This window comes from Erinaceus europaeus, chromosome 18 (genome assembly GCF_950295315.1).
Source record: "Erinaceus europaeus chromosome 18, mEriEur2.1, whole genome shotgun sequence".
In the NCBI taxonomy this organism is placed as follows: Eukaryota; Metazoa; Chordata; class Mammalia; order Eulipotyphla; family Erinaceidae; genus Erinaceus; species Erinaceus europaeus.
Genome location: NC_080179.1, coordinates 77,328,643 through 77,457,759, shown reverse-complemented (window position 1 = coordinate 77,457,759; position 129,117 = coordinate 77,328,643). Strand labels below are relative to the sequence as shown.

Below are 129,117 nucleotides of genomic sequence, written 5' to 3'. Positions count from 1 at the left end.
TCTCTCTCTCTGCTTCTGTTTAGCATAGAAGTATATGCCCCAGTGCATATAAAGAGGATTTCATTGTGGCTTGATTTGCTTGTCCCTGATCACTCATGATACTGATCATTATCTTTTATGTGCTGGTCGGCCACTGGCGTAGTTCAAGGAAGAAATGTCTATTCAAGTCCTTTCTTAAACAGAATTAATTGTTTTTTTCTATACCCCTCTTATCCTATGGTTTTGTCAATGTTTCCTTTTTATAAATAAAAATAAGTTTATGATAAAAAGGAGGTGGGGAAATCAGGAAGCAGGAGAAATGAAAGTTTAAGGATTGGACTAGAGAGATAGTATATGGTTCTGCAAAAGACTCGTTTCAGAAGCTCTGAGGTCCTGGTTCCGTCCCCAGCACCAGAGCTGAGCAGTGATCTGGTCTCTCTTTGTGTCTCTCTCATTACATTAAATTAAATTAAATATTTTTTACAAGAGGAAACTTCCAGTACACACTGGCAGATAAATGTGTGAGGGATTGTAACAGTGGTAAGAAGTGCATATTTACTCGGTGCTGCCATGGAGACATGATGAGTCTTTAGGAGTTAAGAAGGTGGTTGTGGTAAACTATCGCAAACTATCTGTGAAGTTGTATGAACTATAGTGGTTATCACTGATCGGGGGAGGGGTCACATGCGTTAAGTGACAGACACCATTCTAAGCCCTGTCATTTTATGGAAGCTGAGAAATAATAACAGAAAGAGGAAGTACAAAGCAGAACTTGGAGGACTAGGTTTGCTGTATTGCACCAAAGTAAAGGCAGGGAAGAAGTCTTTCAGGTCCTGGTGCTGATGGTGGAGGAGGACCGAGGCGGGAGGTGGGAGTGATTTACAGAAAACTGAGAAATTTACACATGGACCAACAAGTGTGTCTGCTGTAAACCATTAATCCTCCCAATTAAAAAGAAAGAGAGAGAAAGAAAGAGAGAGAGAGAGAAGGAAAGCAAGCAAGCTACTAGTTGGCTTCACTCACAATCTAGAGAATAGGAACATGTGAATTACCCCCCAAAATCAAATATACAAGACAACAGCAGAAGCAAATAAGCTCTCTCTAAACATTCGTGAAAGTTATGGCAATTATCATTGGGAGGGTGAAGGCACAAGACTTCAGTGGTAGATGTGGGTCTATACCTTTACAATAATCACAATAAATACCTTAATTAAATGCTTACTAAAAACAAAAGTATTAGGGAGTCGAGCAGTAGTGCAGCGGGTTAAGCGCACAGTGGCGCCAAGTGCAGGGACCGGCGTAAGGATCCCGGTTCGAGCCCCCGGCTCCCCACCTGCAGGGGAGTCGCTTCACAGGCGGTGAAGCAGGTCTGCAGGTGTCTGTCTTTCTCTCCCCCTCTCTGTCTTCCCCTCCTCTCTCCATTTCTCTCTGTCCTATCCAACAACGACAACATCAATATTAACGACAACAATAAAAAACAAGGGCAACAAAAGGGAATAAATAAATATTAAAAAATTAAAAAATAAAATAAAATAAATAAAAGTATTCAGTCTGGGGGGAACCTGTGATGTTATAATCTTGTAAACCATCTTTAAATTTCTAATAAAAAATTAAAAGCATGGGTTGCTTTGCCATGTGCACAACCCAGTTTTAAGCCTGGCCCCCGACTCCTTGGAGGAAGCTTCAGTGGTGTGGTGTCTTTCACCCACTCTCTACCACTCTGTCTCTCTCTAATAAATAAATAAATAAGCAAAAATCTCGACCACAGCAGGAGATTAGAAAGAAAAAAAAAGCAGAGAATCCAAACCCCGCTGTCTGAATGCTTCCACTGGGATTTAATTCCTAATCAAGATACTAAACCTTGAGAAGTGCACACTAATTTAAACCGTAGGCACCCACAGCTGATGCACTCAATGTGCACATAGAAGCATGCACACCACGGTCTAGGCATCAGCTGATGCGCTCAATGTGCACACAGAAGCACGCACACCACGGTCTAGGCATCAGCTGATGCGCTCAATGTGCACACAGAAGCACGCACACCATGGTCTAGGCATCAGCTGATGCGCTCAATGTGCACACAGAAGCACGCACACCACGGTCTAGGCATCAGCTGATGCGCTCAATGTGCACACAGAAGCACGCACACACATGGTATAGGCATCAGCTGATGTACTCAATGTGCACATAGAAGTACACACACCACGGTCTAGGCATCAGCTGATGCGCTCAATGTGCACATAGAAGCACGCACACCACGGTCTAGGCATCAGCTGATGCGCTCAATGTGCACATAGAAGCACGCACACCACGGTCTAGGCATCAGCTGATGCGCTCAATGTGCACATAGAAGCACACACACACATGGTCTAGGCATCAGAATTGCATATCATCATGCCGCTGTGAAAATGAGGACCAAGGAAAGAGAAAGATTCAAAAATGAGGGGGGCAGAGCCAAGACGGCGACTTGGAGACAACACCTGGTATGAGCTTCAAAAAGAAGCTGCTTACAACCGGGATTCTCTGGAGAGGTAGGATACCTGCCACGTCCATGAAAGGGTGAATGAGGGGGGTCAGGGCGACACCAGAAAAGAGTCCTATAACCCACTCGGGCTGGCAAACAGAGGCCAAGGGACACAGGAAGGAGAATCTTGGCTTGACTATTTCTGAACTCACACTACTCCCCCAGCCCAGAACCAGCCCCCATGGGATGGCCAGTCACTCTGAGCAGGCTTTCTGTGGGGCTATGTTCCTTACCAAGATTCTTAGCTAAGCAGGGGTATCATTCCAAGACTTTCTTTTCCCTTTCCTTTTCTTTTTGAAGGGGGCTGGAGCTCTATTTGAGTGACAGAATGCCTGACCTATCAGGGTCTCAGCAATTCCTGGGAAAGACTAGCTGGAGGTTTTTGTTGTTGTTGTTGTTGGTTTATTTATTTATTTTTTAATACTTCTTATAGTGCAGTCAATCTGAAGCAGTCCAAGAAGCAGACTGACTGTTAGGGTTTTTCCCTCTATTTTATTTTATTATCACTCTTATTATATACAGGTGTCCCTTTTCCCTCCTTTGGTTGACCAAAGTTAACTGTGGTTGCCTTTTCCACTGATAGGCGCCTGGGTGTCCTATCCATCGTGGGAGGAACTTGTTTCTCCCTCCCTCCTCGCTCCACCTTCATTTTTCTCCTTCTAGTTAATTCAAAAAAAAATTTCCTTTCACTGCTTTTATTATCTTCTTTTTTTGCTTTCTGAATTCACTGACACTCAATTGTGAGTAGTCTACAAGCTGTCAGAGCTTTCTCTCTAGAAACAGTTATTAGAAGAGTTTTATGTGTACCTAGGTTCATTTGTAATTGCAAGAACCTGAAAGCAGCCTAGATGTCCAACATCAGATGAGCAGTTAAAAAAAAATCATGGTATATCTACACGATGGAATACTACTCAGCTATTAAATATTATGAAGTTGTCTCCTTTGAATCCTCTTGGATGAAACTTGATAATATCATGTCCAGTGAAATAAGCAAAAAGAGAAGGATGAATATCAAATGGTCTCACTTATTAGTAGGACTTAATAAAATAAGAACAGGAAGATGATCACAAAGCAAAACATGGACTAGACATGCTATATTGCACCACAGCAAATGACTCTGGGGATGGAGAGAGAGAGCAGATAGGAAAGAACCTCCGGGGTCCCGTTATATAATGAAATTGTATGCATATGGCAATGATTGCACTGCACAGTTTTAATTCCCTCAATAACAAAATTAAAACAAAAGTTATTTTTCTCACTTATCTAACCCAGAAGATACATACACACAACATATTAATAATAATTAAAATCAAAGACATCCACAGACTTATTAAACAGGCAAACTGGACTGCAAACATGTGCATATTGTTTTTATATATTTGTTCCCAGGCTAAACAGCTCTGGTAGCTCTGGGATGACTTTTTTTTTTTTTTTTTTAAGAAATAGAGAGTCAGATAGGGAGGGAAAGAAAATACATAAAGAATTTTGGTCTTGACTCCCAGAGGGGGAGAAATGTTCGGGGAAGGTGACCAGAGGGTTCTGAAACCCAATTTCATCAAGACCCAAAGAGAGAGAGAGAAATGACGGACACTTATAAATAGTAATAGGCATAGGCGTGATGTAGTAAGGAAGAAAAGGCAGGATCATAGGGGAAAAATGGGCAAATACATATAAACATAGGTTGCTAATTCTGAAAGTAACAGTCAGCCCATATCCGTCACCTTGAGAAAACCACTGCAGTTTCCAATGGAAGGATTGTGGACACAGATCAGTGTGGATTTGTACCCCTGTTAGCTTCACATTTTGTAAATCAATACTAACTCACTAATAAGACATCTATAGTGGGGAGAAACACAGAGCCCAATGCCTCATTCACTGTAGTGGGGCCTGGGCTCAAACCTGCTTCAAACGCATGGCAAAGCAACACACCATCCAAGTGACCTATCAGGCCTGACCCCAGTCATATTTATTTTCAGGCCAGTAAGGTTCCCTCTTCGTACATAGGCATCCAACTGTTTCATATGCCACATCTCACAGGGCACCCCGTAACACAGGACCTTCAATAATAATAATTATACCAGCCACACTAACAACACACAGGAAACCCACTCGCCGCTCTGTCAACCCATACTCTGAAAAGTCCTCAGAATGATGTTAACTTCATGTCTTGTAAGAATGAGGAATAGGGGTCTGAAGTCTATTTCCAGTGAGTATTATTATTTGGGGTGGGGGCACTGAGGGTGAGGAATGCATTATTCCCATTGTCTGCCAGCAATGAGGGCAACAACCTCTCCTTGGGTTGAAGTCTCTCACCCACTGCTGGAGTGCAAATGTTAATCAGAATGACATCTGCAATGTGTCCCCCTTCCTAATCAGGCCTCCATATTCTAGGCCATCTGGCAAATCAATAAGCAAAACTCGATTCCCTCCTCAGTCCCAACCCGGCAGCACTCCTGCCCCCTTTGAGTCAAGAGCCAGGGCTCCTGCTGCTACACAGACCCATCCCTATTTTGTCTCTTCCAGGACATGAGAGTGACTGTCAGATCTTGAAGCTCACTCTCATGTGAACTTGTCACAGGGAAATGTATTTTAAAAAATCACCTCTGACTGGGGAGACAGTAGAGAACGTCTTTCTGCAAAAGACGTTCATGCCTGAGGCTCTGAGGTCCCAGGTTCAGTCCTTAGCACCATCGTAAGACAGAGCTGAGCAGTGATCTGGTACCTCGTTCTCTCTCTCTCTCTCAAATAAAATAAAATAAAATATTTAAAAAATGAATTGCCTCTTAAAGTTTCAAAATAAAACAGGCACTTTATCAGGGAGACGCAGGAATAAAGTAGGGGTAGATTTTTCTAAGGTTAGGGGGGTGTGCGTGCGTGTGTGCATGTGTGTGTGTGTATGCGTATGTGTGTGAGTGTGTGCATGTGTGTGTGCATGTGTGAGTGTGCACATGAGTGTGTGTGTGTGTGAGTGTGTGTGAGTGTGCGTGTGTGTGAGTGTGCACGTGAGTGTGTGTGTGAGTGTGTATGTGTGTGCATGTGAGTGTGTAAGTGTGTGAGTGTGTGTGTGATTGTGTGTGTGAGTGTGTATGAAAGAGTGTGCATGTGTGAATGTGTGTGTGTATGAGTGTGAGTGTGCCTGTGTGAGTGTGTGTGTGAGTGAGTGTGCCTGTGTGAGTGTGTGTATGAGTGTGTATGTGTGCATGTGTGTGTGCGCATGTGTGTGTGCATGTGAACGTGTGCGTGAGTGTGTGCATGTGAGTGGGTTTGTGTGTGTGTGTGAGTGTATGTGAGTGTGTGTGTGTGTGAGTGTGTGTGTGTGTGAGTGTATGTGAGTGTGTGTGTGTGAGTGTGTGTGTATGTTGTGTGAGTGTGCGTGTGTGAGTGCGCGTGTGTGAGTGCGCGTGTGTGAGTGTGTGTGTGTGTCAGAGTGTGTGTGAGTGTGCGTGTCAGTGTGTATGTCAGAGTGTGTGTGTGAGTGTGCGTGTCAGTGTGTATGTCAGAGTGTGTGTGAGTGTGTGAGAGTGTGTGTGTGTGACTGTGTGTGCGCATGTGTGTGTGCATGTGTGCGAGTATGTACGCATGTGTGAGTGTGTGTGTGCATGTATGTGCGTGTGTGTATGCGAACATGAAAAATGTTTCGTGTGGATTCCGCACGTGCTCAGGGAGGAGGCCACAGGACTGATGTATGACTAGAAGCCCTGCTCCTCCCTTCTACCCTAGCAAGACGGGCACCTTAGACTACAAGCCCACTCTGCCTTTTCTCTCAAGACCCGCTACTCCCGCTACTCACCTTTACTCGTGCTCTCAGCTATGCGGTTTCTGTGGTGCCGAGAGACTGGATGAACACCTTGGTGTCCATGGACCCCTCCACGTATTTAGAGGAGGCAGGGTGCTGGAGAAATGAAGCCAAGGATAACCAAGGATGGGTCTGTTCACACTGGGAGCGAAGGCTGAAGCTTGTAAGCACACAGGCAAGTGTGTCTGAGAAGAAAACACCCTGACGTACACCTGAGGTGGTGAGGCATGGCCACTGAAAGTGAGGAAGCCAGGGGAAGCCTTGGCAAAGAAGGCAAAGGACAAGGCTCCACAGGCCAGCCGTGACCACTGGCACAGCTGCGAATGCTAAGGCCAATGCATCTGCACCGTGTTAAATGCCCAAGAGGACTTAGGTTGGCTCATTCCTTCCTGTGAAAGAACATTCTAGACCCTCACAGAGCCCTTCTCAGCCCAGTTATTTTACTAACCAGTGCTTCCCCCGAAGACCATGACGTAATAGGCAGAAATGCTGTCTGATCCTGATTTTCAACCTCGACAGGAAAAGAATGAACTAGAATCAAGGACAACAAACACAAAGGAAGCGGAAACACAGCTGAGGAGAGAAAAGGTTATTCATGTGCATCTAAGCAGCTGAGACTACAGAGTCAAAGCAAAGGGAACACCAAACAAAATAAACTCACGAGAAAGGAGTCACGTTAGCTGCCTGCTGCCTCCACAGACGACCCTGGGCTCAGACCCGAAAGCCAGTGGGAAGCTGCCTTACAGCCACAAGAGGCGTGTCGCGGACCTAGAGGCACTGGCAGGAATATCAGCAACAGCTGGACCAACTGCAAGTTTCACGGTTGCGTTACAGTTTTTCATAAACCCTTAATGTCAAAAGTCAAGAGCCCAGGGGCTGGGTGGTGGTGCCCCTGGTTGAGCACACGTGTTGCCATGTGCAAGGACCTCTGCTCTTCATCTGCAGGGGGAAAGTTTCAGGGGTGGGGGAGCAGGTCTGTAGGGGCCACATCTTTCTTTCTCCCTGTCTCCCACTCCCCTCTAAATTTTTCTTGCTCTACCTAATAAAATAAATGAAAAATGAGAGAGAAAGAAGAAAAAAAGGAAGGAAGGAAAGAAGGAAGGGAGGGAGGAAGGGAGGGAGGGAGGAAGGAAGGGAGGGAGGGAGGGAGGAAGGGAGGGAGGGAGGGAGGAAGGGAGGAAGGGAGGGAGGGAGGGAGGGAGGAAGGAAGGAAGGGAGGGAGGAAGGGAGGAAGGAAGGAAGGAAGGAAGGAAGGAAGGAAGGGAGGAAGGGAGGAAGGGAGGAAGGAAGGAAGGACAAAGAAAGGAAAAATGGCCACCGGGGGTGGTGGATTTGTAGTGCCTGCATTCAGCTCCACTGATAACCCTGGAGGCAAGAAGAAAATTAATTAAAAAGAAAAGATCAAGAGACTCATTGAAACAAATATTCTGCAGGTGAATTGAGTTGCAAACACAGGCGTATTATTTGATAAGGCGATTACAAAACAAACTTTTTTCACAGGAAACAATATAATCAGCCTCTACAGATGATTCCTTAAAGTCCATATGGCATGTCTCTGATGACCACAAGGTTGACCACTGTCCAGCTGACCGGCCATCCTTTCTCCTTCTGTGCCCTTCTTTTGTCCCCGAGTGACACTGATATCAAAACATCCTGCATCCCCGACTTCCAGTTGGATTCAACTAATGGAAACACCTGCCCAAGGAGAAGGAACTGCAAGACAAGTTCTAGGAGAGGGAAGAGAACATCTAGAGGAGGGAACATGTCTTCTTGTCCTGGATCTCTGGTGAGAGGTGTTTCAAGGATCACAGCCCTTCACAGAGTGACTACTCCCTAGCGCCAGCTGGCACTGGTTTCTAGCAGCTGTACCTCATCTTCTGGTGGACATATTCCTAGGGGTCATGTGCATCACCTGTTACTGCCCATGACTGCGTGACAGTCCACCTTTGTCTGTACCCTCTTCCCTGGTCACACACCCAGACACAGTTCTCTCACTGAAGACTCTCCCTTTGACTTGTCCTGGTAGAATCCCTCTCCTGGCAGAACAAAACTTGAAACACCGCAGAGTTGGCTTACTGACAGAGAAATGCATCTGATATAAAGCAGGTCCGGTCACCAACCACAGTCGTCTTTAAAAAGTGAGTTCTGCTTTATGCATATATCTGCTCTTCAAATGTTCTACCTCAGTTGATTATGTGTTTTTGGAGCAGAAACACAAAATGAAATTGAAGAGAACATGAGAATAAAGATGGTGTCAAGAAGTATTTCTGTGGTTTCCATTCTTTACTTTCCACATCCATGTACTCAGACACATACGGGACTGGGGAGATAACGCATTGTGTCAAAGCATAGGCTTTTTATGCCTGAAGTCCGGGAGTTCCCAGGTTTAATCTCCAATACCACCATAGGACAGAGCTGAATGGTGTTCTAGTCTGCCCCCTCTCTCTCTTACTTTATTTTAAAAAATAAATGTATTTGTAAACAAGTAAGAGTAGAAAGCTAGTTCAGCTCGTAGAGCAGATGCCTTTGCATGCATGGGGTATAGGTTCAAACTCCAACACCACATGGGGGTCACCGTGGCATCAGGGGAAGCTCTGACACGACAGTATAGCTCCTCCTCCCTCTCCCTGATTTTTTATTTTTCAACTTCAGAATTCTAAAGCTCTCCTAGTTTTGTGTCGATCTTACAAAGAATCATCGTGGCTCTAATATTGACCTTATATCTGATTTTGCAACTTCACAAATGCCTTTGGCAGAAGCTACAGATTTCTCAATAAAATAGGGAATGACATCTTTCTTACCTTCCCTAGAATCTGTGCGCAGCTAGGAGGAAACGAGCATGAGAGTCTGTCAAAGTCACACAGGGTGGCGCCATCGTAAAGCGCTCCTGAGTCACCTTCTCTGCGCACTGGGTACATAGCTGCCATCATTAACAACCATAAGTCACAGAATGAAAGAGATAGCTAGTACATGCAGTAGCCGAAGGGTGGAAACAACCTCAGTGTCCAACGGACAAGTAGATAAAGAAGTTATGAAATACTTCTCTGCTATTGAATCAGAGGAAAGTTGCCCTCCAAGCCAAAATGAATGGAGCAGGGGTGCGCACGTATGGAATCTGGAGAACCGGAACATGTTATCTCGAAAAAAGGGGCCGCGAGCTGTTTCTCAGACTCTGTGAGGACCACAGTGGTTGTCATGGAGGCTCATGGGGATGGGTATAGAGCTTTGGTGAGGGTGTTGTGGAAATACACCCTGTAAGACGTGATTTCCTACGCCGTTACTGAAACACGGCTACAATGATAATAACTATTAAAAGAAAGAAAAATAGCCATTACACCGGTCAAGGATGACTTTACATGATAACATTTCCTTTATCAAGTACTATAAATCACCTAGTCCTTCAGTCACAACAAACATACAACCACCACTGTGAGTCAGTAAAAACCACACATTGGTTTTATTAAAATGCACTGGCAAATACACCCTTCCAACTCACATTCACGGATTTCCTCGTCTGGTTAGTGAAGTCACTCCTTTCTGTCTGAAATTAATGTGTCATACTGGGTCTCCTGCTATAAAATAAATGCTCTAGGAAACGTTACCATACAAACTATACATTTTCCATGCTGTATTGTCAAAAGCTCAACTGACTCACTTAGTTTTCCTGACTCAACTTTCTGGGGCTTAGTAATTAATTATATTCCATTATTACTGAACATCAATTAGCTCAAAAGTTGCTGAGAGGGTGAGCACGCTGAAGAAGGCAGAATTTAATGATAATTGGAGCCGAACGGGATACTAAATTTCTCTCTTGTTAATAATTCAAGCAGATCACTTCTGTTTTTATTTATAGCTTCCAGAAATATCCGGCCCATTCCCCTGCACTGCCCTGTCAGCTAATCTTCCTTTGGTCAGGATGTGACTTGGGCCACTCACTGCATTTTCTCTCTCACATGCGTCATCAAGTCTCACCGTGAAATGTAGCTCAACCAAAAGTTAAAATTTGAGGATCTTTGGCCTGGGTGGTGTGGTGCGCACAGTAGAGCATATATATTATCATGTCTCACAAGCGAGAATGGAGCCCAGGTTCCTCCCCGCATGGGCATCTTCAAGAGCAGTGCAGCAGTGCTGCAGGTGTCTCTTTCTCTCTCTCTCTCTTTCTCTCTCTCTCTCCTTTTTCTTTCTTTCTCTTTTTTTCCACCTCTACAGCTATTGGTGGCCTGGTACTGGCACTATGAATCCACTCCTCCTAGTGACCATTTTTCCCCCCATTTTATTGGGTAGGAAAGAGAGAAATTGAGAGAGGAGCGGGAGATAGAGAGGGAGAGAAAAAGACACCTGCAGACCTGCTTCACCACTTGAGAAGCTTCCCTACTGCAGGTAAGGAGCAGGGGCTCAAACCCAGATCCTTGTGTGGGTCCTTGTGCTTAGTACTGTACATGCTTAGCCAGGGGGCCACCTTCTGCCCTCTCCTCCCTTTGATTCTATCTTACTCTCTATATAAAGAAGGAGGAGAAGGTTTTCAGGTGTTGCTCCCCAGAGATCACCCTGGTTGAAAACAAAAACAAACAAACAAACTAGAGAGTTTTCTCTAAATACTCCATTCAAACAAGTGCTTTGACATCACAGATACACACAGGAATATACAGGGGCAGGAGCTGGCAGGTAGAAAACTTGTGTTACTACACGCAACTGGCAGGTAGGACACGTGTGTTACTACACACAGCTGGCAGGTAGAACATGTGTGTTACTACACGCAGCTGGCAGGTAGGACACATGTGTTACTACACGCAGCTGGCAGGTAGGACACATGTGTTACTACACACAGCTGGCAGGTAGGACACGTGTGTTACTACACGCAGCTGGCAGGTAGGACATGTGTGTTACTACACGCAGCTGGCAGGTAGGACACGTGTGTTACTACACGCAGCTGGCAGGTAGGACACATGTGTTACTACACACAGCTGATAGGTAGGACACGTGTGTTACTACACACAGCTGGGGTGCAAGTCCTAGGTCATCACATGGCAGTGCCTGCAGTGCAGAAGCCTCACGAGCAGTGGAAGAGTCATGCTCAGTCTCTCTCCATCTATCTGTCTGTCTGTCTGTCTGTGCCTGTCTATCTGTCTGTCTGTCTGTCTATCTCTGTCTCCATCTCTCTCGGTCTCTTAGCTCCATCTAAGAATGAAGAAACAAGAGCAGTAGAAGTCTGTCTATAGCACAAGGTCCCAGTATAACCATGGTGAAGAAAGAAAGAAAAAGAGGACTGAAGAAGGAAAAAGAGTAAAAGGAAGGGAGGTGGAGAAGGAAGGAGAAAGAGAGAGAGGAAGGAAGTAAGGAAAGAAGGGAGGGAGGGAAGGGCGGGGAAGGTTTGCCACACACCTGTTTCAATCTCCCAGATGTACGCAGAGTCATCGGCACAGCCCACGATCAGCACGTTCTCCAGTGGATGCCAGCGGATCCTTCTCACCGGGAACAGGTGCTTCCTGGCGCTCAGGAGGCTCCGCCTCTCCCCCAGGTGCAAGAGAACCACAGCATGGTGACTGCAGACACAGCCTATGGCCTGGTCGCTCCTCAGCTGCCAGAGAAAAGGGCATTTCTGGGTCAGCCTGCAGCCAGTGCTCTCTTCCAGATCAGATCTTGGGTGTCAAAGTGTGCCAGCCTACCGTGTGACATACTCAGGCTCAGCCCACTGGGTGCCCACTGTATTTAAGGGGACTGTACTACTGTGTCCTCTCTCTCTGGTATTTAAGGAGACTGTACTACTGTGTCCTCTTCTCTCATATTTAAGGAGACTGTACTACTGTGTCCTCTCTCTGGTATTTAAGGAGACTGTACTACTGTGTCCTCTCTCTCATATTTAAGGAGACTGTACTACTGTGTCCTCTCTCTGGTATTTAAGGAGACTGTACTACTGTGTCCTCTCTCTCGTATTTAAGGAGACTGTACTACTGTGTCCTCTCTCTCGTATTTAAGGAGACTGTACTACTGTGTCCTCTCTCTCGTATTTAAGGAGACTGTACTACTGTGTCCTCTCTCTCGTATTTAAGGAGACTGTACTACTGTGTCCTCTCTGGTATTTAAGGAGACTGTACTACTGTGTCCTCTCTCTCGTATTTAAGGAGACTGTACTACTGTGTCCTCTCTCTCGTATTTAAGGAGACTGTACTACTGTGTCCTCTCTCTGGTATTTAAGGAGACTGTACTACTGTGTCCTCTCTCTCGTATTTAAGGAGACTGTACTACAGTGCTCTCTCTCTCTGATATTTAAGGAGACTATACTACTGTGCTCTCTCTCGTATTTAAGGAGACTGTACTACTGTGTCCTCTCTCTGGTATTTAAGGAGACTGTCCTACTGTGTCCTCTCTCTCGTATTTAAGGAGACTGTACTACAGTGCTCTCTCTCTCTGATATTTAAGGAGACTATACTACTGTGCTCTCTCTCGTATTTAAGGAGACTGTACTACTGTGTCCTCTCTGGTATTTAAGGAGACTGTACTACTGTGTCCTCTCTCTCGTATTTAAGGAGACTGTACTACTGTGTCCTCTCTCTCGTATTTAAGGAGACTGTACTACTGTGTCCTCTCTCTGGTATTTAAGGAGACTGTACTACTGTGTCCTCTCTCTCGTATTTAAGGAGACTGTACTACAGTGCTCTCTCTCTCTGATATTTAAGGAGACTGTACTACTGTGCTCTCTCTCGTATTTAAGGAGACTGTACTACTGTGCTCTCTCTCTGGTATTTAAGGAGCCTGTACTACTGTGTTCTCTCTCGTATTTAAGGAGACTGTGCTACTGTGCTCTCTCTCGTATTTAAGGAGACTGTACTACTGTGTCCTCTCTCTCGTATTTAAGGAGACTGTACTACTGTGTCCTCTCTGGTATTTAAGGAGACTGTACTACTGTGTCCTCTCTCTGGTATTTAAGGAGACTGTACTACTGTGTCCTCTCTCTCGTATTTAAGGAGACTGTACTACTGTGTCCTCTCTGGTATTTAAGGAGACTGTACTACTGTGTCCTCTCTGGTATTTAAGGAGACTGTACTACTGTGCTCTCTCTCTGGTATTTAAGGAGACTGTACTACTGTGTCCTCTCTCTCGTATTTAAGGAGACTGTGCTACTGTGTCCTCTCTCTGGTATTTAAGGAGACTGTACTACTGTGTCCTCTCTCTGGTATTTAAGGAGACTGTACTACTGTGTCCTCTCTCTGGTATTTAAGGAGACTGTACTACTGTGCTCTCTCTCTCATATTTAAGGAGACTGTACTACTGTGTCCTCTCTCTGGTATTTAAGGAGACTGTACTACTGTGTCATCTCTCTGGTATTTAAGGAGACTGTACTACTGTGCTCTCTCTCTCGTATTTAAGGAGACTGTACTACTGTGTCCTCTCTGGTATTTAAGGAGACTGTACTACTGTGTCCTCTCTCTCGTAGTTAAGGAGACTGTACTACTGTGTCCTCTCTGGTATTTAAGGAGACTGTACTACTGTGTCCTCTCTGGCAATTAAGGAGACTGTACTACTGTGTCCGCTCTCTCATATTTAAGGAAACTGTACTACTGTGTCCTCTCGTATTTAAGAAGACTGTACTACTGTGTCCTCTCTCTCGTAGTTAAGGAGACTGTACTACTGTGTCCTCTCTGGTATTTAAGGAGACTGTACTACTGTGTCCTCTCTGGTATTTAAGGAGACTGTACTACTGTGTCCTCTCTCTCGTATTTAAGGAGACTGTACTACTGTGTCCGCTCTCTCTCGTATTTAAGGAGACTGTACTACTGTGTCCGCTCTCTCGTATTTAAGGAGACTGTACTACTGTGTCCGCTCTCTCGTATTTAAGGAGACTGTACTACTGTGTCCTCTCTGGTATTTAAGGAGACTGTACTACTGTGTCCTCTCTCTGGTATTTAAGGAGACTGTACTACTGTGTCCTCTCTCTCGTATTTAAGGAGACTGTACTACTGTGTCCGCTCTCTCGTATTTAAGGAGACTGTACTACTGTGTCCGCTCTCTCTCTCTCTCTCTCTCTCTCTCTCGTATTTAAGGAGACTGTACTACTGTGTCCTCTCTCTCGTATTTAAGGAGACTGTACTACTGTGTCCGCTCTCTCGTATTTAAGGAGACTGTACTACTGTGTCCGCTCTCTCTCTCTCTCTCTCTCTCTCTCGTATTTAAGGAGACTGTACTACTGTGTCCTCTCTCTCGTATTTAAGGAGACTGTACTACTGTGTCCGCTCTCTCGTATTTAAGGAGACTGTACTACTGTGTCCTCTCTCTCTCTCTCTCTCTCTCTCTCTCTCGTATTTAAGGAGACTGTACTACTGTGTCCTCTCTCTCGTATTTAAGGAGACTGTACTACTGTGTCCGCTCTCTCGTATTTAAGGAGACTGTACTACTGTGTCCTCTCTCTCTCTCTCTCTCTCTCTCTCTCTCTCGTATTTAAGGAGACTGTACTACTGTGTCCGCTCTCTCGTATTTAAGGAGACTGTACTACTGTGTCCGCTCTCTCTCTCTCTCTCTCTCTCTCTCGTATTTAAGGAGACTGTACTACTGTGTCCTCTCTCTCGTATTTAAGGAGACTGTACTACTGTGTCCGCTCTCTCGTATTTAAGGAGACTGTACTACTGTGTCCTCTCTCTCTCTCTCTCTCTCTCTCTCTCTCGTATTTAAGGAGACTGTACTACTGTGTCCTCTCTCTCGTATTTAAGGAGACTGTACTACTGTGTCCTCTCTCTCTCTCTCTCTCTCTCTCTCGTATTTAAGGAGACTGTACTACTGTGTCCTCTCTCTCGTATTTAAGGAGACTGTACTACTGTGTCCGCTCTCTCGTATTTAAGGAGACTGTACTACTGTGCTCTCTCTCTGATATTTAAGGAGACTGTACTACTGTGTCCTCTCTCTCTCTCTCTCTCTCTCTCTCTCTCGTATTTAAGGAGACTGTACTACTGTGTCCGCTCTCTCGTATTTAAGGAGACTGTACTACTGTGCTCTCTCTCTCTCTCGTATTTAAGGAAACTGTACTACTGTGTCCTCTCTCTCTCTCTCGTATTTAAGGAGACTGTACTACTGTGTCCTCTCTCTCGTATTTAAGGAGACTGTACTACTGTGTCCGCTCTCTCGTATTTAAGGAGACTGTACTACTGTGTCCGCTCTCTCGTATTTAAGGAGAATGTACTACTGTGTCCTCTCTCTCTCGTATTTAAGGAGACTGTACTACAGTGTTCTCTCTTCCTCTCTCTCTCTTCCTCTCTCTCTCTCTCTTCCTCTCTCCCCCTCTCCCTCCCTCTCTCCTTCTCCCTCCCTCTCTCCCTCTCCCTTTCTCCCTCTCCCTCTCCTTCTCCCTCTCCCTCTCCCTCCCTCTCTCCCTCTCCCTCTCCCCCCTTTCTTTCTCTGCTTTTCTACCTATCTCTATCAGAAAGAATAAAGCCAAATCCAATTTCCCCTCAGTAATATAACATTCCTATTTTGAACCCTTTAATAAAATAGAATTTCTGCTTTTTCCAGCAGCTCTATAAGCTACCAGGAAGTTCAAAACATGCAAGTATAAGGGGGAAATCTAGGCCCTATTTCCTTAGTAGAGAAAGGAAGGGCTTGACTATCACTCAGCAAATGCTGGCAGCGGGGTGGACTCTGGAAAGATCGCCAAAGATTAACCCTCACCATGAATTTGTTGCCACAGAATTAGAATTAGGAGAAGGAGAAGAAAAAGAAGCTATTTGCAGACACAAGCTTGGGCCCCAGGGTTTCAAGAGCTGATACTCTCCACTTAGAGCCTCAAAATGAGATTTGGTGCTGTTCCCAGAATGATATAGATACTAATTCAAACAGGAAACTCAGTGTAGACACATTCTAAAAGGGGGAAGCATTAGAACCTTCCAACGGGATGTACTGCTTCAAAGACACTGAACCAAAAATAGGATCCCCACACAAATACTTAAGAGACATTCAGGACAGTCAGCACATGGTTACCTTGAGCACAGTTCAGGTCAAAGACTGTCCCTGCTGGGTGCTACTGAGTCATCTGAGGCTGGCCCAATAGCTCACCTGCACGCTATATTATTTCCTCATGTGCAAAAGCTAGGTTCCAGCCCAGACCTTACCACATTGGAAGAAGCTTCACCACTGTGGTCTCTCTTACTCTCTTTATGTCTATATTTCTAAAATAAGCCAGAGAGGCAGGGGAGAGAGAGAGAGAAAGAGAGAGAGAGAGTTCTAGGAGGAGTTTACAGGACAGCCCTATACAAGATACAAATAAATAAGAGACACCTTCAAGACTGCCCTATCACTAATGTAGCCCACTACACAAGAACCCCAGTCCTCCTGGGACTAGAACTCTAATCTCCATGAATAATAATGTATCTTCTTAGCTGGTGAACCACTGCCTGGACCCTATTCTCTGTTTCATTTCTAACCACTCTGTTCACTAGCACACCCAGAGAAGCTCCGTCTGCTGTTTACAGTGTCAGGTGGGATCCCTTGACTCTCCAGTGTCCCTTGCTAGCTTCTCTCTCTGTGTGGCACTGGGGTAAGGGCTGGGGACTGACACCATCTAGTCTTATTCTTTCATTTGTTTGTTTCTTTGCCTCCAGGGTTATTGCTGGGGCTCAGTGCCTGCACTAAGAATCCACTGCTCCTGGAGGCCTTTTGTTTCTCTTCTGTTGCCCTTGTTGTTTATTGTTGTTGCCATTGTTGTCATTGTTTTTGGATAGAACAGAGAGAAATCGAGAGAGGAGGAGCGGAGAATGGCAGACACCTGCAGACCTGCTTCACTGCCTGTGAATCAAACTCCCTGCAGGTGGGGAGCCTGGGGCTCGAACAGGGATCCTTGTGTCAGTCCTTGTGCTTTGCACCATGTGCGTTTAAGATGTGACAGAGAGCAAAATATGGCTCTGCCTCCCTGTACCTTCAACAAGATGCCCGCTGTTTAGCTTCTAGAAAGGAGAGCCCAGTGTGATTTAGGAAACCCACACACACAGCACAGATGACAGGAACACCAGCACACATGAACTCACACACCTGTGGGACTATGTGTAAGCTTGATAGAGGTTAGGGAAAACTCCTCCCATCCTTGATGGAGGTCTGGGAAAGACACTCCCCCTTGTTAGTCTCTCTCAACTGAGATGAGCAAAGGGGAAAAACAGTCTCTCAGACTCAGTTCTCCCTTTCAGACTCTCAAGCCCACAGAAACCTCATTGCCTCTCCCCATTAACTGCAGGCCACATGGCTGCCTGCCTGAAGGTTCATTCAAAGTTCATATAGTCACCCAGAGTTCACACAGTCACCTCACTTTTGATCACTAGAGAAAGCACACCCCATCAAACACCTCTCTGACATCAGTCAGTGAAACTCCAAACTTTATTTTCTTCTAGCTTTGATACCTACCATGCTCTGTTTATCTTCTCTCTGTCTCACCCTGCTGGTTTCACCCCTATGTTTCTCTCAAATACCTTTGGATAATTAAGTTGCTTGCATCATGGAGAATAATTGTCTTGACCTTTATGTATCTCATCAATTCCTGTCATACCAGCCCCCTACCACAGGGGAAAGCTGACCTTTAAGAAACATGTAATTTCTGACATATTTGAAATATGTTCTTTGTTTAAATCTCTATTTAAGCCCATGTCCATCTGCCATTAAATGAGAGTGCTTCAATTCTCCCTGGTGTCTCTTGTCTGCATCGCTGGGCCCTTGAGCCAGCGAGGGAGAACCCATCGTTTACCTTCCTGGCTGAGAGCCAACCTACATAAGCGCCAGCAACACCCTAGGCTCAAGAGTAGACAGCATAATGCTGACGGAAAAGACTTTCCTATTTGTGGGCCAAAGGCCCCAAGTTCAATCCCAGCACTGCCATCACCTAGAGCAGAGCAATGCTCTGGTCTTTCTCTTCCTCCATCTCTGTATCTCTCATGAAAATAAATTAAATACAGCCACCAAATTGCAGATGCTACTCTGATTCCACCTTGAACTCCCTGGACAGATGATCTCGCCAATGTGTCCCTGAATCTCACTTCTCCAGAACCCCACCCACTAGGGGAGGCAGAAAGAGGGCTGGAGTATGAATCCATCTGCCAATACCGATGCCCATCAGAGAAGCAATTACAGAAGCCAAACTTTCCACCTTCTGCTTCCCATAAAGAAGCTGGTTCATACTCTCAAAGGGGGACAAGTGTTTGGGGGAGACTCCAATTCCATCAGGACCCTGAGAGGGAAAAATGAAGGACACTCAGAACCGGCTCCTCACCGGTGGGGGGTGGTCGCTTCCCAGGCGGTGAAGCAGGTCTACAGGTGTCTGTCTTTCTCTCCCCCTCTCTGTTCCCCCCCTCAATTTCTCTCTGTCCTATCAATGAGAAAATCCATTAAATGGGCACAAGAGCAGTGGATTTGTAGTGCAGGTGCCTGGAGAAAAAAAAAAGGCAAATTTGTATAAATATAGACATGTGTATAGAAATAATAGTCAACCCATAGCTGTGAACCTGCGGTCTTGGGAGAATTACAGCAGTTTCCAATGGAGGGAATGGGGACACAGAATTCTGGTGGTGGGAACGGTGTAAAATTATACCACTTTTATCTTATAATTTTGTAAATAAATATTAAATCACTAATAAAAATTGGAAAAAATGAAATTTTTATATCTTGGAAAAATTAATTAAATAAATACAATTTTTTAAAAGAGTAGATATATAAGTGACTCACCCTACCCCAGTCCAATTCTCTAAGTATCTGCAACTGTGGAGTTCAAAGAAGCCAGAGGAGTAAGCAAGAGAAAGAAGGAAAGAAATCTCAGAGAAGCATAAATGTGCTGAGGGAAAAGAAGCAGAAACTAAAATCTCTGTGGGGTCGGGAAGACTCAGAGAGCAACTCTGTGGTTTCCAATTTAAGTCAAGTCCCACTTGGCTCTCACCGCAGTGTTTTATCTCAGTTGTCTGAAGGAGGGCTCTTATCCCCTGTCAATAAACTTCCCTTGTATTTGACTTGGCTTAGTGGGGCCTGAGCTTAGAGTTAAATAATCTATAATAGAAACAGAAGGAAAAAAGACCAAAAGGGGACCCCAGCAATGAGCAAAATGCTACATGTCCAAAATCGAAGTTTATTTCAGGTCCCATTCTTGTGTACTGCTCTACTAATGCATTACGTGCTTACTTCTGTTTGCACGCACGCACGCATGTGCTCACGAGAAAGGAGAGGGTAGGGTGTAACTATGGGACACGCTATGCCGGGGACTGAACTTTGGGTCTCCTGCTTGAGAGTCCAACAACTTATCCTCGGGGCCACCTCCCAGTTATAACTTTTATAATATTTTATTACAAAGTCATGATGTAAGTTCTCTTTGAGTTGAGTCTGCAGTTTTTATTATGAGGTGGCTATGGAGAACTCTGACAAGTCAACTAAGTTACAAGATAGAGACACACATTTCTGTTCCTTTTCTATGAAAGGTATCTGCCCTAGGGCAGCAAGGTTTAACCTGACATTTCACCGCAGAGTCACCTGAAAGCATTTCCTTTTGCTCAGCACAAAGGAGATGCTCCTGACTTGGTGAGCCATCAATATTTATTAATTAATGAAAGGGCAAATAAAGCAGACTTAAGAGAAAAGGAAATGATAAAATACCTTTAAGAAGAGCACTGGGAGAAGGGAGGAGGCGAGCAGTGGTGCACCTGGTTAAACGCACACAGCAATAAGCACAGGACCGCAAGGATCCCGGTTCGAGCCCCCGGCTCCCCACCTGCAGGGGGTATCGCTTCACAAGTGGCGAAGCAGGTCTGCAGGTGTCTTTCTCTCTCCCTCTCTACCTTCCCCTCCTCACTCAGTTTGTCTCTGTCCCATCCAAAAAACTGAAAAAAGAGCTCCAGGAGCAGTGGATTCATAGTGCAAACACGGAGCCCCAGCAATAACCCTGGAGGCAAATGAAAAAGAAGAGCCCTGGTTTAAGTAATTCCAGTAATATTGCCAGAATGCATTGTCGGAGACTAAAGCTGGCTTCTAATCTGCATAGTTCTGATCCTCTGCATCATGTTTGCATTGTTCATTGTTTTTATGAAAAAGAGCTAGTAGACTTCTGAGCAAGACGGTCACCGACTAGGAAGCCCTATATCCCACCTACCCACCCACCCACCACAAGAAATACAATCAGCACAGAACAGAGCTTGGAACTCAAGTAAATGAACAACAGAAGGAAGGGAGGGAGGGAGGGGAATGAGGAAAGGAAGGAAGGAGGAAAGAAAGAAAGGAAGAAAAGGAAAGGGAGAAAAGAACGAATAACAAAGGACAAAAGAAAGAAAGGGGAAGGAAGGAAGGAAGGAAGGAGAGAGAGAGAGAGAGAGAGAGAGAGAGAGAGAGAGAGAGAGAGAATATCCAGGCTACAAGGGGAGAAGGCATTCATCCCACATCCAAGTCAAAGATATGTTTGCTGCTGGGTTCCATCCCACTGAGCTAGGGCCCAGCCACTGCAGGACCCGCCCTCTCGGGCCCTCAGCACTGCCACACACCTGCCCAGCTTTCGCCACTGCTGCCCACTGCCCGCCTGCTTCCGCTGCCACCCGCGGCGGCCATCCCCTGCCACCTTCACGGCCAGCTGTCTGCTCTGTGCCAGCCAGGCCTGCCCACCTCTATTGCAACTCTGTGTCCACAGCTGTACCCCAGTGAGGAAGGGAAGGAGGGAACAGAAAGAGGAAAACAAAAGCTGTGACTCATAGTGGCAATCAAAAGCAGTTGAAAACAGCCATGACACACGCAGTGCCCACAGCTAGAACCCTGAGTTTGGAGAGACAGAGAAACACACCTGGAGGCTCACCGTTACAGCCCTCCCACCTGTCCTCAACACACCTGCAACCTCAAGCTCCTATCTGGAAAGATCTTGCTAATAAGGACTTAGCCAGACACGTGTGACGTAATCTTTGGTCACTGCTTACAACTTTTCAAACAGACTGCCGTTCTATTTCTTATATATTTATTTAAATAGTTTATTTTCAATCCTCAGATTTTTTTTTTCAAACTAAAAAAGACAAGAGTGAAAGAGGGGAAGACCTCAGGACCCTGTACCAAAGCTTCATCCAGTGTAGTGGGGTCAGGACAGACCTAAGTCACAGTGACGAGAAAGCAAGCGTTTTGTCTCTGTGGGCTACCTCAGCAGCCCTGGCCGAGGTCTTCACAGAGAACTCCATATAATAGGAAGGCACCTACAGTGGTGGACCAATATAGAAAGTCTGAATAAAATTCCAAATTCAGGGGTCTGGCAGTGGCGCAGTGGGTTGAGCGCATGTGGCACAAAGCGCAAACACCGGCGTAAGGATCCCGATTCGAGCCCCCGGCTCCCCACCTGCAGGGGAGTTGCTTCCCAGGCGGTGAAGCAGGTCTGCAGGTGTCTGTCTTTCTCTCCCTCTCTCTGTCTTCCCCTCCTCTCTCCATTTCTCTCTGTCCTATCCAGCAACGAACAATATCAACAGTGGTAATAATAATAACCACAATGAGTCTACAACAACAAGGGCAACAAAAGGGGAAAAAGTGGCCTCCAGGAGCAGTGGATTCATGGTGCAGGCACCAAGCCCAGCAATAACCCTGGAGGAAAAAAAAAAATTCCAAATTCAACAGAGCTTTACAGAGGTCCAGATGAAAACTTCAAACTTTTGCAGCTTTGAAGGAGGAATAAAGAGCTTTTCAGATAAGCACCAGCCCAAAGAATTTGTTCTCATAAAGCAGAACCATAACAAACAGCAAATGGACTCCTATAAAATGAAAATGTATAATGATTTCACTCACATGGATCTCAGAAAGTAAGGAAAATAAGCAAAGCCTAATGAAGACTATGGATTTAAACTGAAGAGCTGAGGTTGACAAAGAGGATGCTGTTGGGGGAGGGGGCTTCTGTCTTTCTCTCCCCCTCTCTGTCTTCCCCTCCTCTCTCCATTTCTCTCTGTCCTATCCAACAATGACATCAGTAACAACAATAAGGACTACAAAAATAAAAAAAAGAAAAGAAAAAATGAGCAGACAGATGATAGGTAGATATAGACAGATGATAGCTGATTAGATAGATAGATAGATAGATAGATAATAGATAGACAAACAGCAATATAGATAGAATAGTAAACACGGGGTGGATGGTGGTACACCTGGTTAAGCACACACATTACAATGCACAAGGACTTGAGTTCAAGCCTCCACTCCCCATCTGCAGAGGGGAAGCTTCAAGAGTGGTGAAATAGCGCTACAGGTATCTCTCTGTCTCTTTCCAAGTCTCCCCTTTCCTCTCAATTTCTAGCTGTCCCTATCCAATAAATAAATAAATAAATAATTTAAAAAAATAAGTAATAGTAAACACATGTCTGTGACCTTGAGAGAACCACTGAAGTTTCCAGTGGGGGGACTGGGGACACGGAACTCTGGTGGTAGAAACTGTGGAATTGTACTCCTGTTATCTTACCATTTTGTAAATCGGTATTAAATCACTAATAAAAATGATGTGTCATAAATGTATGTGTCTTTATCTTAACTTACTCTGTAGTTCTCTGGAGACACCAATAAACTTGTTACTGGACCAGCTTCCAAAAAGAATTTATGCAAGATCTCTTCAGTAAAGATATCCCACAGGATAACGCATGAGTCTTGGTCCCCAGACACCATCCAACTCTGGTCTAATTTTGAGGAGACACCATGCGGATAAAGCAGTGAAGTGACACAGTGGTGATGGCCTTTCAGAATTTTATGAGAATGGGAATCTGCAAAACAAACACAAAAGAACAACAACAACAAATAAAAGCCAGGTTTTTTTTACTAAGTACTCCTGAGATTTTTTTTCACAATATTTTAACATAAAGAAACCACATATAATTGAATTAAACTATACAACTGCCTAAGAATTTTTTCTTTATCAGCTCTGGTTTATTGTGGTGCTGGGATTGAACCTGGGACCACAGAGCCTCAGCCAGGACAACCTTTTTTGTATCACCGTCATGCTATTTCCCTTTTCCTTGACTAAGGAAATTCATTAACAATCCTAGGACCATTTCAAAAGAAAAGTGCCTCTCCATACGCCAGGTTATGTTTTTGATAAAACACTAAAACTGGTGCTTTAAAGTCTATTCATTCTTTCAGGACTTTTGCAGAAAGCCAGTTCCAGTGTCAGGAAGATAACAGTGCTGACCTGCTCATACATCCCTGCCTTTCCACAAAGAAACCGGGAGGAGTAGCAGTGCTGTGTTTTACCACAACAGCCAACTCTAGTAGAAGAAAAAAAAAAAAAAAGACTGGGGAGATAGAAAAATGGCTACGCAAAAAAACCTTTATGCCTGATGCATAAGTTCAAATCTGACTTCAAGTTCAAAGCCCAGTATCACCAGAAGCAAGAGTAGCAGTGCTCGGGGGGGGGGGGAAGAAAGAAGGAAAGAAGGAAGGAAGGAAGGAAAATAAAAGAAAGAAGGAAGGAAAGAAAGAAAGAAAGAGAGGAAGAAAGAAAATGAAAAAAAAAAGCAATGTTTCAAGGAATATGTATCCTTTAAAAACTGTTGCGATGGCAGAACAGCATCTGGCATAGTAGATAAAACACTGGACCCTCAAGGTTGGGCTCTGTGTACTAGAGTGATATTTTGATTCATTCTTTTCTCTCTCTCCTCCTCTCTTTCATTAATAAATAAGGAGAGAGAGAGAGGGGGGGGGCAGGGTTCAAGCCCCTAGCCCCTACCTGCAAGGGGCACACAGGTGGTGGGTCTGTACCTCTCTTTCTTTCTCCCTCTCTATCTTTCCCTTCCCTTTCAATTTCTCTCTGTCATACCAAATTTTAAAAAGTGGAAAAACATGAATGTCAGGAGTAGTGGACTCATAATACAGGTACTGAGCCCTAGCAATAACCCTGGTGACTATAAAACATAAAAGTAAATAAATAAAAATGCACATATGTATATAGCAACTCTACGTAATTCCTACAGTAGATCTACTCACTAACGTGTAAAGGTAGCTAATTTTTCATTACCTTCAGTAAATAAAGGCTACACAAATGTAAACACATTTGTCCTGCTTTGTATCTTACCACCTTTCAGCCACCAAGTTGCAGACACTACTCTGACGCCATCCTGATTTCCCTGGGCAGATGAGCTCATCAGTGTGCCCCGAAGTCTCACCTCTCCAGAGCTCTGCCCCACTAGAGGGTGACAGAGACAGACTGGGGGTGTGGATGCACAGGTCAGTGTCCATGTGCAGCAGAGAAGCAATTACTGACCTCCAACCTTCTGCACCCCATAAAGAATTTGGATCCAGATTCCCAGAGAGGAATAAAGAACAGGGAAGCTCCCAATGGAGGGGATGGGACATGGGACTCTGGTGGAAGGAATTGTATGGAATCATACACCTGTTATCTTACAATCTTGCTAATCATTATTAAATAGTTACTAAATTTTTTAAGTAGGAGATTTTCAAATAAAAATCTGGTACTCATTCAAAATGATTAATGATCCTTTATACATTTAAGGATTATTTGATAAAGTATATGAGAAGCATGTTTCTGTATAATAGGAGAATGTATATATTACCATGCTATTGTGTACTTGCATACACATATAAAATTTCAAGAATGCAAAGAAATTTACTAGCAGTGACTCTGGATAAAATGAACTGAAAGATCAAGTAAAGAGAAAAACACCTCTCTCATCATAGACCCTTCTCTTTTACATTTAAACTTTATTCCCTAAAGTACATTCTACTTTAACACTGCAACATAAACACATTTATCACCGAATGCCAGCAAATGTTTTATATGCCGATCTCCTTAGCATAGTTTATCAGTATTGAAGCATAGGGAAATTAAGTAAATAGGATTAAGTAACATTTAATGACCTTTCAGGGAAGAACTGCCTTCTAGAAGTCCCACTTTGGCAGCATTCAAAGCCTGTATAATAAAAATGGTCCCGTCTTCACAGCCACATATGAGTTTATCAAGAGTTGGCACATACTCTGATGAAGTGATCACAACAGTCTCCATCTCATCTTGAAATCCAGAGAAGCAGCTAGTGGTGTTCTGTGACAACATGTGATGCTGGTCAAAACTGTCCTGAAGGGTCCAGGAAGTAGTTATTGGGATCTCTGAAAGGAAAGCATAAAAGGAGGAAGGAAGGAAGGAAGGAAGGAAGGAAGGAAGGAAGGAAGGAAGGGAAAGAGAGGGGAAGAAGGAAGGGAGGGAGGAAGGGGAAAAGAGGGGGGAGAGGAAGGGAGAAGAAAAGAGATTAATCAAGGAAACATCTTATAGAATATATAAAGATTATTTTGTCATCCTAACAGTGGATAGTTGACTATACTGAAAAAAGATCTTTCCTTTCTTTTTAAAAATTTTTATTTAGGGCTGGGGAGATAGCATAATAGTTCTGCAAAGATTCTCATGCTTGAGACTCTAAGGTCCCCAGTTTGATCCCCAACATCCCCATAAATCAGAGCTGAGCAGTGCTCTGGTCTCCACCCATCAGCTGGTGTCTGTCTGTCTGTCTGTCTGTCCAAAACAGTTCCCAAGAGCTGTAAGAGCAGGCAGAGCAGTGGCGCACGTGGCCAAGCAGCTGTAATATCCCAGTAGATCAGCCAGATTGAAGGAATGCAGGATACAGAACATGACAAGTGAAACATTGTGACAAAAGATTACTAACCTGGCCCACATCCATGTCCCAGTGTTCGTTTACGCAGAGCCCTATGCATGTGAGTGATGCTAGCTTGAATCATCTTACCTCTGTGGCATAAGGTCTGTTAAGTATCCTGTTTATACCTATCTCCATGTTAGTATCTTAATACATACATAATGGCATGCAAGCAAATTTTTGCTTGTAGTCATATATTATATATGTTGAATTTAAAAAAAAACACCAAGTAGACTATAAGCTAGTTCTCAAGAAATGTGTGATGAGAAGTGAAAATAGCCTTACCTCTCGGGGAACCATCAAACTCGGACACAGGGACATCAGGAATATGCCACAAAGTGATTCTTCCGGACATTTCCCCAGAGAAAAGTACCTTATAGAAAGGGTCCTTCCTTTCATTCATGTAGCCCATAACATAGGGGTAACTCTGCTTCAAAAGAAAAGGTGACCATTTATTCTAAGAGAAACATTTACCTCTAAAGGGTCAGCGATTTGATGTGGATGACTGCCGCTGCCTACCTGGACTCACTCACTCATCTCCACTCACTTCCCACTGTTTCTTAGATTTCAAGTGAATTAAATGAAACACCTCTTACTTAATATGAACAGTCTTTTAAATAGAATAAAAATCCAGGTTATCAGCTAGATTCCAGAGCATTAAAGAGACTATCTAAAATATATTCTGTCCTAGTGCTCTCCTTGTCATCAAGGGCTATTCAGTTACATGACCCTGTGAAGTTGGCACTGTCACTGTTTTCAGTTTGCAGATGAGTAAATGAAGAATGAAGAAGGCGACTGATTTGAAGTGGTACATGGAGATATTGGTGAGCTTCTGAAGCAGCATGTGTGACTCATGAGCCCCCATGAAAATACTGGACTGTCCACTAGGGAGGCATCGATGGTGCTTACGAGAAAGGCAGCCATGCACCTGCATGGACTGAGGAGACAGCATAATGGCGACAGGAAGCTTTCGAGCCTGAGGCACCTATGCCCGGGTTTGATTCTCCACACCAGCATAAGCAAGCGCTGAACTCTGTTTCACAGCAACTATTGTACGAGCCTGAATCTCTGTGAGCTGTTTCTCTGCTTTAATGCACTTTAATCCTCACTGTATTGTTGTTGTTTTGTTGGTGGGGCAGACCAATAAAGGTAATGCACAAAGAACCAAAATTATTAAGTAATTAGAAAAGAAAACAATAACAAAACCTCATGCAGGGCCTGTGAGACAGTGTAATGGTTAACCAAAGGTTTCCACGCCTGAGGTTCTGACACCCCAGGTTCAATCCCCACCAGCAGCAGCTAGAGCTGACTAAACTCTGGTTTAAGAAAACAACAACAAGAGTAACAAATCCATATATATATGACCTCTGTAAAGAAAGCCAGTTACTGGCAATAGAACTAAAAAGCCTAGGAAAGTGACATTTCCTGGGGGAAAGAAAAAGGAAAGAATGGCATGTTTTAAGATCTGTCTGCTGTAAGTCAATAGGGAAACTTTATACTGCTATCTTTATATTGAGGGCCAAAATATTGCTCTATTTCACCTTCTCAACAAAACTACAAACAAATAAATATTGTTCCCGTTGCTACTGTGGAAGTAAAGAAATTCAACTACAAAGAGAAAAAATGGACCTAAGACCATGCAAGCAAGTACATAATTCTCTACTGTCCCAAAAAATAAGGGCACTTCTGAGGAGGACGCAGTCCCAATGATCTCAGTACTCAAAGTCTGCAGCATTGTGCTTTTAAGACAACAGGGTTTAGAGTAATCATAGCTATTGTTTTGGTAGGTGTTAGCAATAATGGCTGATAACGAGGGATTAACAGCCACTAGGCTTCACCTCAGGGGTAGAGGTAAAACAAAAACAACTGCTAACATTTACAACTCTGGTCCTGAGGGGAGCATGACTACTGAGTTGCAGCCTTTTCACACTGATAAACAAAGAAAAACAATGCAAAGTCACCTCAAAAACTCAACAAAATACAACCTGGATTTCTTCAGAAACTCACTAAGCCAGAGACAAATACGGACTGTGGTCAGCAGGAAGAAAAGGGATGAAGGAAAGATTTTGGAATTCAAGAGGCCATGCTTGGTGAGGGCTGGCCGAGAACTGGAAGTGAGGAAGCCCAGTTTACCAAGGAGACAGCATTCAGTTTCCTCACTGGTGCTCATGTCTGCACACCACAGGCTATCATTCTAATTCTTGGCAGAATCTAGATTTAGGAACTGTACAGTAGGGGAGAGAATCTGCGGGTCCAGCTCCAATTTGTGTGATTAAAACATTTCCCTTTCTTATTGTTTTCTTATCTTTGTTATCTCTCTTATCCTATCACATTTTAAAATATGTTTTATTATTTTTTATTTATAAAAAGGAAACACTGACAAAACCGTAAGATAAGAGGGGTACAACTCCACAAAATTCCCACCACCATATCCCATCCCCTCCCTTGATAGCTTTCCTATTCTTTATCCCTCTGGGAGTATATCCTGTCACTTTGATCTTCTCTTTCTGCTCTTATCTCTCTGTTTTATGTCTTAATCAGGAGTAAGTGATTGAGTTTAAAAAAAAAATCTACTTATAGTTAAAGAAAAAAAAAAAAACCTCTGATTGGCTTAGATTCCCATAGCTGGTATGTCACTGCCTGGCCTTGCAAAAGACTTTCATGCTTGAGGCTCTGAGGTCCCAGATACAATCTTAGCATTACCATAAGCCAAGCTGAGCAGTGCTCTGGTCTAAAATAAATAAATTAGCAAACAGGAAGAAAGAAAGAAAGAAAGAAAGAAAGAAAGAAAGAAAGAAAGAAAGAAAGAAAGAAAGAAAGGGAGGAAGGAGCGGCAAGCAACATCAAGTTAGGCTGCACTTGCTTCTCACAGAGAACGCCTAAGAATCTTGGAGTTATCTGGACCAGCACCCTGGGGATTTGATCCAGAAGGCTGTTCCTCAGACTGTGGGCAGCGCATCACCTTGCTCCTAGTTCACTGTGCTGCCCGCACACCGCTCACTCCCTTGCCTCTGCTCTCCGGGTTCATTCAGTACTACCACTCCTTTCTTGACTTCTGACCTCCTGACCCAAATCCTACTTCCAGGTAGTTCCTTCTCTACTTCCCTATTCACCTAGCCCTGCCTCAGAGCACCTGACCACCTGAGCTCTGGTTTCTCATCAGAGACCCAGTGCCCAAGATAAGAAGCTTCCCCACAGCCCCCACAGGTGCCCAGGAGTCAGTGAGAGTGAAATGTTCACCTGAGGCTCACTTCCTGAAACTCAGGTCCAGATCTGAGAGCAGATGAACTCTCCTACACGGGCCAATGCCTTGATTTGGGCAATTTATTCTGCTTCTCTGTACCTCCTCTCGCTAATGAGAGCCCCTGCTATATGGGATTACTGTCAGGATTAATGGCCTGATGAAGGGAAGCACTTAAAATGGTGTCAGTCCTTTGGAACATACTCAGTAAAAAAGAACCATTCCTATTAGCTTATTCTCAGAACAACTGAGAAATTCACCCCAAAGATGCATCCCCTAACTCTGGGGCCAAAATGTGGGAGTTCAAATTCTGGGAACTGACCTGTCAGTCCAGTAATACTCTAAATTCACCGAACAGCATCTCATCAGCCGACTGCTAGCTATCTGCTGCATCCCCATTCAGGCAAGATGCTCTGCTTACCTCCTACTTGCAAGGAAGACTGACGTGGGCTAGTAAAATAGCTTGTTTTGACAGTACACTGCTTTGTCATGTGTACAGGTTCAAGCCTGGCCCCCACAGCATCAAAGGAAGTTGCAGTGCTAAGGTTCCTGCCTCTCTCTCTCTCTCTCTCTCTCTCTCTCTCCCTCTTTTTCTGCTTACTTTACCTTCTTTGTGTCTAAAAAGAAAAGGAAGAGAAGGGGGAGCAGGAAGAGGGAGACAGGGGAGAGAGGGTAGGGAAGAAAGAGGGAGAGAAAAGGGAGAAGGGGGGAGGAAGGGGAAAAAACAAAGGAAGGAAGGGAGGGAATAAGAAAAAAAGGAAGACTAAATTGTCTTAATCATAATAGATACTACTGGTACTCTGAATAAAAAGAATAAAACAAATTTTACTTTCTTAGCTAGATAGAAAGGACATAATGAACTAATGATGAGACCCACTTTTGTCTATTTTTCTTCTTTTCCTTCTTTCTATCTTGGGGGAGGGGTAGATGGTTCTCTTCATATTTTACCGCCTCCCAAGAATATCCCAAACGTAATATACAGAAACAGCTAAGAACTACGGAGAAAAGACCCATAAATAAATCTATGTCTTTACACTCTGAGAAACAAAACAAAGTGGTTTCCTATCGGATGTGCGTATCTGAGGCCAGAGGGTAGCTGACCTGGTAAAACACCTTCCACACCCAGCCTGCAGCCCAGGTTCCCGGAGTGTCACTTGGGGGTGACAGAGCTCTGAGGGGAGCTCATTACTGCAGTGTCTCTCTCACTCACTGTCTCTCTCTGTGTATCTTAATGAAAAAGTCAGTCTGAACAGTAAATGTGTAAATGTGCAGGGCCTCAAGATAGACGTATGGACAGACAGACAGAGAGAAGCAAACTTAATTTCTAAAGGCTATACTTTTTTCTTGTAGTTGGGTATGGCATTGCTGTTTGCAGGAGACTAAGAATCCCAAAAGAGCAATATTTATCTTCAGCTTTTAGTGCATATGAAGCATTATAAAAATGCATTTCAGGGAGTCGGGCGGTAGCGCAGCGAGTTAAGCGCACGTGGCGCAAAGCACAAGGACCTGCGTAAGGATCCCGGTTCGAGCCCCCGGCTCCCCACCTGCAGGGGAGTCGCTTCACAGGCGGTGAAGCAGGTCTGCAGGTGTCTGTCTTTCTCTCCCCCTCTCTGTCTTCCCTCCTCTCTCCATTTCTCTCTGTCCTATCCAACAATGATGACATCAATAGCAATAAAGACTACAACAACAATAAAAACAACAAAGGCAACAAAAAGGAAATAAATAAATACAATGCATTTCAAGATAGCAAGGAAAAAAGGGCAGGTCTCATAAAAAAAAACTCAAAATGTATTTCTGATCAAGTCATAATATTGTTTTTGAGATCAATGGCAAAAAGACCATATGACCACCCACAAATAGATTCAGTAATAGTGTTTAAGTTTACCTATGGCACTCAGAATTGTAATGCTTACTTGATAGCTTCTCAGTCATGTTTTAGCAGCAAAACTTTACACATGTCAAAGGACCATCTATCGGATGTACAGTAAATTAAGCCAACTATTTTGTAAAAAGAACTTGCCTCTCTGGCTGAGATATTAGTGATTCCAAAGTCCTCTATCTGTTATTAAATACCTTTGTAGATAGTTAACTGATGACTAAGTAAGCCCCATAGGGTTAAAACACACACACACACGCACACGCACACACACACGCACACGCACACACACACCCTGGTTAATGCTAAAACAATAAAGTGATTGCTTAAATTGTCAGGCTTCATTGAGTGTTAAAGGTGTAATTCAGTCCAGAGAAGCTGACAACTGTTTCCTTAATGCTCTACCAGGAATAATAATTACATCAGTTTTAACAAGAAAATGTATTCAGGAGCATAGTTAAATCTGTATCAAAATCATTTCAATATATGGCCAAGTGAAGAGAAAGCAGGATGTAAACCTTTTGATGCAGTTTAAGATTGAAGTAGGTATATCAAAGTGTTAGTCAAAATATCAAAGTCAGAGAGGGTCAGTAAAAAGATGTGAGTTTATCTGTGTAAGAGAAACAGAAAAATGAATAAGGTGAAACTTTGACAAGTGAAATGCTGAATTTATGTAAACGGAACATGAGTGTTTTACTGTACTATTATTGAAACTTTCCAACTATGTGGAAATTTCCATCCCAAGTAAGTTATGTATACAATTTAAAATAGAGAGAAGCTGGAGTGATAAAAATTAGGGATGGTAATTCCCCTTTTTTCACATTTGCATTTTTCTTAAGAACACACAAATATATAGGTATGTACTGCTTAGTCAGTCAGATCTTAAAAATCATATCAAAGGCCATGTTTTCTCTTCAGTGGCCATTAGCAATCAAATTTGATTTCCTCACAAGCAGCCTGATGGGATTCTTCAATGTGGTTGTCCCAAACTCGATTCTGTGCAGACAAAGCAGCCCTTCTCTAGGAAATGGAGTGAGCCAGCTCCGAGGCAGCACTCTTGCCTGCATTACCTTGTCTTCCTGCACAGAAGTGGAACACAGTAAATGAGGGTAAACGGTCTCTTTGAGCGTTCTTCCATCAGCGGGGTGCATGCTTTTGGAGACTCCACTGCATGGTGAAAAATCAAAAAGCAAAGTTGAGAACTCGGGGAGGGGGGAGTCTTTATTCATTATTTCCACCATCACCCTCCCTCCCAGACACTCAAAAGCCGGATGGTACCATTCAAGTTTCTCGAAAAACTCAACTTCAAAACTGTTGGGCTAATAATGACAAGTGACTTTTTGAAAACCCAGCACCAGCTGTACAAGTTCTACATGGTTAATCTCATGCCTCCATCCCTGCTGCTCTTCACAATGGCCGGGGCCTCCCCAGCCCCGTAAATCTCCTAGCGCCAAAGTTGTATTGTTCTGGCTTTTGATCATGGACCACAGGCAAGGATTTGTCCATAATAAACCTCCCAAAGTTCATTTTCTACCTGACTGTTCTGCAGGCCGTCCCCATCTGAGCCCACCTGTTCAGCAGCTGGTAGATACTGCCGTGCCCGTCCTCCGTCCAGATGATCACTCTGTGAGCAGAGAGCACCTCTCCACCCGCAAAGAACTGCCCGCGGCCACTGGCTTCCGTCCACAGCAGGGAAAAGTCACAGTAATCATAGACCTGCAATGGAGAGTTCAGAATGTCCATTCACAAGCTCTGCCAACTGAGGATGAAACTCTGCTTCTCAGGACTAGACAGCAGCACTGAGGCACCAACAAAGAGCTTCTAAGAGGACACACCCTACTCTTCGAGCAAGATGCTATTTTGCGAGTTGAGCTCTTATTTCTTTCATTGATCGGTTTCATTTATCAGTTTATCAGGTCAGTTTCCGTGGCTAACTTGACCATCCCAATATGTGCCCAATTAAGCAGACACACACAAACTCCAAATTTCTATACAACTGTGTTCTACTCAACACTTCAGCACCTGAAATGCATTACACATACAGAAAGACAGAAAGTTTGTACAGTAGCACTTTTTATTAGGTGTGATGCTTGATATTTTCATTCAAAAGCATAAAAAATTTGTCCTGATTTATGCAACAACCCATATTGAACTAGACTGTAAGCAGGGCAGAGCATGATTCTGTAAACGAAGGCAGGCAGGCTTATGAAATGTCCATGAAGAAAACACAGTACCAGGTGGTAGCAAATCTGTTTTTCTCTCTGCAGTGAGTACAGTCACAGGAAAAGAATGCACGCACATTCCCTAAAAATGAACTCAATGACAAAGCAGAAAAAGGGGGAAAAATCTAAAATATAAGACCATGTAAACAGATAAAAAAAAGTGTGACTTTTATTTTTGATTTTAACATGCAGGCACCACCTTCTAAAGATATTTTAGAGAAAAATGCTTATTTATTATACATTTTAAATAAATTAGAGAGATAAATTCTCACTTATTGTCAACTATGAAATCTTTGCAAATCTTAACTTCACAGAATGTCCTGGGGATCAAAACAGCAGAAAACAGGAAAAAGTCAGCTATAACTAGTAAGTCACTTCTTATTCCTGGAATAAGATGATATAGAATGTGTATTCTATTTAAGTATTATTCTTGGTACTGTTCTACCAAGCAAGGAAATAATACATTTGTACATTGACAGCATTTAGTCTATTATAATACCTTCCAACATTTGGAAAACACCACTAGCAGAAGCCTCTCTGTATACATGCAAAACCGTATTGTCCGGCAGTCCAGGGCATCAAGCCATTTAGATTCCTTTTCAAAGACATCTTGTTTTTCCTGTGAAATGAATAGAAATAGTTTAGGATCAGTTCTAAGTGGATGGCATGGATATCGGAGTAGACCATCACTGTTACTATAACCTGAAAACCATTTAAGTTTTCTGAGCTAATTATTTAACAAAAGACAAATATGAACCAGCTACCACTTAGGTCAGGGCTCATGATATGCACTCACTTAGAAACATTTTGTGGGGAGTTATGCTGAGTGAAGAAGAATGTATGAGTAAGCTACTGACTTTCAAACAAAAACAGGACGATGACATGAGAACATAAAACATTTTTTAATATTTATTTATTTATTTTCCCTTTTGTTGCCCTTGTTGTTTTATTGTTGTAGTTATTATTGTTGTTGCTATTGATGTCGTCGTTGTTGGCTAGGACAGAGAGAAATGGAGAGAGGAGAGAAAGACAGAGGGGGAGAGAAAGATAGACACAACAACAATATCAACAACAATAACCATAATAACTACAACATCAGTAAAACAAAAAAGGCAACAAAAGGGAAAAATAAATAAGTATAAAAATTTTTTTAAAAGGAATGAGAGTGTAGTATCAAGACAATGTAAATAATTTCAATAAATATTCTTGAAATCAGAGAAATGAGGAGAGTTTCATAAGCCAACCTGAATGCTGTTGATAGATGAAGAGAGGTCCCACACTTTGAGTTCACCAGCTACGGACACCGCCAAGAGAGAGTCCTCTGTAAAACAACAAAGTCCACATAGAATCTGACCAATGTTGTCAAGACTGTCTCACCACCACTAAGACTTTAAGAAGATGGGTTAGGAAAATAGCTCACTGGGGTAGCGCACTGCTTTCTCATGTGCATGACCCAGGCTTGAGTTTGGTCACCACCACACTGAAAGCAGCTTCAGCATGAGCACTGTGGACTCTTCAGCTTCCTCTCTCTCTATCGGTCTCAAAATAAAAATAAACAGAAGAGTTGTATGGGGGCCGGGTGATGGCGCACCTGCTTGAGTATACATGTTACAGCACGCAGTGACCCAGGTTCAAATCCCCGGGGGGGGGCGGGGGGGAAGCTTCACGAGTGGTGAAGCAGGGCTGCAAGTGCCTCTGTCTCTCTCCCTGTCTATCACCCCCTTCCCTCTCAATTTCTGACTGTGTCTATCCAATAAATAAATAAAGATTTTAAAAAAGAAGAATTGTAGAAGACATTGCAGGCTGAAACAGTTTTAAAAACTCACTTTGGATCACAAGCTAAATTTGTCTTAAAGCTTTAAAATGGCCCCATACACAAAAGACATGGACACACACACACCAGCGCCACATCGCACACCATCTTGTTGCTCAGATGCTCAGATGATATTCTCTATCCCAAAAATAGGGGCAACACATTTCTTTCTTGTGTGGTCACCTGTCACCAAAACTTAATAGTCTCTGTTCCTACACCCAGGATATTCAGCTGAGCAAAAGGTTTTTTTTATTATTACTAGTAGTAGTATTGAGCTAATACTGATTTACAAAATTTTAAGGTAACAGGGATATAATTCCACACCTTTCCCACCACAAGAGTTCTCTATCCCCAGTCCCTTCATTGGAAACTACAGTGGTTCTTTCAAGGTCACAGATATGAGCTGACTATTATGTCCTTAACTCTCTATTTTATTTTTAATTATCTTTATTTATTGGACAGAGACAGCCAGAAATTGAGAAGGAAGGAGGTGATAGGGAAGGAGAGAGACAGAGAGACATTAGCAGCTCTGCTTCACCACTCATGAAGCTCTTCCCCTGCACGTGGGGACTCAGAGCTTGAACCTGGGTCCTTGTGTACTATAAAATGTGCACTCAACTAGATGCACCAACAGCCGGGGCCCCCAAATCTCTACATTTAGATGTATTTTCCCATTTTTTTCCTGTGGTCCTGCCTTTTTTTAAAAAATATTTATTTTATTTATTTATTCCCTTTTGTTGCCCTTGTTGTTTTATTGTTGTAGTTATTATTATTGTTGTCGTTGTTGGATAGGACAGAGAGAAATGGAGAGAGGAGGGGAAGACAGAGAGGGGGAGAGAAAGACAGACATCTGCAGACCTGCTTCACCGCCTGGGAAGCGACTCCCCTGCAGGTGGGGAGCCGGGGTCCTTATGCCGGTCCTTGTGCTTTGCGCCACCTGCGCTTAACCCGCTGTGCTACAGCCCGACTCCCCTTTTTTTCCATTTCTAACTAATATCTACCACTTCTGGGAGTGTCTTTCTCCCCAAACTCATTTTTTGTTTCTTCCTCTTCTCTTTCTGGCTTCTGATGGAGTTGAAGTTCAGAGCCCCGTGGTTGTCTTCCCCTAACATTCCTCCCCCTCTGGGAATATGAACCAAAATTCTTTATGAGGTGCAGAGAAAGTGGAAGGTCTGGCTTCTGTAATGGCTTCTCCATTAGGCATGCACATTGTCAGGTCTGTCTATACCCCCAGCCTGTTTCTATCTTTCCCTAGTGTAAGCAAGAAAATGCCAAGTTATAGGAATCTCTACATCCTTTTCACATTAATGATATAACAACCAGAGTCGAATCACAGAAGCCCGGAAAGCTCCTTGTTCCTCTTTGTCTTAACCCGTCACTGGCATTCCAATGACCTCCACCACTGGCAGGAGTCGTCTCAGTTGTTTCTGACCTGGCCTAACAGAACTGTCCTCAAGAATAGGTAAACCTATAGAAGCATTCCCCACACCCTCATAAATAATTCCAAAGTGATTCTTCTTCTTTGCAGGCCTGTAGTGTTATATATCACCCAGCGATCACCTTGAATTCTCATGGAGTGGACAATGGACATACAGCTGACCCAGTCTGGGGACTGAGATGACGTGAAAGTATGCACGACTGCCAGGGTCTTGGCATCAATGATAAGAACATCTTGATATTCTCCACAGCACAGAAGCCAGCCCTCTCCTGTCATCCGGGATGAACAGTGGTAATACTAGGAAAATAAAATTACGAGTTACAACAGAGGTTTCTAGCAACGAGCCCAATCTGACTTCTCTGGATTTTCATTTTTATTTGATTTATTTGTTGGTTAAAGACAGAGAACTCTAGAGGGAAGGGTGACAGAGAGGAAGGGGGAGAGAGGAAAAGAGAGACCTACAATACTGTTTTATCTCTTGTGTAACTTTGCCTTTGCAGGTGGGGACTGGAGACTTGAATCTAGGTTCTTTGCCATGTTAGCAGATATGCACAACCAGGCATGCCACCACCTGGCCTCTGGATTTTCACTTTATCGTCAAGTTAAGGTATTAGGCTACACAGTCACTAGAATGTCTTTTAATTCAATTATCCCACAGTCTCAAAATGTTAATTTTATACTGATATCTCATTCAAACTTCACCAAAAGAAGGAACTTTCGTAAAGCAGTAACTTATCCCCACTCACGGAAAGTGCTTAAGTGTGTTATTAGATGCCTACAAAAAACTGGGCAGCAACGGACAGTACGTAAGCCCGTTATCTTTGTAACACTGTTTTACGTTACGAAGAAACAAGCATCTGAGGAACTCTTGGACCCAATAAGTCCTTGAGAACCGCAATGAATAATGACTGAGAGGGTCCAGAGGCGGTGCACCCGAATGAACGCACACATCACAAGGCACGAAGACCCAGGTTCAAGCCCCCAGTCCCTACCTGCAGGGGGAGAGCTTCATGAGTTGTGAAATAGGCTGAAAGTGTCTATCTTCCTACCTCTTCTCTCTCTCTCTTCCTCCCCCTTCCCTCTTGATTTCTGGCCATCTCTATCAAATAAATAAAGATAACAAAAAAGTATTTAAAAAAGTAATGATTGAGAAACTCTAGCTCTGATGTGTTTCTTCAGTGTGCAGGTTTGGGTTCAGAAGTTTCTGAACACTGAAGAGCAAGGCACCAACAATGAAAGCAGCAAGTAAAGAAAAAAAAATAGCATGGCTGGAATTATGCTACGACCTCACTGAGATGACAGAGTCTATCCTTTAATACTTGTCGTGAACATATGTGGAAGTGATTATAGAAACTAGAGTTATGCTTCTTGATCTCTTAAAAAATAAGAAATTCAGATTCTATGAACAACAACAACTAAAGTTTACAACTAGAAAGGAGGTTATCTTTCTTATTGATGAAGTAGCACATCATTAGAAATGCCTCTTTCTGGGACTCTACCGTGGCTCAGTGATAGAGCACAGGCCTTGCACATGGGAGGCTCTGGGCTATATTCCCAGCACCACATTAAAAATGGTGGGGGGGGGGCAGAAATCTCCCATGTATAGTAAGTACACTGCTTTACTATCTAAGAGACCCAAGGTTGAGCTGAACCCTACAGCTTTGAAGGGAGCCTTATTGTTGTGATCTTTTTCACTCTATCTCTGCCAACATCTCCCTAAAAATAAAATTAATGGGATTAAATCAAAATAAGAGGAAGATGAGGAATGGGAGGTAGCACATTGAATAAAGCAGTGAGCTCTCAGCCATGAGGCCCGTGGTTCAATCCCCAGTACGGCAGGTGCCATAGTGGTGTTGTAGCATTCTCTCTCGCTCTCTCATAAATATTTAAAAAGGAGTCTTCTCTGTGTATTCTATATGAGCATAACAAAGAATAATAAGAGTTTTTGTTTTTCAGCTGTATTATGGTAGATATACAAACAATGGAATACATACAAACAAAAGAATATAAAAATCTTGAGAGAGCTAAAGTGATTATCCTTGATGAAATGGAGACACAGAGTTTTGGTGGTGTTGGAAGCGGTGTGTAATTGTATCTGTTATTTTATAATCATATGAATCACTATTGAATCACTAAATTAGAAAAAAATTAAAATGGATAATAACTTTGAGAAAAGAAAGAATAATAAAATAGATAATAACTCACCCTAAGAACAAAATATACATTTCAAAGAAACTCCTCCAGAGAGACACTTGCTTTTTTGTTTGTTTTTTTTCTTTATTTTAATTTTTTCCATCCATTATTTGAAGTTTAAAATATTATTATTTTGTGGGGGAGATAGGATAATAGTTCATGGCGATGCAAAAAGATTTTCATGTCAGAGGCTCTGAAATCCAGGTTTCAATCCCTGAACCACCAGAACTGACCACTGCTCTCATAAAAAAATAAAAGAAATGAATAAACATACAGCTAATGTGTCATATTTAGAGCTGTATTTCTTTTTTAGTTTTTTTACATTTATTTATTTATTTTCCCTTTTGTTGCCCTTTTTATTGTTGTAGTTATTATTGTCATTATTGATGTCATCATTGTTGGATCGGACAGAGAGAAATGGAGAGAGGAGGGGAAGACAGAGAGGGGGAGAGAAAGACAGACACCTGCAGACCTGCTAAAGCGCCTGGGAAGCGACTCCCCTGCAGGTAGGGAGCCAGGGGCTCGAACTGGGCTCCTTCTGCCAGTCCTTGTGCTTTGCGCCACGTGCGCTTAACCCCTTGCACTACAGCCCGACTCCCTAGAGCTGTATTTCTCTCACAGCATAGTTCTCTTGATGACTAAATTCTCTTAAGGAATAAATTGTACTCATCCTTTTTTTTTTTTTTCACTTTCTTCAACATTTAAATATCAAGCGCTCTAGAAACCAAAGAGCCAGAATGTTCCACAGGAAATGAACAGCACTTACGCAGACGGCCGTGTGCCTGTAAGGAAGCGTTGACTTCTCCACGCACTGTCCACTGGTGACATCCCAGATGCACATCTCCCTGGGAGCGAGAAGTAGTGTTATTCCCAGCAGTTTCCACTCCACTGGCTGGAATAACGGTTGCAGCCCCAAGTTATATTTTGTGCCACACTTAAATGCAGCCTGACCATTTTCTCTGGCTTTCTGTTATAGATGACTGAGTGAGAAAATGCTGTGGTCCTTAACAGGGCTGACACTCCCAGGAAACTGCATTTTTTCTTTGGGTGGTTACACTCTGACACCAGCCCTGAGCCTGGCCTGAGCACCACGCCAGCTGACCCCAAACTGTGGGGGTGCAGTATTCCGGGGCCATAAGAATGACCTACACAAGCTTTCCAGGGAAACTGTTTCCTCCTGAATAAGGTCTGTTCAGTGAGCTTCAAGGACAGATTCTAAAAAGCACAAGAGCTGATTGAAATAGCAGAGAGATCCCTTTTTAAAATTAAACAGTGCCACCTACAGGCTCTATTTGCTCTGGGGTCTGTGCAACTTGGCTTCCTCGTTTCTGAAATCAGTCTGGTCAATCAGTGTTGAGAATATGGTTTCCTTTTCTGAAAATGCTGGATGTAAGGGTTGCGGGAGATATTGCAGAGAACGTGTCTTTCAAGCCTAATGTCTCTGGTTCAACCCCCAGCAGCTCCATAAATTGAAGCTTAAGGGTGGCCTGGGCGGGAGGGGGGAGACGGAGAAAGAGAGGGAGTGGGAGAGATGTGAGTTCACTAATTCAAAGGGAAAGCACACCTCTATCTGTGCAGCTGCACAAAGACAAACAGTAGAATCCACGGAACATATAGTCCATGCAGTACCACTGGGCAGTAAGAATGATGCCATTGTGTCCTATGGGACTACGTGGCAGTACCACCAGGCAGTAAGAACGATGCCATTGTGTCCTGTGGGACTACGTGGCTAGGACTGGAGGTGATCATGCTTAGTAAAGAAAGTTAGGAAGTGGAATGCCAGACGGTTTCACTCATATACAGAATATGGAGCATTAAAACATGAAAACTGGCTTTTTAAAAAAGTAACCAATACATCTCGAAGATCTTGAGAGAACTGTGGTGGTTATACTTGGGGGTTAGGGATGTAGAATTGTGGTGACGGGAGTGGCACAGAGATATAACTCCCATCCATAAAGAATTTTGATCCATATCCCATAGAGGGATAAAGAACAGAAAAGCTCCATGTTCAGTGGGGAAGCAGTTACAGAAGCCAGACCTTCCACCTTCTGTATCCCACAGTGACCCTGGGTCCATACTCCCAGAGGGATAAAGAATAGGAAAGCTTCCAGGGGAAGGGATGAGATAATAAGTTCTAGTGGTGGGAATTGTGTGGAAATGTATACCTCTTATCCTATGGTCTTTTCAGTGTTTCCATTTTATAAATAAAAATTATATATATGGTAGAAAAGTTTTCAATGGAGGGGATGGGACATGGAGCTCTGGTGGTGAGAACTGTATGGAATTGTACTCCTGTTAGCTTACAATCTTGTTAATTATTATCAAATCACTAATATTTTTTTAAAAGAACTATATCCCCATTATCTTATACTTTTGTAAACCACTAGTAAAAAAAAATTAAGTAGGCACCAGAGTAAAAACCCTGTGGTGAGGGGTAGAAATGCGGCTTCCTGGGCCAGTGGGGGGTGGGAGTGGGTAGGAGGGATGGGACACAGTCTTTTGGTGGTGGGAATGGTGTTTATGTACACTCCTAGTAAAATGTAGTCATATAAATCACCAGTTAATTAATACGAGAGGGGGAAAATTAATTGTATGTCTAGAAGTTTTTAAAACACAGACTGAATCTTCTTAATATATAGGCTGTATATTTGATATGCGGACTCTCTCAAAAGCCTAGCCCAAGTAGATCAGAGGCAACCAGTGGCACAGCTATTTACAAGATACTGGGTACTATACAGCAAACCCTAACAAAAGGACTTTGCAAAGTTAACCCAATTACCAAATAATGTGATGATAACAATAACTATCCAGTGTCTTTTTGAACCCTAAGACAGCAGGAACCTCACATCTCCACTATAAAGCCTATATTTCCCCCAGTCCTGGAACCTTAGGATAGGGCCCACTTTCCCGTATGCCTCTCCCAATCCATATCAAATAATATTGCATCTGCTGATCGCAACCTAATCAACGCAACGATTGCCACCTCAACATGCTTCACTTCAGACTGTGTCTAGAGACTTCACGTGTGGAATGACAACCCTTCAGCTTCATTACTCAGGTGAGACCTTTCCTTTCATAGCATTCTCTAATTCCATCCCAGGTGGTTCACTTTCTAACAAAGTTCCAAAACCTAGATATACACCAGGTTCTGTGAGAGAGAGCATATGTTCACACGTATCCATAAACTACTGCAAAATATCTACCTGAAAGCAGAAGTACACTAGAGTTTGCAGTGAGTATCCCCTCCCCAACACTTACTCTCCACTATTCCAGGCTTTGGGTCCATGATTGCTCAACAATTTGTTTGGCTTTGTATGTTAACTCTCTTTTCAGTCACCAGGTTCCAGATGCCATCAGGATGCTGGCCAGGCTTTCCTGGACTGAAGACTCCACCAATGTGTCCTTGAGCTCAGCTTCCCCAGAGACCCACCCCACTAGGGAAAGAGAGAGGCAGGCTGGGAGTGTGGACCGACCTGTCAACACCCATGTTCAGCGGGGAAGCAGTTACAGAAGCCAGACCTTCCACCTTCTGCATCCCACAATGACCCTGGGTCCATGCTCCCAGAGGGATAGAGAATGGGAAAGCTGTCAGGGGAGGGGGTGGGATATGGAGATTGCGTGGTGGGGATTGTGTGGAGTTGTACCCCTCCTACCCTATGGTTTTGTTAATTTATCCTTTTTTAAATAAAAAATAAATTTTAAAAAAATCAACTAAAAAAAAATACTGGACATGACTACATGGGTATTACAAACGTAGAGTTACAAACTACATCCAGTGCAAGGTCTTTAAATCTTTATGATTTTTACTTACCAGAAACAGAAGGACTATTTCAGAGTTATATGATAATACTGTTTAGTTTTTTATTTATTACTATTTTTTTGCCACCAGGGTTATCACTGGGGCTTGGTGCCTTCACAATCCTAGTGACTGTTTGCTTGTCTGACAGAGGGTAAAAGACATAAATAGAAAAAGAGAGAAAGAGAGGCACTTACAGCACTACTCAATTACCCATGAAGCTTCCCTCTGCAGGTGGGGACTGGGGGCTTGAACCTGGGTCCTTGAATATGGTGACATATGCTCTCCCATGATGCCACACGTCCATGTTCAGCGGGGAAGCAGTTACAGAAGCCAGACCTCCTCCCCACCTTCTGCATCCCACAGTGACCCTGGGTCCATGCTCCCAGAGGGATAAAGAATGGGAAAGCTATCAGGGGAAGGGAGGGGATACAGAGATCTGGTGGTGGGAATTGTGTGGAGTTGTACCCCTCTTATCCTATGGTTTTTTTTCAGTGTTTCCTTTTTAAAAATAAAAAAATTTTAAATAATTAAGACATAAGCAAGATGTTGTATGAAAGAAAAAGGAATGCATTATTTTCTTAAGGGAGAAAGTGATGTGCTGAGGCCGAAATATGGACAGCAAAAGTAAATGACACATGTAGGGATCTGAAGAATTATTTTTTTTTCATTGGATGGAACTCATTGTTTTAATCACTGGTATTAATGGGTTGCAGCATAGTCACTGGCATGTGGGTACAATTTCTCATCTCCCTGTTAAAGTTCTCTGCAGAACAAACACTCACACACAACCTAGGCCTTCGATCAGCCTGCACCAGGACCCCAAGCTTACCTTCAGGCCCTCCGCCTCCCTCTTCCCCAGAGTCCTCTGATTTCATTCAAGGCACTACATCCAGGTCAAGTCTCTCTCCGTTTCTCTATTTATTAAATCCTGGCAGTAAGGGTTATCTTTGTTTTTCAACCTGAGAAAATGCTGTCCCTCAAGGGACAGTGTGGACTTTTGGGGAACTGTCACAGCTAGAAACACACTAGTGGCGTCTAATGGAGAAAGGTGAAAAATGTTAAAACAAACAAACAAAAAACCTTCTTACAGTGCATAAAACAGAGCACTGTGATGGCCCACAAGCTTCCCAGACTGAGGTTAAGAAACCGTGCTGTAACGACCAAAGGAGTTCTAAGCTTGTTTAGATAGAGCATCTATTAAACCAGGTAACTAATTTACAAAAAGAAAAGAAGCAATGGTCTAGGTACAAAAACAGAAATACTGATAGTATTTTTTCTCTGTGTGTTAACATATAGCCTCAAACCAAAATGCACTTGAGAGAAAGAGAGAAGAGAGAAATAAGAGTGAGAGAGTGGGGGTTGATACCATAGTCATTATGCAGAAGACTCTCATGTCTGAGGCTCTGAAATTCTGGGTTTGATCCCCTGTACCACCATAAAGCAAAGCTAAACAGTGCTCTGGCTTGAAAAAAATCATCTTAGGGACAGGCAGTGGCACGACCAGCACGTGTTACCATGTACAAGGACTGGGTTTGAGCCTCTACTCCCCACCTACAGGAGGAGGAAAGCAGGTCTGAAGGTGTCTTTGTTTCTCTCTCCCTCTCCATCTACCTCTACCCCTAAAAAAAAAAAAAGAAAGAAAAGAAAGAAAGAAAGAAAGAAAGAAAGAAAGAAAGAAAGAAAGAAAGGAAAATGGCCCCTGGTGCAAAGGATTCGCAGTGTAGGCACCTGGCCCTAGCAATACCCTGGTGTCAATTACAAGAGCGAGGAGCGAGGCAGGGGCCAGGCGGTAGTGCACCCGGTGGAGTGCACATGTTCCAGGACTTAAGGACCTGGGTTCAAGTCTCCAGTTCCCATCTGCAGGGGGAAACCTTTGTGAGTGGTGAAGCAGGTTTGCAGGCGTCTCTCTGTCTCTCTCCCTCTCTGTCACCCCCCTCCCTCTTGAGCTCTGGCTGTCGCTACCCAAATAAATAAATAGATAAAAGTAATTTAAAATTTAACAAAAAGAGGAGGGGGGGGAACTTGAGAGAATCATCTGGAGGGTCTGGGTTGCAAGTGCACCTGGTTGAGCACACACATTACAGGGCACAAGGCCTATCAAAGGTTCAAGCCCCCAACCCCCACCTGCAGGGGGGAAGCTTCACTAGTGATGAAACGGTGCTGCAGGTGTCTCCCTCTCTACCTCACCCTTCCCTCTCAATGTCTCTCTGTCTCTCTCCAAAATAAACAAACACATTTTTTTAATCAGCTTCATAAACTTTGGTACTCAGGAGGTGGCACAGTGTTTAGACAAATGTTGGAATCTCCACTATTCAGGGATATTGAAAAAGACACAGAGAAATGGAAAGATATTCCATGTTCACGGGCTGAAAGAATTAACATCATCAACATGAATATACTGCCCAGAGGCTTCTCCACATTTAATACACTCTCCATCAAGATCCCACTTAAATTTTTAGGAGAATAGAAGAAAAACTAGAAATGTTTATCTGGCACTAGAACTGCCATAAGAATCTTGAGAATAAAGAACAGAACTGGAGGCATCACACTCCCAGATCTCAAATTGTATTACAAGGCCACTGTCATCAAAACTGTCTGGCACCAGATCAAAAATAGACACACTCACCTGAAAGGAGAGTCACTTCAACAAACAGTGTTGGAAAAAGTGGGTTGAAACATGCAGAAAATGAAACTGAACCAATATATTTCACCAGAAATAAAATTAAGTTCCAAATGGATCAAAGATTTGGATGTTAGACCAGAAACTATTAGATACTTAGAGGAAAATATTGGCAGACTCTTTACTATCTAAATTTTAAAGTCATCTTCAATGATACAAATCTAATTAGAAAAATACTAAAATAAAAATAAACCACTGGATAAGAGGGGTACAACTCCACACAATTCCCACCACCAGAACTCTGTATCCCTTCTCCTCCCCTGACAGCTTTCCTATTCTTTATCCCTCTGGGAGTATGGACCCAGGGTCACTGTGGGATGCAGAAGGTGGGGAGGAGGTCTGGCTTCTGTAGCTGCTTCCCCACTGAACATGGGCGTTGACAGGTGGATCCATACTCCCAGCCTGTCTCTGTCTTTCCCTAGTGGGGAAGGGCTCTGGGCAAGCAGAGCTCCAGGACACATTGGGCTTTCCTATTCTTTATCCCTCTGGGAGTATGGACCCAAGGTCATTGTGGGATGCAGAAGGTAGAAGGTCTGGCTTCTGTAATTGCTTCCCTGCTGCTTGTGTTAAAAAAAAATACTTAATCTTCCTCTAAAAAATAAAATTAAAAAATAAATAAACCAATGGGACTACACCAAATTAAAAAGCTTCTGCACAGCAAAAGAAACCACTACCCAAACAAAGAGGCCCTTTATAGAATGAGAGATCTTTATTTGCCATACATCAGACAAGAGGCTAATAACCAAGATATATAAAGAGCTTGCCAAACTCAACAAGAAAACAAATGACCCCATCCAAAAATGGGGAGAAGACATGGACAGAATATTCACCACAGAAGAGATCCACAAGGACAACACACATAAGGGAAAAGGCTTCGATGGATTGTCAGAGAAATGCAAGTAAAAACATCAGTGAGATATCACTCCTGTGAGAATGTCACACATCAGAACGGGTAGCAGCAACAAATGCTGGAGAGGCTGTGGGGACAAAGGACCCTGCTGCACTGCTGGTGGGAATGTAAACTGATCCAGTCCCTGTGGAGAGCACTTAGGAGAGTGCTCAGCGGACTAGAAGTGGGCCTTCCAGGTGACTTCAGTTCCTCTCTGCTGGGAGTGCCTGAGGGTGCTTCTTCCCGAGCAAGTGCTCTCTGGCTTGAAGAGAACTCAACTGGAGCCGATCTAGGCTGCTGCGTGGGAGAGGGATCAGGATAATGTCACAGGAGATACACTCTGGAACTCTCAGAGCCGGAAAGCAATTCCAAGTGATTTTACTCAGAAAAGCAGCTTGTATATATACTAGCCCAGTAGGGTGGAAACAGGGTGTGACGTAGAGGGTGGAGTGAATAAAGAGACTGGTGAAAATCAGGATGTGACAAGGAGAGGGGGCGGAGCAAAATGACATGGAGAACCAGTGGGGATTAAGCCAGTGCCCTGGAGGGAGGGCGGTGCTTAGTTAACAGTGGTTATGTCAATAGACCGCAGCTTTGAGTGGGATCAAACCAATGCCCTGCAGGCATGCGGGTGCTTAGTTAAGCAGGATTAGAGACAGAAGCTTTAAGCCAGGGGAGCTGGCATACTACCCAACACCTCTCCTGGGGAAAAATCCTAATAACCAAGCACACCCACCCCAAAAGATGTGTCCAGACCTATGTTCCTAGCAGCACAATTTGTCATAGCCAAAACCTGGAAGCAACCAGGGCATCCAACAAAAGATAAACGTCTAAGAAAGTCATGGTTTATATAAATAATGAACTATTACTCAGCTATTAAAAATGGTTATTTCACTTTCTTTACCTCTTTTTAGATGGAGCTTGAAGGAATCATTCTTAAGTTAAGTCAGAAAGAGAAGGATAAACATGAGTTGACCCAGTCATGGACAGAAATTGGAAAATTCTATCATTATGGCAGCCTGCCTTCCCTGGGCAGATGACCTCACCACTGTGGAAGCCCACCTCCCCAGAGCCCTAGCCACTAGGGAAACGCAGAGACAGGCTGGAGGTATGGATTGACCTGTCAGTGACCATGTCCAGCAGAGAAGCAATTACAGAAGTCAGATCTCTGACCTTCTGTGCCCCTTAGAGATCCATGCTCTCAGAGGGATAAAAAATGGGGAATCTTCCAATGGAAAGGATGGGATACTCTGGTGGTGGGAATTATATGAATTGTACACTCTTATCCCATAATCTTGTTGACCATTATTAAATCCCTGATAATATTTTTAAAAAAGAAGTTGAAAAATAAGAAAACACAAAGCAGAACTTGGACTGGGTTGGTGAACTGCACCAAAGTCAAAGACTCTGGGCTTGGCGGAAGGGCTCAGCTCCTAGAACATGATGGCAGAGGAGGACCTAGAAGTGGCTGAATTGTTATGTGGAAAACTGAGAAATGTTACACATGTACAAACTACTGTATTTTACTATTGACTGTAAATCATTAATATCGCCAATAAAGAAAAAAATTAAAAGTTTTTTGAAAAACCATTTTACTATTTTCACAGCCAAAATAAATAGATTAAAAAAAAATGCAGACTCTCATCCTGAGGTCCTATGTTCGATCACTAGCAGTGCATCTATTAAATTGATATCTGGTCCTGGTCCTTTCTCTCTCCTCCCCTCTCACTAATAAATAAATAAAACATTTTTAAAAAAAAATTAAAAATAAAGAAGACTGGGAAAAGTCAGAAACTGAACTATCTGAAATGGCATGCAAATATACATAAAAAGCAACAAAATCGAGCCATAAGTCATTAATATAGAATTTTCGGAGTTGTGTGGTGGTGCAGTGGGTTAAGCACACATGGTGCAAAGCGCAAGGACCAGCGTGAGGATCGCGGTTCAAGCCTCCGGCTCCCCACCTGCAAGGAATTCTCTTCACAGGCGGTGAGGCCGGTCTGCAGGTGTCTGTCTTTCTCTCCACCTCTCTGTCTTCCCCTCTTCTTTCAATTTCTCTCTGTCCTATCCAACAACAATGGCAGCAATAATAATAACAATGATAATAATAATAATATAATAACAAAGGCAACAAAAGGGGAAAAGTAAAAAATAAAGTTTCTTTAAAGGAAATATATAAAATTTTAGCTCAGCAAGGAATTCAAGTTCACCAGCTAGAATGAATCTTTGAAAATGTGTCATATTCTAGTTCCAGGGTTGTGACTGGGTTCTAAGACAAAATCTGAAAGCCTCCTGATGAGTCAGCCTATTTCTGAGTAAGTGTGTCTGTCAGCCAGAGAAACCTGGCTTTACAGTGCACTGGTTAGGGAACTTTTAGAAGCACTGGTATCTGCAGCCAACTTGAATAATAACCCAGGCCACCTAAATCCTGAGCCTATGGTTTTCAATAAAAACTCTTTTCTTGGGGGACTGTAGGAAGATGGCGGACTGAGAAGCCGCTAGCAGCTGAGCTCCGACCACATCTCCTGGAAACTGTTCCAGATGCCACCAGGATGCTGGCCAGGCTTCCCTGGATTGAAGACCCCACCAATGTGTCCTGGAGCTCAGCTTCCCCAGAGACACACCTTACTAGGGAAAGAGAGAGGCAGACTGGGAGTATGGACCGACCAGTCAACGGCCATGTTCAGTGGAGAAGCAATTACAGAAGCCAGACCTCCTCCCCACCTTCTGCATCCCACAGTGACCCTGGGTCCATGCTCCCAGAGGGATAGAGAATAGGAAAACTACCAGAGGAGGGGGTGGGTTAAGGAGATTGGGTGGTGGGAATTGTGTGGAGTTGTACCCCTCCTACCTTATGGTTTTGTTCATTAATCCTTTCTTAAATAAAAAATTAAAAAAAAAAACTCTTCTTTTTTTTTTAATTCACAACTTTTAGTAAAAACTCGCACTGTGATACTAACATTTCCAAATACCTATGGCTTCTCATGTTTCCCCGTGGACATTCTTATTTCTATTAAATCTAAAAATTATATCCAAATAAAAAATGAGCACTTTGTCTTTCAAGTCTAATTTAAGAAAAGGTGACACACAAGTTCATGGTCCGTCATGTCCTTCAAATCCTTTTTTTCTCTTGTCTTCACTATTCTTTGGAGTTGTCTTTGGCACTGTCAGCCAGTTTCTTTTCCTTGTGTTTGTTTTGCTTGTGTTTATTTATTTTAATCAGGGCACCGTTCAGCTCTGGCTTTTTTTTGTTTCCCTTGTCCTATGACCGCTTTAAAAATAAATGCTTTTTATTTATTAGGTATAAGTAGAGAGAAACTGAGGAGAAAGGGAGAGAGAGAGAGAGAGAGAGAGAGAGAGAGAGAGAGAGAGAGAGATTCCTACAGCATTGCTTCTGCTCCTGCATGTAGGGGCCTGGGACTTGAACCTGGGTTCTTTTGTATTGTAATATGTGTACTCAACCAGAGGCATCACCACCCAACCGCCTTCTGTCCACTTTTTAAATTCTGGGTTTCTTTAGTTTTCTGTCTTAGGCTTTCTCATACTCTTGGCTGGCATACTCTCTTTGGGTGAGTTCAAGTAACACCTATACAATTTTGGAAACCCAAGCATACTTGTTCACTAACCGTAGGGAGTACTGTTTTACTCCGATTTATTCAACTCTCTCATGTTTTACTGTTTTATTTTTTATCACTTTTGGATTAAACCAGAAGACATGGAATCTGATAACTACATTATTACAGGCAATTATTGACTAGGACTGTATGAAGTAGATGGCGGAGGGTGTGTATAAATACTATCATCTATCCTGAGGTTTACTGAAATTTTCTGAAAGTTTGTTGAAAGTTTCCACCAGTGTTCTTTTTTGAAAGAAACTTTTCCTTCTGAAATCACTGTTCTTCCTACTGAAGCAAACAATTGGAATTTTGATACTTGATAATAGTCTCTTCTTCCTAAGGGCTGACCAGGTCATAGACCCACCTACCCACATTGGACTAGAGTTCCCTTTCTCCACATCCTCACTGGCATTTATCATTTCCTATTTTTACATCTAGACTATTCACACAAGTGTGAAGTGGTAGCTCACTGTGGCTCTTAGATGTCTTTCTTTAATGATGAGTGATGTGGAGTATTTTCCATATACCATCTGGGTGTCTTCTATATATTTATTTATTTTTATTTATAAAAGGGAAATATTGACTAAACCATAGGATAAGAGGAGTACAACTCCACACAATTCTCACCACCAGACTCTATGGGGTTTACAGTAACAATACTTATACCCCTTTGTCATATTTGGGAGCTACTCTCTTCCCTGATCCAGCTTTCTGGTACTTTTTCCAGCCATGACATCATCTCCCCAGACAATGACTTGGATCCACCTGCGTATCAGGTTTCAGGCTCAGGGGAAAAAAGAAAAAGAAAAAGAAAACTAGTATGGCCACAGGCCCTTTGGAATATAATTCAAATATGCCTATGAGTTAGCTACAAAATGGAAGACCCTCAATCTCTTCCCTGAATGTCTTCTTTAGAAAACTGTCTATCAGATCTTTTGCCCATTGATAGCAAGGTTCTTTGTTAACTTAGTGTATACATTCAGCAGAACACTATTCTGAAATTAAAAAAGAAATAAAATGAATCTAACTGGAGGTGATAAGAAGTTAAGGATAACTACTAGACAGTTTCTCTCATATGTGGACTATATGTGGCTAAAGTAACTAAAGTAACTCAACCTGCAGGTAACCAAATTGTCCCTGAGATTTCATGGAATTATGGTGGCTGTGGGGGCAGAGCACAGAAAACTGGTGGGCTGTGTGGCGACTTACATGCACTGAACATACTCATACATGGACATATTCATTATCCAGACATACCTCGGAGACCTTATAACTGTGTAACACTGTTAAATAACACATTTATGTACACACACACACACACACATCTGTCAAAGATTCTCAGTATTTCTCTTCAAAATCCTTTGTTTTCCCTATTTTCCAAAAATGTAATTTTAAGTTAAAAGATCATTTCTCACAATTTTTTAAGATACTGTATTTTCTATCTAGTTTTTCATTCCATTGTTGAGAAGTTAGCTCTCAAGTCAATTAATATTCCTTTATTTTAAAAATAGCTTTTGTTTGCTAACAACTTAAAAGGTCTTCTGTTTTTCCTATCATTTTCACATTAGGTCTCTGGGTGTTTATATCCTTTCATTTGCCTGGGGAATAACTAGAATTTTGCTAAAATTTAGGATATATTCTTGAAGATAAAGTAATAATTTGGGAAAAATGAAAAATTGAGTCATGAAGCTATTTTGGGTCCCTTCCAATTATCTCAGAGGCAAATGCTAAGCCCACAGAATTTGCCAAGCCTGGAGTAAACAAACAAGAGCTCTAAAGAGGGGAAGCAGAAGATGTTGGAGGAGGGTTGGAGGCCCAGTGTCCTGTGGTTGAGACAGCTTGCTGAAGGATATGGTGTATGGGCACCTACAGGTAAGATACAGGGCTTCAGATCAGGGATAACAGTAGTCCCATAAACTTATAACAACACTCTCACAATAAAATGAGTATGTCCATTAACGCTTCTCTGGAAACTAGACCACTGTGAACAAAACCCCCCAGTTGATATCTGATTACTCTTCAGATAAAATTCTCAGTTAGCTGTTAATCTGCTTAAATCCCAGTAGTGCCAGAAAATAATTAACCAGCTCTGAAAGTCTCTAGATTTGCAGTAAATATCTCAGCACATGGTTTGCAGTTGTCCAAATGTATAGAAGCGACTGTGATGCTCTAAAAGGGACGTGCCCAGTCATTTCAGTTTAGTCTCAAAGCTCAGCCTCTCAAGTATAACCATTGTTTTGTCATTGTGAAAAAGCATTCAGTTTCTGTAAGCAGACACCTGGTTCCTCATTCTTGATTTGGTTTCCAAGTGTTAGAGCCATGGAATTTCTTCCCAGTTTAAAACTGTTGGAGGAAAGGGTTCTCTTGTTTCAACCAGTAACCCAGCTCGCATTGGCAGATACTGCTGACTGGGTTTTATTCCCTTTACTGACTACAAAATACTTTGACAAAGTACTCACAAGCCTAGTCTGTTTCACAACTGTTCTTCCATTTGTGAAGAATTTTCCTCTATCTAAGTCTTGTACTCACTTCTGTGAACCTGTGCCAAGATGTCTGTGTGGTCCTTTCTCCTTTCCTCCTTCATTCTCTAGCATTCCACTTGCATGAACCTCCTCAGTTAATCAATTTTGTGAAAATGCATTTGTTAACATTAGGACAGAGACAGAGAGAAAAAGAATCAGAGTATCACCCTGGTACATGGAGTACTGAGGACTGAACTCAGGACTTTATGGCTTTAAGTCCAAATCTCTTGGATGCACCACCTCCCAGGCCACCATCTGTCAATTTCATAATGTTCATCTGACTAGGCTTTAACATGAACATTAGAACTTCTCAATTACTTGTATAAAACCTTATGTATGTAGAGTCTTGAATGGATATGCTTACAAATTCAAAGTGAGTTAATAACAAAAAATGACCAGTTTCCAGAATTTCCTTCTCAGTCCTAAATAGGTGGCATCTTCATCATCCTTTAAGCAGTGAGGCCGCCCTAGCCCTTGCACCCTTGTTGGGGTATTCATAGCGTCAGTTACATTCCTTATAACCATCACACAAAATGACTCAACCGCTCAAGATACTCATTTCCCTGTGTATAAAGAACATAATAATCTCAAAGGGCTCTTTCTGCCTTCAAATTATTTCCACCATCAAAATGTCCACAAAAAGGGACAGAAACAGGTGCAAAGCTTCTCATTTCTCACCTACCCATTCTCAGCAGCACTAACAACATATGGTTGTTTTGAGAAGTCTCTCGCCCTGGCCAAACACTTGACTGGAGCCAGATGACCAAACAGAAGTCCTTTAGCTGAAATCTGAAAATAACAGAGTGAGTATTAAATAGCTGCAGATATTCTCTTTGAAGAGTATAACCCCCATATTAAACACAAATGCCCATGAGCCTGGATTGAAAATTTCTGCATTATATTTTTACTCCATACAGATTCTAGAAAACTGACACATGCCATATACAACCTTTTTTTTTTTCTTTACTGAAGGGGGTTAATGGTGTACAGCTGACAGTAGTACACAATGTTTGTACATGTTAAACATTTCTCAGTTTCCGTAACAATATGACCCCCCTAAGTTCTCCCCCATCATGATATTCCAGGACTTGAACACTCCCTCTGACCCCCAAAAAGGAATTGTTCTCTACACTTTTTTTTCTTTTGGTTTACCTTGTTTTATTTGATAGAGACAGAGAGAAATTGAGAGAGGGATGAGAGGTATGGAGAAAGAAAAACATCTGCTGAAATGTTCGGCTACTTGTGAAGCTTTTCCCCTGCAGGTAATAAAGTGAGACTTGAACCTGTGTCCTTGTGCATGGTAACTTGTGCACTCAGCATGTGTGCCACTGCTCGGCCCCTGTTTTTAGTTTTATATCCATCCTGAAACCTAGCTGATTGACAGGCCTGTCTTAAAATAACCAGGTTGTGAAAACAAAAAAAGACACTGTTGGTTTTTATTATGCACAAAATTTACCTCCAGTGATAACAGTATATACCATCAAATATTAGAATTGCAAAATGAGTTGACAAAACACAAGAAAAAAAATAGTCACTTTGTAGCCAGTATTCTACCTTGAGTCCTTCATTGCAGATAGTAGATACTAACTTTTCTATGGAAAAAAAATTAAGATGTAGCAAGGTGACTCAGTGTGCATCTATCATGTGGGTAAAGTCCTGACTTCATTCTCTGGCATTAAAAAAAAAATAATGGCCCAGAAGCTCATTAATTGGGAGAAAAATATTTGTACATCACGTATCTGACCAGGGACTGGTATCAAGCATCTATAAAGAATTTATACAGCTCATCAACAAATCCCTTAATAAGAAGTGAGTAAAAGGGGCTGGGGAGACATAATGGTCATACAAAATACTTTTGTACCCGAGGCTCTGATGCCCTTGGCTCTGCCCCTAGCACCAACATAGCCCATAGCTGAGCAGCACTCTGTTATTTCTTTCTCTGTCTTTCTGTACATCTCATTCTCTGTCTCTCTAGCATACAAACAAAAATAAAACTATTTTTAAAAGCAGGTAAAGGGAGAGTTGGGTGGTAGTGCAGTGGGCTAAGCGCACGTGGTGCAAAACGCAAGGACCCGCAAGAAGATCCCAGTTTGAGCCCCGGCTCCCCACCTGCAGGGGAGTCGCTTCACAGGCGGTGAAGCAGGTCTGCAGGTGTCTGTCTTTCTCTCCCCCTCTCTGTCTTCCCCTCCTCTCTCCATTTCTCTCTGTCCTGTCCAATAACAATGGCATCAATAACAACAACAACAACTACAACAACAATGAAAGAAAACAAAAGGGAAAATAAATAAATAAATAAATAAATTTTTAAAAGTAGGAACTGAATAGACAGTTTTCTAAAGAAAAGATAAACATGGCCCACAGACATGAAGAAATTCTCCATGTACCATCAGAGAAATGCAAACTAAAAACTACACTAAGATTCCGCCTCACACCTAAGAATGCTTTCCATCAGCAAGCCAGTAAATGACAGTGGTGGGTGAGGTTGTAGGGAAAGCGACTCTGTCACGCTGTTGATGGAAGTGCCAACTGGTATAGGCCCTGTGAAACACTGTATGGCGAATCCTTAAACAACAACAACAACAGAATTATTTTATGGTTCAGCAATGCCACTCAGACATTTATCTGAAGAAAACCGAAACACTGATGTGAAGAGACACGTGCACCTCTATTTCACAGCTACACTGTGCACAGCAGCCAAAGAGTGGACACAGTTTAAATGCCCACTGAGGACTGGAGAACTAAATAAAACATCACTACTCTGTCATCCTAAAAGATGATTACTGTGTCCTTTGGGACAAACTGGATGGAACCAGAGGTGACTGTTCTCAGTGAAATAGTTACAGAGGTGAAAGACAACTGCCAGAGGCTTCCACTCATATACAGAATCTAGAGAACTGAGACACATGAACTTGCCTGGAGAAAGAAAAGAAAAAAAAAAACACCCAAAAGTAAACAACCGTCTCTTAAGACTTCATGAGAACTATGGTGTTGAGTGTAGTTTGGAACTGCGCCCGGTAACCTTACAACTCTGTAGCCCACTATCAACCACACATTTGTAAACAATGACTTGATGAAAACAAGAACAGCAGCTCAGGATGCGGCACACCAGAGCAGTTGACACTCACACCTGAGGCCTGCTTCCCAGTTGCATGTGCCGGAGTGATGCTCTGGTTTTCTCCCTCCCTCTCACACTGATAAAGAAGTATATCTGATAAACAAATCTTAAAAACAAACAAATATGGGAGTCGGGCTGTAGCGCAGCGGGTTAAGCGCAGGTGGCACAAAGCGCAGGGACCGGCTTGAGGATCCCGGTTTGAGCCCCCGGCTCCCCACCTGCAGGGGAGTCGCTTCCCAGGCGGTGAAGCAGGTCTGCAAGTGTCTGTCTTTCTCTCCCCCTCTCTGTCTTCCCCTCCTCTCTCCATTGCTCTCTGTCCTGTCCAACAACGACAACAGTAACTACAACAACAATAAAACAACAAGAGCAACAAACAGGGAAAAAATAAATAAATTTTAAAAAACAAACAAAAAAAAGCAAATAACAAATGTGTAAGCTATTGTTTCCTTTGTGTGTGAACACAGCACTAAGGGCTAACTGGTCCTCTACGTTCTGTGTGAAAGAAGTCTGTTCCTCACTATTTTGCAAAACAAAAATTTACACAAATCAAACATCAATAAACAGGAAACAAAGTAGGAGTAGAGCAGAGGAAAGCAGGGACCTTAGGATGGGAGAAAGCTATGCTTACTTTATTGCTCCTGTTTATTAAACATTTCCCCTGCTTTGTCTCTTACTGCATTTTAGCCACCAAGTTGCAGATGCTGCCATGGTGCCACCCTGACTCCCTGGGCAGACGCCCTTACCATGTGTCCTGGAGCCTCCCCTCCCCAGAGCCCTGCCCCACTAGGGACAGACAGACACAGGCTGGGGGTGTGGACCCACCTGCCAACACCCATGTCCAGTGGAGAAGCAATGACAGAAGCCTTGACAGAAGCAATGACAGAAGCCTTCTGCTCCCCAAAAAGAATTCTGGTCCATATTCCCAGAGGGGTAACAGTAGGGAAGGAAGTGACTATGGCTATATTAAGGAGACATTTCTAGGTGGCTAGTCAACTCTGCTTTCTCTGTATTTCAAGCCGTGATTGAAAGCTACACCTACCCCACCCCAGACACCTGAATTGAGTGGGCTATGTGTCTCAAATACAAAGCAGTTGTGTACTCTCTCTGTCGACTGCCTACATGAGTATCATTAAACTTTATTTTCCTGTTGGTATGAGCACCAGCTGCCCAAGCTTAACTGTTTCAATAACAGTAGTTACTTCTTTCAGGGCCAAGCGAAACTTGGCTACTACACAGTTTTGGGCAGTCCTGTAGTGCAACTGCTCAGTGATGGGATATGTTAATTAATTATACTATAAAACAGAATTACAATTCATTGTTAATTTAAGCTTCAAAGAAAAACTCTAGAGGCTACAAATTCCCATTAGCCTTTAAAAAGCTTCTTCATGAGGGCAGTATACTTTTAAGCACATCGTTAGTTTCAATGTTCACATTGGGTCTAGAAGCTGCTGAAGCTAAGCAAATACCTCTTCCAGTACAGTCAACGTTTATGACTCAGGACAGAGGTGACTCATGGCTAATCAATCAGCGGACTCCTAGGTGAAGCCAGATTCTAAAACAGAAGGACGAAGGCCGTAAGTAGGATTTAGAGTTCTTTGATTTCAACTGTAAAGAAATAAAGGGGGGAGAAAAAGAAAAGAAAGTAGAAAAACAAGAGGAGCCTGAGAGAATAGCAAGGGGAGTCGGCAGTGGCTCAGCAGGTTAAGCGCAGGGGGCGCAAAGCACAAGGACCGGCGTGAGGATCCCAGTTTGAACCCCGGCTCCCCACCTGCAGGGGAGTTGCTTCCCAGGCGGTGAAGCAGGTCTGCAGGTGTCTGTCTTTCTCTCCCCCTCTGTGTCTTCCCCTCCTCTCTCCATTTCTCTCTGTCCTATCCCACAACAGCATCAATAACCACAACAATGTTAAACAACAAGGGCAACAAAAGGGGAAATAAATAAATTTTAAAAAGAAAGAAAGAACAGCAAGGAGACTTGCAGAGGTTAAACCGAGTCCTGTGCTGAATACGGGCCCCAGAGCAGATCGGTGGCATCTACAGTTAATGAATTTATACACTTTCCCAGATTTGGGAGCTATCCTACTCCCTGATCAGCTCCCTACTCTTATTTCCAACTCTGACAACATCTCCCTACACAATATCTTTAGCCCACCTGCATGTTACCTGTCAAGCTCAGGTGAAAATTGGTAAAGTCACAGGCCCCTTGGAATAGACCTACAATAGACTTGCTAGCTTCTTCCAACATGAACACCCCAAATCTCATCTGCTATACTCTTACCTTTAGGTTCCTGATTATTAAACGATTTACTCTGCTTTATACCTTAATGGTTTTCAGCCACCAAGTTGCAGATGCTACCATCTGACGCCAACCTGCCCTCCCCGGACAGACGCCCTCACCCATGTGTCCTGGAGCCTCCCCTCCCCAGAGCCCTGCCCCACTAGGGACAGACAGACACAGGCTGGGGGTGTGGGTCCACCTGCCAACACCCATGTCCAGCGGAGAAGCAATGACAGAAGCCAGACCTCCCACCTTCTGCTCCCCATAGTGATCCTAGGTTCATGATCCCAGAAGGATAAAGAACAGGGAAGCTTCCAATGGAAGGGATGGCATGTGGAACTCTGGTGGTAGGAATTGTGTGCAACTGTACCCCTCTTATCCTATAGTCTTGTCAATCTTTATTAAATCAATAAAAAAGACCAAATGTATACTATGATATCACTAAATGTGATACTATGATAATTCAGTTATTATTCATTGGATAGTAGTGATGTTCAAGGGTGTAATGTTGTAGAATTATAATCAATGTCCTCAGTGCCCTTACTTAAACATGAAATTCAGAATGTAAAGCATAAATAACACAGCTAAAGGACGATCACAGCCAACTGGGAGTGACATTGGCAATGCTCGCAACTCGATTCTTCAAGAAGATATTGTGCTCCCATCTCAAACTTCATTTGTGTCCAAGTTCAGTGTGAAAGCAGATATCAGTGACATTCTTTGAGGAAATTTAACAAGTTGCCCCCAAATTTGTATGGAACCATGAGAAACAATCAAACAAACAAAACATGAATAGCCAAAGAACTCCTGAAAAAAAAAAAAAAGGAAGTATCACTCTCCCCAAGCTTTAGTTTCTACTACAAAGCATTTATTTATTGGTTTATTTATTTTAGTCATCGTTTATGTATTATCAGAGCACTGCTCACTCAGCTTTTGCTTATGGTTGTGGGATTGAACCTGGAAGCTTAGTCTCGGTCGGTCCTAAAAACCTTTTGCATAACCATCATGCTATCTTCCCAGCCCCAAAGCTACAGTAATTAAAACAGTGTGGTACTGTGATAAAAAGGGACACTTAGACTGTGGAGCAGAAATGAGACTCCAGAAATCAGCCCACACATATGGTAAAGGGGACAAAGCCATTCGATGGGAAAAAGAAGGTCTCTTCAACAGATGGCGCTGGGAAAGATGGCCAGCCACAGCCAGAGAAGACAACGCCCCCACAATACAGCCAAGCTTGCACTGTCTACACGGGGAGACAGCAGCCAGGTGCGCCTGTGGGTGGTGCTGTCTGCCTGCATGCTGACTGTGCACACTTACCTTCAGCTCTGGTGACAGAGTCCAGAGGCAGAGCTGGCCCTCGTGACTCCCTGTCACCACCGTCTGCTGGTCATCAGTGATCATGATGGCAGTGACGCTGTGTTGAGGAGCCTTCTTGCCCCAAAGCACCACTGCTTGCAGGGAGGACTGCATGCTGACACGTCCTGGGCAGAGAGAAGCATCATCTCCCATCAAATCAAGGGAACGGACCAGGTTACAAACAAGGTCTATGATGACACACGCTCTGGTCATAGCTTGGAAGGTTGCTGCTTCATTAAGGGAACAGAGAGTCATCAGACTGTGAAATTTCCAGAGCCAGTATTCATCTTTTTTTTTTTTTCCTCCAGGGTTACTGCTGGGCAGGTGTCTATCTTTTTCTCCCCCTCTCTGTCTCTCGATTTCTCTCTGTCCTATCCAATGACAGCAACAACCATAATAATAATAACCACAACAATGATAAAACAACACGGACAACAAAAGGGGAAAAAATGGTCTCCAGGAGAACTCTTGGAAGGCTAGAATTGGACCTACCCTATGATCCTGTGATTCCTCTCCTGGGATATATTCTAAGGAACCCAACACACCCATCCAAAAAGATTTGTGAACACATGTGTTTTTTGCAGCACAATGTGTAATAGCCAAAACCTGGAAGCAACCCAGGTGTCCAACAACAGATGAGTGGCTGAGCAAGTTGTGGTCTATATACAGCATGGAATACTACTCAGCTATAAAAATGGTGACTTCACCGTTTTCAGTCCATCTTGGATGGAGCTCGAAGAAATCATGTTGAGTGAAATAAGTCAGAAACAGAAGGATGAATATGGGAAGAAGTTGAAAAACAAAATCAGAAGAGAAAACACAAGCAGAACCTGAAATGGAATTGGTGTATTACACCAAAGTAAAAGACTCTGGGGTGGGTGGGTGGGGAGATACAGATCCAAGAAAGATGACAGAGGACCTAGTGGGGGTTGTATTGTTATATGGAAAAACTGGGAAATGTTATACGTGTACAAACTATTGTATTTACTGTTGAATGTAAAACATTAATTCCCCAATAAATAGATTTTAAAAAATGGCCTCCAGGAGCAGTGGATTCCTGGTGCAGGCACCAAGCCCCTGCAATTACCCTGAATGCAACAAAACAAAACAAAACAGGAATAGTAGAGGCCAACTGGTGACTTACTTTAGCAATGGATTATTTTCTTACAGAAAAACAAAAGCGTTCAGATCAGAGTTCCCATAGGAAACTACTATGAGCACCATTATTCAGAAATATTAATCATGCTACAAAGCTAATGAAAATGTTCTGGCTCCAATGACTCTGTAATCTAACCTTGAACTCCTCAGACTGAAATCACATAAAAATAATTCAGTATATAAGACATACATGACACATACAGACACGTTATTGTGAGCACACATGGGCACACACATGCATATACACTTTTTCATGACCAAACTTGCAAATAAGTCTAAGAAACTCCAACCAAAAAAAATCTAAGAGGAACCTCAAGGTGTTGCTGAACTTTGCTAAAGATTGGTGTCTGGTGTTGAAGTGACGGCTGTCAGGTGTCTGGTGATTAAGTGATGATTGTCAGGTGTCTGGTGTTGAAGTGATGATTGTCAGGCATCTGGTGTTTAATTGATGGCTGTCAGGCATCTGGTGTTTAAGTGACAGCTGTCAGGCATCTGGTGTTGAAGTGATGGCTGTCAGGTGTCTGGTGTTTAAGTGACGACCGTCAGGTATCTGGTATTTAAGTGACAGCTGTCAGGTATCTGGTGTTTAAGTGATGGCTGTCAGGTGTCTGGTGTTTATGTGACGACTGTCAGGTGTCTGGTGTTGAAGTGATGACTGTCAGGTGTCTGGTGTTTACATGACAACTGTCAGGTATCTGGTGTTGAAGTGATGGTTGTCAGGTGTCTGGTGTTTAAGTGATGACTGTCAGGTGCATCTGGTGTTTAAGTGATGGCTGTCATGTGTCTGGTGTTTAAGTGATGGCTGTCAGGTATCTGGTGTTGAAGTGATGGCTGTCAGGTGTCTAGTGTTGAAGTAATGGTTGTCAGGCATCTGGTGTTTAAGTGATGGCTGTCAGGCATCTGGTGTTTAAGTGATGACTGTCAGGCATCTGGTGTTGAAATGACAACTATCAGGCGTCTGGTGTTTAAGTGATGGTTGTCAGGCGTCTGGTGTTTAAGTAATGGCTGTCAGAGTCTGGTGTTTAAGTGATGATTGTCAGGTATCTGGAGTTTAAGTGATGACTGTCAGGTGCCTGGTGTTTAAGTGAGGACTGTCACAGAAGGATAGAAAGTAATGCCCTTGTTCTGTGGCATAGAGACATAAGCAGTTTAGTGTTATCACAGAAAGATAAGAAAGCCAATTCTGGACCAAAAAGAGGCTTGGGATAAAAAAGAAATATCAGGGGGGCCTGGCGGTAGTGCAGCGGGTTAAGCGCAAGGACAGGCTTAAGGACCCCAGTTCAAGCCCTGGGCTGCAGAAGGGTCACCTCACAGGCAGTGAAGCAGGTCTGCAGGTGTCTGTCTTTTTCTCCCCCAATCTGTCTTCTCCTCCTCTCTTGATTTCTCTCTGTCCTATCCAACAACCACAGCAATAACAACAATAACAAGAGTAACAAAGTGGGGAAAACGGCCTCTAGGAGCAGTGGATGCATAGTGCAGGCACAAAGCCCCAGCAATAATCCCAGAGAAAGAAGAAAGGAGAAGGAGAAGGAGAAGGAGAAGGAGAAGGAGAAGGAGAAGGAGAAGGAGAAGGAGAAGGAGAAGGAGAAGGAGAAGGAGAAGGAGAAGGAGAAGGAGAAGAAGAAGAAGAAGAAGAAGAAGAAGAAGAAGAAGAAGAAGAAGAAGAAGGAGAAGAAGCTGCAGAAGCAGAAGCAACAGAAGCAGAAGCAGGAGAAGGAGAAGGAGAAGGAGAAGGAGGAGAAGAAGGAGAAGAAGAAGGAAAGAAGAGAAGTAGAAGAAGAAGAACAAGAAGAAGCAGAAGAAGCCGCTACAGAAGCAGAAGCAACAGAAGAAGCAGAAGCAGAAGCAGGAGCAGGAGCAGGAGAAAGAGAAGGAGGAGAAGAAGGAGAAGAAGAAGGAGAAGAAGAAGGAGGAGGAGGAGGAGGAGAAGGAGAAGGTGAAGGAGAAGGAGAAGGAGAAGGAGAAGGAGGAGAAGGAGAAGAAGGAGGAGGAGGAGGAGGAGAAGGAGGAGGAGAAGGAGGAGGAGGAGGAGGAGAAGGAGAAGGAGAAGAAATAAAACTGCATCATGTCAAAATCACTGAATGAAGAAATCAATGTAAATAATGGTCTCTTAAGTCAGTTGGCCACTGGGAGGTCCTCAAAAGCACTCCTTATTCACCATGCAAGGAAAATAACCACAGGAATGATGCTCCTGCTTTACCATGGGTGTGACTCAGGTTCAAGACTAGTTCCCACCACAATGGAGGAAATAATGGCCACTCAGCAGTGAAACCCCAGTGATGGTCAGTTTGTAATTTTCATTAGTGATTTAATACTGGTTTACAGAATTCTAAGATAATGGGGGTAAGATCATACACTTCCACACCTCACCCCCCAGAGTCCCAGAGTTCTTTGTCCTCATTTGCTCCACTGGAAACTGCAGTGTTTCTCCTAAGATCACAGATATGGGTTGATTATTATTTCTCTAACTACCGATCTATATTCTTACATATATTCTGCCCATTTTTTCTATGATCCTATCTTCCTTTTAAGTCACACCTAAACCTATTACTACTTCTGAATGCCCTCCTTTTTTTTTTTTTTCCTATTTTCTCTCACGGTCCTGATGGAATTAAAAGTCAGAACCCTCTGGTCATCTTCCCCTAACATTTCTCTCTCTGGGAGTTAGGACCAAAATTCTTTTTGGGATGCAGAAAGTAGGAGTGCTGGCTTCTATAATTGCTTCCCCTCTGGACATGGGCATTGGCAGGTCATATTCCCAACCTGCAAAATTTATTAATTTTTATACAAAAAAAAAAAAACCAGTGCTAAGAAGAATGCAGAACAACTGAGACTTAAATACTGCTGTTAGAACTGTACAATGGAAGCTATCTGGCAGTTTCTTCTAATGACAGAACACAGTCCGATCAGTCTGTGCACAGGACTTGCCTACCAGACTTAGGCACATGTTTCAACAGGAAAGGGTACGACTCTGCAAACTTGAGGTCTTTCTTTATGACAACCAAAATAAATGCAACTCATATGTCCATCAACAGATGAATGGAGGAACTGTGGCCTATTTATTCATATAATGGAATACCACTCAGCAAAAAAATGAAGGTATTACTGATCTTTGCAATATGGAGAAATCTCAAAGTAATCATTTAAGTGAAAAAAAAAAACAAAAATACCAACTGTCTTATTTCATTTTTATAAACTACTAGCAAGTTGACATTAATCTGTCCTAACAGAAAAGAGCCCAGTACTTGCTCAGTCTGACTACTGTGGACAGGAGAAAGAAGCAAGGTTCACAAATGAGAAGAAATGCTTGAGCGTGGTCGATGTGACCATTTTGATCCTTCTGGTGAGGGCGTACATATCAAAATCCATCACACCAGCCCCACAGAGGGTAAAAGGAGTGTTTGTGCCACAAATGCAGCATGAGTTGGCGATGGAATAAGGTCACATGCTACAGTAGCTCTCTCCCTGCCGACCAGAGTAAGACACTGGCTAGAGCAGTGACATAGCATATGGGTTTCACTCAAATTGAAAAGAAAAATGTATACCACCAAAAAATCTTACCAAATTATTCTTTCAACAGACGGAGATATGTGTATGTGAAAATATACCATGTACAGTATATGTCAACTTTAATGAAGCTGAGTTACTATTTATAAAGTGCTCCAGGAGAAACTCCCACTTTGAACATCACATTGAATTCCACTAAAAATACACTCAGTAGGAAATAAATTATCAAAGGTCCTAGAAGATCAACGACCATAATAAACTATGAGCAGGCAGAGGGATCAGTATTCCCTGGAGAACTTTATTCCTCGCCCCAGGAATCAAGTTTTTTTCACCGTCAAAGGAGGACTTCACAACTACAGAGGCTGGTGGGTGGCACAGCTCATAGGAACGCAAACATTCCTTCACTCCCAATTTCTGTCTCAATCAAAAATAAGAAAATAAAACCTTTTTTTATAATTTTAAAAAGAAACAGAGAACCACAATGAACTTGGACTGGAGTTGGAGTATTGCACCAAAGTAAAATACTCTGGGGTGAGTGGTGGGGGGGAGAGTTCAGGCCCTGGAACAGGCAGAGGATGTAGTGAGGGCTGTACTGTTGTGTGGAAAACTGAGAGATGTTATGTATGTACAAACTATCGTATTTACTGTCAACCCTAAAACATTAACCCTCAAAGAAGAAATAATAATAATAATACAGAGTATGAGTTCCCCAGACACCAAGTCACAGGCACTGCTATGATGCCATCCTGACTTCCCTGGGCAGATGACCGCACCAGTGTGTCCTAGAACTTCACCTCTCCAGAGCCCTGCCCCACTAGGGAGAGGCAAGCTGGCTAGGGGCGTGGATTGGCCTGCTAATGTCTATATCCAGTGGAGAAGCAATTTCAGAAGCCAGAAAGTTCACTTTTTTTTTTAACCTCAAAAAAGAATTTTGGTTCATACTCCCATAGAAGGAAAAATAATAGGGGAAATCTAACCAGAGGACTCTGAACACCAACTCTATTAGGACCCATAGAGAGAATAAAAAAAAAAAAAAAAAAAAAGGAAGGACACTCAGAAGTAGTAATCAGTGTAGGCGAGATAGGAAGAAAACTCAGGACCACGGGAAAAAATGGGCAAAAATACAGATCGACAGACAGATAGGAAGTTATAGAAATAGCAGTGAACCCATACCTTTCTGTGACGTTGGGAGAATTACTGCTGTTTCCAATGGAGGGAATGGAGATACAAAACTCTGGTGGTGGGGACAGTGTGGAATTGTACCCCTGTTATCTTGTAATTTTATAAATCAATGTTAAATTACTAATTAAAAAAGAGTTTGTGCTTTCAGTTATGTTAGAATGAATGGTGAAACATTAAATTCCTCCTAACTACATTACTACATCTTCAACTGTTATGATGAATTGTAGCTCTGAATATTATGGGGGGTGAAAGCACACAGATAATGAAGAGCTCAAAGGAGTGTTCAGTAAATTATTGTTATTTTAATTTTCCCTCTCCACCTCTGAATAATAGCAGTGACTACCTATATATCCAACATCCTTACCACTAGATGCTTGCTTTTCTCAAAGTGAATTCATTTCCGATTTGCTAGACTTTAAATTCTCTAAAGGCAGGGATTCGTGTCTGACTTTCCCCCTCCTGTACATTTAAGGATTAGAAAAGGGTGTCAAATAAGTAGTACTCGACGACTATTTGTTAAGCGAATAGGAAAATAGGTACTATATATGTCTAGCAAGCAAAGATGTCTAGCACAGATTCATGCCAAGCAAACATCACTTCATGCATATTTGCATATACTTAAGAACCCAACAAAAATCCAAGTCAACTTTAGTTTAGAAAGTCAGTTGTTAAGCCAGTGTCTGGTGGTGGCTCACCTGGTTGAGCACACACATTACAGGCCCCACCAGCAGGGAGGAGGCTTCACGATGGTGAAGCAGTTCTGCATGCATTTCTCTCTCTCTCTCTCTCTCTCTCTCTCTCTCTCTCTCTCTCTCTCTCCCCCTCTCTTCCTATATATCTTGTTTACCTCTCAATTTCTCTGTCTTTATCCAAAATAAATAATAAAATAAACTTTGAAAACAGAAAATCAGATATGTCAAAGCATTTCATGGCTACCTATTAATAGTCGTAGGTCTGAACACATCCAAAATAGAAGACAAAAAGTGTCAAGGTCTAGCATTGAGCCAGTCACATCCACCTTCCCCAGAGTCCTCCACTTTGGTGTAATACATCATGCCCATCTATGTTTCACTCTGTGCCCTCCCTTACCTGTAAGTGAGATCATTTGTTATTGGTCTTCCTCTTTCTGGCTTGTCTCACTCAACATGATTCCTGCAAGTTCTGACCACAATATTGCAAAGGAGATGACTTCATCAGCAAAAAATCAACCTGACAGGGGGTCAGGCGGTAGCAGCAGGTTAAGCGCACATGGCACTAAGCCAAAGACCAGCAGAAGGATCCCGGTTCAGCCCCCGGCTCCCCACCTGCAGGGGAGTCACTTCACAGGCGGCAGTGAAGCAGGTCTGCAGGTGTCTGTCTTTCTCTCCCCATCTTTCCCTCTTCTCTCCATTTCTCTCTGTCCTATCCAACAACGACATCAATAACGAAAACAATTTTTAAAAAAGCAACAAAAGGTAAAAGAAAAAAAATTAATTTAAAAAAACCAAACTTATCTTGATAGTTCTTCAAAGAAAAAATACGAAAGGAAAGGTCAAGGAAAACAACAATAAAACCCCTCATGCATCCACATTTTCCAGCTTGACCTCCTCAAGTTAGTCAAGCTTCCTGTCTCTTCCGCCACAATAAACAAGAATCTGACCCTCAAGAGAAAAGAGAGCACGTCTTTATAGCTCCCTCTTCTTTTCACCCTCTTCCCTCTCCTGTGTTTTGGTTTCTTTGCCTTCTCTGAGGCCTTCAGAATAAGGAGTATAAAGCAAATCCCATCTGTGGCCGGGACCTACAAACCAGTGGAGCTGTTTACCTTGTGGTAAAGAACCTTCTTCAGGGGTTCACACCAACAGAGTCTGTCTGTTTCCCAGGCCCACAAACCAGGTCACAGCTCTCACGCCCTGACTGTGGACAACCACCCAACGCCACAAACAGTCGTCAGTTTCCATATAGAAACCATGATAACAGCCTTCTGACTCTAGTAAACATCTCTAAGGAACCCAAAGTTAGAGCAACGGCTAACTGTGAGTTGTTAAAAATGAAGTCCCCTCTTTTACTTCATCTCGGATGGAGCCTGAATAAACCGTGTTAGTGGCGTAAGCCAAAAGGAGAAGGACTAATACAGGGAAATCTCACCAATAGGTAGAACAGATCAGATCAATGTCATTTACAGCTAAAGGTGTTTATATATCTTTATCTGGGAGCTTCTCTCTGCCCTGATCCAGCTTTCTAGTCCTATTCTCAACTCCGACACCATCTCTCCAGACGATACCTTTAGTCCACCTGCAAGTTTGCTGTCGGGCTCAGGCAAAAATCAGTAAGTCATAGGCCCCTTGGAATATACCTAAAATAGACTTCCTAGCTTCTTCCAACATGGAGACCACCCCCCAGTCTCATCTGCTATATTCTTACCTTTAGGTTCATAGTTATTAAACAATTTGTTCTGCTTTATATCTTAATGATTTTTCAGCCACCGAATTTTATATGCTATCATGACGCCAACCTGAGTTCCCTGAACAATAAAGTAATTTAAAAAAAAATAATTTGGAGGGTTAAAATTCATCAAAGCTTATACTTTGAGGAAACAGGCAAAAGTATACTTTTAATAAAATTTAAAATAACAGATAATTTGGAGATTGATTTCAAGTAGTTGACCAATATCACATGCCTAAAATGACAATAAATCAGGAGAGGACAAAATAAGTATTCATGCAGAAATATATGCAGAAGAAAGAGAATGAAGAGAAAGCCTGGATATGGGGTAAGTTTGAATGAGAGCTATTTTAAAAAATGTATTTAATTTGTTTACTATGGGATAGAGACATGGAAATTGAGAGGGGAGGTAAGGATAGAGAGGAAGAGACACCTGCAGCTCTGCTTCACCACTGAGAGTGCCATTACTTTTAATAAGTTCATCTGAATCACTTTATTGAGAGTCTAATGGATTACAGTACAGCTGCTGACACATGGTTAGTTTCTCATCTCCACATTGCAGATGTCTGAAGCATACTCATAATTAAGGTCCATTTCCATGATCATGCACCAGCACCCAAAAAAGTCCCTCTCCCAATGTACTTTGCTGTCATGCAACTCACCTCTCCTAGCCCTAGTTTTACTTTGTGTTTTTGTTTTTTTTTTCAGTCCTGAGAGCTATTTTAACCACAGAAGCCAACAGCTTCCGGAAACTTGGAGCTGACCTATAGCTGTTGTGGTATTAGCAGAAGGCATTTCTTGAAAACTCGCCAGTGTGTAGATGCTTCCAAAACAAAAGGTCTTATTTTATAAACATGTTGTAATTCAATCCCTCCTTTGAAAAGGAAAAAAAAAATTATTTCCACAAAGTCAAAGTCTGCTCCAGGCATATCTGTATAACAGAAAACTCCAACTGGTCTACCCAGTGGAGCATGACTATTTCAGACTTAAACCCTAACCAGCATCAAAGTCAAAGGGCTCCCCAAATCTTACTATCGGTAAGACTGTGAGTAATTGCTATCTGAGAAGCTACAGAGAGCCATGTGCTTCAGGTAGAGCATATCTTGATAGATAACCCCAACGATAAAATAGCCCAGAGACAAGGGCTGAAACGTGAGCATTCACCTCCGACTACAGGCACACATGATCAGGAATGTGCACACATGGTTAAGAGACATACCCTACTGATACAGGGATGAGATTTCTGTCACAGGTTTCAACTCTTCTGGTCTTGTGAAATAAAGACAAAATAACACCTTCAAATTTCATCTCTAGGCTTATTACACTGTCCAAGGAGCCAGTTCAGTCTGTCAGAGCACAAAAATCACATACCCAAGGCCCCAGAAACCACAATGTCAAGTCCTGGCATCACTCAATGATAGAGTTCAGCAATGTGTTGGAATCTCTGTCTCTGTCTCTGTCTTGCTCTCTCTGTCTCTCTCTTTCACACACACACACACACACACACACACACACACACACACACAAAGTAAACCTTTCTTGCCTGTTCACATGAATGTTAATTGTATATTAGCTAAAATTGAAAGTTTGTCTCTAATTCATTGTCAACATCAAACTTCTCCTTTATGCTTTCAAAATTTTACCCCAGTGCAGAGCTTGCACTACAATATTCTCAGCTGAAAGTGTTTTTTTCCACTTTACCAACAAAATCAGGGCAATTAAGTATAAGTGCCCTCTCATCACTGAAACATTTCATATCTTTTCCTTATCTGTATCTTTTCTTAGTCTTAAAAAGACTAATCTCTTAAAATAAAATAGTATTTTATTCAAAATTAGGGCTTTTTTCTCTTTTTCTGTTTCTTTTTTGTTAGTTTTTTTTCTTTTTAATTTCTTTATTGGTGATTAATGGTTTAGTTGACTGTAAAATGCAATGGTCTGTACAGGCGCAACATGGTTTGTTTGTTTTTTGCTATCACTGGGGTTCACTAGCTGAATGGTAAATGTACCACTCACAGCGGCTGTTGTCTTTTTTTTTTTCTTTAAGTACAGAGAGAAATTACGAGAGAGGGAATTAGAGAGAGAGAAAAATAGATCTATCTGTAGCACTAATTCACCACTCATGAAAGCTTCCCTCCTTCTCCTTCAGGTGGGGACCAGAGGCTTGAGCCCAGGTCCTCATTTGTGCTAATGCAAGTTCTCTAGCAGCTCACTGCCTGGCCCCTCTCTCCCTCCAAGACTTCACACTCTACTGCAAGGGCTCCCTTTGATAGCCTTTTTTAAAAGCCTGCCTTCAACCATCCTGCCTTCTCCTTGACCCCTTTGCCTTTACTATATGCATTCCATTAATGACTAGTTATTGAGTCTCTCCTCTGTGCCAGAGGCTACGTAGCTTCTAGGAACGGGGGTGGAGGGCACACATACCAAACAATGCCAAGTATCAAGTTCTAAGGACAGAAACGACCCATACAGAGCAGGCTGGGATAGATGTTCCTGAGATGTGAAAGTGTGCTTTGTGGCAGAGTTGTGGATTGATGGGTGCTCCCACTGGTGGCCAGTTCTCTGCTGCTCTAGTCCTCCTGCATCTATTCATTTCCTCTCAATTTCTGCACAAGCTGACAGTAGAAATAAATCAGCTGACAAGTCTTCTTTCCTCCCTGAGTAAACGGGTGGGAGGCACTTCCAAACACCGTAGCAGGAACCAAGATACAACTTAAGTGAGCTCTCCACCAGTCTTCATTTTCATGCATTCTGACACCTCCCAATAAAAAAAAGTGTTTCAGGTGTTTCTCCACACCTCTCCCTTCTCTCTTCTTCTTTATCCCTTCTTGATTTCCCTCTATCTCTATAGATAAAAGAAGAAAAGGAAGGAAGGAAGGAAGGAAGGAAGGAAGGAAGGAAGGAAGGAAGGAAGGAAAGGAAACAAACTGGTCCTGAAATGAGGATAGCCTAGAATGTCCCAAGCTGCTAACCACACACTGCTCGCTCATACTAACAGAAATTCAGAGGCTACACAGGCTCCTGTGTTAAATATTCACATCTATGGGCCTTGGTAAGACTGATGGGGTAAACAGTTCATTTTATTTCTGTCTTTTCTTCAGGTTTAGGAGCTGCTCTCTGCTCTACCCCACTTTTCTTGTTCTCTTCTCAACTATGACAACATCTTCCCAGACAAAATTTTAGTCCTCCTCCAAGCTCAAGCAAAAATGACTCAAGTCATGAGCCCCTAGGAACATACCTTAAGTAGATTTCTTAACTTCCTTTCAACCTAAGTTCCCTATTCTCATCTGCTCTATTCCTACTTTTGGGTTCCTAATTATGAAGCATCTTGTCCTGCTTTATATCCTACTGCCTTTCAGCACCAAGGTACAGATGCTGCCATGATTCTACTCTGGGCCTGTGACCTCACCAATGTAGCCCAGAGCCTCAACTCTCTACAACGCTACCCCACTAGGGAAAGAGAAACAGACAAGTGGTATGGATTTACCTGCCAATGCCCTTGTCCAGCAGAAAAGCAGATATAGAAGCCAGAACTCTCGCCTTCTGCACTCCATACTGAAGTTTGGTCCATACTCCAGGAGGAAAATAAATGTTAGGGAAAGATGACCCAAGGGCTCTGAATTCCAATTCTACTAGGACACAGAAATAGGAGAGGAACAAAGGAAGGGCACTCAGAAGTATCAACAGGTATAGGTGTGGCTTAGAAAGAAAAGCCAGGACTACAGGGGAAAAAAGGACAAATATGTATAAATATAGGTAGTTATAGAAATGAACCAACCATATCTGTGACCTTGGAAGAACTATTAATATTTCTAATAGAGGGAATAGGGACACAGAATCTGGTGATGAGAATGGGATCCAGCTTTCTGGTCCTTTTTCCAGCCATGCCAACATCTTCCCAGGCAATAACTTGGATCCACCTGCATATCAGATTTCAGGCTCTGGGGGGAAAAAACCTACTATAGCCACAGGCCCTTTGGAATATAACTAAAATATGCCTACTAGATATCTATAAAACAGAGACCCCCAACTCTTCATATGAACTTTTCCAGCCTTTAGATTTATGATTAGTCAACAATTTGTTTGGCTTTGTATGTTAACTCTCTTTTCAGCCACCAGGTTCCAGATGCCACCACGATGCCGACCAATCTTCCCTGGACAGACAACCCCACCAATGTGTCCTGGAGCTCTGATTCCCCCAGAAACCCACCCCACTATGGAAAGACAGAGGCAGGCTGGGAGTATGGACCGACCTGTCAACGCCCATGTTCAGCGGGGAAGCAGTTACAGAAGCCAGACCTTCCACCTTCTGCATCCCACAGTGACCCTGGGTCCATGCTCCCAGAGGGATAGAGAATGGGAAAGCTACCAGGGGAGGGGAGGGGATATGGAGTTCTGGTGGTGGGAATTGTGTGGAGTTGTACCCCTCTTATCCTATGGCTTTGTCAGTGTTTCCTTTTTATAAATAAAATAAAATTAAGATTTAAAAACTAAATAAAGGCCAAAAAAAAAAAGAAAGAAATGTAACAAAAACTGTCCCACCATAATCCTAGTGGCAAGAAAGTAAAAGAGAAAGAAAGAATCAAACAGATTTTTATCTAGAAAGCTTGTAAACACATAATTCCACAGCGATATGGAGAGAATGCTAGGAGAATAACAGGACAGGGGCCCAGGTAGTGGCTTGCCTAGTTGCGCATACAGATATTACCCTATGCAAGGACCTAGATGCAAGCCCCTGGTCCTCACATGCAGGGAGGAAACTTTAGCAGTGATGAATAGTGTGTTTCAGGTCTCTCTCTCTCTCATCCCCCCTACCTCCCCACTCAATTTCCCTCTGTTTCTATCCTAAATAAAATACTTTTAAAAAGATTTTTAATATTTATTTATTCATTCCCTTTTTATTGCCTTTATTTTATTGTTGTTGTTATTGATGTTGTTGGATAGGACAGAGAGAAATGGAGAGAGGAGGGGAAGACAGAGAGGGGGAGAGAAAGACAGACACCTGCAGACTTGCTTCACCGCCTGTGAAGCGACTCCCCTGCAGGTGGGGAGCTGGGGGCTCGAACCAGGATCCTTACATTGGTCCTTGAGCTTTGCGCCACCTGTGCTTAACCTGCTGAGTTACAGCCCAACTCCCTTTTTAATTTATTTTTCCTTTGTTGCCCTTGTTTTTTAATCATTGTTGTAGTTATTATTATTGTTGTTATTGTTGACGTAGTTGTAGGATAAGACAGAGAGAAATGGAGAGAGGAGGGGAAGACAGAGGGGGAGAGAAAGACAGACACCTGCAGACCTGCTTCACCGCCTGTGAAGCGACTCCCCTGCAGGTGGGGAGCCAGGGGCTCGAACCGGGATCCTTATGCCGGTCCTTCTGCTTCACGCCACGTGCACTTAACCCACTGCGCTACCGCCCGGCTCCCAATATCTATTTTTTTAAGGAAAGAGGCCTGGGAATGGAAGCTCCTTGGCTAAAATCTTGGACTCTCTGACTTTGAGGTCGTTAGAGGACCTGGCAATGACAACCTCACCTGTTTATAGCTCACAGTCCTCATTCAGACCACATTTGAAAGTTAAAACGAAACTCAAGTTCAACCACAGAGACAGCAAAGGTGCCAAGTCACCTTTTAATCCCAGGGCAAACTTATTAAGTGGCTTTTCTCTGCTAAGTCTGCAAAACCCGTCCGTTACGGGCCAGGACATGCCAGCTCAGGCAAGTTGCAGGGCTTCAGGCAACAACAACCACAGGGTCCGTGCAATAGCTCACCTGGACAGTGGGGCTGCTTTGCCATGGGTAGCACCCAGGTTCGAGTCCAACCCTTACTGCCTTGAAAGAAGCTTTGGTACTGTGGTCTCTTTGTTTTTCTACCTCCCTGCCTTCTGTCCTATCAAAACAAACAAACAAACCCACACCATAAAGTTCTTTGGTAAGGGAAATTCCTTCTTATCTCTGTTCTTCCAGGTATCTAATGCCCAAAGACAATGGCTCAGTGACCACAAGAAAGTCTGTTCCTGGAGCAAAAAAAAGTAACAAGTCTGATTCCTATAGTTTTGTGGGTACATGAAACCCATCAGGCTAAGAGTTGATCCAGCCCATTTTAACCAGTAAGAAACTCTCTAGTAATCCCTTGTTTGTATGTCTGGAAAGAGGGACAAAAAAAAAAAAAAACCCACTTATTTCATTCTAGACAATAATTCACCACCCTGCAAGTGGGCCCGGCCCGGCCAGCCCCATCTCCCAGCTGCTGATTACATCAAAAGCGTGCAGCCCAAATTCAATTTTACGATGTTAATCTCAGCCTGCCACTCAGAAATGTTCTCTGAGGGATATGATTATTTTTTTTCCTCTGGATTTCATTTTAAGAATGATTTTTTGAGTACACAATCAATAAAGATATGTTTTCATCAGAAGGCTCTATCTTGGTAAGATTCAATTGGCTATCTCAACCCCATACGGTGACACGATATTAATTAAAATAGTTTATGTTGCATTTCAGCTGGAGAAAAATAGGCAGTGAGAACAGCTCCACAGAACATGTGTTCCATACACATCATGTGGTGGGTAGCAAATAATGTTCTCCCTCCTTCTCCCAGCAACAGACATTAGCTAGTCCAGAGAGCTGCTCTCTCTCGGTTTAGCTCTGTCATCCTACTTAATCAATCACACTCTTAATCTCACTCCTTGAGCAGAGATATGTCTGAGTCAGAGCTGCATGAGAGGCTTTCAAGAATGACAGTCACTGGGGGCCTGTGGGGGTGCACCTGGTTAAGCACACACGTTACAGTGTGCAAGGATCCAGGCTACAGACCCCGGCCCCCACCTGTGGGAGAAACGTGTTGCAAGTGGTGAAGCAGGGCTGCAGGTGTCTCTCTGTCTCTCTCCTCTATGACCCCCTTCCCTCTAAATTTCTAGCTGTCTCTATACAATAAGTAAATAAATATAATTTAAAAAAATTAAAGGGGGTCAGGCGGTAGTGCACTGAGGTAAACCCACATAGTACCAAGAGCAAGGACTCACACAAGGATCCTGGTTCAAGTGCCCGGCTCCCCATCTGCAAGGGGGTTCGTTTCACAAGTGGTGAAGCAGGTCTGTAGATATCTATCTTTCTCTCTCCCTACCTCCCTCTCCTCTCTAAATTTCTTTCTGTCATATCCAATTTAAAAAAAAAAAAAAGAGGAAAAATGGCCACAAGGGGCAGTGAATTCTTTACTTAATGCAGGCATCGAGCCCCAGTGATAACCCTGGAAGAAATAAATAAATAAATAAATAATGATAGTCACTGTCGCTCATAATTTAAATGCCAACACAACTGTCCAAAGTTCCTTAACTTCCAGTTTCTAAATGAGTGCACCTAGGAGAAGTTTTAGTACTGTGCTCTTCCCTTCTTTCCCTCTGCGTTTCTGTCTTTGTCTCTCTTTCTAGCTGAAAAAGTCAGCTAAGAGTGCTGAAAGTCCAAAAGAAGCCAATATAAATAAATAAGTCAATAAATAAATAAAATATAAGAAGGGCTGAGATCCACTTCCTTCCACGTGTGAGGGAACAGGCTGGGGAGGGCAGCTCAGAGGGGAGTTGAGCACACTGAGCTATGCAGCTAATCCTTATACCTACAGTTTTACAAACTAACAATAAGCAGCTTGGCTTAGTGTTTAACCAAACCTTCTTGGGCCTACTGTGTTGAAATGAGATATCCAGTGCGCCTCTTAACAGAAGAAGCTGACAGTAAAGGAAGTGTACTGTACTCAAGGAGTCACAGAAGTCTGAATGGCGCTCACCGAAAACACTCCACTTCTTCAGAGGGAACTTCATCTGCAAGTGTTCTAAAACCAAGTCCCTACCTATCCAGTGGACTGGAAGCAAGTTAAAAGCGAGCCTGGGCTCCTGTCAGGGTCTACTTGGACACTTAGTAAGGGCAAGCTCACCCCTCCCAGTACTCTAGGCAAATGTGGCGAAGAGCAGTGGCAAAGGACTGGCTGAACAACAAGAAGAGTGCCGGTCAACAGCGGAGTCAGCTGCATGGCTCATCACAATCCAGACTCCTGGATATCACAGAGGAACACCTTCCTGGCAAAAGGTGCAGGGACCAGAAGGCTGCCTATCTCTCCAGGGGAGAAATGTGGGTCAGTTCAGTGGTTTACCCCCTGTTGTACAGCAGAACTGGTAAAGACAGTCAAGTTGACTGCTATAGTCAAAGCAGTAGACACTGAAGACATGACTAGCAAGAACAATTCCGTCAAAAAGCAAACATATGCATGACAGATAAGTAGAACAAGAGAAAGACCATCGCACTGAAACTTCCTCCAGTGTGTGCTGGGTTTGAACCTGGGTGGCACACATGGCAAGGCAGCATACTATCCAAGTGAGCTATTTCAGAAGTTCAAAAATAAATATCTTCATTAATGTATCATCTATTCATTAATGAGTAGGAGGAGAGAGAAGAAGGAGGAGGAGGAGGAAGAGGAGGAGGAGAAAGAGGAGGAGAAAGAGGAGGAGAAGGAGAAGTAGAACAAGAAGAAGAAGGAGAAGAAGGAGGAGGAGGAGGAGGAGGAGGCAGCAGAGAACTAGAGTATAGCTCTGAGATATGTGATTCCAGGGACTGAACTCTGGACCTCATGTCTGAGAATCCTACACTATCCATTGAGCTGCCTCCCAGGCACTGATCCCTCAAAACGTTTTTACTTGTGCTAGTCTGCATGACCTAGAGCAAATGCCAGTGTCTGGGCTGATCTGTGCTTTGAAAGCAGACCTGACCTGACTTAAAGCCTTTGCTTTTCCCAACAATGACTGAAATTAAGAGTAATTAAATTCCTTTATTTTCTACTGTAGATCGTATAATACTACAGTCTATAGACAGAAATACAGACTCCATTCTAAACAATGAAAACAATCACACCTTGTCTCAGCCTCCTTCTCCTAATATTCAAGTCTGGGCCAGCAAAGCAGCTCACTTGGATAGTGCCTGCTTTACCATCTACACGACCTAGACTCAACTCCAGCTCCCACTGCACTGAAGGGAGCTTCAGAGCTCTGGTCAGTCTCAATCTCTATAAAAACAAACAAACAAACAAGCAAAAAAAAATCGAAAGGCATTCAAGTCACAGAAACCACCTACCCAGGCTGGACTCATATTGCAATGTACACACCCCTGTGAGAACAGCATGAAGAGAGCTAAGATTAAATCAACAACCGATCATCAGAAATAATAGTTCTCATTCCACCTCGTGGGCACTGAAGCTCAGACAGACAAAATTCAGTCGCCAGCTTCCTGAAGCCAGTGCAGGACTGGGCTGCCTTTGGCCAGCTTGCTGGAGTCTGCATCTGACAAGCTTTGACTCCTCCGCATCTCCACGCAAACGTCCTCCTGGGCCCGCAATGCTATTTCTCAGCTCCCCACCCTGGAAAACTGCCTAGTTTCAAACTGGAACAAGGCCTGGTGGCTCGCCCACCTAGCTCAGGAGGACCTGGGTTCAAGTCCCTGGCAAGTGTCCAGGTGTCTCTCCTTTACTCTTGCTCTTCCTCTCTCTATCTCACGCTATCAAGTAAAGTCCCCCAACCTACCTATCCACCCAGAGCGGTGGAGTTGTGTGGGGGGCCACTAAGCCCCAGGCATAACCCTGGGTGAAAAAAAAAAGAAAAAAAGAAAGAAAGAAAAAAAGAAATAAGGAAAGAGAGAGAGAGAGAGAACTGGAATTAAGCTTGAGACTGTCCTGACTACTTGGCCCTCCTCACCTCCCAGCACACAGCTGCCCTTCTCTCTGATAACATGTCCATCAATTCCAGTCATTCAGGCCCACACAGAGAATTCTTGTCACCTTGCTGACAGGAAGTTTCAGTTGTCATACGGAAGTCAAAGAATGAACGTCACTTCTCCTGTCTTCCCTGGACAAGCCACTCTACAAATTAGCATTTTGAGTCTAATTCAGGGGTCTACACCATGAGTCAAAAAAGGAATAATCCTCGACTACTGATATACACGCTCATTTCTATGAAAGAAACCTCAGACCACACCAGTTTTCCAGGCCCCCAGAGCTCAGTGCCAGTTGGCAGGAGACACAGTCAGCCAACCATGAAGCTGACTGCTCCCATGAATCACGACTCCTTCATACTCCACTAGCTTATTAACTTTTTCTTTTGTGAAATCCTTCCATGAAGGACTTAACTTTGATTTTGATTTTCTGGGTTAAATTCCATCTCGCTAGAGGCAAAAAGAGAGTTGTCAGTGTGTGTGGGGAGGGGAGCTGTGGAGTCCACTATGGAGTCCTAAATACCAAGCTGATCACACTTTCCTTTGCACTCACTCAGCCCTGTGAGAGCCCTAGCTAGCAGTGTTATCAGCGTCTCCATTCTAAACTCAAGGAAAGTGATCCCTAGAGAACATAAGTAGTTTTCCCCAGATCAAGCTAGAAAACAAGGGCTAACTCACCATCCCCTAAGTCCATCTTCTTAACCACCACGGAGCACTCTGCTCTAGTTGGGTGTAGGGATAGTCTCTGGAAAATATCAAAATGTGCAAGAAACACCCCTCTAGAGCAGTGGTCCCAGTTCTAGAAAGGATTACGCCTTTATTGGAAGGCTTCAAAGGGGACCCAAATGTCCTCTCATACCAAAAATGATCCCCTTATTCTTGAAGACAAAAAGCTACACCGGGAATTTAAGGGATTTTCTGGGAGCTGGGGACTCAGCTGGACTCAAAGTTGACAGCAGGACTCAGTGCACAGCTGCTCTTAATCCAGACCCCAACCTCGTTCCTTTGCATTTTTCAGTGTAGAGCAGAAATAATTCTACAGGTTTTAATGTCCAGGGAAAACATGACCATACATTCTGACCAGAGATAAATAATTCACTAAATGGTCTCACTGCATTGAGTACAGACTGTTACTGCTAACATCCACACTACAGGGAGAGATAGAACTGCTGATATTTTCTAGACACAGTAATTATAATTTTAAAGTATCTTCCCTCAAGAGTGAAGATAAGCAAACTCAATAGTGTCCCATTATATATATATATATATTTTTTTTTTGCTTGTTTGCTTAAAAAGTAGTCTCTTTCCCAGATCATTTACAGTTCAGTTTCTTTGATTTTCCTCAAACACTTTTTCTTTATTTTAATTCAATGAACTTTTTTCTTTTCTTTTCCTTTCTTTCCTTTTCTCTTCTTCTTTTTTTAAAGACAGAGTGAAGAACACAGAGTTGAAGCACCCTTCAACGTGAGGGTCAGGATCCAATCTGGGTCTGGCACAAGGCAAGCAGGGCACTACCCAGGTGAGCTATTTCCACAACCTTCACTTGCATTCTTTTACATAAAGCAAACACTCTGGGTGTGTTTTCACAGTGAAAGGATCTAAGCAGAGTTACAAAATTCAAGTCCTAATTGAATCACAAGCACCAGTGTGACAATAATAATAATAATAATAACAACAACAATAATAATAAAATGATGGCTTACCAGCTGCCACAGGTCTTTAAGTCCTATGAACTGAAGTCACACAGTGGTTCTTGGTTCTTCCTATTAAAACGTTTCTAATAGGGAGCTTGTCTCCTATGGGGAAGGAAGGCCAGCTTGAACTCACCTAGTGCAAAGTAAGGAAGCAAAGGGTGGCCTGGCTGTCTAGCAAGCTTCTCTTTGCATCTCAGTTCTTTAAAGGGGTCTTGGGAATGGGAGATGGCATAATGGTTATGCAGACAATTTCATGCATGAGGCTCTGAAGGCCCACCTTCAATCCCCCAAGAACCATTATTAGCTCAAACTGAGCAGAGCTCTGGTAAAAATAAAATAAAATAAAAAGGAGGAAAGAAAAGAAAGGAAGAGAGAAAAAAGAAGGAAAGAAAGGAAGGAAGAAAGAAAGTAAGAAAGACACAGAAAGGAAGGAAGGAAGGAAGGAAGGAAGAAAGAAAGAAAGAAAGAAAGAAAGAAAGAAAGAAAGAAAGAAAGAGAAAGACACAGAAAAGGAAGAAAGACACAGGAAGGAAGGAAGGAAGGAAGGAAGGAAGGAAGGAAGGAAGGAAGGAAGGAAGGAAGGAAGGAAGGAAGGAAGGAGAGAGAGGGAGAGAGAGATGGAGGGGGGAGAGAGATAAAGGGCAGCTCTCCCATAAAAACTGAGGAATGAGGAAGCAGGAGCCCCGGCTGGCTGCCCAGCGCTCACCCCTTGGCCACCTGCCCCTCCGCCAGGCGGACCAGCGGCCTCTGCTTCCCGCACCCCAAGGCCCCGCCGCCCCTCCGCACCCAGCGAGCGCCCCGCACCGCCGCGCCTCCTCCTCCGCACAGGCCCCTGGCAGCCGAGTCCTGCCAGAGCCAGGCGCCGCCACACGGGTTCAGAGCCCAGGCGCCCGACCGTCCTCCGACCTGCCGCCCCGCCCCGCAGGTGACCACTGGGCCGCCCGCCCCGCCCCGCAGGTGACCACTGGGCCGCCCGCCCCGCCCCGCAGGTGACCACTGGGCCGCCCCGCCCCGCAGGTGACCACTGGGCCGCCCCGCCCCGCCCCGCAGGTGACCACTGGGCCGCCCCGCCCCGCAGGTGACCACTGGGCCGCCCCGCCCGCCCCGCCCCGCAGGTGACCACTGGGCCGCCCCGCAGGTGAGCACTGGGCCGCCCCGCCCGCCCCGCCCCGCAGGTGACCACTGGGCCGCCCCGCCCGCCCCGCCCCGCAGGTGACCACTGGGCCGCCCCGCCCGCCCCGCAGGTGACCACTGGGCCGCCCCGCCCCGCAGGTGACCACTGGGCCGCCTCGCCCCGCAGGTGACCACTGGGCCGCCCCGCCCCGCCCCACCCCGCAGGTGACCACTGGGCCGCCCCGCCCCGCCCCACCCCGCAGGTGACCACTGGGCCGCCCGCCCCGCCCCGCAGGTGACCACTGGGCCGCCCCGCCCCGCAGGTGACCACTGGGCCGCCCCGCCCCGCCCCACCCCGCAGGTGACCACTGGGCCGCCCGCCCCGCCCCGCAGGTGACCACTGGGCCGCCCCGCCCCGCAGGTGACCACTGGGCCGCCCCGCCCCGCCCCACCCCGCAGGTGACCACTGGGCCGCCCGCCCCGCCCCGCAGGTGACCACTGGGCCGCCCCGCCCCGCCCCACCCCGCAGGTGACCACTGGGCCGCCCCGCCCCGCCCCGCCTCCTCCGGGCTGCGCCCCGGCTGCGCCCCTGAGCGTCCCAGCCTCCCCGGGCTCCCCGCGATGCCCGTTCCGCGCGGCCCGGCACAGGGAGCAAAGCGCAGGGAGGCGCCAGCCCGGAGGGAGGCAGGCGGGCCCCGGGCAGGGGTGTCGTGGGGCTGGAGGCGAGACGCGGAAGCCCACAGCCCCCGAGCTTCCTCCAGTGCTGGGGGGGCCGGGCCGCAACCTGGGCCTTGCACGCCGCGGCGATGCAGCCTCCTGTCCCAGCGACGACTTCAGGGCCTGGAAACCCCGAGGGGTGTCAGGGGCGAGAGCAAGTCCTTCCAAGAAGACGCACTTCAGGCAGGAGAGGCGCCTTCTCAGAGACCTGGGACGAGTGCTGCATTCAGCCCTGGAACTAGCCTCCCAGCTGCTACCGCAACCCAGGTGGCTGTCTTCTCTGCTTCTTGGTTACTTTTATTTACTTATTTATTCCTTTTTTTTTTTTTTTGCCCTTGTTGTTTTATTGTTGTTGGACAGGACAGAGAGAAATGGAGAGAGGAGGGGAAGACAGAGAGGGGGAGAGAAAGACAGACACCTGCAGACCTGCTTCACCGCCTGTGAAGCGACTCCCCTGCAGGTGGGGAGCCGGGGGCTCGAACCGGGATCCTTATGCCGGTCCTTGGGCTTTGCGCCACCTGCGCTTAACCCGCTGCGCCGCCGCCGGACTCCCGCTTCTTGGTTACTTTTATCCTAAAGACCTTAAGGGCTGAGAAGACATCGTGGTTTTGCAAAAGGACTTTGATGCCTGAAGCTTGTCCATCCCAGGTCCTGCCCACAGCACCCCATAAACCAGAGCTGAGGTGGAGGGCGGGCCTGGCTGTGGGGACAGACTCCTGCAGGCGCCTGTCACAGCATGCAGAGATAAGACGGTGTAGCCCATGAGCCCCACACATGAAGGGATTAAAGAATGATATTTTTTAAATAAGTCCTTAATAGGCTTGTTAGAGAAGGAAGTCCAAACAATTTAGTGAATATCCTACTTCCTGTTTGTATCAATTCAACTAAAACACAGGCGCTATAAAAGTAGTTGATTTCTTTAAAAATTTTTTGTGTGTTATTTGTAGTGTGTTACAAGATTTTAAGATTACGATTTATTGTTTCCCAACACACCCACGACCAAAATTCTGTATGTCCCTCCACCCTCCCACCTCCGAAAGATAACCACCATAGTTCCCCGAAGTTTTCCAGTTTGTTTGCTTCTGTTTTGTTTGGATATTTTTCTTCTTTGGTAAGTTCGTGTAAATCAGATCTCTAGATTAAACATGAGTGAAACCATCTGGGAGTTGTTCTTCATCTTGCTACTTATTTTACTAAGCATAATCACCCCCCCCAGTTCCATCTGTTTTTTTCCCAAAGAACATAGTATCATCATTTTTATTGCAAAGGAGTATTCCATAGAATGTGGATATATATATATATATATATATATATATTATTTAGTTATCTGTCGGTATGCATTTAGGCTTCTTCCAATGTAAATGATGCATCTATGAACATAGGTCTTTTCTAATTAGTATTTCGGTGTCCACTGGATAAATTTCTTGCTGGACCATAAGGTACTTCCATTTTTATTTCTCTAAGGACTGTCCATACAGTCTCCCAAAGGGGCTGCACCAGTTTGCATCCCACCAGAAATATAGCAGAATCGCTTCTCTCCACAACCTCTCCAGATCACAGTGATATTTGCCTCAAAGAATGTGTTTGGTAGTGTTTTCCCTTTTTCAGTCTTCTGGAATAGGTTGAAGAGAATAGGTGTTAGTTCTTCTGTGACAGTCATTCCTTAGTAAAGCCATCTGGGCCTGGGCTTTTATTCTTGGGTAGATTTTTTTTATTACTGATTCAATTTCTCAACTAGTGATTGGCTTGTTTAAGCTAATCTACTTTCTCTTGGGTTAGGTTTTGCAGGTGGACCGATTCTAGAATCACATCCATCTCATCTAGGTTGTCCAATTTATTTCCATAGAGATGTTAAAAATATTCATGTATAACTTTCTGTATCTCCCATCTTCAGCTGTAATTTCATCTCTTTCATTTCTGATTGTTTCTATCATAGCTTTCTGTATTTCTGAGTCTAGCCAGTGGTATATCTATTTTATTTGTGCTTTTGAAGAACCATCCTTTGTTTTCCTTAATCTGTTCAGTCATCTTTCTGGATTCTATTTCACTAGTTTATGCTCTGCTTTTGACTCTTTCTTTATTCCTACTGACTTTTCAGTCTCTTTGTTACTTCTTTTTTAGTTGAGTCAGTTGTGATGTTAGATAGCTTACTTGATACCTTAACTATCTGTTAATATGGACTTGTTTTGCAATAAACTTGCCTCTTCTTAAAAAAAAACTTTATTTGGGGGATGAATGGTTTACAGTCAACAGTAAAATACAGAAGCTTGTACATGTGTGACATTTCTCAGTTTTTCACATAACAATTCACCCTGTAGGCACTTCTCTGCCATCATGTTCCAGGACCTGAACTCTATCCTGCCCCTCCCAACCAGAATCTTTTACTTTGGTGCAATACAACAGACCCAGTCCACGTTCTGCTTTGTGTTTTCCTATTTTTCAGTTTCTCTTCTCTCTCTTTTTTTAATCATTAGTTATTTTGTAGTCGTAATAATGATCATTTTAATCATTAGTTATTATTTAGTAGTAATAATGATTGACAAGATTGTGGAGTGAGAGGGACAGGATTCATACAGCTCCAACCACCAGCATGCCATATCCCATCCTCTCCACTGGAAATTTTCTCATCTTTGACCCCTCTGAGAATAGAAACCAAAGATCTCTGTAGGGAACAGAGGATCAGAGGTCCGGCTTCTATAATTGATTCTCTGATGCACATGGGCATTGGCAGTTCGGTCCACACTCCCAGCCTGTCTCTGTTTTTCCCTAGTAGGGGAAGGCTCTGAGGAGGTGAGGTTCCAGGACACACTGGTAAGGTTATGTGCCCAAGGAAGGCAGTTTGACGTCGTGGAAGTATTTTACAGCTTCTGTCTATCAGTGAGATCACCCCATATTCATCGTCTCTTTCTTACTTATCTCATTTAAGATGATTCCTTGCAGGTCCATCCAAGATGGGGTGAAGAAAATGAAGTTACCATGTTTAAGAGCTGAGTAGTATTCCATTGTGTATTCCACAGACCACAGCTTGCTCAGCCACTCATCTGTTGTTGGACACCTGGGTTACTTCCAGGTTTTGGCTATTACAAATTGTGCTGCCAAGAACATATGTGGACACAGATCTTTTTGGATGGGTGTGTTGGGTTCCTTAGGATATATCTCCAGGAGGGGGAATTGCAGGGTCATAGGGTAGGTCCATTTCTAGCCTTCTGAGAGTTCTCCAGACTGTTCTCCACAGAGGTTGGACCCATTGACATTCCCACCAGCAGTGCAGGAGGGTTCCTTTGACCCCACACCCTCTCCAGCATTTGCTGCTGTTACCTTTTCTGATGTATGACATTCTCACAGGAGTGAAGTGGTATCTCATTGTTGTCTTTATTTACATTTCTCTGTCCATTAATGACTTAGAACATTTTTTCATATGTTTGTGGTCCTTTTGGATATGTTCTGTGGTGAATATTCTGTTCATAGCCTCTCTCCATTTTTGCATGGGGTCATCTGTTTTCTTGTTGAGTTTAGCGAGCTCTTTATATATTATGGTTATTCTCCTCTTTTCTGATGTATGGCACATAAAGATCTTCTCTGACTCTCCAGGAGTTCTTTTTCTGTGGGTGGTGGTTTATTTTGTTGTGCAGAAGCTTTTTAATTTTATGTAGTACCATTGGTTTATTTTTCATTTAGTCTTCTTTGTAAATGGATTCTTTCATTAAAGATGCCTTTAAAATTTATACAGAAAAGAGTTCTGCCAATATTTTTCTCTAAGTATTTGATAGGTTCTGTTCTAACATCCAAGTATTTGCTCCAAATGGAATTTATTTTTGTGTTTGGTGAAATATAGTGGTCCACTTTCATTCGTCTGCATGTTTAAACCCATTTTTTCCAACACCATTTGTTGAAGAGACTCTGCTTTCCCCATTTAATAGTCTGGGCACCTTTGTCAAAGATTAGATGTCCATAGGTGTGGGGGCTCACTTCTGGGCTCTCAATTCTATTCCACTGGTCAGTGTGTCTATTCATATTCCAAGCAGTTTTGGTGACAATGGCCCTATAATACAGTTTTAGATCTGGGAGTGTGATGCCTCTGGTTCTGTTCTTTCTTCTCAAGATAGTTTTGGCAATTCTAGGTCTTTTCTGGTTCCAGATAGACATTTGTAGCTTTTGTTCTATTTTCTTAAAAATATTGGGTGTTATCTTGATGGTGATAGCATTAAATTTGTATATGGCTCTGAATATTATATTCACTTTGATGATGTTAATTCTTCCAACCCATGAACACGGAATATCTTTCCACTTCTTTGTGTCTTTTTCTAGTTCCTTGAGTAGTGACTCATAAAATTCAGTATACAGGCTTTTTACTTTTTTGGTTGGGTTTATTCCTAGATATTTTACTGTTTTGTTGCTATAGTAAAAGGAATTGATTCTGGATTTCTTCTGCTACCTTCGTGTTTGTATAGAGGGATGTCACTGACTTTTGCATGTTAGTTTTGTAGCCTGATACCTTACTGTATTGCCTGATGATATCCAAAAGCTTCCTGCTATCTTCTTTAGGTTTTTCTATGTATGCTACCATCATCTGCAGATAGTGAGAGTTTGAATTCTTCTCTTCCAATCGGTATCTCTTTAATTCCTTGTTCTTTGCTTGATTGCTATGGCAAGAACTTCCAACCCTATGTTGAATAGTACCGGTGATAGTGGACAGCCCTGCCTAGCACCTGATCTGAGGGAGAATGTTTCTTGTTTTTCACCATTGAGTGTGATGTTGTGTTGCTGAGGAGTTATTCTGATGCAGTCTCCGCCCCCAGGTTTTACTACGCCCCACGAAATCCTAGCAGTGCCCCCTTCAACCAATCCTGGCTCCACACGCCACCCCTGGTTGTTGCCCAATAAAAAGCCCCCTCACCCCCCCTCTGGGCTCTCAGCTCTCCCTCTCTGAGATCTCGCCCCCTGCTCTCCCCCCGTGGTCAGATAGTGGGGACGGCTATTGCCGGCTGGCCCCACGTGGTCTGAACCAAACCCCCCCCATCCTATAATAAATATTTGTGTACCCCTTTGCTCTGGACATCCACTCTCTTCTCCGCGGTGCAGCCCGACACCAGACCACAACGACAACATCTGGCGCCCAACGTGGGGTGGCAGGGGCCTGGGGCGGGGTCAGGAACACGGAAACTGCAGGCGGAGCTGAAACTGGGGCGGCAGGGGCAGGGGGAGGTTCAAGGACACGGAAACCTCAGGCGGAGCTGAAACCGCGGTGGCAGGGGGCGGGGTCAGAGGAGGAGCGTCCGAACACGTGTGCATGTCTGTGGAACGGAATTCTTGGGTTTAGCCGCTGATGGTTTAGGACGTCTAAGTCTTAAGCACATGTGATTTAACTCTCGTACCTCAGCCTCAAGGTCACTTATCCTTATGGCATACCACATTTTACATATCTTGAAAGTGGTGACCACAGTTAAAAAAATCCAAGGGGTAGCGAAAATTAAACCGTTTATGACAGCGCGAATCTGTCCCAGGTCAAGAGATAATGACTGGGACACCTCCTCATAAAACAAAAAATTTCCCATGGTGGGGGGAAACGCAGGGCCACAGAGGTGGGTGGATGCCACTTACCTGTGTCTGGGTGGTTTCGGGGACCTCAGGCCGGGCCACCCAGCAGGGTGTGGGTACAGAACACGATGGGCACCAGATGTTGTTGTGGCTGTCTGGTGTCGGGCTGCTGGTGTACGTGCTCTCAAGGCCGCAAGCAAGTCAGGAAAGCACTGAGTCTAAACTACTCAGTTCTGTCACGCAGCTCACGAGATCTTCAGGGGCAGAGATGGTGGCCAACTGCTATGTGAAGGGGAGGCAGCCGGCTGGCTTCTGAGCAGCTGCCCATTGAGGAATGCAAGCCCAGCCTCCACCTTCTCCATGATCACTGCCACCCCCTTGGACACTGTAAAGGCTCAGCCCTGACAGAGTTCAGGTGTTTGCAACTGGTAGGTGAGTGGGGCTGTTGTGACTGAACTCTGACTTCAGCTTTCCTGGGAGAGGAACCAAGGCTTGGTCTGCGTTAGGGCAGCAGGCTTTGAAATGGCTGACCCCAAGAAGACATTGCTGCCTGGCCACAGATACCAGGAAAGGGGCAAGTTGGCCACCATCTCTGCCCCTGAAGATCTCGTGAGCTGCGTGACTGAACTGAGTAGTTTAGACTCAGTGCTTTCCTGACTTGCCTGCGGCCTTGAGAGCACGTACACCAGCAGCCCGACACCAGACCGCCACAACAACAATGTTGGCTGTAGGTTTGCTATATATGGACTCCACTGTCTTGAGGAATTTTCCGTCTATTCCCCCTTTTTTTTTAGTGTTTTGATCATGAAGGGATGTTGGATTTTTGCTAAAGGCTGTCCCTGCATCTATTGATATCATCACCTGTATTTTAGTCTTGCTTTTATTGTTGTGGTGGATCATATCGGTTGATCTATGTATATTAAACCATCCTTGCTTCCCTGGAATAAGCCCCACTTGGTCCTGATGAGCAATCCTTGTCATATACTGCTTCATGCTAGAATTCTGCTCGATCTTTTAGCATCTATGTTCACCCGAAATATTGGACTGTAGTTTCTCTTGTTGTTGTGTTTCTGTCTGGTTTTGGTGTCAGGGTCATGTTGGCCTCATAGAACCTGGAAGTCTTCCTGTGTCTTCAACCTTTCAGAAGCGGAGAGGAGGCTATATCCAATCTCGAGCGGTGGGAATGGTGTGAAATTAAATCCCCATTATTTATGGATTTAAATAACTGTTAAATAACTAATCAAAAAATTAAAATTTTCCTATTATTGGGCAAAAATCCTACCTATAAAAAGACAACCATAGCACTGTTAATGTTATCAGCCCTATTGTACCTTTTTGGCTAGAAGTCGTGAGGGATCTTTTAAAGTTGTGCATTCTATTAGGACAGAACTGGTCTCCAATATCAACCTTTCACTACCACACCCAATCTTTCCAATTCCTCACATTATCTCTGTTCTGACTCAGATTATGCTGAACAGATCATGGGTGCCAACTGGGTATACCCAAAGCATCTCCCCTTTTTATCACCCAATGAACCAGTACCATTTACCTAAAAAGTGTAGTTCATGCAGGTAGCTCCACTAATCAAATCAAGAATATGAACTTACATTCAGAAGAGCATTGGGATTCAAATGAAGATCAACTAGACAATCAATTTTGGTAGTGGTGGTGGTGGTGGTGTGTATGTGTGTATGTATGTGTATGTATGTGTATGTATGTGTGTGAGTGTGTGCATGTATGTGCATGTGTGTATCTATGTGTGTATGTATGTGTATGTGTCTGTATGTGTGTGCGTATATGTGTGTGTATGTGTACGCACACTTTCTAGGACTGACAGTGAGACTGAAAATCTAAAGGTGACTTTTAAAGACGTACTAAGTCTACCTGTGAAACCAGGAGCTTAAAAAATGGTGGCAGATTCTTGATTATAGCTGTGCCTTTGAGCACATATTTCATATTTTAGGTGAAAAGTAGCATTTTGACAGGTTATTTCTCTAACACTTGATTTCAAGGTCAAATATATTTCTCCATGCTTTGGAAGGGCCTGCATTTAAAGCAAAAGGTGATAAGATAAGTAAACATGTTTCTTATGAAATAGAATATCCAAGCAATTTGAAGTGAATGCCACAACACTGATAAAACTTAGTTATATTCCAGACTCTAAATGCCTTGTGCAAGAACAGAGAGTGACCTGAGGCCACATTCAAACATGAATGAGCCAGTTGTAGCTGGATTCTCCTTGCCCTGTGAGTTCTACCCAGCTGTCTATATGGGTAAATGATGGCAACATGCCCTAGTTAATCACCAGCAAACTCAAGTTCCCAGAAGAAAAACAGGCCCGTAGATTGGGCCACACTCTGAGGAGAGGGAAAGCTCATTTCCAGAACGTAATTATATCACCATCACAGAAAGTTAGTGTCTTAGTGCTACATACGTTACTCTGAGAAAATCAATTCAGAACAAGAACTGAGCTACAGTTAGTAACAGCTGCAATGCCTTACATGCGGATGGATGCATAATATTTTCACCTGTACTTCACATAAGGCATCCAAATAAAAGTCATTGCTTCTGATAATTCTGCACAGTGCTATGTTGAGGTGAAACCTCTGTGTGAAGTTTGTGATTCTTTTTTCATCACTAAATACTTATTTTTATTATTTTCTGGATAGAGACTGAGAGAAATCTATAGGAAAGGGAAGAGAGACGGGGAAGAAGACAGAGACGCCTGCAACACTGCTTCGCGGCTTCCTCCTGCAGGGGGGGAAATGATTGATTTGTTTTTTTTATCTTATAAGACAGAAAGAGACTGAGAAAGGGAGATGGAAGCAGAGAGAAAGAGAGAGGCCTGCAGAGCTGCGTCACCACTTGTGAAGTTTGTCGCTTCTTGATGAGGAACACTGGGTGCTTGTGCCCTGTGTGATCTGAGATGAGTTTCCTTGGATGATCGTTTGTGTTACCGTTTCTCTAACCGCATACACCTCTTCCAGGAACAAAACTCCTCCTTAGTTTTTAACTTTTATTTTTAGAATTAATGAGTATCACCTCCTGTCTGTCCATCTTCGTCACATTCCCAGTATTTCCTATCTACTCTGTTCCCATCTACACTTTCTTTGGTTCTAAGTTTATATACCCATTGATAATGATGAGGATGATGCATTTATTAATTCATTTTTCTTTTTTTTATTGATTTAATAACGATCAACAAGACTGTGGGATGAGAATGGTACAATTCTCATCAACAGAGTTCGTGTATTTATTGTTGATAAAGACAAAGAGAAATTTCAAGGGAAGGGTGAGATAGAGAGGAAGAAAGAGAAAAAGAAACACCTATTGCACTCTTCCACTGATTGTGAAGTTTCCCCCAAGCAGGTAGGGCCAGCACTCAATGAAGCACTATTTGACAATTTAAAAATGTGATAGTGTGTCCTTAGTGAACACCCGAATGGAACTGGAGGCTATTTGCCTAGTGAAGTAAATAAGAAGTGAAAGACGACTAGATGGTTTCACCAGCATGTGGAATATAGAAAACTAGAATGCATAAACTAGAATGCGTAAACTAGAATGCGTAAACTAGAATGCGTAAACTAGAATGCGTAAACTAGAATGCGTAAACTAGAATGCGTAAACTAGAATGCGTAAACTAGAATGCATAAACTAGAATACATAAACTTGCAAAAGAAAAGCAACCACCTTGCCTCTGATCTTTTGGGAGAGCTATGGTGGTTATCCTTGGGGAGTGGAGGCACAGGACTTAGGTAAGGGTATTTTGTGGAACACTACCACTGTTACCTCTCTTCTTCTTCTAGCGTTTGCCCTTCTTCCGTAGCCAGTCAACAGCGTCAGGTTGAGCCTGATGTCTGCTTGTTGCTGGCTTTGAAAGTGACTGGGATCCATGTGGATTCAGTCGGCTAGGAAGGATCATCAGTTTCCCTAATAAATGTTACCTTTCGATCTTGTAAATCACTAATAAGATTAATTGAGAGGGCTGGGCATAGATTTTACCATGCAAAGGGACCCAGATCCCACGTGCAGAGGGAAGCTTCTTGAGTGGTGAAGCAGGTCTGCAGGATTCTCTCTTTCTCATTCCCTCTCAACCTCCCCCTGGCTGCTTAGTTTATTTCTGTCACTATCAAAAATAAGTAGGTCTTTAAAAATAAATAAAAAATAAATACAATGTAGTAGTCAGCCACCACTGAAATTTCAAACTGTCTTAGGGTGTGCAGCAGTGGAGGGCATGTAAATGTAAGGGTCCTGGGAGAAATAACTTATACCAAGTCTAGACCAGGAATTGTATGATATAAGTCTGGAATATCCTATCATATTGGAAAACATTCGAGTCAACTGGGTTCATGGCAAAAGATCAACTTGAAGATGGGATGATGTTAGTAACAAAAAGAATAGTCATGATAATGGGTTGAGATGCATCCAATACATTAAAACCTATTAGTTCTTAATGATACTCACACAGAAAAACTTTGAGTCACCTTTGGGAGATGCTGTGGAGCCAATACTTAATTCTGACAAACGGTAAATGAGGTGAGGCCATCAACACTGCTATCACATTTCTTGGACAAATAGTATGTAAGGCTGCCAAATAGTTCATCTAAGTGCAGCCTTTTAAAAGAATCTTAGCAAGTAGAAATGGAAGCAATGATAGAATTAGAATATCATCCTTGAACCCTAATGAAAGGAGGTATATAAGCCGTAGTAACCAAAGGCCATTAAAGCCATTAGACGAATGATGGTGAAATGCTTTATAACAGGGGATCACACTGACCACGGCAAACCTGCTGCCCAGTCCTGATGTCACACAAAAGAGAAAGAAGCAGACATTATGGGCCTCCTAATGGGACTGCCAGCACCCTTATAGAATAGCCAGGCCATGAATCTTAACTGAGTCCCATCGAACCTGTAGCTTAAAGGAATTACAGGAGCAAGAAGAATGTGTAAAAGGTTCTCGTGGGAAGATGACCGACAATTTATTAAAGTTTAATTTTATTTGTTATCATTGTGATTGTCACCGGGGTGATTGCTGGGGCTCAGTGTCTGAATGAAGACTCCACTGCTCTTGTGGTCATTTTCCACCTACCCTCCCTGTTTTTCTTTTGGCTATAGATAGAGGAAAATTAAGAGAGAGAGAACTGGGAGGTCTATGGCCTGAAGACACCCAATCTCAATATAAGTCTTGTAGGAAAGAATGAGGGAGAGGGAGAGAGGGAGAGAGGGAGAGAGGGAGAGAGGGAGAGAAGGAGAGAGAGAGAGAGAGAGAGAGAGAGAGAGAGAGAGAGAGATCTGCAGCACTGTTCACCACTTGTAAAGTTTCCCCTCTGCAATTGGGGACCAGGGGCTTTAACCTGGATCCTCATTCATGGTGATGTGTGTCCTCAGCTGAATGTGCCACCAACCCACCTCATGCAATAGACAACTTGAATATTTTATTTATTTATTTATCTGAATACAGATAGATAGACATTGAGAGAGAAGAGGGAAATAGACAGGGAGAGAGAGAAGAAGACATCCTCATCACTGCATCACCACTCATGAAACTTTTCCCTGGCAGTTTAAACCCTGACCCTTCACTCCGACAGTTAAGCCACCACTCAGCCCCTATGGTGGACAACTTTTTTTCTTTCATTTCTTATTTTTTTTAATTGAGGGGTTTATTGTTGTTGTTGGTTTTTTTTATATTTTTATTTATTTCCTTTTGTTGCCCTTGTTGTTTTATTGTTGTAGTGATTATTATTGTTGTTGATGTTGTTGTTGGATAGGACAGAGAGAAATGGAAAGAGGAGGGGAAGACAGAGAGGGGGAGAGAAAGACAGACACCTGCAGACCTGCTTCACCGCCTGTGAAGCGACACCCCTGCAGGTGGGGAGCCGGGGCTCGAGCTGGGATCCTTACGCCGGTCCTTGTGCTTTGTGCCACGTGCGCTTAGCCTGCTTCACTTCACGTGCATCTTTTTTTCCCTCAACCTCAGCATTATTTTATTGAGGAAATGTTGATTGGCAGGATTTATCTGATTAATGAGCCTTCTTCTCCTTACCTACCCTCAACTGACAAGGCAGAACAGGCCCATTACATTTAACTTTTTTCTTTTCTTTTTTTTTTTTAGCAGATAGGACAGAGAGAAATTGAGAGGGTAAAGGAGGATAGAGAGGGAGAAAGAAAGACAGACACCTGCAGACCTGCTTCATCATTTGTGAAGCGACTCCCCTGTAGGTGGGGTTCAACTTTTTTTTCTTACGTGTTTTTTTCCTGCTGAAGTCCTTCATATTGATCAAAGAATCACCATCATTCCAGATATTCTAGCCACGACTAGCACTGCCTCTGACATCTGCTCTGCTTTTTCGGTGTTCTTTCTCTTGCTTCTCAGAAAGCCATTCAATTTCTTGTTGTGAATAGACACAGCGTATCAGGTAATGAGAATAGCAATGGACAGGCCATCAGTGTAAGGTGTTTTTTATATAAAATGGAAATATTGACAAGACTATGCTGACCTAGAAAAGCCCTGGGCTCCATCTCCTGTCCCTTGTGACTGCGGTCTCCACCCGTGCTCGGAACTCCGCATCGTCTCGTGTTTGGAGGCTTTTTCAGGCGTGAATTCCTCAACTTTACATGAACTAGGAGTTAGTTAACGCCCCTGACTTCAGGTTGGAAAAGTCTCTTGTGGTCTATATTCTCTTGCAAACAAAATCATGCCTGAGGCTCCATACTACCAGGTTCAATCCCCCGCACCACCATATGCCAGAGCTGAGCAGGGCTCTGGTAAAAATAAGCAAACAAATAAATAAAAATTAAAAATAAAATAAAATGCTCTTCTTGGAGGGCAGCTAAAATGCAATAAAGTGTAGCCTTGTCTGAGTTGAGATTTCTCGCTCACTTGCATTTTGTAAAGTACTTATTTAGGTTTTACTAGTTATGAGCACCTGTCGTAAGTTCTTTGCAACTACACATTTATTCACTCCTCATAAATGACCCCTGTGGAAACTGCTGATTTACTCTTATTTGCCTGCAGAGCACTGAGGTAAACAGCTGACTTGTCAAAGTCCACACAGCCACAAGTGGGCTGACTCGGAGCATGGCTCTTTCCTGAACCACAGCCCAGGCTTTTCTCCTCTGTTGACGCAAAGGTTCTGAGTAGCCTTCACAGCACACAGCGGCTCTGCCCTTTACCGTCTATGGGGTGAAGAAACTAGATGTCTAAATCAAAATACTCCGATGTGTGTGATGGTGTTACCATTGATTTTTATCCCTGATGTGGTCTATCACCTCTCTCTCTCTCTCTCTCTCTCTCTCTCTCTCTCTCTCTCACATCTCTCTCTTTTACATAGGGAGGGTAATGGTTTACAGTAAAAACAGTTGTTCCCACATGTGCACGATTTCTCAGTTTTCTGTAAAACATTTTCACCCCCATCTAGGTCCTCCTCCACCATCGTCTACCAGAATCGGAAAGACCACCCCTCCGTCACCCCCAAGACCTCTGCTCTGGTGAGACACGCTGAACCCAGTCCAAGTTCTACTTTGTGTTTCTCCTGTTCTTATTCTTCACCTTCTGTCTGTGAGTGGGATCATCCCAAATTCATTCTTCTCTTTCTGGCTTATCTCAGTTAACATGATTCCTTCAAGTTCCACCCTAGATGAGGTGAAGAAGGCAAGTAGAAGGTAAAGAAGGAGAGTATTCCTTTGTGTGTCTAGACCGCAGCTTGCTCAGACACTCATCTGTTGTTGGACACCTGGATTGCCTCCAGGTTTTGGTTATTACACATTGTGCTGCTATGAACATGGGCATACATAAATGTTTTTGCATAGGTTTGGTGTTGGGTTCCTTAGGATCTATCCCCAGGAGAGGAATTGCAGGGTCATAGGGTAGGTCCACTTCTAGCCTTCTGAGAGTTCTCCAGACTGTTCTCCACAGAGGTTGGACCCATTGACATTCCCACCAGCAGTGCAGGAGGGTTCCTTTCACCCCACACCCTCTCCAGCATTTGTTGCTGCTACCTTTTCTGATGTGTGACATTCTCACAGGAGTGAAGTGGTATCTCATCATCTTTATTTGATTTCGTTGACAATAAATGACTTGGAGCGTTTTGTCACGTCTGTTGGATCTTTGGATCTCTTTTTTGGTGAATATTCTGTTAATATCCTCTCTCCACTTTTGGATAGTTCTTGTTTGTTTGTTTTCTGACTTTAGTAGGATTTTTCTGTATTCTGGTTATTAGTCCTTTGTTTGACATACGGCATGTAAAGATCTCCCATTCTGTGAGGGGTCTCCTTGTCTGGGTGATGGTTTCTTTTGCTGTGCAGAAGCTGTACAATTCCAGACAGTCCCATTGGTTTATTTTCGTTTCTGTCTTCTTGGCAATTGGATTCATATCACTGGAGATGCCTATAAGTGGATGGAAAAGAGTGCTCCCAATATTTTTCTCTAAGTATTTGATAGTTTCTTGTCTTAGCATGATTCCTCCTCTGTGAAATGGATTGTGAAATCCCTGTTTTGACCGTCTCCCTGTTCTGACCTTCTGTCTGCATAAACACTTTTCTCTGGAGCTAAATCTAATAGCTTTCCTTCTTAACCCATTCTTGGATGGGTCTGACTAGATCATAGTAGGCTGTCCAGCAGAAATCTTCTGCTGTAAAGCAAGCACACACCATGGGGGCTCTCTTCTGGTTAACCTTTGCATATATGAAAGTTCACTGACTTTTAGCTAATGAAAGTTTGCTAACTTTCTGTGGGTGAGGGTCAGAAATAGGGCCTGTTTATATTTAGATGGAGATCACAGTCTGCCACTCATGCCACAAGCCACCCGTAGTTCTGGCTTTTGGTCTGAGTCCAGCTAACTGAGAAGCTGTAGTGGTGACAAGTAGCTCTTTTCCTGAAAGCCTCCCCATGGGCACAGCAGCTTCTGCTCCTAGGCCACTTTTAGCCTTGTCACGCTCATTGCCAGAATTGTTGTCACAATGTACTCCCCCAGGGATCTCCTTTTATTATTCCCAGGTGTTATCTGTGCATGCCCAACATAGCCAGTAGGTCTTTAAATGATCAGTGTCAGGAAAAATAGCTTCAGTTTAGTCCAGGACTCCCCACTTTGCCGTCAGCCCTAGCCTGCCGGGGCCGGACTTTGCTCCCGCCATTTCTGCTTCTCTTCCTTTCTGTCACCCCTTTCCCTCTCAACTTCTGGCTGCCTCTATCGAATAAATAAATAAAGATAATAAAAAACAAAAACGAAACAAACTAGAGTGTCATTCTGGCACATATAATGCCAGGGACTGAACTCTGAACCTCATGCTTAAGAGACCAAAACTTGACCTGCTGTGCTACCTCCCAGATAGCAGCGGCAACTGTAAATTAGCAGAGCTCTGCTCAGTGCTAGTGTAGGGTGGTGCTGGTGTTGAGTCTGGCGCCTCAGAACTTCAGGCATAAATATCTTCTACATCACTACTGTGCTACCTCCCCAGCACTCACGGTCCCCTTCAGTAAGGAATATGTGTGGCTTCTCGCATCTGTGCCTTCATGTCTTCTGTCACATTAGACTTTTAGACAGCGGTTAAGTAGCGAGGACTGTACTGGAGCGGGTGGTAGTGATTTTGCACAGGACCCCTGCCTCCCTGAGCCAATCTCCCTGCTCTTTGTGGTCCTAGCCCTGAAGTTTCTGTGAAATACCCTAAGATCATAAAAAAAAAAAAAAATTCCATATACATTGGAAGATGAGAATCATCTAGTATTTTCAATCACAAATCTTGCTCAAAGCAGTCTGTTCCAGAAAGAATCACTGTTACCATTGGGAGGATTCTTTTTAAATGCTTTATTATTATTTAAATTTTATTAATGAACATTCAGTTTTATTTTTTGTCATCACTGGAATTTTGTCAGCTCACCTGAGCTTCTCCAGACAGGTATCTATGCTGTGCTCTCTCTACTTTCTCTGCCTCTCAGTCTCTAGCCTAAAAAAAAAAAAGAAAAGAAATGCTGAACTTGATTGCCAAGGAAAATAAGTCAATGGATGGATTTTTTTTACGCAAAGCGTTTGTTTCAAGAGGCACCCTGAGCTTGTTGCCACTGCTTTAAGATTACATGTAAGAGATTTATTGTTGTGATCTGGGAAGTGGCTCCGTGGGTAAATGGTCAGACTCCCAAGCATGAGGGCCTGAGTTTGACTCCTGCCACAGCAAGTGTCAGTGATGCCCTGGATGCTCTCTCTCCCCTGCTGTGGGAGGAGACCTTCTGTGGCACAGAAAGCAAGGTTGCTGGTTTTAATATGCAACTGCCAAGGGGAAAAAGTGAACATTGAGGGCCAGGTAGATAGCTCATCAGGGAGGATGCCTACACTCCATTGTAGGCCACCCAGGTCTGAGATCTGGCATCATTTGGTACGTGCTACAGCCAGGGAGGACGCTATGATGCTGTGCTCTAGATCTATCATCCATGTGTCTGTCTGTCTGTCTGTCTGTCTGTCTGTCTATCTATCTATCTATCTACCTATCTACCTATCATCTATGCATCATCTATCTGTCTTCCTATCTCTATCTATCATCTATCTTCCTATCTATCTATCTATCTATCTATCATCTATCTTCCTATCTATCTATCTATCTATCATATATCTTCCTATCTATCTATCTATCTATCATATATCTTCCTATCTATCTATCTATCTATCTATCTATCTATCTATCAATCATCTATCTGTCTTCCTATCTCTATCTGCCCCTAACCACCTCTCTCTTTGCTACATGTGCTGCCAGGGATTGAACTCAGGACCTCATGCTTGAGTATCCAGTGCTTTATCCACTGCACCACCTCCTGGACCTCTCTCTTTGAACAAGTAGTGCAGTGGTGTGAGTGAGCACACAGGTGAGACCTCAGTTTCATCAAACACAGAAGGGGAATAAAAGAATATTGCCCTGAATGTTGTAGTAACTACTAATCATCTGTCCACTCACTAAGATGAAAACAATGTTGCCTTAATATTTTTCTTTCACACTGACTACCAAAGCTCCTAGAAATTGTCTGGCATATATCAATAGTAACTGTTCTATCATCTATCTATCTATCTATCTATCTATGCAAGGAAGGAATTGCAAAGAGTTATGTTAATGATTAAAAACTCATGCTGTGTCATGGCACACCTGATTGAATTCATGTTGCCATGTCCAAGAACCTGGGTTCAGTTCCCAGGTCTGCATGTATGAAGGGTAGGGGCTTCAGCTGTGCGAAAACAGTGTTGCAGGTGTCTCTTTTTTTCTTTCACTCTTTATTTTTTATCTCTCTCCCACATTTCCATTTCTCTCTGTCCTATCAGAAATAAAAAAGAATAGAAAAAGATTTGTCCTTTAGGTATTGAGCTCCAGTAATAAAGAGAAGAGAAGAGAAGAGGAGAGGAGAGGAGAGGAGAGGAGAGGAGAGGAGAGGAGAGGAGAGGAGAGGGGAAGAGAGGAGAGGAGAGGAGAGAGAAAAGGAAGGACTGGGACTGGGTTGTGGTGCATCTAGTTGAATATACATGTTATGACACAAGGGCCCAGGTTCGAGCCCCCAGTTCCCACCTGCAGGGAGAAAGCTTCACAAGTGGTGAAGAGTGTTGTTGTGTGTGTTTCTCTGTCTCTCTCCCTCTCTATCTTCACCTTCCCTCTAGATCTCTGAATGTCCCTATTCAATAAATAAATTAAGCTAATAGAATAATAAAAAAGAAAGAAAAGGATGAAAAGTAAAAGAAATGATAAAACCTGTCATTTCCCTAGCTTTATCAAATGCACTTTAAGTCCTGTACATGTAGATAACACTTTCTCTCTTACTTTTACTTACCACTGTGCATATTTGGCATCTAATAAGTGCTGGCTGAGGGGAAGCTTCAAACAAGTTAATGAAGAGCATGGCAATGCTTCCAGGTTATTTCTCTCTTTCACTACTTTCCACTACCTTGTCATTTCGTACTCAGTAAGCATCTAGCAGCATGGACCGACTGCCTGTGGGAATGAATGCCTGGTGGGAGGCCATTCTGACTAATCTGTTCAGCACGTCTTACTACTGAGTCAAAGGCCCAGGAGCCTGCTGGGGACTGTGAGCTTGGCCTTCCAGCCCATTCAGGGCCAGGGAAGTTGGAAGACCAGGCAGGCCACGGCCCACTGGTAACTGGCAGCTTTAATAAGATTAAAAAAAAAAAAAAACATCTATCATAGGCTGATGTGAAACAAGAACAATCTTGTAAATCAGTATTTCCCCAATTGAGTGATCTAGAGATAAGAAGGAGGAAGAAAGAAAGGGAAAGGCAGGGAGAAGGGAGGAGGAGGAGGAAGAGAAAAGGGAAGAGGAGGAGGCGGAGGCTTCAGATGCCTCCCTCACCCTACACAGTGCACTAGTCACCAGGCGCCCAGGAGCTGGGTTCAAGTTACCTAGGAAAAGCTTCACAAACAGTGGAGTTCGGCTGCAAGGGTCTCTCCTTTCTGTCTCTCACACTCTATCAAGAAAAAAGAAGAAAAAAAACTAAGAGGCTCTATCTTGCACAGCCGCTATCAAAGCTTTTCTGGAACCTCCCTACCCCCTTGCCCTCCCCACCACTACATGAGGGATATTTACTGGAGGCTTTGCTCTCTCCACTGGCCTGTTCGTGTTTGCAGAGCAGGTTTGTAAATAACGCAGGTAAATCTCTGCGTTATTTACGACACCACCTTTTCCCCCAGGTAGAATGCGTGAGGTGGCTTCTGGGAAGAGACAAACTGTTGGGGCAAGACAGACACACATTCCAAGGAGATTGGAGAGGAGCTGCCAATTGCTGCAGGGGTCAGACAGACCTTTGCATTATCTTGATTCCTCCCCTTCCTCCCGAATTGCCAACTTCTATGTTTCAGTTCTTTGAATTTCAATTTGAATGGGTTATGCAAGCTTACCCAATTCCTCCTTAATTAGTTTAATGAGTAAAGTCAAAAAGGGATCATTTTATGACTCTGTGAAGGTCAGGTTCTATCCTTCCTCCCTCCCTTGCTTCCTTTAGAGACAGAGTTGGAGAAGCTGAGAGTGAAAGAGATCTCAGCATGGAAGCTTCCTTCAGTGCGGTGGTGACTAGGCGCAAACCTGGGCCATGCACAGAGCAAAGCAGCACAGCGCACTAAGCAGGGGAGTTATTCCCTGGTCTTTCTGCTCTGGAGTCTCACTGCCATCTCACCCATGCCTCTTCCTGAAAATGGGTCCCACGATATCTGTGTCACTCTCAGATTCATCAGCTACAGCCATCTACCCCGAATGACATCAGAGAGTTTGGGGTCTAGCAGTGTGCTAGGTATGAAGTGGAAGACACATAACTTTTTTCTTTTTTCTTTGTCACTGGGTTTATCACTGGGGCTTGGTGCCTGCATAGCTCTGGTGTTCTTGGTTGTCATTCTTTAGAGATGGTAGGAAAGACAGAGGGGGAGGGAGAGAGAGAGAGAGAGAGAGCGCAGAGGTATCTGCAGCACTGCTCCTATAATTGTGAAGCTTCCCCAGCAGATGGAGATCAGGGGCTTGAAAAGAAGAACTGGGGATTGGAGAGAGAATCCACCTGTAAGGTGTGTGCTTGGTTGTGGTTGGGAACCAGATGCAAGGCCCAGCACCATGTGCTCTCTCTCCACCTGGATGGAAAGGCAGCTTGAAGCAGTGAAACCTTACCTGTGCAAGGCCTTAGTGGTCCCTCTCCTCCCTCTCTAAAGAAAAGGAGAAGGAAGAAAAAAATTGGGATAAAATGAATAAACATATAAAAGTGCTTATTGCTTTTTTGTTTACTTATTCTACTAGTTATTTAATACGATAAACAAGATTATAACGGGTAAAATCCCATATGGTTCCCACCACCATAGCTCTGCATCCCATCCTTTATTTATTTATTTATCTATTTATTTATTTATTACCTGACCACTGCTCAGTTCCAGCTTATGGTGGTGCTGGGGGTGAAACCCAGGAGCTTGGAGCTTCAAGCATGAGAGCCGTTGATGCTTTTTATGAAGTAGTAAGGTGAGGCATAGTCTAGCACATGTATGATAACACTGAACTTCCTCCCAGGCCAATTTTTATTAAACAACTTTTAAAGATTTTATCATTTTCTTGGTTATAAGACAGAAAATATGAGAGCAAGGAGAGAAAGAGAAGGCGGTATTTCTGCTCAGTTGTGACGTATGTGGTGCTTGGGACTGAACCTCTGAACTCTGGTGTCTCAGCAGGGATGGTTTATAGGTCGTGCTATCTCCTCAACCTTCTATTTTTTCATTTGAGAGAGAGAGAAAGAGATGGAGGGGGTGGGGAGAAGGAGAAACACCAAAATTATGTTCCATCGTTCATGAGCTTCTGCTGTTGCTGTCCATGGTGTCTCCATGCAGACAGAGATTAAACTCAGGGTCTAGAAGTCTAGCAAGTCACGGGCTTTACCCACTGAACCACCTTCCCACCTCCTGTAATTTTTGATAATAGAAAATATTTTCATAAACCAGGCACTGAAGCAGGAAGTAGAACACACATTTGACCGTACATGGGAACCCCGATCCTTCCTTCCTTCCCCCTTCCTTCCTTCCTTCCTTCCTTCTTTACTTTCTTCTTCTTCTTCTTCTTCTTCTTCTTCTTCTTCTTCTTCTTCTTCTTCTTCTTCTTTTCTTTTTTTTTTAATGAGGAAACTGGAGTTTATTAAAGTTAAGGGGGGGTGAAAATAAATGGATGGTTAGACTAGTCCCTGGTACAGTGTCACTGTGGATTCACTCACTGTAAACTTTAGGTGTGTGTGTGTTTCCATAATAAGAAAATAACATTAAGAGATTAACCTTTTGTAATTCCCAAAATATATACCTAGGGTCTGGGGAGATATTATAATTATGATACAAAAAGACTTTCATGCCTGAGGCTCCGAGGTTCATGAGGCCCCAGGTCAATTTCAGCACCATCATAAACCAGAGATGATCACTGATCTAGTTTAAAAAAAGAATCACAATTTACACGGATATATTTCAGTTGTACACTCATATACTGACTGTCCAAGGCAGGAGATATAAAGCAAAGCAATTAACTTGCTATGGAAGTACATTAACTAGGAAATAGGAAATGAATATAGACAGAAAGCCTAACTTCCTGTGCCTCTGCTGTATTTACAACGTTACCTTGGGTTTTATGGTAGCTCACTTTTTTTTTTTTTTTAAGTTTTTTTGGCTTCAGATTGATAGAAAACTCCAGCTTATACATATTAAGAAAAATACTACTGATAACATTAAACTGTGTACCAATATCCATTCACTGGAAGTGATTTTACCATTGGCTATGTAAAATATAATTATAATTATAATTATACGCAATTATACGTAAAATTATGTACTAACATATTTGCAAAATAACTGTGCAGTGTCTTTGTCTAATAGAATTGGTTGTCTGTGAGTGACTATGCCAGAATGAACCACTAGATGTCAGACTAGCACAGTGTTTGAAGATGTTCTGTTTTGCTTTCTCCAATGCAGAAATCCTGACTCTACCTATAGGGGCTTGGGGAGGGTTAAAACAGTTTCACTAAAGTAAGATTATTTTACTATCAAGGAAAATGTTTTATATGACTCTTGATATTCAAATTATGGTTATTACTAACATATCTGATTTAAAAAAAGATTTCTTAGAATAACAAGAGGGGGGTCAGGCGGTAGCGCAGTGGGTAAGTGTGAAGCTCAAGGACCGGCATAAAGATCCTGGTTCGAGCCCCCGGCTCCCCACCTGCAGGGAGGGTTGCTTCACAGGTGGTAAAGCAGGTCTGCAGGTGTCTGTCTTTCTCTCCCCCTCTCTGTCTCCCTTCGTCTCTCCATTTCTCTCTGTCCTATCCAACAGCAACAATAGCAATGACAATAACAACAACAACAAGTCTAACAACAAGGGCAACAAAATGGGGAAAAATGGCCTCCAGGAGCAGTGGATTTGTGGTGCAGGCACCGAGCCCCAGTGATAACTCTGGAGGCAAAAAAAAAAAAAAAATAGCAAGAGAGAGCAAGAAAGAAGGAGGGAAAGGAGAAGAAGGAGAGGTGAAAAGGAGGGAGAGGAGAAGGAGAAAGAGGAGGAGGAAGGAGAAAAAGAAAATAGGGAGGAGGAGGGAGAAAAGGGAAAGAAGGAGGAGGAGAGAGGGGAGGAAGAAGGGAAGGAGGAAGAGAAGAGAGGAGAGGAAGAAGGGAAGGAGGTAGGGGAAGAGGAGGAGGAGAAAAGGAAAACTCAAAGTGAAACTTGGGCTGTCTGTGGGGTATAACACCGAAGAAAGGACTCTGGAGAAGCAGCAGAAGGGGCAGGGCGGCCAGAGCGTGAGTGCTTCTGCATGTGGTGGAGAGGCCCGAAGCTGGAGGCGAAAGGTCCTGTAGACGCCTATCGCTGGGAGATGAGGCGTTGCACACAGGTAGCAGCAGCCACACTGTGTAGCATATGCCCCCATAAAGTGAGGAGGAGGAGGAGGAGGAGGGCGGGGGAGCAGCAGCAACATTGTTACGCACATGTGTGAGGAGAACACACTAACTAAACTGACATGAGGAAGCCAGAGCAGTCTTTCAAACTACCATTGTAAACGTGTGATTTAAAAACTTTGTTATGTCAAAGTGTCTCATCTCTAAGTCTTTGTGATGATAGGGAAGCTCTCTGGGTGGGATACAAGTCAGAATTTCGATGGTGGTGTGGAGCTATGACCCTGTAATCTTATAAAACATTACTAGCTCATTAGTAGAAATAAGTTAGAGAACAAAAGAGTGAATATGGAGCCCAAATCTCTAGTTTCTTTTATAGTTTGGGCATTTGATAACGGCAAGCATCTTGTGAGAGTGTCATAGTTTTCTTAATAGCTACCATATGTTTAGCTAAACATAAATAGATGTGAGCCCTAGGTCAGATCTACGGGGTTTACATAAAATTAATGGTTTGCTACATACATTCCTTTTATTTGGGAGCTACTGTCTGGCAAGATCCACCTTCCTAGTCCTGTTCTCAACTCTGGCACCATCTTCCCAGACAATTCTTTTAGTCCACCTGCATGTTAGCTGTTGGGCTCAGGCAAAAACTAGTAAAGTCATGGGCCCCTTGGAATATACTTAAAATAGACCTACTGGCTTCTTCCATTGTGAAGACCTTCCCAAATCTCAACTGCTCTATTAATTACTTTAGGTTCCTGATTACTAAACAGTTCGTTCTGCTTTATATCGCGATGCTTTTCAGCCACTAAGTTGCAGATGCTACCATGATGCCAACTGACTTCCCTGGGCAGAGGACCTCCCCAATGTGTCCTGGAGCCTCTCCAGAGCCCTGCCCAACTAGGGAAAGACAGAGAAAGGCTAGGGGTGTGGGCTGACCTGCCAATGCCCATGTCCAGTGGAGAAGCAATTAAAAAATCAAGAACTCCCACCTTCTGCACCCCATAAAGATTTTTGGTCCATACCCCTAGGGGGATAAATAATAGGGAAACTTCCAGTGGAGGAGATGGGACATGGAACTCTGGTTGGTGTGAATTGTATTGGAATTGTATCCTGCTTCCTACAATCTTGTTAATAATTATTAAATCACTAATAAAAATATAGATAGCAGTGAATGAAAATTGTTCCTAAATTTTTATAATTTTTATAAATAAAACACCTTTTTTTACCCTAGACATTTAAAAAATATTTCTTTATTTATTCCCTTTTGTTGCCCTTATTGTTTTATTGTTGTAGTTATTGTTGTCATTGTTGGATAGGACAGAGAGAAATGGAGAGAGGAGGGGAAGACAGAGAGGAGGAGAGAAAGACAGACACCTGCAGACCTGCTTCACTGCCTGTGAAGCGACTCCCCTGCAGGTGGGGAGCCGGGGGCTCGAACCGGGATCCTTATGCCCGTCCTTGTGCTTTGTGCCACATGCGCTTAACCTGCTATGCTACCGCCCGGCTCCCACCATAGACATTTTTCACCTCTAAGTCTTTTATGAAGGAATCATGGAAGACAGTAAGCAGGAGAATATGTCCCTGTGCTAATAGAAAAAGCTGCCCTGAATCCTTGTCCTTCAGGGCTTCCATTTTCTTCACAGAGACTCCTCTCCATAATGGCCTTTGAGAGATGGATGGGTCAGTGTCTCTGGTGCCCTGTGGCGGGCAGGTTTCTTCCGTCTCCTTATCCCACTGCCTGTGAAGGGTTTGCCCTGCTGCCGATGGGAGGGAGCATTCAGCTCACCTAGACTGATGGGGTGAGGTTGCTCACTCTGCTCTGTCAGCGGGTGCGGCTGGGACACCCGGGAGGCAGCCTTGTGGCTGGCTCTGCTCTGTCTGCAGGCCGTCCCTGCAGCGCTCACGCTCATTATTGTGGTTGGTGTAGGGCTGAGGTTTACTCAGGATTATTTATTTATTTTCCCTTGTGTTGCCCTTGTTGATTTTATTGTTGTTGTAGTCATTATTGTTGTTGTTATTGATGTCATCATTGTTGTTGGATAGGACAGAGAGAAATGGAGAGAGGAGGGGAAGACAGAGAGGGGGAGAGAAAGACAGGCACCTGCAGACCTGCTTCACCGCCTGGGAAGCGACTCCCCTTGCAGGTGGGGAGCCGGGGGCTCGAACCAGGATCCTTACGCCGGTCCTTGCGCTTTGCGCTACGTGCGCTTAACCCGCTGCGCTACCTACCGCCCGACTCCCGAATTCACCATTTTTATCCCATCTTGGATGGAGCTTGAAGGAATCATGTTAAGTGAGATAATTAGTCAGAAACAAAAGGATAAATATGGGATGATCTCACTCATAGGCGGAAGTTGAAAAACGAGATCAGAAAACTCTAAGTAGAACTTGGACTTGAGTTGGTGTAGTGCACCAAAGTAAAAGACTGTAGGACCTCATGGAAGTGGTATTGCTAGGCGGCAATGTTACGCGTGTATAAACTATCTCATACTGTTTACTGTAAGCCATGTGTCCCCAATAAAGAAATAAATAATAATCATAAGAACAAGATTCCCGGTGACTAAACTTCCCAGTCCTGGTGCAATAGGGATACAAAGCCCTCTGGTCACTTTCCCAAATCACTTACCCCTCCAGGAGTATGGGGCAAAGTTCTTTCTGGGGTGCACAATGTGGAAGGTCTGGTTTGTAGAATTGCTTCTTCACTGAACCTGGATGTTGGTAGGTCAGTTCATATGCCCAGCCTGTTTCTGTCTTTCCCTAGTGGGATAGGGCTCCGGGGAGGTGAGGTTCTCAGACACATTGGTGAGGTCATCTGTCCAGGGAATTCAGGATGGAAGCATAGTGGCATCTGCAATTTGGTGTCTGAAAGGCAGTGAGAATAAAGCAAGATGAAAGGTTTAATAAACAGGAACCAAAGAGTAGGAATAGAGAAGATAAGAATAGGGACCTTAAGGTAGAAAAATCTAGGAAGGAAGTCATTTTAGACGTGATCCCAGGGCAGGCATGATTTTAGAAATCTTTGCTTGAACTTGATTGTTAACATGAAGGTGAACTAGAAATGTCTGGGAAGATGGTATCAGCGTTGAGAATAGAACTAGAAAGCTAGAACAGGGCAGCGAATAGCTCCTAAAAGTGAATCAAGTATTTAGATAGAATTAACTGTTTATCACATCCGTCTGACCCAGGACCCATATATTTAGCACAGGAGCCTGTATAACCTTCAAGTCCCTGTCAGTTGGTGTTCACAGTCCATGGTCACAGCTGGAAACATTCTAGACTGTACTCATTCCAGGCCCATTTTGCCTCAGTGGCAGAGTAGTAAGGCCCAGGCTCCCTTTGGAAAGCAGAGCAGTCCCTACCATGGCTACTTTATAGTGAAGGCAATGACCTAGAGAGGCCCTCAAAAAGGCTGATGATGATGTCCTTGATGGAAGTGGTGAGTGATGGTGGGGAGGGGTTATTAGAGGTCTAGGCCCATAGTATCCTTGGAGGAATTCAAGGTTTCTTTGACTAGGCCCCAGGTAAGGAGTTGGTCTTATAATGTCCAAAAGAGCCATCATTAAGTGAGCATTTTTGAACATTATAAGGCCATTAATAGTCTTTATTGCAGTCCAGAGAACACTCGGGGCAAGAGAAATGGCTTAATATGCCTCTCCATTTCTTTGTTTAAGAGGATGTTTACAAAGAAGGAAGGGTTGGAAACTCCTATCATTTATCTATTTTTCAAATCAGGAAGTGATTTGGGGGATAAATAGTTTGAAGCCCTGAAACCATAAAACCGTTAGGGCTTCTGAACCAAGATGACCCTTCTCACTCAGCTCTAACGTTTGCCTGAAAGACAAAAGACAAGCAGGAACAGAGGTGGATGAATGCATCTTTGTTGTTGTTGTTAATCATGTCATTGGAGCAATGATGGTTTGTAGAACTACACATAGGCGTCGTTCCTTATCTGCCTGTGGTAGGGTCCTGCCCACCACTCCAACAACCAGGCTAAGTCCTTCTTCAGCACAATGCACTGGGGTCCCTGATGCCCTCCCCCCACACTGCCCACACAGAGTCCTTTTCTTCCCCCCAATCTGAGCTCCCCCCTGGGGATCCATTTTCTAACCTTTCTTCTTCTTTTATTTATTTTTATTAGTGATTTAATAATGATTAACAAGATTACAACAATTCCATACAATTCCCTTCACCAGAGTTTTATATCTCATCACTTCCATGGAAAGATTCCCTAGTCTTTGCCCCTCTGGGAAGAATGGACCAACATTCTTTTTAAAAAAAATTTATTTTGTTATCTTTATTTATTTATTGGATATAGCCAGCTGGAAATTGAGAGGGAAGGGGGTGATAGAGAGGTAGAGAGACAGAGTTGAGAATAGGACTAGAAAGCTAGATTAGGGCAGACAGTAGCCCCAAATATGGCCAAAGTAAATACAGAATGCCAACTGTAAACCCCATTGATCTGACCTATCTGGGACCTACTTAGGGCCCATATCTATTCATATTTAGCACAGGAGTCTGTGTGACCTTTGCATCCTTGTAAGTCTGAGCTCACACCAATAAGCAAACTCATCCCATAGTCAACATTCTTTCTGGCTTATCTCACTTAACAGGATTCCTTCAAGTTCCACCCGGGATATGGAAAAGCATGAAATGTCAATATTTTTATAGCCAAGTAGCATCCCACTGTGCGTGCACATCACAACTTTCTTAGCCACTCAGCTGTCATCAGACAAACTCAAACAAAAATGCACCAACGGACAATTGAGAGCCCAGGAACAACCCCCCCCACACACACACACACCTCATACCTTCAGACATTTAATGTTTGACAAGAGGACTTAACACATTAAGTGGAGAAATAAGAGTCTTTTCTACAAAAGATTAAGGGAAAACTTGGCTGAGAAATTCAAAAGGATGAAAGAGGTGAGTCATCTAGTCTCCTTGGATCAAGATGGGTTTTCCTTAACTTACTCAAAACAGTATCTATAAACAGTGTAGACACTACCTTACTCAAAACAGTATCTATAAACAGTGTAGACACTACCTTACTCAAAACAGTATCTATAAACAGTGTAGACACTACCTTACTCAAAACAGTATCTATAAACAGTGTAGACACTACCTTTCTTCTCAGTCATCTTATCAGTGCCTGGTCACTATGTTAGGTGGACTGACCCTTGGAGACCACTGTGTTGGGATCTTCATGGAATGCAGTCAGATGAGCAGCACTGCAGTTAGGTCATAGTCAGAACTGAGCACCAGGGGATTCCCAGCCCTGCACACTCCACAGCTTGCTCTGATGCTTTGAGTCTTTCTGGAACCTTCTAGTGGTTGGTAGGCTCTTCAGTTCCACATCACTAGCAGATAAGCGTGCTCTCTCTTCACATTCTCCTTTTACAGTCTTTTGGCTTCTCAGTTCCTGCATTTTCAGAAGTTGGTTAACTCCTAACATGAGCCAAAACCAAACCTGGGAATAAAGCCAACCCAAGGCAGTCAAAAGACAAAACGTAGTAGTAAAAATCAAGCTTGTATTTCCCTGGGAACTCTGGAATGTTATTTGTGTTGTCGGGGAACAAAACATCTGTTTACTACAAGCTCTGTATTTTTGAGATAGATATAGATATAGGTGATATAGATATAGATGATATATATATAGATATAGATTATATATATCTAGATGATATATAGATATAGATGATATAGATATAGATGATATAGATATAGATATAGATGTAGATTATATAGATATAGATATAGATGATATAGATATAGATGATATAGATATAGATGATATAGATATAGATGATATAGATACAGATGATATAGATATAGATATAGATATAGATATAGATATAGATATAGATATAGATATAGATATAGATATAGATATAGATATAGATGTAGATGTAGATGTAGATGTAGATGTAGATGTAGATGTAGATGTAGATGTATATATAGATGTATATATAGATGTATATATAGATGTATATATAGTGTGACTGTGAACATATGTTGGGAATAGTTTGCTAGGCAGGTCAATTTGGATATAAAATTGCATAGAGAAGATTTGGAAAAAAGGAAGGATTATTTTATCTGTAACTCAAGTGTGGTCAAAGTACACTGAAGAGGGATTTGAAGTTAGTTTGGTCATAAAACTTTCATGTTGTCTTTTATTATTATTATTCAGAAGGACCAATATCATCATTTTGCCACATTGAGAAAAGTCACCTAATGCTTTGCTTTTAGTTTTCTTGATTTTGTCCCTATATTTACCATAGACCATGCCTATAGTAGAAGGGCTGGGTGGTAGCACACCCCAGAGGGTTCACAGGTTATTATGCCCAAGGTTCAAGTCCCTGTCCCACCTGCAAGAGGGAAGGAAGCTTTGTGAGTGCTGAAGTAGTAATGCAGGTGTTCCTCTGTTTTTCCTTACTATCTCCTCTTAATTTCTCTCTGTCTCCATCTGATAAAATAAAAACAAACTATTAAAAAAGAATTCCAAAGTACAATATGATAATTATAAAAAATACAAATAGAAAAATGAAATTGCTCCACAAGCATACTGCTTCATAAAATTCTTGATATTTTTGACGTCAGCCCCTCAAAAGAGCATGTTTGCGTGCACTTGCGCATGTGCCGTTTGTTAGAGCATAGATTGTGAATTACAGTAGACAGCTTCATTTGTTTGTTAGAATTTTGTTTACTTGCTCATGCAGAATGCCAGGCAGAGAGAGAAAGAACCAGACATCACTCTGATGTGCGTAATGCCAGGGATCGAACCTGAGTCCAGAATTTTATCCACTGTGCCACCCCCTGGATCGTGATAGCTTAATTTGTAATGTATTTTCTCAAACATGTACTTAAAATTGAACATTTTTTATTATTCTTATAGATTGTAACCTTTAACAAAGCAACTAGATGTCATCACACGCATGTTCCATAAAGGACTGAATGGTTTTCTTGTCTGGGATATTGAGATGTTTTCCCAGTTGTCTTCATATGCTAGAAGGTGGCAGGAATTTAGAGCTTCTACTTTCAGCATCCGATGGACTTCCCGTCGCTGCTGTTTTGGACAGTGTGTTGTGTCTGCTATCATCCCTTTTCCCGTGAAGGGGTTGGGTCTTCTAAGAAATGACAGTGGGGAGCCTGGCTGCAGTCAGACCAGATGGGCTTGTGTTCAAACCCAGGTCTCAGACCTGCCCTCCCATCTCTTCAATTCAGCTACCACATATTTAAAAACAGGGCTAGTGTAAGGATTACATAGGACGTGGGCATCTGAATTTAATTGCTATGTTAGGTAATCAGGCTATCATTTTGGGAGCTTGTCTGAGACATTTCTTGAGCATTTTTACATGTTAGGTGCTGAAGACTCAAACATGGAAAAAACAAGCACAATTTGGGATCTATAACAATGACAAGCCCCAGACAACAAAGTAGTCATAGATTTTTGGTATTTATTTATTCATTTATTTTCCCTCCAGGGCTGCCTCTAGATTTCAGTCTGCCTGACTTCACCATCCCCAATGGCCATTTTTTCTTTCTTTTTGATAAAAGTGGAGTGAGAGGAGTGAAATAGAGAAAGCATGAGAGAGGGTGGTGGGTTTATTTCTTATATGTGGTATTCAATTTGAGAAAATGGCTGTAAGACTCATTGTAAACTTTAAGGACAGTCTTCCTTCCTTCCTTTCTTTCTTTCTTTCTTTCTTTCTTTCTTTCTTTCTTTCTTCCTTCCTTCCTTCCTTCCTTTCTTTCTTTCTTTCGTACTGGGACCACATCTCATTACACTACTTTTAGATGGATAAAGCTTCCTCTTTGCAAAGTCTTTTTGTGTGATGGTCAGAGACTTGAACATGGTCTTTCCATAAAGTAAAATGTGTTCTCCACCTGGTGAACTATCTCCTGACACACTTAAGGACAATTTCTTTTTTCTGCCCAAGCTAATATTTATTTATTTATATTTTATTTTCATCAGGATTATCACTGGGGGGCTTAGTGCCTACACTACCAATCCACTGGTATCCTAGTAACCATTCTTTTCCTTTTTTTCTCCCTTACCTTTCTGTTTTATCTGATAGGACAGAGACATTGAGAGGGGATGGGGAAGATAGACAGGGAGAAAGAAAGAGAGACACCTGGAAACCTGCTTCACTGATCTTTTTTCAGATTCTATTTGTGATTAGTACTAGGTGACAAGAGTGCAAGATTATGGTCTATCGCTCCACACCCCAACAACCAGAGTTCTGTGTCCTCACCCTCCCACCTCCCAGAGAGAACCATAGTCATCACAAGTCTCAGAAACTATTCACTTGCTTCTGTTTCTAAGTGAGACTTCTGTTACTCCATAGCCTTTGGGAGTCTCCTCTCTTCTCCCTGCTTCTTCTTCTAGCGTTCGCCCTTCTTCCGTAGCCAGTCAACAGCGTCAGGCTGAGCCTGAAGTTTCGAGATCTCCTTTGAATCTGGAGAGGTGGCAGTCGTTGACTATGTGGGTCATAGTCTGTCTGGAGCCGCAGGGGCAGTTCGGGTCCTCTCTGGCTCCCCAGCGATGGAGCATAGCGGCGCACCGGCCATGGCCTGTTTGATAGCGATGGAGGAGGGCCCCATCATAACGTGCTAGGTCAAAGCCGGGTTGACGCTCGCAGGGGTCTGTGATGAGGTGTTTGTTCTTGACCTCGGCTGACTGCCCTTCTTCTCCCTTGTAGGTGGCGAACAGAGGCTCAAACCCTTGTTCTTGTATTTGATAATGTTCAGCTCGGTGTGCCATTGTTAGCAGCTCCCTCCCGGCTCAGGCTAAATATATATACACAGAGAGAGAGAGAAATAGAGGGAGAGGGGGAGGGGAAGGGAGGGGGAGGGGAGTGGGAGAGGTAGAAATAGAGAGAGAGGGAGAGGGAGAGGGAGGAGGAGGATTATCAAGAGAGGCCACAGCACTGAAGCTTCCCGCCAGTGCAGTGGAAACTGGGCTCAAACCTGGGTTACTGGGCACCTTCCCAGTGAATTACCTTGTCCCCCACCCCGTATTCATTTATTTATTTATTCATTTATTCATTTATTTATTTATTGCCTCCAGGGTTATCCCTGGGACTGCACCACGAATCCACTCACTGCTACTGTAGGCCATTTTTTTCCCCATTTTATCATCCTTATTGTTATTGTTGTTGCTAGATAGGAAAGAAAGAAATAAAAAGAGGAAGGGAAGACAGAGAGGGAGAGAGAAAGACAGACACTGCAGACCTGCTTCGCCGCCTGTGAAGCGACTCCCCTGCAGGTGGGGAGTCATTGGCTAGAACCCTTGGCCATGTGCAGTTAACCCACTGTGCTACTGCTGGGCCCCCACACTTTATTTCTAAGTATTTATTTATGAAATAATTAACAAGAGAAAAGGAAAGCTAACCAGAGAGTCACTCTGGCATATGTGATGCTTGGGTTAGAACTCAGAACTCCATGTTGGCAAGCTGGACACTCTACCTGCTATGCCATATCCCTAGCCAACATCAAAGACAACTTAAATAATATATCCAATTGACTTTATTTTAATGAGAGACAGAAACAGAGACCAGAGTCCTGCTTAGCTCTGGCTAATGTTGGTGCTGGGGATTGAACTTGGGACCTCTGAGCCTTAGGCATGAAAGACTTTTGTAGAATCATTATGCTGCCTCCACAGCCCTAATGGCCATCTTTTTTTAAAATTAGTAATTTAATATTGATTTACAGTATAATAGAGAGACACCTGGAACACTGCTTCCGCACTCACAAAGCTTTCCCCTTGCATGTGGGGATTGGGGTCTTAAACCTGGAACCTGTACATTGCAACATTGCACTCAACCAGGTGCGACACCACTTGATCACTGGTATTATTATTGTTTTTTTAAAAAATTATTTGTTTATAAAAAGGAGACATTGACAAAACCATAGGATAAGAGGGGTACAACTCCACACAATTCCCATCACCAGAACTCTGTATCCCCTCCCCTCCCCTCCTCTGGTAGCTTTCCAATTCTTTATCCCTCTGGGAGCATGGACCCAGGGTCACTGTGGGATGCAGAAGGTGGGGAGGAGGTCTGGCTTCTGTAACTGCTTCCCCGCTGAACATGAGCAATGACAGGTCGGTCCATACTCCCAGCCTGTCTCTGTCTTTCCCTAGTGGGGAAAGGCTCTGGGGAAGCAGAGCTCCAGGACACATGGGTGCGGTTGTCTGTCCAGGGAAGTCTGGTTGGCATCATGCTGGCATCTGGAACCTGGTGGTTGACAAGAGAGTTAACATACAAAGCCAAACAAATTGTCTATGATTATCTACATTTATATATATATATTGCCCATTTTTTTCCCTATGGTCCTGACTTCTCTTCCTTTCTAAGTCACATCTACACCTATTACTACTTTCAAGTGTCCTTCCTTTTTCTCCTCTTCTCTCTCTGGAAACTGATAGAATTGGAGCTCAGAAACCTCTGTTCATCTTCCCCTAATATTTCTCCCCCTTCTGGGGGTATGGATAAATTTTTTTTATGGGATGCAGAAGGTAGGGTTCTGGCTTCTGAAAGTGCTTCTCTGTTGGACATGGGCATTGGCAGGTCGATCCACACCCCCAGCCTAAACGCCATCCTAATACCTGATATGCCCTACAAGGGTAGAGTTGAGCCTGTAAGGAAAAGGGAAGAGGTATTTGACTCCGATGAACACAGAAACTGAGAGAAGGAGCTGAGGCATCCCTTTTCGGAACATAAACTCCAGGGGATTTTCAGAAAACTGAGGAGGGGACAGTAAGCTGGTCAAACTCCATGGGAGAGAGACTAAGGAAAAGGTCACTGCAGCCATGGAGCAGAGTGACCTTGAATGACGTTGGTGCAGCTCCTGGGCTCTGTGCTGCCTACCACCAGGGAAGCTCTACGTCACTGAGCATCTATTATTAACCTGTCTCTGCTAACACGACTGTCTGCCAGGGGACAGCTCTGTGTAGGAAGATTCCATTTCTTTCTCTGATTCTGGCAGAGGGTGAGGAGGAGAAGGATATGAAGAAGGAATGAAATGATTTAATATAAACATCTCAGGGAGCAAGCAGCATGGTGGTGGTTGTTGGGTGGCGGGAAGGGTCTTTTCCCATAGGACTTCATATCAGAAACCCAGGGTTAATGTTAAGGCAACTCTGTCACCCAGAATTGACTGCTCCCAAAGGCTGTTCATAAGTGAAGATGTGTGCCTGGCAGCTGGCTTTCTGAATCTGGAACATGTTAGGAGAATGTTAGGAAAAGATAATGACAACCATTATTTTGGGGCTTCTAATTTCACTTGGGTGGAAGATCTATTTTTGTGCTTCATATACGTGTCACATGTCACATTCAGTGTCTTCATTTTTGATGTGCACTTCTGTAATACTGATCATTGGACAGAAGTGAGAGCAGGGAAATACTATCAACTGTTCTATCCACTGGAATGCTGATTATTTATGTATATAGAAAATGAAAAATGCTGTAAGATTCTTAAAACTATTCAGTGAGAGGGATACAGAGATAGATGATGGATGGATCGATGGATGGATAGACAGACAGACAGACAGACAGATAAATGATTGATAGGTGACAGAGCAAGCACTACTCATCTCTGGCTGATGGTGGTGTTCGAGATTGAACCTGGGACCTCAGAGCCTCAGAGATGAGAGTGGTTTTCAAAATCATTGTGCTGTTCCCCAGCCCAAATGCATACAATTCCACTGTTTTGTATTCATTTCTTAGGAGCATTAAGTTAGATTACATTTGATATTATATTAACATCCATCATGACATCAATAATGCAAACTTTTCAGCCAGAAAAGGACTCAGTTTTCTATCATTCATTGTTTTGTTTGCCTTCATAACGAACTTTGAAATAGGCCCAGAAAAAAAACAATGCTTGTTTAGCACTGTTATATTAGTAGAGTTTATGTTCATGATTTATTTTAGTCCAAAAAGCTTGATACAGAATTAGAACCCAGCGGGGCTCAGGCATATATATGGTTCTAACTATTTTATGCTTTAGCTGTTTTATTTGAGATTAAAATTTTTTAAATATTTATTTTATTTATTTATTCCCTTCTGTTGCCCTTGATGTTTTATTGTTGTAGTTATTATTATTGTTGTTGTCATTGTTGGATAGGACAGAGAGAAATGGGAGAGGAGGCGAAGACAGAGAGGAGGAGAGAAAGACAGACACCTGCAGACCTGCTTCACCGCCTGTGAAGCGACTCCCCTGCAGGTGGGGAGCCGGGGTTCGAACCGGGATCCTTATGCCGGTCCTTGTGCTTTGCGCCACCTGCGCTTAACCCGCTGCGCTACCGCCCGGCTCCCAAGATTAAAATTTTAAGAAAGTCTCCTTCTTCCCTCTTTTCTCCTCTTCTTCCTCTCCTCCTTCTTTTGATCTTTCTTTATTTTTTTTATTTAAGAAAGGGTTAATTAACAAAACCATAGGGTAGGAGGGGTACAACTCCACACAATTCCCACCACCCAATCTCCATATCTGACCCCCTCCCCAGTAGCTTTCCCATTCTCTATCCCTCTGGGAGCAGGGACCCAGGGTCATTGTGGGATACAGAAGGTGGAAGGTCTGGCTTCTGTAATTGCTTCCCCGCTGAACATGGGCGTTGACTGGTCGGTCCATACTCCCAGTCTGCCTCTCTCTTTCCCTAGTAGGGTGGGTCTCTGGGGAAGCAGAGCTCCAGGGCACATTGGTGGGGTCTTCAGTCCAGGGAAGCTTGGCTGGCATCCTGATGGCATCTGGAACCTGGTGACTGAAAAGAGAGTTAACATACAAAGCCAAACAAATTGTTGAGCAATCATGGACCCAAAGCTTAGAATAGTGGAGAGGAAGTGTTAGGGGGTACTCACTGCAAACTCTAGTGTACTTCTGCTTTCAGGTAGATATTTTGCAGTAGTTTATGGATACATGTGAACATATGCTCTCTCTCACAGAAACTGGTGTATATCTAGGTTTTGGGACTTTGTTAGAAAGTGAACCACCTGAGATGAAATTAGAGTATACTATGAAAGGAAAGGTCTCACCTGAGTAATGAAGCTGAAGGGTTGTCATTCCACATGTGAAGTCTCTGGACACAGTCTAAAGTGAAGCATGTTGAGGTGGCAATCGTTGTGTTGTTTAGGTTGTGATCGACAGATGCAATATTATTTGATATGGATTGGGAGAGGCATACGGGAAAGTGGGCCCTATTCAAGGGTTCCAGGACTGGGGGAAGTAGAGGATTTATAGTGGAGATGTGAGGTTCCTGCTGTCTTAGGGTTCAAAAAGACAATCGATAGTTAATGTTATCATCACATTATTTGGTAATTGGGTTAACTTTGAAAAGTCCTTTTGTTAGGGTTTGCTGTACAGTACCCAGTATCTTGTATATAGCTGTGCTATTGGTTGCTTTTGATCTACTTGGTCTAGGTTTTTGAGAGAGTCTGCATATCAATTACACAGCCTATATATTAAAAAGATTCAGTCTGTGTTTTGAAAAACCTCAAGACATACATTAATTTTCCCCCTCTCATATTAATTAACTAGTGATTTATATGACTACACTTTACTAGGAGTGTACATAAACACCATTCCCACCACCAAAAGACTGTGACCCATCCCTCCCACCCACTCCCACCCCCCACTGGCCCAGGAAGCTGCATGTCTACCCCTCACCACAGGGATTTTACTTTGGTGCCCTACTTACAATTTGATCAGGTCCTGCTTTTAGTTTCCCTTTCAGATCTTCTTCCTCAACTTCTGTTGATGAGTGGGATCATCCCATACTCATCTTTATCTTTCTGACTTAGCTCACTTAACATAATTCCTTCTAGCTCTGTCCAAGATGGGTCAGAGAAGGTAGGTTCATTGTACTTGATGGCTGCATAGTATTCCATTGTGTATATATACCACAGCTTTCTCAGCCACTCATCTGTTGTTGGGCACCTGGGTTGCTTCCAGGTTTTAGCTATTATGAATTGTGCTGCTATGAACATAGGAGTACACACCTCTTTTTGGTTGGGTGTTATGGAGTCCTTGGGGTACATCCCCAGGAGAGGAATTACTGGATCATATGGAAGGTCCATGTCTAGCCTTGTGAGAGTTTTCCAGACTGCTCTCCACAGAGGCTGGACCAATTTACATTCCCACCAGCAATGCAAAAAGATTCCTCTGTCCCCACAGCCTCTCCAGCATTTGTTGCTGCTGTCCTTTTTGATGTATGCCATTCTTACAGGAGTAAGGTGGTATCTTAGTGTTGTCTTAATTTGCATTTCTCTGACAATCAGTGACCTGGAGCAGTTTTTCATATGTTTGTTAGCCTTTTGGATCTCCTCTGAGGTGAATGTTTTGTTCATATCCTCTGCCCATTTTTGGATGGGGTCATTTGCTTTTTTGGTGCTAAGTTTGCTGAACTCTTTATGTATTTTGGTGATTAGTTTCTTGTCTGATGTATGGCATGTGAAGATCTTCTCCCATTCTGTGAGGGGTCTCTTTGTTTGTTTAATAGTTTCTTTGGATGTGCAGAAGCTTTTCAATTTGATGTAGTCCCATTGGTTTGTTTCTGCTTTAGTCTTCCTTGCAACTGGGTTTGAGTCATCAAAGTTGTCCTTGAGGTGTAGGTGGGAAAGTGTTTTACCAATGTTTTACTCTAAGTATTTGGTTGTTTCTGGTCTGACATCTAGGTCTTTGATCCATTTGGAGTTGATTTTTGTTTTGGGTGAGATAAAGTGGTTCAATTTCATTCTTCTGCATGTTACAACCCAGTTTTCCCAGCACCATTTATTGAAGAGAGCCTCCTTCTTCCATTTAATCCTTTGGGTCCCCTTATCAAAGATTAGATGACCATAGGTGTGGGGATTTATTTCTGGGCTTTCAATTCTGTTCCACTGGTCTTGTGCCTATTTTTGTTCCAGTACCATGCTGTTTTGATGATGATGGCTTTATAATATAGTTTAAGGTCTGGGAGTGTTTTGCCTCCATTTCTGTTTCTTTTCCTCAAAATGGATCTTTCTTTTTTTAATTTAAATTAATTAATTCATTTTGGATAGAGTTAGAGAGAAATAGAGAGAGAGAGAGACACACACACACACACAGAGATACCAGATACCTGCAGGACTGCTTCACCACTTGTGAAGTAACCTCTCTCAGCAGTACAAGTGGGGACCTGGGCCTTAAACCTGGGTCCTTGAATATTGTAACATGTGCACTATACCAGGTGTATCACACCTGCTCCCTTCTCCTTCTTTTATCCCTCTCCCTCTCTCCCTCTCTCCCGCCCTCCTTCACTCTTTCCTCTCCCTCCCCACACCCTCTTCCACCTCCTCCTTCCCCACTTCTCTGAGACAGAGAAGGAGAGAGGCAGAGAGAATAAAAGAGACCACAGCATCTTTGCTTCCTTCATGCAGTGGGGCTCAGGCTTGAACCTGGTTGGCACATATGATAAAACAGTATACTCTACAAGGGGTCATTTTTCTTGCATTCAGGAAGTTCTTGCATGCATTCAGAAATAACCCTAAGTAATGGCATACAATATTTGAAACCTGTGAATATTTGAAACACTGTTAACTGATTTTTTTCTTTTTCCCAGTTTACCCTTTATAAATAAGACAGTAATACTCATGGACTAGTACAACTAGTTACCAAACATTCATGAAAGTTAATCCACGGAGGAGATCCCAGTGAAACTATGAGGGCCATAAGCAACTTTTATAACATCCTCAGATTCTTTTTAAGAACCTGAATACTTAAACATTATTGAAGTTGGCACTTATGAAAGGAATAACTTGCATTTTCTGAACAAATCACCTCCCATATATATATATATTTTTTTTTAATAAAACTCTGACAGCCTCACCAAATCACACTACAAATATAGAGGTATATTCTGGAAACCAGCACTTTCCAGATTTTTTAAACTGAACAGAGTTGGGATGCAAAGAAGGCGGATGGAAAGGCTAGACTGGGTTTGTTTGCTTTCCCCATTACCAGGGAGAACATTGAACAAATGAAAAAAATGCCAGTTACAGTTATGATTATTTCATAAGAGAGAGGACATGGAAACACTGTAACCAAAAGGGAAATTCTAATTGTAATCAGGATTCTCTGAAAACAAATGGCTTAGAGAACAGATTCTTGCTTTTATAGTTTTTTGTTTTTCATTTTTGTGCAGTGAACTTCCCATCGCTTCCTCTGGAAAGTGAATGTAAATGAATATCAGGGAGCTTCATTCTTGGCTGTCACCCAGACCCTCCTGCCTGACCTTGACCAAGCTCTTGGCTCTGTCCCCTTCTTTCTGATACCTACTTGGGCTGCCTCTCCCTTACATAACCCTTCCAGCTCCATTCCTGGCACAGAGACCCAGGTTTCCGATAAAGGCTTGCAGCTACCTGTCTTCCCTTTTTTTTTTTTTTTTTTATCAGATTTTGCTGTTTTAAGGTCAGAATTAGCAATGATAGTTCCGGCTTTGATTTAAAACAAACAAACAAACGAAAAAAGAGAGACAGCAAGGTTTGGGTTTGTCAGAAAAGTTTTGACACATTTTGCATAGAAAAGTTCATCATGTGGTCCGGGAGGTGGCACAGTGGATAAAACATTGGATTCTCAACCATGAGGTCTTGAGTTCAATCCCCGGCAGCCATGTACCAGAGTGATGTCTAGTTCTTTCTCTCTCTCCGCCTGTCCTTCTCATGAATAAATAAAGAAAGTCTTTATAAAAATAAAGAAAAGTTCATCATGACTTTTCCTGACAAGCCAATAGTTCACCTGGGTAGTGCGCCTGCTATACCCTGTGTGTGAGCCAGATTCAAGCCCAGCCCCCTGACACTGAAGGAAGCTTTAGTGCTGTGGTTTGTTTCAACTACTCTCTGTCTCTCTCCATTGAATGCATCTTTTTATTTGTTCGACATCTTTATTTAAACTTGATTTATTCTGTTTTATAGAACAGAGAGAAATTGAGAGGGAAGGGAAAGTAGAAAGGAGGAGAGAGAGAGAGAGAAAGAGAGAGAGAGAGAGAGAGAGGGAGGGAGAAAGTATTGCAGCACTGCTTCACCTACAGATGGGAACAAGAGGATTGAACCTGGGTCCTCTGCATAGCAATACATTCACTTAACCACGTGTGCACCTCCCCAGCCTCTAGCTCTCTCCATTTGAAAAGTCATTGCAGGGTGGTGAGACCCCAGTGATGACAAGAAGAGAAGAGATAGAAGGAAATAAAATTTTTCTTTACCGGGGTCAAACTTTAGTTCTTCTAGTTCAACTCTGCATTTATTTATTTATCTATTTTTAATTTATTTATTAGAAAGGTAAGAGAACCAGGCATCACCCTGGTACAGAGCTGCCAGGGGTTGAACTCAGGACCTCATGCTTGAGAGCCTTATCCAATGTGCCACCTCCAGGCCACTTTATTTATTTGTTTATCGTGTCACTAGGATTATCACTGAGTCTTGATGCCTACAGGATGAATTCATCACTCCCAGCAACCATTATCTCTCTTTCTTTCTCTCTCTCTCTCTCTGTCTCTTTCTTCCTTTCTCTATTCTCCCTCTCTCTGTGTTTCAACCATTTGGCAGGATAAATTAAAAGAAGCATAGAGAGAAACACCTGCTTAACCACTTAGGAAGCCTCCTCTCTGCAGGTGAGGATGGGGGCTTGAACCGAGAACTTTGTACCTGGTGATACGTGCACTCTAGTGGGTCAGCCACCACATGGCCTGGAGTTTTTATATTTTCTTTTCCTGGTCTTGATGCCGGCTCAATGACGGCATCTGATGTTTAAAATAAGAATGGGCTTTGTCCAATTTGTATAATGCAGCTAAAACTTTGAAGCTGTGTGCCTGTGTGTTCACATTATTTCAAACAATTCCATGATGAGATGAGTATGATGATGTGCTTTAGATGGTATTTTACATGCTATTTCTATGAGCTGAAATTTCCAAAATTTTAGGAGAATTGTTTGAGGGTCCTTTACTAGTTAACCCAGGGAATATGAGGGCATTTTCCTTAGCATTATCTGAACCTGCCAGAGCATATATTTTTAAAAAATTTATTTATAAAATGAAAATATTGCCAAGACCATAGGATCAGAGGGCTACAATTCTACAAAATTCCCACCACAAGGCTCTTTATGCCATCCCCTGCCCTGGTAGCTTTCCTGTTCTTTATCCCTCTGGGAATATGGACCCAAGGTCATTGTGGGATGCAGAAGGTGGAAGGTCTGGCTTCTGTAACTGCTTCCCCGCTGAACATGGGGAGTATGGTGGATGCATACTCCCAGCCTGTCTCTGTCTTTCCCTAGTGGGGCAGGGCTCTGGGCAAGCAGAGCTCCAGGACACATTGGAGACATTGTCTGCCCAGGGAAGTCAGGTTGGAGTCGTGGTAGCATCTGCAACTCTGTGTCTGAAAAAGCTAGTGGAGCCTAGAATCCCCCACTAGCCTCTTCAAAGTCACGGCCTTCTCGCATGTGAAACCCATTTATCTCAACATCTAACTGAATTTGGGGGCTGAAAGTCTCGCCTATTATCCTTGAGACCATACGTGTGAACATCAATATCAGCTTCTACTTGAGGCCCTGTAGACACTGAGGGTTGTTGATTCTGCTATTTTGGGCCAAACTACAAACAAGTATATATATATATATTTTTTTTTTAGAAAAATGATTTTTAGTGTCTGGGAGACTGAAAATGTGTTACACTCAGTCTCTGAGATTTTCTTTGAACATAGATTTAAACACTGAGATGGTCACCGAGAAAAAGAGAAACCAGAGCTCCATTAAATCTAGTTGGCATTCGGAATGAAAAATGGCACTGCTGGGCATTTCAGGGCAGCTCTGCGCACAGTGACAAACTGCCACCGCCTGGGGCAGCAAAGCATCCTGACTGGGAGGCATCTGGGCCTCTGACTCACAGCTGAAGCCACATCTCACAGGGACCGATATTAGTGCCCAGACACCTGCACAGCCAGGCACAGCTCTGATCACCTTTGAGGGCGTTACCAGACAGGAGACAGCCATTAACATTTCCGTGTGCTCTGTCACGGTCCCTCCTCAGAGAAGGGAGTCTGTGGGAACTTCCTGCAGGCTTATTACTCATTTATCTCTCACTAGGAGGATGTGTTTACTATTCCCATGAAACTCAGTTCTTCAGGCTAGTTGAAGGTTTCTGAGTTCCCTGCTACACACACACACACACACACACTCTCACACAGACTCACACTCACACACACACACGCACTAACACACATACTCACACACACACTCACACACACTCACACACGCACACTCACAGACTCACACACTCACAGACTCACATACACACACACTCACAGACTCACAGACTCACACACACTCTCAGACTCACACACACACTCACACACACACTCACACACACACACTCACACTCACACACACTCACACACACTCACACACACAAACTCTCACACAGACTCACACTCACACACACACGCACTAACACACACACACACACTCACACACTAACACACACACACTCACACACACACTCACAGACTCACAGACTCACACACACACACTCTCACACAGACTCACACACACACACAGACTCACACACACTCTCAGACTCACACACACACTCACACACACACACTCACAGACTCACACACACTCACACACACTCTCACACACACACATACACACACACACTCACTCACACTCACACACACACACTCACACGCACTCTCATGCACACACACACTTACACACACACTCACACACACACTCACACACACACACTCACACACACACTCACACACACACTCACACACACACTCACACACACACACACGCACACACACACACTCACACTCACACACACACTCACACACGTCGTTTTCGACGGGTTAGGTTGTTTTCGCCGGGCTGGCTTCACGGGCACGGGCGGGTAACAGACGACCAGGGACTCATAGTTGAGCTGTAGGCAGTATCTCTTTATTCATGCAGGACACAGCACAATCTAAGACGAGCTAAGCTAAACTCAAGGTACAATACTCTAAAACTCACAATGTTGTCTTTATATATACTTGCCAAGTAGGGTGGAAACAGGGTGTGACATAGAGAGGGTGGAGAGAAAAGTGACTGGTGACAATCAGAGTGTGACAAGGAGAGGATCAGGGTGTGACAAGGAGGGGGGGGTGGAGCAAAAACATATCATGAAACAGTGGGGATTGAACCAATGCCCTGGAGGGAGGGAGGTGCTTGTTAACAGCGGTTATGTAAATAGAATGAAGTGGTTATGTAAATAGAATAGTGTTAAGCAGGGGGGATTTAAACCAAATGAAACAGAAGGGGTCTCATGCATACCAACACACACACACTCACACACACACACTTACACACACTCACACACACTCACACACACACACACACACACACACTCACACACACACTCACACTCACACACACACACACACACTCACACACACACTCACACACACATACTCACACACACTCACAGACTCACACACTCACACACACACACTCTCACACAGACTCACACACACTCACACACACACAGACTCACACACACACTCACACACACTCTCACACACACACACTCACACACACACTCACACACACTCACACACACAAACTCTCACACAGACTCACACTCACACACACACGCACTAACACACACTCACACACTCACACACACACTCACACACTAACACACTAACACACTCACACACACACTCACACACACACTCACACACTCACACACACACACTCACACACACACACTCACACACACTCACAGACTCACACACTCACACACACACTCTCAAACAGACTCACACACACACATACTCACACACACTCACACACTCACTCACACTCACACACACACTCACACACACGCACACACACACACACACTCACACACACACACTCACACACACACTCACACACTCACACACACACACTCACACACACACACTCACACACACTCACAGACTCACACACTCACACACACACTCTCAAACAGACTCACACACACATACTCACACACACTCACACACTCACTCACACTCACACACACACTCACACACACGCACACACACACACACACTCACACACACACACTCACACACACACTCACACACTCACACACACGCACACACACTCACACTCACACACACATACACACTCACACACACACACTTACACACACTCACACACACACTCACACACACACACACACTCACACACACACTCACACTCACACACACATACTCACACACACACTCACAGACTCACACACACACACTCTCACACAGACTCACACACACACACTCACACTCACACACTCTCAAACAGACTCACACACACACACACTCTCACACACACTCACACACACTCTCACACACATACTCACACACACTCACACACACTCACACACTCACTCACACTCACACACACACTCACACACACACACTCACACACACTCACTCACACACACACACACTCACACACACACACACTCACACACACACACACACACACACACACACACACGCCGCCCAATGCATCAGTTAATTCTTACTGCATTCCTATTCCATGAGGATTAAGTGTTCGCAGCTTTTCATTTTCTTAACTAAGATGCTTTGTGGAGGGCAGGGCGACAGCATTATGTCTGTGCAAAAGGACTTCCCAAGTCCCATCCCCAGCACCACCATCCAGCAGCTGAGAAGTGCTCTGTTCTCTCTCACTCTTGCTGAATCTTCCTTTTCTTCTCTCTCTCATTCAATAAATAAATAAATAATTTTTAAAATGAACGGCTTGGTCAAAATCTTCCTTTATTGAACATGGAGGATAGTGTACATTTCAAGTTTACTAGGTCTCACCTACCAGCTCCCTGCTCCCCCACCCCAGACTCCAGACCCCAGATACACACTTCTTCTTTTTCAGTCAATTCTTGTTTTTACATGGATTTTTTTATACATGTTTTTATTTTATTTTAGATTCATTTATTTATTTATTTATTTTTGGATAGAGACAGAGGAATTGGGAAGAGAGGAGGAGACAGAGAGGGAGAGAGACCCCTGCAGCCCTGCGTCACCACTCGTGAAGCTTCCCCCCTGCAGGTGGGGACCAGGGGCTTGAACCTGGGTCCTTGAGCACTACAGTATTATGTGCTCTTAACCAGGTGCACCACCACCTGGTCCCCATACATGTTTTTACCTGTAGGAAAGCTCAGCTCTGACTGCTAGCTGCCCCCTGCTGCCCCCTTGCCCCTGTCGCTCCCCTTCCTAGCTCAGGAAAAACTCCTGGATTTTAGCTTGGTCAGTCTGGTTTTCTTTTTTTTTTTAATTTTTTTTATTTAAGAAAGGATTAATTAACAAAACCATAGGGTAGGAGGGGTACAACTCCACACAATTCCCACCACCCAATCTCCATATCCCATCCCCTCCCCTGACAGCTTTCCCATTCTCTAGCCCTCTGGGAGCATGGACCCAGGGTCATTGTGGGGTGCAGAAGGTAGAAGGTCTGGCTTCTGTAATTGCTTCCCCGCTGAACATAGGCGTTGACTGGTCGGTCCATACTCCCAGTCTGCCTCTCTCTTTCCCTAGTAGGGTGGGTCTCTGGGGAAGCTGAGCTCCAGGACACATTAGTGGGGTCTTCAGTCCAGGGAAGCCTGGCCAGCATCCTGATGACATCTGGAACCTGGTGACTGAAAAGAGAGTTAACATACGAAGCCAAACAAGTTGTTGAGCAATCATGGACCCAAAGCTTGGAATAGTGGAGAGGAAGTGTTAGGGGGATACTCACTGCAAACTCTAGTGTACTTCTGCTTTCAGGTATATATTTTGCAGTAGTTTACGGATATGTGTGCACATAAGCTCTCTCTCACAGAACCTGGTGTATATCTAGGTTTTGGGACTTTGTTAGAAAGTGAACCACCTGAGATGAAATTAGAGTATACTATGAAAGGAAAGGTCTCACCTGAGTAATGAAGCTGAAGGGTTGTCATTCCACACCTGAAGTCTCTGGACACAGTTTGAGGTGAAGCATGTTGAGGTGGCCATTGTTGCGTTGGTTAGGTTGTGATCGGCGGATGCGATATTATCTGATATGGATTGGTTTTCTACACCCCCCCACCCGTCAGTGCACAGGAGAGCTTCCATTCATGCACAGGAGAGCTTCCATTTGTTATTTTTTTTTGCCAGCAGGGCTGTCAGGGGAGTGCAGTGCCTGCATGGCCCTGCTGCTTTTGGCAGCCATTCCCCCCTTTTTCTCTAGGAGAGAGAGGGACAGAGAGACGGGCACAGAGAAGAGAGAGGCCGCACCATTGTTTCCTGTGTGGAAGCTTGTGACAGCAGCTTAATCCCCAGAAAAGGGGCCTCCCATCTTCCAAAGGAGAGAGGCACTTTCAAGAGTCTGAAATACACTGCTTCCCCAGAGAGGCCCTCTCCCCTATTAAAATCACCGCCTCAGTACTACTCAGCTGTTGGAAGTGATGAAATGTCCTTGTTTGCCACATCTTGGATGAGATTTGAAAAAAGTATGCCAAGTGAGGAAGCTGACACAATCACAAGGCATAATGCATGGTCTCTCTCACAGGGGAGACTTAAGAGGAGGGCCAGATAGTGACACAGCTGCCTGAGCACAGGGCACCATGCACAAAGAACCAAGTTCAAGCCTCCGATCTCCATGAGCAGAGGAACAGTGCTGCAGGTGTCTTTCTCCCTTTCTATTTCTCTCTGTCTCTATGATAAAAAGAAAAAATAAAATAAAGTGACCACTAGTTGTGTTATCATTGCAGGTAAAGAGTCCCATTTATATCTATGGTAATTAAAAAATAATAAGCTAACAAAGGAAACATAGGTAAACATTGGACAGTGTGGAGTATACTCAGCAAAGCAAAGGATTCTGGGCTCAGGAAGAGAGGGGGAGAGGCTGTGGGATCCCAGTGCACATTGGGGACGTGTGACTTGCATTGGTGGTGGGAGCAGTGTGCAGACACTTCTCACGGGGAGATAAAAAAAAAAACAACAACTCTGTGTCAGCAACTGTCCTGTAGCCTTTATTTCCCCCAATAAAATAAATTTTGGGAGCAGACCTCTATGAAAAAACTCTCCATTTGGCTTTCTGTGCTACAGACAATGAAAATCATTCTGCTGATAGCCATACAAGGTAAATTAGAGAATGAATTATATGGGAGTGAGTGCTTTTGACTTAAAAAAAAATGCCACCACAGCTGTCACTTGGGCTCAGTGCTTGCCTGACTCTACCAGTCCTGGTAGCCCCTTCTTTCCTTCCTTCCCTCCTTCCTTCCTTCCTTCCATCCATCCTTTTTCCCTTCCTTCTTTCATTTTATTTTTTTAATGCTTATTTATTTCCTTTTGTTGCCCTTGTTTTATTGTTGTAGTGATTGTTGTTTTTATTATTGATGTTGTTGTTGGATAGGACAGAGAGAAATGGGGGGGAGACAGAGAAGGGGGTAAAGAGAGACACCTGCAGACCTGCTTCACCGCTTGTGAAGCGACTCCCCTGCAGGTGGGGAGCCTGGGGCTGGAACCTGGATCCTTATGCCAGGTGCATCTCTCAGGGTAATAGTGCCTTCTTTGGGACCGGGTGGTGGCACACCTGGTTGAGTGCACATGTTACAGTGTGCAGCAAAGTTGGGGGCGAAGAATCACATCATTGCAAGACTGGCCAGCTCCTCATGGGGCGCGAGCGCTTCCACACTACGATCATCCTCTCTGGCATTATGCTATTCCACTGCAGAATACTGTGCCCCAGTATGGTTCCGTAGCCCCCATGTCCACTTGGTCGATTCCAAATTATATTCCTCCATGAGGATCATTTCTGGAACCATCCGTTCCACCCCGGTTCCATGGCTGCCAGTTCTTAGCAACATCGCCCTGCCAGATATTTGTCGGGATGCAGCATCATCTAAGTTCATTTCCCACGTCTACGCTCGACCGGACCTGCCAATATACGCGGATATCTTCGCCCACCCTGTCCAACGCTTGACGTCTCGTCACCCAATCTGGTCCCCTACGCCTGCACTGAACTTCTCTGTTCCAGTCTCTTGGAAACAGAGTTGGCAGTCAGCTGAGGTAAAGAACAAACACCTCATCACAGACCCCTGCGAGCGTCAACCCGGCTTTGACCTAGCACGTTATGATCGGGCCCTCCTCAATCGCTATCGAACAGGCCATGGCCGGTGCGCCGCTATGTTCCATCGCTGGGGAGCCAGAGACGACCCGAACTGCCCCTGCGGCTCCAGACAGACTATGACCCACATAGTCAACGACTGCCACCTCTCCAGATTCAAAGGAGGTCTCGAAACTTGACATCAGGTGTTGTTTTCGACGGGTTAGGTTGTTTTCGCCAGGCTGGCTTCACGGGCAGGTAACAGACGACCAGGGACTCATAGTTGAGCTGTAGGCAGTATCTCTTTATTCATGCAGGACGCAGCACAATCTAAGACGAGCTAAGCTAAACTCAAGGTAAAGTACTCTAAAACTCACAATGCTGTCTTTATATATACTTGCCAAGTAGGGTGGAAACAGGATGTGACATAGAGAGGGTGGAGAGAAAAGTGACTGGTGAAAATCAGAGTGTGACAAAGAGGGGAACAGGGTGTGACAAGGAGGGGGGGTGGAGCAAAAACATATCATGAAACAGTGGGGATTGAAGCAATGCCCTGGAGGGAGGTGCTTGTTAACAGCGGTTATATAAATAGAATAGTGTTAAGCAGGGGGGATTTAAACCAAATGAAACAGAAGGGGTCTCATGCATACCAACAATCAGGCTCAACCTGACGCTGTTGACTGGCTACGGAAGAAGGGCAAATGCTAGAAGTAGAAGAAGTGTGCAAGGACCTGGGTTTGAGCCCCTGGTCCCCATCTGCAGGGGGAAAACTTCATAAGTGGTGAAGCAGGGCTACAGGTGTCTCTCTGTCTCTCCCTCTCTCTGTCCTCCCCTTCCTCTCAAGTTCAGGCTGTCTCTATCAAAATAAATTTTTTAATGATGCCTTTTTTATCTCTTGGTCTTAGCACTCACCAAGCCCCACTGACACATAGCAGCTACATTTCAGACCTGGGGAAGAGTGGTCTTAACAACATTATCCTTGGGATGGCGCTGTTGGAGAGAGCAAGTAAGATGTTTTTTTTTGGTCTGGGAAGGGTCACTGATTCTAGGTCATGTTGGCTTCTTCACGCTTCGCTTCAGATGCCCATTGCCCACAGCTTGAGTTTTCCTTCTAATAAAGGCTCGGGAGGGAGGGTGGGACACCTTCAGGTGCAGTGGCTGGTGTCATTAGGGTCTGGGTCCGGGAACTTTTAGTCTAGTCATGCCTTATTTTGCTCCTTATATCTAAATGGTGGCTAGGATCTTTCCATTCATGCAAGACACGCTGTTTCTGTGCGTTATACTCCACTCCAAAAGCCGGCAGTCAGATGATGTCCGGTCCAGCACAGGTGAGCCATTAGGATAATTGTCATCACTTCCTCTGTAGCCTCTGGGCCTCTGCATCTTCCAAGCTACCCTACACATTACAGTTCAGTGAGTTCTCCCAAAGCTCTGTATTGACTCAGTCCCCAAACTTGAATGTTCCCTTTAAGATCAGGTTAAAATGCTAATAGATTCCGGTTCCCACAAGCTGAATGCAGAGTGCAGCTTCTAGACTCATCTGTCATTGTCCTCCCGGAAGTAGTGCCTGTAGCTGACCTTGCTGAGGACACACACACAGAGAAGCATATTCTTTTCTCTAAATA

General features: G+C 43.6%; 1 protein-coding gene across 5 annotated transcripts; it reads right to left on the bottom strand.

Annotated features, from left to right (window-relative positions):
* Positions 1-7,647: 7,647 nt before the first annotated feature.
* Positions 7,648-79,156, bottom strand: WDR72 (WD repeat domain 72). Of its 5 annotated transcripts, none has more exons than XM_060178239.1 (14): positions 77,625-77,686; positions 58,903-59,066; positions 52,879-52,985; positions 39,456-39,534; positions 36,619-36,793; positions 34,490-34,566; positions 33,745-33,864; positions 32,594-32,739; positions 32,094-32,190; positions 26,192-26,336; positions 25,122-25,367; positions 22,791-23,011; positions 11,682-11,877; positions 7,648-8,026 (listed from the first exon to the last, which is right to left on the bottom strand). In XM_060178239.1, the coding sequence occupies exons 1-14, from the start codon at positions 77,638-77,640 to the stop codon at positions 7,833-7,835; spliced, it is 1,983 nt and encodes a 660-aa protein (XP_060034222.1). In that variant the 5' UTR covers positions 77,641-77,686; the 3' UTR covers positions 7,648-7,832. The 5 variants fall into 5 exon arrangements, with proteins under 5 accessions (XP_060034222.1, XP_060034221.1, XP_060034220.1 ...); XM_060178238.1 differs by lacking the exon at positions 77,625-77,686 and adding an exon at positions 77,014-77,285 and having other exon boundaries at positions 26,192-26,333; XM_060178237.1 differs by lacking the exon at positions 77,625-77,686 and adding an exon at positions 77,014-77,284.
* Positions 79,157-129,117: the final 49,961 nt, after the last annotated feature.

What these genes read in the sequence shown, in the direction of transcription:
- WDR72 (XM_060178237.1), bottom strand. Translation starts at nt 77,041, where the DNA reads ATGACAACTGAAACTTCCTGTCAGCAAG. An exon ending in CCACTCCATGAGAATTCAAG is followed by an intron (nt 34,567 to 36,618) that starts GTGATCGCTGGG and finishes GTTGTTTTACAG; the next exon opens with AGGACTCTCTCTTGGCGGTG. An exon ending in TGTTTTCCAAATGTTGGAAG is followed by an intron (nt 32,740 to 33,744) that starts GTATTATAATAG and finishes TCTCCATTGCAG; the next exon opens with GTCTATGATTACTGTGACTT.